Source organism: Xenia sp. Carnegie-2017, unplaced genomic scaffold (assembly GCF_021976095.1).
Source record: "Xenia sp. Carnegie-2017 unplaced genomic scaffold, XeniaSp_v1 HiC_scaffold_23, whole genome shotgun sequence".
Lineage (NCBI taxonomy): Eukaryota > Metazoa > Cnidaria > Anthozoa > Malacalcyonacea > Xeniidae > Xenia > Xenia sp. Carnegie-2017.
In genome coordinates, this window is record NW_025813486.1 from 5,629,019 (window position 1) to 5,730,262 (window position 101,244).

The 101,244-nt window shown below is 34.3% G+C and overlaps 5 protein-coding genes and 7 long non-coding RNA genes across 15 annotated transcripts; 9 read left to right on the top strand and 3 right to left on the bottom strand.

The window, feature by feature from the left end:
• Positions 1-12,633: 12,633 nt before the first annotated feature.
• LOC124448506 lies at positions 12,634-15,972 on the bottom strand. 2 transcript variants are annotated; one of them, XR_006949080.1, is made up of 6 exons: positions 15,664-15,972; positions 15,413-15,507; positions 13,665-14,559; positions 13,481-13,543; positions 13,188-13,365; positions 12,634-12,779 (listed from the first exon to the last, which is right to left on the bottom strand). It is a non-coding gene; the product is annotated as an uncharacterized LOC124448506 (long non-coding RNA). The 2 variants fall into 2 exon arrangements; XR_006949079.1 differs by having other exon boundaries at positions 13,188-13,543.
• Positions 15,973-16,874: 902 nt separating this feature from the next.
• Positions 16,875-24,176, top strand: LOC124448485 (serine/threonine-protein kinase/endoribonuclease IRE1-like). Of its 2 annotated transcripts, XM_046999501.1 has the most exons (5): positions 16,875-16,938; positions 17,620-17,742; positions 19,216-19,303; positions 22,453-23,150; positions 23,230-24,176. In XM_046999501.1, exons 3-5 carry the CDS (start codon positions 19,228-19,230, stop codon positions 23,854-23,856), a joined length of 1,401 nt encoding a protein of 466 aa, XP_046855457.1. In that variant the 5' UTR covers positions 16,875-16,938; positions 17,620-17,742; positions 19,216-19,227; the 3' UTR covers positions 23,857-24,176. The 2 variants fall into 2 exon arrangements, with proteins under 2 accessions (XP_046855457.1, XP_046855458.1); XM_046999502.1 differs by lacking the exon at positions 17,620-17,742 and having other exon boundaries at positions 16,877-16,938.
• A 12,962-nt stretch (positions 24,177-37,138) lies between these two features.
• On the top strand, positions 37,139-37,636 carry LOC124448534. The gene is made up of 3 exons (XR_006949118.1): positions 37,139-37,290; positions 37,361-37,477; positions 37,562-37,636. It is a non-coding gene; the product is annotated as an uncharacterized LOC124448534 (long non-coding RNA).
• Positions 37,637-38,386: 750 nt separating this feature from the next.
• LOC124448524 lies at positions 38,387-39,929 on the bottom strand. The gene is made up of 2 exons (XR_006949107.1): positions 39,775-39,929; positions 38,387-38,712 (listed from the first exon to the last, which is right to left on the bottom strand). It is a non-coding gene; the product is annotated as an uncharacterized LOC124448524 (long non-coding RNA).
• Positions 38,451-39,254, top strand: LOC124448498. Its single transcript, XM_046999516.1, has 2 exons — positions 38,451-38,814; positions 38,969-39,254. The coding sequence occupies exons 1-2, from the start codon at positions 38,451-38,453 to the stop codon at positions 39,046-39,048; spliced, it is 444 nt and encodes a 147-aa protein (XP_046855472.1). The 3' UTR covers positions 39,049-39,254.
• A 586-nt stretch (positions 39,930-40,515) lies between the features above and the next one.
• LOC124448492 lies at positions 40,516-44,136 on the top strand. 2 transcript variants are annotated; one of them, XM_046999510.1, is made up of 7 exons: positions 40,516-40,824; positions 40,967-41,130; positions 41,257-41,342; positions 41,488-41,631; positions 41,707-41,788; positions 41,902-41,980; positions 43,858-44,136. In XM_046999510.1, exons 2-7 carry the CDS (start codon positions 41,069-41,071, stop codon positions 43,987-43,989), a joined length of 585 nt encoding a protein of 194 aa, XP_046855466.1. In that variant the 5' UTR covers positions 40,516-40,824; positions 40,967-41,068; the 3' UTR covers positions 43,990-44,136. The 2 variants fall into 2 exon arrangements, 1 of the variants encoding a protein (XP_046855466.1); XR_006949076.1 differs by lacking the exon at positions 41,707-41,788 and having other exon boundaries at positions 41,216-41,342.
• A 217-nt stretch (positions 44,137-44,353) lies between these two features.
• LOC124448513 lies at positions 44,354-45,378 on the top strand. Its single transcript, XR_006949087.1, has 3 exons — positions 44,354-44,545; positions 44,619-44,783; positions 45,037-45,378. It is a non-coding gene; the product is annotated as an uncharacterized LOC124448513 (long non-coding RNA).
• Positions 45,379-45,737: 359 nt separating this feature from the next.
• Positions 45,738-47,477, top strand: LOC124448502 (TNF receptor-associated factor 1-like). The gene is made up of 2 exons (XM_046999522.1): positions 45,738-46,461; positions 46,949-47,477. Exons 1-2 carry the CDS (start codon positions 46,341-46,343, stop codon positions 47,191-47,193), a joined length of 366 nt encoding a protein of 121 aa, XP_046855478.1. The 5' UTR covers positions 45,738-46,340; the 3' UTR covers positions 47,194-47,477.
• Positions 47,478-49,101: 1,624 nt separating this feature from the next.
• Positions 49,102-50,941, top strand: LOC124448544. The gene is made up of 2 exons (XR_006949128.1): positions 49,102-49,474; positions 50,747-50,941. It is a non-coding gene; the product is annotated as an uncharacterized LOC124448544 (long non-coding RNA).
• Positions 50,942-52,975: 2,034 nt separating this feature from the next.
• On the bottom strand, positions 52,976-54,676 carry LOC124448507. The gene is made up of 5 exons (XR_006949081.1): positions 54,377-54,676; positions 54,229-54,271; positions 54,033-54,128; positions 53,282-53,578; positions 52,976-53,100 (listed from the first exon to the last, which is right to left on the bottom strand). It is a non-coding gene; the product is annotated as an uncharacterized LOC124448507 (long non-coding RNA).
• A 5,058-nt stretch (positions 54,677-59,734) lies between these two features.
• Positions 59,735-80,085, top strand: LOC124448981. The gene is made up of 7 exons (XM_046999926.1): positions 59,735-59,891; positions 62,090-62,165; positions 65,028-65,654; positions 65,736-66,208; positions 67,694-68,008; positions 69,534-69,946; positions 79,290-80,085. Exons 1-7 carry the CDS (start codon positions 59,865-59,867, stop codon positions 80,083-80,085), a joined length of 2,727 nt encoding a protein of 908 aa, XP_046855882.1. The 5' UTR covers positions 59,735-59,864.
• LOC124448537 lies at positions 68,197-68,901 on the top strand. Its single transcript, XR_006949121.1, has 2 exons — positions 68,197-68,303; positions 68,680-68,901. It is a non-coding gene; the product is annotated as an uncharacterized LOC124448537 (long non-coding RNA).
• Positions 80,086-101,244: the final 21,159 nt, after the last annotated feature.

The window sequence follows — 101,244 nt, forward strand, 5'->3', positions numbered from 1 at the left end:
ACAAAAACCAGTTATAGTTACTCTTAATGCCATTATTTAAATCGTAATACTTTACACAGTAAAATGTTTACCAAAAGGTGAAACACAGATACACCAGAAAACTTTTTTAAAACATTTGACAGGGGGAAACTGTGCCAAGCCAACTCCAATCCAATTCACAAAAGCATTCAGGAAGCTTTTTTATGTTCACTTCTCACATCATCAATAAGCATCCATGTCAAATATATAAATAATCTTCTGATTAAATTTAAAAAGGCAGAAATAACAAAGTTAAGTCATGTGGACCATATGGCAGTATATGTTTTACAAATTGCTATTCAAGCACTTTATTGGTGGAGGCCAACATGCTGCTGCTTATGTTCCAACTTGCTCAAAAAGTCATTCAAGCTTCACAAGTCACAACTGTGATGAATACAAAATATTTTGGCATCAGATGACTTTCATAGTGGCCATGCAGCATCGCTTCTGATAGTTTAAAACACCTGGGTAGACAATTTTGGTGATTCGAATGTCCTGCCAAACGTTTGCAATATATAAACTAACTGGAGGATAATTTGATTTGTCACTTGTTTCAGTCACGACCGAGATTTCAAATGTTAGAACAAATGTCTTCAAGATTCTCTGCAGAATTCTTATATGATAAAATTAAAACTGACGACAAACCATATACCGAGTACGCATCTCGTCAGATACATATCTACTTTGTAAATATTCCGAATAAACCCTCATTTATCAAAACAGACGTCGAATTAATGATAAATTGTTGAGAGCTTGATGTTTTAACTGTATCCACACAAAAAAATATTAAAAAAATAGCCAATCTATAGAAATATTTGGGTCTATTTGCCAAAACCCATCCGTAGAACTATATATTATATTGCGATCTGGCTGCATTTATCTGGCTGGAAACATGGCCGCCGTGTAAAGTTGCCCGGATGCTGGGGACACGAACATCAAAGGTTCCGACATCGAGTGGCGCTTCTGTATATATCTATTCTGTGAACTGCGCAACAGCTTTATAATTAGATTGTTATGTACAGTGCTGCCACTCCAATATTTCAAATTTCACTACTTGATTGAATTTCACTACTCACTCAGTGATTTCACAAAACGCGATAGGATTACATTACAGGATTACTATTTTGATATAACTACACGCTAAGAATGTCTTTTAGGAAGTAATAAAATGCTAGTAATTTTCAACCGCAAAACAAAGGAATAATTCATTTACTGAGAGAGAATGACATAAATAGATTAAATATAGAACGACAATATCCAAAATATGGTAAAAAACAAATTCCGAAGAAAGTGACGGCTGGACATGGTTTTTGATAGTATCCAAGACCTGGTTGTCTGCGGTATGTATTGGATTACCTTTCGCTCAGGCTGCACGGTTTATATAATCTGCTTTTTCCCATACTTTAAAATGTACAATCTACACTGAAATTTGTTACTTTTGATGGTAGCACCAAATTTATATTATAATTTCCGATAACTTAACAATCTCAGTGAGCAACATACTGTTTCAGCCTTTATTTCAACATAAAACAAAGCTTTTCGTGTCGCAGGAAACTAGTTATTTTGCACGAGAATGGTATTTAGAAACTATAGTCAAGCTGTCGTAGAAAACTATAGGACATAATAACACACACACTCTGGCTTAGCTATTTCGCGTCTTTTCAGTCTTAAATGTGAAAAGTAATTTTCCGCCATCCGTTTTCCGCTTTAATTCATCACTTTTACGGCAGCGTGCATGTGTATCTATGACGTCATTAAAAGTGTAAGCAAAGTCAAAGTTCGGAAATAGAAAGCTTCTTACATTATGATGCAATAGTAAAAAGATATTGTGGCTCAGGAAAGGATTAGGAAAGTTTAAAAAGGATTCTTAGCCATTATCCAAATATGTTTAGAAAAAATACGCAAAACAATCCCATAAAATTATCGTAATGCTGGAGTCGCACGTCGCGCTAAAAATGAGCTTAAGCGCTATAGAGATGTCCATTTACAGAGAATGTACTTAGGTTTGATGCTTACCTTTTCTTGCAACGCATTGACTTACTAAAGATTGTCGAGACATGATGTACACCATTTCCTGTCTAGAAAAGTCTATTTTCTCTCTACTTTTGCCAAGAACTATTTTAAACACGCTTATTTTATATCTTTGTATTTTGAAATAGCGTTCCCATTGAAAGAAACAGTGAGAGGACTCGTGTAGAAATTATTGAAGGTTTCTTCAACAGTTGAATTCATGTAATTTCATACCAAATAAGCTGCGTGTCATCTAAAACCTTTGTACTTAGCCGTAATTTTTAATTACTTGAAGACAGCTATAGCAATCATTCATTTTTACCGTTTGTAATGTACATAGTTACAAACATAGAATAGTACATGTTACAAACATGTACTAAGCAAGACTATATTTATGATACTCCAATGAGGGATGATAATTGACAAGATATCTCACAATTCATCGTGAGGGAATTTTTTAAGCCGTTTTCCGTTATCATGTTGAAATTATCATTCAATGGCACATCGTTGATAATTACTTGCGTTTGGCAAATTTTTTTCCTTATCAAATTCTTCACAATTTTTTTTTAAGCACAGAGCCGAGAAAATACCTGTACTGGTGTCAAATAACCGGGGAAAAAAAGCGAACCTATTAAGGTCGGTCATTAAACTGTTGTTTGACAGTTTATGAAAGATAAAATAAGATTATAGGAGAACTAAAGTCTGAAAACACAACAACGAAGGGCTTGATTATGTGGAGGTGAGCTGGACCGGATAGCGAATAGCCTCAGACAGTATATAAACTACATTATTAAATGAACACATAATTACATCACAGCGCATTACAATATATATAAAAGTTAAGTGTGAATAATGTGGCCGAGAGTAGCTAAATGCGATGAATATTTTGAATTGTTTTCATGTTTTCATTGATTTGTGTTGTTATTATAAAAACGCGATTTTTTGCGCGCCGTAATTTCCCCAGCCGGTTAGCCATATATCATGTCGATAAAAGCTTTCTCGTCCAGCGGGCTAGCTCGCCTTCTTATATAATCAGGCTCAAAGTGTTTTCACTTCGCCGCTATTTGCTTGCGTGCTGCTAATGCAAGACTGTGTACGACGAAGCTTAATTTATTGTCCGAACTTTGACATTGTTAACATTTTCAATGACGTTATAGGCACTAAAAGTGGTGAATTGAAAAACATTAAAGGCAAATCAAATCTAAAGTTCGTTTTTTTTTGTTTCTCAAAATTAAAAATTGCATTTTAATTTCGTTTTTCAATTTTTTGTGTTTGGAAAATTTTAATATTAAATCTAATTATCGCACTTTGTTTCTCAAACTATAGTGGATAAACAGACACTGAAATAATAACCTCATCTATGATCAAATGCCAACCCAATTATGCAACGAAAGAGATTTTCTTTTATTTTTTTTGCAATAAACATCGAATGCTTGTTGATTTTCTCCTTTCTCTTCTAAAAAAGCAGCACCGACTTCAATTAATTGTCAGACGGCGAGAGAATCTCAAAACTACTACTCACGCGTGTCGGGGAAAAAATCTTACGTGTCCATTTAATTTAGTTCAATGGCGCGGAAAGACATGCACAAGTGCAAACCTTCACGACTGTTCACAATGGGTATTTCTCAGAATGCTCACAGGATAGTATTCTGTAATAGACGTTTCATAATAGACATTCTGAAATCTATTACGTGCTGTTGACATAAGAGAGTAAGTTTGTTTATATTTCTTTAAGCGCATTATGGCTAATGTTTCTTTTAATTTGCACCATACGAATTTTTGTAAAGCTATTTGTTGTGGGAAATCATGCCGACGTGAGGTTTATATTAAATACAATAGATACAAACATCTTATCTATGGATATCATCACCGTTGTACTGTCTCAATTACCTCCATTATTACAATTGATGGCATCATTAAGGGCTTTTTTCCACTCATCGCAAATTGCTCTCGCTGCGAGCTTGCGAGTCTGTTCGCGCGATCAAAAATTTTGTTCAACTAATTTAACTATTCTGTAACTCGCAGGCACTCGCAGCGAGCTTGCGAGTACGTTTTGCGATGAGTGAAAAAGAGCCTTAAGTCAGTTGTAAGTTGAAACATGTCTATTTTATAAAAATTGCTCATTTTAAGGATTTGCCTACGTAAGCAAAAAGTAAGAAAATCCTTTGTGTCAAGTCAAGTGACCCAGCCATTGGGTTCTATGAAATATCAATAGACATGGAATACAGACACAGCAGTTAGGCATACAGACACACAAAGTTATATGCCTAGGCAATATTTTGTATTTCCATTGATGCAACCCAGTACAGATGATGTAATAGGGTGATCACAGTATTCGCAACTTCCATTTCTATTATGCTAATTGCCCTTAGCATAATACTTCCAATAATTAAGCACTTTGAAATGCACGATGGTTGATATAATTTTCAAAGTCTACTATTCCTGCAGTAGGTAATACAGGTTGGGGATGGTGAATGAAAATTTCGCAGCAGCTGCCTATCCACGTGGATTGGGCATGTCATGAAACTTCAAGCATGAGAGTAAAAAATTCTGAAGATTCCATTTCATAATATATTTCATAAAAGTATTGAAATGGCGTGTTTAACATGCAAGAAAACATTTTGTTTGAATATTATAGCTAGAATTTTAAAACATAGTAAATGTCATCCACCAATTTTCATCGTCTTGTTTATTAGCCTGCAATAAAAAAGGGCACATTAATTCCGATATTTGTTTAAAATATTTGATACAAAGGGTGGAGAAAAAATCACGAACAATTTGTGTAAATCTTAGTGGATTATGCGACTTATTGATCTGTTTACTATACACAGTTCATTGAAGACGGCGAATGTTCTCGAATGTTGTCTAGCTTATCTACACTGTTGAGATTAGAGTGTACCCTCGCTGGCGCTCGTTTGATATGAATAATATCCATATTTCATGTGGATTGTTCCAAAAGCGAATGTTCGACGAAATTTGAGCACCATTGGTTGCACTTCCTTGATTTGGGTGAAGAATAATTGTTGCCTGCTGCAATTTTTTATGAGTATTTTTCGGCAATATTTTTCATTCCATAAACTCTAACTATATTTTCGATCTAAAATAAGTGTTGCCAAATGAAATTTAAAACTATAAAAGGAGGTACGGTGTGTACATGTGGATAGCGTGGTAAATGTGTTGTCACAAAATGAACATAATTCAAAAAATAATACATATTTAAGTAATTTACATGAAACTTTAAAAACTGCTTAAGTTTTCAAAAATGTGCTTCATGCTCACTGTTTGCTGTAGCATGCATCATACACTTGCCGAATGTCTACACTTTGCTTGTCACGTTAAAGGTCGCGTGCTCAAATCATAGAAACTCAGGTCCTTTGTCACTCGACCAATAAATCTAAACGCTCATGACTTGTAATGATTTTACATTGAAGCGTCGTTGGTATTTCTATTTTTGGAGGAACGGTAGTGTACTTTTGTTATTTTTTTAAATATATTTTGAAAATACTAAATTTCTGACAAATTTCGCACATTGCAAGGGAAAGTGAGTATATCATTGTGTACAATGTATTTTCTGCTCATTTCTGAAACGTATCATATCACATGTCTGATTTTTAATGTCATTCTAACATTATTTAAATCAGGGGCGGATCTAGGGTATGTCAAATCAGTCCCGCGACTGATGTTTATAGTTCAGAAATTTTTTATCAAATTTAATGATTACAATTTTTTGTGATCATTGCATTTCCCGATGTATAATCGTATGAATTTCATTGTCAAAATTCTGTTTTATATCTGAAATCTTACGTAAATATCACCTTAGAAAACAGATCAGTAGATATTAACATATTTGGAATTATATTAACTGACCGATAAGCGTGGTGCCTCGACTGGTTCGACCGATAACGGAGTTCAATAACGGCTAATTTAAGCCATTCCATTGGTCAATAACAAGATCAGTTGACGATCTGGACTAATATCGATCGATAAGAGGAGTGGCCGGACCGATAAGGGTGTCTAATTGCTCTCGCGTAATTGGTTCGTTTAAGGTTTTATCTTACTGTGTGATTGGTTTGACTGATTTCGAATGATAGTCAACTGAGGTAACATTGTCATGCTTACTGTATGAATTAGTGCTGCCAGATCGTGAACACAGCTCACAGATTTGTAAACGTTTTGCTCTCTTCATGAACATTTTATGAATGTTAAAAGTTTGTAAGCTTTTTGTGAACTTTTCTAAGTATTACGTATTTTTGTATTTTCATCATTTTCATAAAGAATTTATAGTAAATCATAGTTCAATGAAAAAAAAATCTTCATAGCTCGACAGTTCTTTCAAAACAACGACGATATGAAGATAATCTGATGTTTTCCGAATACTTCAAGGGTTTTCAATATTTCCGAGGTTTTCCGAAAATGCCCGAGTTAATCCGTTAACTTCCGATCTTAAAAATTAGATGTAATACGAACTTTTTGCCATTTTGTGAACTTTTTACGCAAGCGAGCATGAATATTTTAAAACTTCATCTGGCAACACTGGACTCTGAATTGAATGTTTGATCGTTTCATAGTAATTTGCTAAAGCATGACAGAAACTATAATCAGCGCCACCGCAGAAATTTGGGAAAATCTTTTACAAATTCACATATTGACATGAATGCTGCTGTCCAGATTGTGATTTTTTCAAGAGGGTGAAAAATTTATGAATGAATTGTAAATGTTCGGGCAAAGACGCGAGAGACATTTCGGTCATCGATGTTCAAAAGCAAGCCATCATTTTGCTAGAGATTTCTCAGCAGAAATTTACATCCAAAATCGTAAGTAAAGGATAACTGAAGTGTATGCGTGAATGTAAAATATCAAAGTCAATTTATGTGAGTGTGTGATGCGATTTATGTCAATATGGCGTATGGTAAACAGATTGATGCTTTTATAATTGTTGTCAAAGGACTTTTAGCTATGATTTCTTTGGTGCTTGGGGAATCTTGGCCGTAATATGGCAACGAAATCCTACATTCGTTCAAATGTATTTCAATGGAAAAAAATCTGTAGCATAAGGTGCCATGTTATTAAATACCTTATTATAAACAAATGTTTTGAGCTTTTCAATTTCTGATCATTGATCATTCAATCATTGGACAGTTATACTACACATTGTTTAAGATTTGAGAAAACTAATATTGATATGAAACTGTTTACTATAACCTGGATTATGACTCTTTCTGATCCATGAAGCTTTTTATTTTGACAATTTTACTGTGATAGTATTAAACCTGAGCTATTTCACATATACCTGACTTGATTGTAACTACACTTGACTTAATTATTTACTGATGACAGGAAGAATATGAGAGCATATATGGGAATTGGCGGAAAGTGTCGTAATAACACGGAAACTGTCCATCATTTTAGAGAGTTGTCAAAAAATGACAATTGCCCAGTCGTTGAAATTATAACATTTTATTCAATTTTGACAAGTTCAAAAAATGTTCACAAATTTTTAATGCTCGTCAAATGAAGAGAGCAAAAAGTTCACAAAAAGCCATGAGTTGCATAATTTCGTCAAATTAAGGTTCATGAACAGAGCAAATTTACGAATCTACAACCTTTGCTTACGATTTCGCATCAACGTAAAAGCGATTCTTCAAAATTAAGGTTCACGAACAGAGAAAATTCACGAATCTACGACCTTTAACGTAAAAGCGATTTTTTGCTTTTACGAGTCTGCGAAATTCGAAAGACTTGGCAAACTCAGAAATTGCTGTTTTACGCATGCTTGTTTGAACAAAGAAAAGATTACGCACTCAAAAATTGACTGAAAATATCGAAATAGTGATTACGTACCAAATTAGTGTACCAGACGAATTGCACTTTTAGACAGTTTGAAGGTAGGTATCTCGGATTTTCGCTTCTTTTGACTTTGTTTGCTTAACGATTACAAAATCTCTTTTGGCGCCTTTCTATTTCAGGCCCGTAACCACACTGGGTACACGTGCATCCCCCCCCCCCTCCCTCATAACTAAAAAGGTCCGCTTTTCTACGCTAGTTCGCTTTACAGAAATAAAAGAATAATGAACAATCAATAATGTCTTTTACATTATTGAAAATGAAAACGATCTTTATGTTTTTGAGCCTGTTCCCGGTAGCTTCAAATAAAAAGTGGACTAGCACCAGAGCATGCGCTACAATAAAGACAATCACGTGGCCATGTTGATGCCATTATTTCATAGCGAGCATAAGTAATATCGAGCTAAATAATTACATGAGAACCTTAATAAACCAATCACGATTAACCACCCTTGCTCTTTTACATTTACATTACCTTCGATCCTTTTTAATTGACGTAGAGGAAGCAATAAACATTTATTCAAGAAAGCATAGTTGTTGATTGCAATTTGACACTTTATTTTAAATTTCACGTAAAGGGATTGATGCAAAATTTTATAAATATACAGTTGTGTGGTCTACAAGTTCCTTTTTTTAAATGTGCCTTCAAACTTTCTGGTTACGGCCCTGCATTTTTGGCACTTTTTAATAAAACACATAAAATTTTAATGACTATCAACAGAATTAATTGACTAGCTATTAATTTTCATTTAAAAGTTTATGAGGACAGAATTACGGAAATATAGTACTCAGCACATTTTATGGTTTGTCGCACGCAAATGTTTAAGCAACATAGCATCAAATTTTATAAAATGATGTCTTGTTACAAAATTTTACATTCTAAATGAAATAGCCAAATATAAACCTGAGTAAACGGTGCACAACCGTACACTATTCCTGGCCATCCCATGCTGCATGCGTTGTTCATGCAATGGTATTGAAGTTTCCTGCAGAAACCTATTGAAATGATGCCTGTCGAATAAATCTATAACAAAAATATTAATATTTTAACTCCTAATTGTCGATGAAATTTTTCCAAAGATTTTCGATGCTTTGATGACTTTGATTCCTAAGCAATCAGCAGTACGCATATAATTCTTTTTTTTTTTGCACAAAAAAAGGAGGTACGTAGATGCCGTTTGTACTTTGCCTATGCAAATTCAACAAAAAGCTTTCAATAATTAATTACATAAATCGTCGTAGATTGCTTCGTGTGATGAACAGATCACTGTGAAATGTAAATGAAAAACAGCGAAATCGTAATAAAATCCGTCCTTCAAAATGTCGGAAAACGAAAGATATATTTTTGAATATTTTGAAATAAATAACTGATTCAACCCGGAAAGTGATATGTCGATATGAAAAATATCATTTGATTTGCTTCGTACAAATGTGCGTTTATAAAACAGATTGAGCATGCAATTTGTATTGTTTAGGTTAAAACTTATGAGCTTTGTTGATTGTTTGTTGAATCAAAAAGTTTTTTGCTTTCAATTTACTAGCTATATGTTATAGGCAAACATGCGATCGCGAGCTGGTAATACAATATCTCACATGTTACACTTGAATATCCGTATTTATCACTGCTTTTATAATTAAATCTAATTATAAAAGATAAATAATTTTGTGATTGCGATTCATCACGCATTGCTTAAACACTTAGAAACTGAGCACCTTGTTTAAACTCCTTGTTCTTCGTATGTACTGTTTGAATTCAAACATTTGGCAGAGTCGGTTATGGCGTTCTAATTCATATTTCATTCTTTGAAAAGCTTAAAAAGTAAAATATGTGCTACCTGTTCACTTTAGTATCGGCAACTTGAAGTACGTTGGTCTTCTAGATGTTTGAGTTCAAGGAATGATTCTAAACGTTCAGAATAAGCTTTCCAGTTGATTTTGGTGAAGATTACGAATGTCAATAAATTCTTTTGTTTGTAAATGTGTTTGTGTTTCGCCAGAAATAAGAACGTGTGATGGATTTTGAACTTGATAGCTATCTTAAATAGACTGTAGACATACACGTTAAAATCCCTTTTCTCATCAAGTTTTTGTTTTTATGTAGGTAAAGTATTATGCTTTAATTGCTGAAATGTGTAAATGCTGGTGAAAATAGTTTTTTGCCAGTTTTGATTTGCTTACATTAAGAGATTTAGATGGGGTAATTTCTGAATGGGTTGATGGGTGAGAACTAATTGAGGCAGAGAGGCTTTCTAATTTTTAAAAGCCACAACCAAAGCCCTCTAAAAGTTTTAAGTCAATCTTGGAGCAGAGATGAATTTACTGTGGGTTAGGCACTCTTCCTAGCGTTGGCTACAAGTTGTATGAATTTTCCTTTAAATTATTAATATACAGGGGAATTGAGGAAAAAGCAATTATGATTTGTGTTCTGTGGAGCACACTTCAAAAATATTTCCCACTAGGCTACCTATGCTATGAGTAACAGAATTTAACATAAAAGCCCATCATGACACAATGACATCAAAAAACTTCTAATCCAAACCAAAGCACTCCATGTACCCCCTTGCAATCATTCTTGATCCATCCCTGTCTTGAAGTAAATGCACTAAATTTAGCCCCAGCTTCACATTTCACATTTTGTGTTTTTTATTTAGGTGCAGAGAAAGATTGATTCCTTCTGTGTTCTAACTCAATCACTAAACTTGTAAGAAACAGGGCCAAGACTCAAGTGGGTAAGTTACCTTTTCTATTCTATGCATACTATTAAGTCAAGTTAATCTTGCAATAGAAGGGATAAAACATCACCCAGATTGTAAAAAATTGAATGCATGATTAGGCACCATACCACTATCATACATAAGTCTACATACGTAAAATATGCTGGCTTGGCTAAATTTGTGAGCAACATAATTTTATTCATGACCATGGAATCAGGGTGTCTGTTGAGAGAACATGTTCATTTGAAATGTGGGTATCCATCCATTATAGGAAAAACACCTGCAATTTTAGCCTCTTGCTTTAAAGTTAATGATGTTTGAATGCCATATATTTACAGGTTAGCAAACTTTTCATATCAATGAAAACCTTTCACTCTAACATGATGTATATAAAACAAGAAGACTGAAAACTCAAGCAGCTTCATTAATTGACTATTTTATGTGATCACATAGTGAGCATTGAACACCCACAAAATTTGAAAAGCTTTTATAGCAACTGCATGATATTTTATTGTAAAAAATTATTGAGATAAGTATAATTTCTGCTTTTCGTGTCAGTACAGCAAAACTGCTCTTTTATATCAGTTCAGTTGTAAAGAGTTAAAAAACAGCTTGCATCTTGGTGATTGCTTCTGAGCAATTACCTCTGGTTTGATCAAGTTTGATGGCATTGGTTTGTCAACATTGAGTCCTTTTCATGTCCATGACAGAAATGTTGATAAGTAGTTACCATTTCTAACCAGATTTCCTGACGAAACTTTGAAGATATTAAGGCTATTCCTGTCGTTACACATATTATGTTGGTTAACCTGTTTTCCAAGGAGCTTGCTTACAAAACCCAACAGAAAGGATACTGAGCCCTCAGAAATATCGCAAGACCTTTTGACATTTTATATAATAACATATTTTGGAAGTAGTTTTGAAATATTGGCTGATGGTTTTATTTTAAATGAATTGTCTGATTCCAAAATTTGATCTATTGAGTATAGATGTTGATTTATAGTCATACATAAAGAAAACACAATTTGGCAAAATAAGATTGAAGTGATTAACATAAATTATTCTTGCATGGGCGGAAAAACAGAAGTGGTTATAGAAAAATGAAATACCAAAAAAAACTATGAAGGAATTTTTGTTTCAAGGTTCATTTAATTTAAGGTCAGTTAATTCCTTACTAATTTCAAAATAGTTATACTCCAATAAATTTGTCTACCATAAAGACCAAACTATTTGGCAGACAAATGCATTTTTTGCAGGTGCTTCTGATAATCTTTTTTATGCATCAGTTTGGATACATAATACATAAATTAAAACAGTTAAAAAATGTATGAGCCAATTTAGGAAACTCTTCTCAGTCAGTAGTTTTCTATACCAAAATAAATCTTGTTTCATAAAAGATCAATTTCCATGGATCCATCTAGGTTTTCCCGGATGCTTTCACGAAGCGTGAGTTAAAAAGGATTCAATTACACTGTCCATCTGAAGAGTGTAAATGGTTTGGTACACACGAAGAATTGGAGGTGAGTTGGGCAAAAAGTGTGGCATTTTCACTTATAAAGGGATACACCGAATCTAAGGGATTAGGTACAACATCTTCCACAATTTCGTGCTCGTCTACACCTTTCTTAGCGCTTAACAGAGCACGCAATATTGACTACGTTTCTTCTTGCTTATCAATTAATGTTTCCAGTTTGGTGAGAAGTGATCTTTGGAAGCCTACAAGATAGATAAGAAAATAATAGAATAACTTATGTATAACCTACGTAATATCTTAAAAATATAAAACCTTACAACATGCTAACAAGAAAATTCAAATAAAACTCGCATCAAATTGCTAATTGAATACACATACATAATAACAACGCTTTTCAAAAACTATATACTGTAGAAAAGGTACCATTAATGTTTGGATGAGAACATCTTCCTGCAGGTGTTATGTTCATAAAACTTGTCGAAGGCGTTTAGTGCGATGAAAGGTCATGCGCATCTGCAAAGCAATCACGTGTTGCAGTTAGTTGTGAAGAAAAAAACACTTCAAACTACACGAAATGAACGTAAATGAAAACGTAACAACAAGACATGCAATAATGAATTGTAAGAAAAGCTTGCCTAAGACACCACTGTTTCGTTGAGAATGTCTTTCTCTTTTTGTGCCAGTTGTAGTAATTCCTTGTGAAGAGACGTTGCTTGTATCTACAGAGAAGACACGTACTGGGTTTAACATATATCTTTATTGAACGCACGAACATCATTTAAATTAAGGCACTACAAGTTTTAAAAGTCAGAAACAGAAAGGTGACGAAAATAAAAACCTCGAGAAAGTTTCATTTAGTAGTTTGATATCAAACGCTGAGAATTAGATTTGAACGAATGTATTTTGATTAAATCGTGGTGAACACAACCGCAATTTTAACTATAACTAACATTTTTTCAACTAATTTCAACATTTTAAAGGACGAACGCCTACAGCAGTTCGCTGTACACAGGCAAATCTAAAAAGCAAAATCACTCATTAGATTTAAATGCAACGTAGCAATATGTGAAAAACTGCACTCCTTTGAATAAAGCAATGGCCTATTGCATTGCAACTACAGTACTTACTTCTAGAATTTGTTGATAAGATTTCATTGGTAGCTGAAAGAAATTTTGCCAGTATACAAAAGAAACTGTTTGAATTCTGTAGCTTTCCATCTGTCAACGTCCATTAAACTCATAGGTTTTTGCACATATGTTGAGGTGATAAATGGTTAAAGCTCCACCAATTTTTTCCTTACAGCTTCTACATGGGCAACAGACATTTTAGCAGCGCGATTTCCCTTCATCCAAACCATAATCAATTTACGCATAACACCCAGACACAGTTGATGCATGTAGTCAATTGGAAATTGTTTTACCATATCAACAGAAAGTGACAGAAAGGGCTAACAAAGCGACGATGTTCTTCTTGTATCTGCTTTCTTAAAGAAATATTAGTGCGCAATGCCATATTATTATTTTGAGAGTAAGTCACTTGACCAAGCCACTTCCCTTTTTGTGTACACATGTCACAACCAAAATAATTATTATAAAGTTTTGTACCTTTAACAAGTGCTCTTGCAGGAGCATCACAAACAATGTCCATTACTGTAACAGTCAGAACCTTTTCCCCATCTTGGACTCCCTTTCTAGAATATTCTTCAAATTTTCTATAAACTCATCCAAAAACTCCAAGTCTTTTGGCTTAGAGTCACCACATGTTAGGACAATAAGAAACATTACAACAGGTTTAATATTCAAAATGGCACACAACACTGGCCATACATTTTTTGCAGAAATCTTCTAAACAAAGGAAGCCCATCAACATTTAAAGAGATTTCAAGATGATTATTGTTCTTAACTGTTTCACAAGGATGCTTGTGAAAGTGCTTTAACAATTGTTCACCAAAAGAAAAGTTTACGTAATCCATGTCAGAATTTCTCTGAATGGGAATACATCTTGATGTATGCAACAAAGTGCAAGCACAACTAGGTAAATTTGGATGACCATTATCCTTAAGAAGAGCAAGCAAACCATCAACAGCATTTTGCTTAATTGAGTACTCATTCACCCAATCAACTAACCTATCTTGAAAAGAAACATTTAAAGTATCATGTTCAAAATCAGAAGAATCAGAAAAACGCCTTTCCCCAATGTCTGCATTCACATGGACCAAAGAATTAGCTTTTTCATGGCAAAAAGAAACATCTAAAATATCAACTTCACCAGAAACAGCACAGTCATTTTCCCCAATATCACAATCATTAAGACCAACTTGCAAAGAGAAAAAACTTTGTTTAGGACTGGTAACGGTTCGAGCTGATTTTTGTAAAGGTTATGAATGTTCACGGTCATTATAAAAAACATTATTTAACAGATTACTACAGCTTGAAGCTCTATTAGTGAAAGTCCAGTTTTTTCTGTTTTGCACCTGGTCACATTTCATTATGATATGAACTAAAATAAATAATAAAATGTAACTGTCACTCTATTTATTTTTGATTGATTTAAACATATCCTAATGTGACAACCCATTCCCCCTAAGTGCTGGTGATCACAACATTTAGCAAAATGTTTTGATAAAAAAAATTATGAATCTCATTCACAGGTCATGGTAACTTATATGTCTCCTCAATCATTTGTAACTTATTCTCTACTTTACATGCATGTATCATACCTAATTTATACATAACCCTAAAATTTTAAGTATAACATTATAGTTTACTTGCTAACAACAGCAAATGGAAAATGCTTTAAGCAACATAACAACTAAAAATAATTTAACTGACATTGCAAGCTTACTAAACAAATAGGCTTAGTTAATAAACCAATCTAAGAGATAAAAAAGTGGGTTGTAAACTACATATTGTCTTGAATGCAATAATTGGACAAACGATACTTACTAGTATTATAAAGCAACCATGCATTGTTATGAATAAACATTCAATTACCTCTTTGTAAAATTATATCACTGTTTAAAAAATGCTATAATTTGCAATAGAAAGTACAACTATTTAAAGGTTTAAGGCTACGTGATTCTTAATCAAAAACATTTTGTAAATCACATAATCACATAGCCCCATGTTAAAAAATATTAATTATCACCGCTTATCAGTCAGTCAGTGAATATAATTCCAGATATGCTAAAACGTGATATTTACGTAAGATTTCAGATATAAAACAGAATTTTAACAATGAAATTCATACGATTATACATCGAGAATTCAATAATCACAAAAAATTGTAATCATTAAATTTGATAAGTAATTTTTGAACTATAAACATCAGTCGCGTGACTGATTTGACATACCCTAGATCCGCCCCTGCATGTTATGACAATAACAACCATACGTACTGATGAATACCATATCCAAATGCTGTAGCAAGGTGTAGTGATAATATTATCTTTATAAAATAAAAATAGAAATTAAAACTAAGTATAAAATAAGCTTAGTAAATTTGTTTGTTCCAACATCAATATACCCGGACTCATAAAGTCACGGCAAAAGTAACATACGACAATCTCTAGATTATAAAGAATGATAAAATAAAGGTACTTACCACAAATTTAAGCATTGAAACATATTCTAGATCATAACTGCCTCTAAACTTGGAAAGCGAGCTGTGCATTATCTTGTCTTGACAACTATGAGGCAAATTCGATTCTTGCACGAACGATTTTCAAATGAACACAAACGCCGATATTTTACAGGTATCGAGATAACTTTGATGTCAAATTGATTTAAATAACTTTATTTATCCATGACAGATATTTGAGATAAGTAAAACGTCGCCAAATGTCTTAAATATTCGAAAATCCTTGTTTGCAAACGTTATCCGCCAAACATTTTTATAGTAATTTGTATCTCTAGTGGGTAACCGGAAGTGCATTTTGCATATATAATTAGGCTTCACATTTAAAAACAAAAGCTCAAAATAATTCGCAATTCCCTGCCAAGCAAGAAACCCGATGTAGTGTTCATCGCAGAAACATAGCTTACATGATACTTTTAATTTTGAGATATCTGAGTACAACATTGTTTATAAAAACAAAGCTTTTTTGGACCACATGGAGGTGTTGTATATGTCTATATATAAAAAAATTTATTCAGTTTACAGTTCTTGACTAATTTAGTTCGACCACGTTTGAGGCTTTTTTGGCTTTTTGCCAATCAGCTAGTTATAAACTAATTAGTTAATTCAATTACAGCAATGGATATTTTTATATTCTTTGTGTGAAGTCGTTTGAATTTTGCTTTTAATAGACTAAACTTTTGCTATCTTCTGATTACCAGAAACAGCTTGAAATATACCTAAATAATACAACCAAACATCGGACATGATCTTAACAAATCTTTATAGTTTCTACAATAAGAATTCTATATCAGCTTTCCTTCATTTAATTTATCAGAATATAATGTAATGTAATCTTATCAAGGCGTGAGATTTACTTTCCCCAACATTTAAGCCAACGAACGCCTATTTTGTCTTATTCAACTTAAACAAGCAAATGAAACAAAAATTCCACAATTTGATATTGTGAATTTTCATGTGTAAGATCAACTCTTATCTATGGAGCTAAGGTTTTCTTTAACAAACTCCCATAATACCAAGGAAACGGTAATAAAATTCAGACATGTTGATAAAAACAATAAAAATCATAAAGCCGTATCTTTGCTTTACATAACAAACTTTCAATGTTTTAAATTTAGTTGCACAAAATAATTTGCCACGTATCAACTCAAAGGACGCAATCATTTGACGCTTAACTTTTCAGAACGTTAAGTGATTTGAAAGATCGAATGTTCAAAGTTTTGAGCCATCAACTAGTAAAAGGTTTGTAAGACTACAGATAAAGAATTATCGTGTGTGTTAACGATCTGTAAATGAGATCTTAAAGAAAAATTGCTCGTCATATTTAATTGATAAACTTTTGATAAATGTTGGTCACACCCAAGTACTATAAAATATACATCATAGATACCCGTAACACTTTGCAATCCTGTAATTGTACACAAATCAAACCAAGTTACAAATAAAAACATATTAACTGCTTAACAAAAATCACTGCCATTCATCTAAAATATGGCGTGTTTATCTTGATGTGTTTAATTATAATTTAATTTATGTTTGTAAAAAGTATTTTTGCCTTTTAGCAACGTTATTATTTTGGAAATGTAGCTTTTTTAAATATTTATCAATAAACCATTTATACTAAAGATTTCAATAAGCACAATTTAGACGTTCATGACATATGATTGTGCAATGATATTGTGTTATTCAACAGGCAAGAGTACCACTAGTATAAAAATAAAAGTGACATATCGAGCTGTAGTGTTTTACCAATCGCTACCAAAGTACCTTGAAAATGGTATAATGTAATATAATTTACACTTCTCATTTCCATTGATGAATTCCGTACAAATTAAATTCAAACATGCTAATAAAAACAATAAAAATCATAAGGCCGTATCTTTGCTTTTACATAACAATTATCTTTTAATGTTTTAAATTCAGTTGCCCAAAATAATTTGCCACGTATGAACTCAAAGGACGAAGCCATTTGACGCTTAACTTATCAGAACGTCAAGAAATCTAAAATATCGAATGTTCAAAGCTTCAACCGTCGACCGGTAAAAGGTTTGTAAGACAAAACACAAAGAATTATTGTGTGTGTTAACGATGTATAAATGAGATCTTAAATAAAAGTTGTTCGTCAAATATAATTAATACACTTTCTATAAATATTAGTCTCAACCTAGTACAATAAGATATACATCATAGATACCCGTAGCAACTTGTGATCCTGTAGTTGTACACCAATTAAACAAAGTTACAAATACAAGCAATTTGCTTACCAAAAAATCACTGTCATCTGAAGGAAGGCGTGTTTATCATGATGTGCTTGCTTGCTAAGGAATTCAAATTGCTTGTTAGCATGTAATTGTATTTATCTTTGGGTCCGGACGGTATATTTATAAAATATGTGTTAGTTCATTATACTTGTGATAGTATGAAATGACATTAATGAATCAGGAAGAAAATTTAGTTTGAAATTGCAAATAGACTCATGCATGCCATCGTTGAATATTTTAAATATTTAGTCGTTTTTTTTAAACATTTAGTGTTTTGTAATGTTGCAATTATCTTTCGTCAAGCTGTTAACGCTAAGGTGATACATGCGAATTCATAGCATTAAATAAAAAAAACTGAAAAACTTTGATTTCTGATTTGTAAAAACAGAGCTTTTGGACCACATGGTTTTATACAGCAGAAATTATAATATAATTCTGCTATGTTTGAGGCTCTTCTATTTAAAATAATCCGATTAACTAATTATAAACTAATTATTCAATTCAATTACAGCAATGAACGTTTTTGTATTCTGGGTGTTGACTCGTTTTGACTTGTGATTTTAATAAACTTAACTTTTCACCTTACGAGTCAATTCTTATTACCAGAAACAGCTTGTAGTTAAATATACCTAAAAGATACAACCAAACATTAAAATTAATGCTAACAAATCTTTATAACTTCTACAAGAATAATTTAGACAATAGAAATATTTTCGGAAAACTTTAACTTTAATACGCTCAAATCATACGTACAAGGTTTTATACACAGCTCACAATAAGCAGAACTTTTTATTAACTTCAGGTCAGCTTGCTTCTTATCGCATCAGATATGTTTGGATAAATGAGTAAAATTTTAATTCATTATTTTTTGTTTGCTCTCCTTTTCGTCCAACATGCACATTTACTATCGAAATTCATTGTACATTGGGAAATTGGAGCAACTCTTATGCATTTAATTGTTTTTGTTTAACTCATCCCTAAATATACTGACTTTATGTCCTTCAAAGAATTGCAGTTGAAACTGGGGATAAACAGTGACGAAAATGATATATAGATGGTGAAAAACCTGATTTTGAAGGTCAATAAGAGTGGTGCATGCTCATTTTTATCTAACAAATCATTGAATGTGATTCAGGTGAAACGGCTTTTTACTATATTGCATAAGCCGCAAAAATTTTCAAAAGGTCTTAATTTGACGCTTGACAAGTGATATTCTAATATTTATTTTTGCTTCATTAACCATTTTTTGATTTGACAGATCTTGCATGAAATGGAAGCGTCTTCTTCAAGACTCTATGAAGAAACAAGTGAAGCCAGTAGTAATCGTCTTAGCCCTAATATTGACGGCAAGTAAAACTCATACCTTGTTACTCACAAATCATAAGTAATTTAATACAAACGTCGGGTAAACAATTTAACGTAAGCAAAATGACGAGTGTCCAAGTGGTATGACACAACATACCGATTTATATGTGAAGGTAAAATAAAGTATGTTAGTAGAGGGCAGAGGCAGGTGTCAGTAAGTCATGTGTACAGAGGAAAACCAAGGAGATGCACTAAAAGAGGATAAGGGGAACCTTTATTCTTTGATGTTTTGTTTCCTATTTTCTCGAGATGATTTATGGGTAGAGCAACATAAAGAGAAACATGCAATCATTTACTGCTGAAATTTTACATTTGTGTGTGAGGAAGTCATATATTCTGCATTTTTATGAGAGATAAATATGGCTATATGACGAATGGCTTTTAAACATTCGAACTAAAAAAAATGCATAGTTTGAGAAATAAAGTATTTGTATTTGTTGCTTGTTATAGAAGCAATGTTTCCACACTAGAAAGACATTTTGTTTCATATTGTATACATTTTACGCATAGTTTTAAAATTTTAAAATGACGTGGAGCAATGAGCATACATCACACAGAGGTCAGACAATAATGTCAATAATGAAATATCGAATTTTAAACTGTTTTTTTACGAAATGTATGCAAATGCATAAGTATGAAACTTTTACCAGAGTTTCTGAGTAGCAGCAAGCTTAAAAAACATTTAAAAAACGATAATTTTTTATAAGCAAACATGTTTCTACATTAACAAATTGCCATCTTTAGGACGAAATGATTAATGTTACGAAATATGATACAGTATAGGAAGATACGATATGAATAAATTGTTTACACTGAATGTGAATGTGATATAATTAAAAGGCGTTTTAATTGTTTTGTCTTGAAAGTCGGTAGCTTCCATTGCATCTATCATTCTGTTGTACATCCTCTAATTTTGAATCTAATTCCTTTCGAACAGCTTTATTCCTAATTCAGACGACTGACACTTAACAATTACTTGGTCTCGACTCTGCTCCGAAAATTGATCTACAAAACTACAATTTTCTTTGTGTCGTCTCAGCTTGATCGATGAGTAGTATTATTTACATATAGACAAATCTAAAAATCTTATCTGTTATTTTATGATTACAGATAAACTGCACTGCAATCGACTAATTACAATCAAGAAATATATCAAAGTGTATTTTTACAATCATTATTACATGGTTTTTATGGGTTTGATTGGAATCCACCACTTTTGCCACTTATATTTTCGTATGTCACGTGGTACAAACTGTAAACATTGCATACATTGTCACAGTACTATCATATATTCTTATAAAGCATGGACTGTTTTTGCTAAAAAAATTTCAGGTATTCTTTTAGCAATTTATGATACAAATATCTTTTTTAATTTTGCTTTAAATGGCAGTGGTTCTGTTAGTTATATAGTTGCTAGTTTCTATAGTCAGTCATAATCGACTTTAGAAAATGTGAATACTGAATAGTGTGGATGGAAACCATAGTTAAAACGTTATGTGCTTTGTGTGTTTCTAACAACTATTCTCGCCATACAGCATTGATGAAAAATAATGAAACTGGTAACAAAGTATGTTTTTTAAAGGTTCCTGCACAATTAAGTGAAATTTTGCACCTTATTCAACGTTATGTCAGATTGAATGTTTAAATTAGCTACGCCGTCACAGAGCTAACCCAATTCTTTTTATGTGACACCAAGATCATTAACTAGAAGCAACTTTTATTACCTATTGACTGTTATTTCTAAGACTTAAAAAGATAGTTGTGTGACTAAACTGCTCTAAGAACACATCAATACTCGAAAATTTCTGAAATCTAAACAGTCATTCCGTATGAAAATATATGACAGAGCTGTGAACAGTATAGGGAATATACAGGAGGTCTATATCGTATGCAACTTGCTGCTGTATATTTAATTAGATTATTGGCTGCTGTTAGCCATTTTATCATTCCTATTGGTAAAAAAAGCATTCGACTGGCTGCCACGTAGCAATCACGTGCGTAATAACAAATGCTTTGCACGAAAAAAATCAATGGAGTGGCTCAGTTCACAGTTTCTAGGTACCACGTGACATGCAAAATATAACTCGTGCTTATTAATCACAACTTCCTTGCAATTTGCAGCAAGATTGTCTTAAAAGTTGTTGACATTGCTCCCTATAAATAAGGAATGAATATTATTCACAGAATGCATGTATGTATGTAAAAGAAAAAGACACAAGAAGAGCACGTTTCAAGAATAAGAGGTAGACATAGAGTGGAGTATGGCCCTGTTTAAATGAGACTGGAACGAAGTCAAACCGCGGTACCAGCTCGTGTCGGTCATAATATTATTTATAGTAAATGTTTACATGGGAACGTTACGAGGATGACTTGGAGTGGTCTGAAGTCTTCCCGCCTGCTGAACCGATCCGACTAAGTTCAGAACGTTATGAATTGAAACCGGCATCAAAGTAAACTCAAATTAATGTTCAGACCGGTCTGAAGTGGCATCAACGCATGCGCACAAAAGCAAATTACAAAAGCAAAATGGCTAGCAAGCGTAAAACTAGCCTGCAAAGGAAGCATTACGCGAATGAGGATTTTTCGTGATTTCGTTCCGGTCTCATACAAAAAGGGCCTACGTAGATAGGGTGAAGGCAATTATCAGTTATGTACATAGTAAGAAGCGTAGAGAAAAACCAAAGAATAGGAGGTGTATGAATTCAATGAAGTAAGACAAGGGGAACCTCTACTGGTTTATCATCATGAATGACAAAGTCTTAGCTTTAGTTAGGAAAGTGCTAATTTTTAGCAATTTTCTTACAAACACTATCTATTTATAAGGTTTGGGTTAGTGTAAATTAACTATAGGCCAAACGTTTCCATGCAACGGAGAAGAGGAATCATGCTCTAGAATGTAGAGGAATGAGTAATGAGGTCACACGAAGTAGAAGTTCATATTGATGTAGAGTGTATGTGGATGGGGTAGAGAAAAGAGTCTTTTGTGTTAAATTTATGATATGTCTAATAATTGTTAATACGTTTTTTTAAAAGCGTACGGTATCAGTATCCTTCCCTAATTGAGGAAGATTAAGCTATTTTGATATATTTATTTTGTTTCTTTACTCTTGAGTATAATATTTCTATCTAGAACAGTGGAAATACATCGATGAATCAACGAAACATAAAGAATTGTTTTTAAAATTGATTGAATATGGACGTAATTCCAGTGTTGAGGTTAATATGGTGGGCAATGTACGAGTAATTTTCTCAGAAGAGTTTTGCATTGGCAAAGGAAGTGGTGAAACCCGTGTTTTTCTTGGACTGGGTAAGGATGGTTACGGTAAAGCAGTGAAACGAATACATCGAGATAGCTACATCCAGCTTGCGCTGCACGAAAAGAAAATTTTAAATGAATTCAACGCAAGAAATTCGAAATATGTTGTGAATTATTCTTTCCTAGAGGAAGAGACTGGAACAGAATATGTATATTTGATATTAGACTTATATGAAGAATCATTGGAGAGTTTTGTCACGTCTTCTACTTTGCATGATCTTCAAAAAGCTCTTCCCGAAATTCTCGGACAAATTTTGCAAGGATTAGCTGATCTTCATAGTGGCCCAAATCCTATTCTTCATCGTGATTTAAAGCCCACCAGTGTTCTTCGTGATTCACAAGGCAAATTTCTGATATCTAATTTCGGCATTAGTCGAATATTGAATAATGATTGTACAACATATGAAAGCAAGCCTAACATGGGAACTGAGTATTGGATTGCTCCTGAATCATATTGTGAAGATGAAGATACAGTCGAAAAAGGACGGTACATGAAAGAGTCTGATGTAATGGTAGGTGCAGGAATATGATCATTTGCACGACATGCATATATGCAGTCAATTTTTAACATTACATTTTTAATCTTTTTAGAATGCAGGAATGATAGCTTATTATATTGCAACAAAAGGAAAACACCCGTTTGGAACTAAACGGCATAGATTGGACAATATGTTAAATGGAAACCCTGTTGGCTTGGAGGAAATCAAGGATGAAACATTGAAGGACCTTCTATCGTGGATGTTAAACCGAGAACCAGAAGACAGACCATCTGCTAACGTGGCGTTAAATCATCCATTTCTTATGTCGGATGACGAGAAATTTGACTTATTAAGTAAAATTGGAAATCTTCAGCAGATTAAGACAAATGATCCCCAGTGTAGTGTCGTTCAACAATTGAATAGTGAATCCTCAGATTGGAAAAGTCAAATGGATTGTGATGTTTATGATTATTTGGTGAATGGAAGGCGCTATAAATCTTCATGGACAGAATGCTTAAGACTAATTCGAAATATTTGCCAGGATTGGAAGAAACTAACACTGCAAAAACCACAACAAGAACCATTTTATAAGATTGGCGATTACAGGGCGTATTTTCTTCGAACATTTCCTAATCTCCCTGTTCGTGTACATGCTGCTGTCAGGTCAAATGAAGAATTGAAGACCGAGCCAGAACTCAAGAACTTATTTCCTTTTGATGAAAGCAAACTACATCAATAAACAATTTAGATACAACAGAACCTGTTTGGGGTAAAAAAAAGTAGCTATTAAGAAATCATTGATACTGTTGAGATCTAACTCAGTAGGTATAAAAAAAACAGTTTCCACGACGTATTTAGATGATATTTCACCCCGTTTCTGGTGAATCTATAGCCTGTGGTATTCATTTATACAATGTACATATTTAATTTTTACTGTAAATTGTTTTGGAAAAAGACTGAAGGTGAACATGACATTAAAAGTTAACTTTTATGCTTGGCTGCACTGATAAATTTTGCACTAGACTCATCCAACATAATAAACTTGTATACAATAAAAAATTGTGTTTCTGAAATTATTATAATTATTAAAAGTCTGGCCTCTGGTGTTTTGGGCTCTTGGGAGTTCCTTACCGTATAAAGCTGACCATCACAAGTTGTGCATAATTCCACAAGTAGAATCTTTTGTGTTTAATTATGTCACATTAATTACGTAGCTGATAACATAAAATAGTTGAATTAAATAACATTTTCATGACATTGAGTGATTGAAAGCATTTCGTCTAAGAATTTGTATATGGACTCAATAATATTTTAAATAGTTTTATAGAAAAATCTTCATAGTTGTCATCATTTTCTGATATTTTGCTTATTTCATGCGCTGTAACCATGACAATTATTTCGTGCCTAAATCCATACAACTAAAATGCAAGTGCTATGTATTTAAGATTTCTTAAATAAATATTGAATATATACCTAAATACACGTAAGATTAACCACGGCGCTCTCTATTGCCTATATTCTAAAAACTCTCCCCCACTCCTATTTACTGAGTAAAGTTTTAAAATAATCTTATAACTGCTGGAAGACCTTGTATTTACTTCACAGATAGAAAATAGTGCAAAGTTATGTTGATTTTATCATCTCAGATCCCATATCATCTTGTAGGTATCCGCACATTAATGTCACATGAAAGCACTCAGTATTAGTTGTGTTACAGTTTTAGTTTAAAGTTTTGTAAATCATTTATAAATTTTGAGCTTTTGGGCTTTTTATATTTTATTGAATTAACTTCGCAAGGAGCATACTATAACAACAAAAGAACGTAAATAAATTCTAAATGACAAAGAAAAATGCTACAGCTTTCTCCAGTTACTGCAGCCTTTTAAACGCAACGTTGCAAAGAGCATACTATAACAACAAAAGAACGTAAATAAACTCTAAATGACAAAGAACAATGCTACAGCTTTCTCCAGTTACTGCAGCCTTTTGAACAATACGTTGCAAAGAGCAAACTATAACAACAAAAGAACGTAAATAAATTCTCAATGACAAAGAACAATGCTAAAGCTTTCTCCAGTTACTGCAGCCTTTTAAACGCAACGTTGCAAAGAGCATACTATAACAACAAAAGAACGTAAATAAATTCTAAATGACAAATAACAATGCTACAGCTTTCTCCAGTTACTGCAGCCTTTTGAACACTACGTTGCAAAGAGCAAACTATAACAACAAAAGAACGTAAATAAATTCTAAATGACAAAGAACAATGCTACAGCTTTCTCCACTTACTGCAGCCTTTTGAACACTACGTTGCAAAGAGCAAACTATAACAACAAAAGAACGTAAATAAATTCTCAATGACAAAGAACAATGCTACAGCTTTCTCCAGTTACTGGAGCCTTTTAAACACAACGTTGCAAAGAGCATACTATAACAACAAAAGAACGTAAATAACTTCTAAATGACAAAGAACAATGCTACAGCTTTCTCCAGTTACTGCAGCCTTTTAAACACAACGTTGCAAAGAGCATACTATAACAACAAAAGAACGTAAATAAATTCTAAATGACAAAGAACAATGATACAGCTTTCTCCAGTTACTGCAGCCTTTTAAACACAACGTTGCAAAGAGCATACTATAACAACAAAAGAACGTAAATAACTTCTAAATGACAAAGAACAATGCTACAGCTTCCTCCAGTTACTGCAGCCTTTTAAACACAACGTTGCAAAGAGCATACTATAACAACAAAAGAACGTAAATAAATTCTAAATGACAAAGAACAATGATACAGCTTTCTCCAGTTACTGCAGCCTTTAAAACACAACTTTAATTAAAAACAACACGATTTATATAGTGTATAATAAGTGCGAAAGATTTTTCTTGAATTGACGAAGGCTGACATTTTTGCTTCTTAAATTGTTTGGATTTATTCTAGAGCAGGGGTCTCCAAACTTTACAGCCAGAGGGCCACATGAACTTTCATCCAGCATGTTGATGGCCGACGAACCGTATACCGCTTGTCAAAGAGCGAATATTTTAATTAAACGAAGTACATAACACAAGCTTTATTAGTTAAGAAAATATTTATTCAAATTTAAAGGTTAAATTTCAACCAAGAGTAATATCATAACAAAATAACAATTAGTCTGTTCAGTTTTCTCAATATGAGTGGTGAAATTGGCTTTTTGATGAAAAAATTGTGAAAAAGTCTGGCTTTAGATTTGAGGTCTTAAGCATTAAAAGAGCACTCAGATTTTCATTTGTCATGTTTGCTCTATAACTGTTTTTCTAATACTTCGTTCTAGAAAACGGTTTTTTCACACAGGTGGTGCCAAACATAGATAGCAGTCCTGCAGCAAAATGCCTCAAGTTTTGATAGTTCTCTTTAGGTAAAAATTGGTAAAATATGACAAGCCCTTCTTTAAATTTATCCCTCAGCAGTCATTTGTTTGTAGTTCAATCACCTCTAATTGTAAACTCTTTGGACATGCAGCTGCATCCATTTCAAATGAATTTTGTAAGAGTCTCAATTCATCTGCTTTTGTATGCAAATCAGCAAATCGTGAATAGGTTCCCTGGTGTTTGCTTTGGCAATAGCGGCGCAAATTGTACTCCTTCAATACTGCAAAACTCTCATGACAGATGACACACAATGCTTTATTCGCAGATTCGAGGAAGAAGTATTTTGCACTCCACTCTTCTTAAAATCGCCGACATTCATCATCTACTTTTCTTTTTCTTTTATCGGCCATTATAAAGCATTGAAATATAAAAAAATTCCACGTTATCCTTCAGCTTTTTACATTTCGCAATGTGCTTGAAACGGAAGTAGGAAGTTGGGACAAAAATTGACGTAAGACACTCTTGCTAGTTGGCTTGCGTCTTAAAGTTAACTTTATGCATGAAGTTTATTTTATATAATAATACTATTTTTTTCTTAAGTGTCTCTGCCGGCCTGATTGAGAGGCCCAACGGGCCGAATCTGGCCCACGGGCCGTAGTTTGGAGACCCCTGTTCTAGAGTGTACTGCATCTATTTAATTAAGATTTTAGAAACGTACAATGAGCTGTAACATATGACAGCTAGATTTTCTGGATAGTACAACCATGTTTGACTTTGGCAACGAGGATTGGCTTGTAATAGTAACTAATCTTCATTAATCTTCACAAGACTATAAATTATTTTGTATTCGTTTACAAACCAAATAGTATGCTTTTTAAGGACCTATGACACGAAAATTCTTATGTTTGCAATGACAGTGTACTTTTTAAAACAGTTTATGCACATCAATTTTAATTCTTGAGATATTGAGGTTTATGCTATGTCCGATTTATCTAACTTGTGATGTCAAATTGCATAATGAGAGCTAGGAGTATTTGGTATATTTAACGATTGATTACTTCACAAGGACATAGGTTCATTTGTTGTGACGTCTTTGATGATATAAAATGCTGCCTATTAGTATCAACCTAAAGTTGTCAGGAAAGTGAAGAGTATTTGAAAAATTTAGAGAACTCATTATGCAATATTACGTCCAAAATTGGATGAAATAGAAATAACAAAATCTTCAATATCTCGCGAAGGAAAAGAGGTATGCATTAACAGTTTTAGAAAGTACACTGCCATTTCAAAAGTTCTGGTCGTTGCAAACATTAAAATTCTCATGTCATAGGCACTTTAAACGTCATAAGTAGTTGTACATTTCCAAGTATAACATTGAGCTGAATTGTAAGGGATATCCTATACCACTTAGTAAATATGTATGCTTTATAACTTATGAAGTGGTAGATAAGTTTGATAAAGCGCCTGCTGAAATTCGCTATCTACCAGCTAGAGGACCACCTTTCACTTGAGGGAAACAAATCTAAATTTAAACTCATTTACCCCCAAAGTTGGATGGAAGTGTCAATAACCATTATGGACATTTTTAGAAAGCCGAAACATAATTTAATCAAATTGAAGAATTTCAGTCAGGTTATTTTAATGTTTCATAATTTTCAATACTTTGTTACTTCGCGTCATCTACTTTAAGTTCAAGCTAGAATTTGATAAAAATCTCAAATCTAGGAATTTTTCTTAACCACAAAAAAATACAAACTACACCAAAACTAAAACACGACACTCTAATATTATAAACACCAATCATATTCACAATACACCAAAACCCATGGCAACGCATTTCACCCCATCTAATCACATTAATCCACCCACTAATCCAATTAGACGCTCTAAGCGTCTTCAAGCTAAAAACACGTGTAAATACATAATATCCTCATTCTGATGAAGGCTCGAAGCAACGAGTAGAAAGCTCAATAAAAAATCATTTAAAATCCGGAGAAACTTTTATCTTTTATGTATTAAATGCCTGGATTACCAATTTTCAAACTTATATACTATAAAGGATATAACATACCTATTCACGCTGAAGATGAATTAAGCCTGTTTTCCACTAGCCACGTATCGTAACGTATTGTAGCAAAACGTAACATGGCGCATGCGTGTTTATGAATTTAATAGTCAATAGGCACAAGCACGCATGCGCCATGTTACGTTTTGCTACAATACGTTGCGATACGTGGCTAGTAGAAAACAGGCTTAACAGTTAAGTCGAAACATTATATAATTAAAGATATAAAATTGAAAAATGTTGTCGTTTATTGGAAATGTTTACTAGGTATCGTGCGCATAAGATCATATGATACTTTTTTAATTCATTTCAAGCATAGCATTTTCATATTTGTTTTTGTTGCTATCGTATTGCTTCTTGACATTAAAATGCCAGTTTTCTAAAATCAAATCTCTTCCATGATAAGATATTGTCACTTTGTATGATGAAAAGATTGTCTTTATTGGTAAATGTTAAATTGTCATGTGTATGAATGAGAGAACGTAAAAGTGAAGGTAGTTACAGTGCTTGAAGAAGATGTGGAAGAACGTGTCAGGTAATAGGTGGTAGCATTCTTTCTTGAAATGAAAACTATCTGATGAAATGAAGTCAGAATGGCTGTGTGTGAACAAAAGACCCCAGTAGAACACAAAGGTTACATGACGTAGAGGTTAAGGTTAGAAACAGTGTTTGTGGATGATGTGGGACAAATGAGTACCAGAAAGAATGAAGGGAAACGTTTACAAGACAGCAGTGAAACCAGCAATGATAAATGGTTTAGAAACAGAGACACTGCGATGAAAAATGAGATAGAGCTGGAGGTTGCAGAGATAAAGACGCAGACAATCTCATTAAGGGTTAAACTGTCAGAATTCGAAACGAGCATGTTAGGCATATCAGATGTTTTAGAGACAAAGTTAGAGAGGAAGGCTAAGGTGTTTTGCACAAGTGCAAGGCAAAGGTGTTTTGGACAAGTTCAAGGCTAAGGTGTTTTGTACAAGTTGAAGGCTAAGGTGTTTTGGACAAGTTCAAGGCTAAGGTGTTTTGTACAAGTTCAAGGCTAAGGTATTTTGGACAAGTTCAAGGATATGATTTTGAGAATATCAATAGAAGACTTCTGAATTAAAGCTGCCAAGCAATGACCTAAAGGAAAACCAAAGTGGAGGTGTATGGAAACATTTTACAGATAACAAATATTTAGGTAGAAAGATACTGAGTTTGGAACTGCAAGGTAAGAGATCAAGAGGACAATAATTGAGGAGGTCTATTATGCTTATAAATTGTAAATAATGAGTAGATAGGCAAAAAAACTAAAAATGGTAAATTTTTTCTAATGAATGATAAAGAAATATGAAGAAATATTAAGCATTTATAACTTATAAAAAGTTCAATGTTGATCACAGTTTGTTACAACTTTTGCCATCTGGCACAGTTTGCCAAAGTTCTTATGCGTTTTTTGATGTTTGAAACATTTATCTTTACTTTATTTACATTTTTTAGACGAAATCGTTTTATCAAAGAAAATTAATAACAAGAAAATGAATATGAAATTAATACTGATTATCCAAATTGTTATGGTAAATAAACTCACACTTCGTAACTCTCCATTCATAAACAGTGGCCTAGCCAGAAAAAATAGCAACACTTGCCCACCCATGTCGCGCCGAAGTTACGACTCCCCCTAGGGACTACCGGGGGCATGCCCTAAAAAAATTTTGAAATCTAGAGCTTGGAAACAGCATTTCCTGCGATTTGGAGGGCGAAATATTTGTTGTACAATGAGTTATAAAAACACGTTTTTATTAGCTGCATTCTTAATGTGGCAATTGTCAAAACTGAAACTAGTTAAAAAGGTACTAAAGGTGGCTCAGTGAAAAGTTACGCAGGAGACAATTGTCCTCTAAAACATAATGAGCCAAATTCATCACTGCCTTTGAATAAACAGAAGAAATTTGGTTTAGCACAAAAAATAACATAGTATACGATACTTCCTGAAATGCATAGGGAGAGATTGTCCTTAGCATTCCACTAGTTAGCAGTGGCGTAGCTAGGAAAAATAGTCACTCCCGCCAATCCATCTCGCGCCGGAGGCGCGGCCCCACTATGGGGGTCCGGGGGCATGCTCCCCCGGAAAATTTTGAAATCCAGAGCCTTGGAAACAGCATTTCCTGCGATTTCGAGGGCGAATTATTTGTTGTACAATAATTTATAAAAACCCATTTTTGTTACCTTCATTCTTAATGTGGCAATCGTTGAAACTGCAACTAGTTAAAAAGGTACTAAAGGTGGCTCAGAAAAACGTTACGCAGGAGACAATTGTCCCCTAAAACATAATTTACTCATCACTGCCCCTGCATAAACAGAAGAAATTTGTATTAGCACAAAAAATAATATAGTATACGACACTTCTAAAGTGCATAGAGAGAGATTTTTCTTAGCATTCTACTTGTTAGTTTAAACTTGTTTAGATTGGGGCAAGTAGACAGGGATGGCTTTATTCTTTAAAGTTATGCTTAATTTTCTCAATGAAGTACCATGTATTATACGAACAAATATCAAAACACATACTATACTCATCATTTATAAAGAAAGGCCAGCCTCCTGGTTTTTCTACAAATTTTCAACCACCTCGTTATGCAACACCTCTGATTCCTCTTTCTTTTCAATGATATCTTTGTGAATAGATATTCTACACAAAGAGCTAAGCCGACCTTGACCCATTCTATTTCTTAAATAGCTTTTACCCTTTTAAGCAAGAAAACGACCTCTCTACTGAAGCACTTGCCACTGCCAACACACCATTCAATTTTAACAAATTTACCACTTGACCTAAACTCGACTGGAGATTAAATTTGAAGATGTATTTAAGAACCTCATTACTGCACTCTTTGTGAAAGTCCTTGTCGTTGTAAATGAAGGAAAGTTGACTCTCCAAAGTTTGGATGTCAAAAGAGGACTATACTTATCTTTGAGAAGATTGATCTTCTCCTGTGGAACTATGCCCTTCCATGTAGTAAATAGTTTAGGATTTACAAGGTCTAAAAACTCGAACTGATTAATATCTTGAAATCGTTCACTTAACATGCCTTTAATGGAATCAATAATCTCAAAATAAAGCTGTTTGTAATTGTATCTACTATCTGCTCTGGTTGCTGGTGGGCCTACTTTTCTAGTGCAGTTTGGTAAAACTCGGTGAAAGCTTGATCTGTGCGAAGTGACACAATAAACTGCTTGAAATTGTCAATCTTGCTTATGCCATAGTTAAAATGGGTTTCCTATTTTGAAGAATGGAATACAAAATTGTGGACTGTTCTAAAATCCTGTAAAAAACACACACTAGAAAACAAAAGAGAAAGCTATCAAGATAATGCAGTAAGCCACTTATTTTACTTAATGACTCATCATCCCACCCAGCTGGTTGTTCAAGTACCCCTCAAAAATATCTAAAAGTTTTCATAGTTTTGTGCAATACATTGATTAATCTAGAGCGATAATACCATCTTGTTTCACCAGGGCAGGAAACTCAAGGTTGTTAGATGTGAGAAAAGCTTTTCTTTTGGGGCATTGCTTGTAAATGTGCTGAATGTAGCTATATTAATAAAAAAGATTTTAACAGGAGAAATTGATGAGGCCGACTGGCATAGGACCAGGTTCAATCTATGAGCTGCACATTGAACAAAATGAGCAAAAGGATACTCTTGTCGAACCAATGCTTGAACACCATTGATATGGCCAGACATGACAGAAGCACCATCATATGTTTGTAAAACCAGTTTTTCTTTTATATTAGAATAATCACCAAGTTTATCTTTGACAACTTGTGATATTGCTGTGGCATTCCTGTTCATACTTACATCCACAAATCCTAATTGCCTCTCCATAATTTCACTTGCTTTGTCAAACCGAGCAATAATACTTAGCTGCTCTTTGGTGGAGACATCAGATGCTTCATCAACCTGAATACTCATAAATGTGCAATCATTTATTTCCTTTCTGATTTCATCTTCAATAATTGAATCAAGACATCTGATAAGACCATTTTGAATTTCTGGGGAGACTCCAGTAAATCTTCTGTCACCAACTATATCAGATTCTGCTAGTCTACTGTGCAATCGACGCTCAAATACAGAATCAAACTTAGCAAAACATTCGAGCAACTCTCTATAATTGCCTTTGTTCAAGCTACCTTCGGACTCATTGTGACCTCTAAATGGCAACTCTTGCTTTGACAAATACAGCACGGCCTCAGTAACAGTTTTTAAAATTTCTCGATTTTGTCTTACCTCCTCATTGTGACGCTGAATCTCATTTCTTCTAGCGAGGGACATAAGACAATCAATTCGTTCACTAGCTCCATACGTTTTCCATGTCTTAAATGCAGTCAAATGCGATTTAGATTTTTCATGCTTCTTAGCATCAGACATAATACTCCGCATATCGTTGTAGCCATTCTTAGTCCACGATGGCGATGTTTTTGGGGAAAACATTAGACATGGCCAACAAAACACTTTCTGCAAGGTTGTACTGCCACACAGCCAGTCCTTCGCCTCATACCAATCTCTCTGAAATGCTCTTCCCTTATTTTGGATAGTTAAATAAGGAGTAGGCCGTTCATGAACGATAACATTCTGTTCGACCGACGATCGAGCAGAGAACGGTTTAGCTAATAAGCTATTTACTAAATCAACATCAGTTGAGCAAATCGCAGTCGCACTTGAAGCCATTGTGTCATACACAAATACAAAATAGCAATTTGAGAGTAAACACAATGGAAAATTAATACCGACAATGACACGTAATTTGATAATCACTAATCGCTGTACTCGTATTAAAAGGTCGAATAATTACAACCTCCGCCAATTTAAAATAGCGGGAGTTCGACTATAAAAACAGCAGATTTGAGCATGCGTCAAGTCCCTTGGCCAACCAGAATTCAAAACTTCTTATATAGAATTATATTGTATGTTCCGCCCATTGAGTTCTATAATAACTGGAGGGGAAAAGTCAACAAAATTAGTATAAATTATTAGCGCGCGGCCGCGTGGTCAAAAACATGGCGGATTTTGGTGGTCAAAGTCAGCGGAGAGACGCGGGCTCATGAAATAAAATTTATGTCGCCCACCCTGATTTGACCACCGCAATTTCGAGTATAGAAAATATCAAAACTTTTTATTTTCCTAACATAAACACTTTTTTAAAATTTATTTATTAAATTGCCAACTTCTGTGGTTTGCGGACGCTGAAATAGCGACAGAAAAGGAAACATTTCATGACTCCGGTAAGTAGCACAGTATTAGTTTTACTATTTTGTTTTTAACACGATACTTGAAGAGTGTTTCTACTACTAAGTTTTAATTTAAAGTTATTTTGGTCCAGTCTTGTTTGTTCTTCACTTAATCGCTCGCCAGACGTGTCGAAGCTGTCAATTTTTATCGAGTTTTGCATCCATCTTGTATCATGATCAAGGCATCAAGCTAAACTCTCCTGATTTGAATTGAGTTTACCTCCCAAAAATGGGGCATAATTTGTTCATGTTTTTTTTGAAAAGATGAAGGGAAAGTTTACAACAGAGTTGTGTTGAAATTGAATGCAGTGCCATGCAAATTTTATGAGAACTATGGTATATGTTGTATAATAAAAATAACTATTAAACTGGTTGCCTGCTCAATTTGACTGACTGTATAGTGTAGACAATTATAATGGGATTGGAAAGTTGGATTTATGCAAACAATTTTAAAGTACTACTTAGCGTTTCTGTAAATGAAATATTTATTGTTATAATAAACAGGTTACTACTTCAAAACCAAGATAAAAGTAGTGTGTTGAACAATGTGCTAAAATTTGTTTCTACCTTGAAATTTTTGTTCAACAGTAGCTTATGATTATATCATTAATATGCAAAAATAGATGGCAAAGAAATTTTTTGTGTCTTATGAAGAATTAGTAGAAATCAATAAAAAGAACTCTTTAAACAAATTGTAAACAAATTTAAATTTGCTCATGGTCAAGCAACCTAGTCAAAGAAGCAAAGTCTGTCTTCAACATGTGACCTATCCAATTATTTAGTTTCTTTGTACAAAATACTATTTTCGAGAAACTTGATTTGTAAGTCTTTCATTAATATTTTTTTACCAGGAGATAAAAGGAACTAATTCAAAGGCTTGATGTAAAATACAAAGATTTAACAAGTGGTTTATCATTTAATTCCCAAATGTTAGTTTGTACATATAAATAATTAGTATTGGTAGCTGTAAGTTGTTTAAGCAAAACAGAAGAGTAGTAGTGCTCGAAGGGGTTAGCATTTTTGAAAAATTATATCTTGCTCATGACATATATTACACAATTCGAAAAAACTGTAAGTGATTCGCAATAATATCTATAGAACTTGATAAATTTCTTCACCTACACTGTCAAATAACTATTTTGCCTTCATGCAGCAATAGACAGTGTTTTTGTCAGAGAAACCAATGCACTTTAGTTTCCAAGTTTGTAATTTCAATGGAAAATTAATGTAGTTCTGTTCAGTAATAGATCCAAGATTCTGCCAAGCTGTTTACAAAATACAAATTACCAAGCAACAGTGTCATGGTGTTTTGAATTTTTTTCTTTTTTGTAGCTCTTCTAGTTCAACATACTTTCTTTATGAGTTTCAGTAGATTTATCAGGTAATGACAATACACTTATGATACTTAACCATGGTAAATTTTTAGTTGACTTATGTCGTAGGACTGAAGCAAACATTTTCTCGCTTCCTTAGGAGCATTTTTACACAGATTTATCCATTTGAAGCAAGAAAAATAGGTGCACCAAGCTGTTGACAAACAGTCAAACACACAAAAGCATGAAATAATGTATAAGTTTGACGAGATTGACAGGCCTAGTAAAGAATGCCGTTTGATTTTCACTTTGAAAAGGCTAAAATGTCATAAAATAACTTAAATGTTACATACAAAATATGCGTTCCTCTACCGTCGGTCTTCTTTATTTTGATGTGTGTCTGTACTGTGTTTTTCACGCAATGCTGAAGCATTATTTTCACATGATATGCTGTCGGTATCATAATTTTTTTTCTCACTTGTTTTCGTTCATACAAACAGTATTAGAAATCAGGAGGGAGTGAATATTGAAAAAAATTTTTAAAGTGGAAGTTTTGACCACCAAAATCCGCCTTTTTGTTCAATAATATCTTTGTGAATAGATATTCTACACAAAGAGCTTAGCCGACCTTGACCCATTCTATTCCTCAAAAAACTTTTTACCCTTTTCAAGCAAGAAAATGACCTCTCTACTCAAGCACTTGCCACTGCCACGACAACATTAATTTTAACAAATTTACAACTTGACGTAAACTTGACTGGAGATTAAATTTGTAGATGTATTTAAGCACCTCATTACTGCACTCCTTGTGAAAGTCCTTGTCGTTGTAAATGAAGGAAAGTTGACTCTCTAACGTTGGAATGTTAAAAAGAGGACTATATTTATGTTTGAAAACATTGATCTTCTCCTGTGGAACTATGCCCTTCCATGTAGTAAATAGATTAGGATTTACAAGATCTAAAAACTCGAACTATAGGCCGTTGGCTCTGGCACGAAAATGTTTCGTTTCGTCGCCCCCATCGCGGTGCTAAAATATTTCAACGGAAAGTAGTAGAGTCGAATGCGCTGATTTCAAATATCTTTGTTCCCACACGCCAAAACGCGCTGTTTTTTCACAATGTATAACCAAAGTTGGATATTTTGATCGACTAAGCGCCATCTTAAATTCCGCGGTGTGTTTGATCTTTTGACATTATTACTTGAAGTACGCGCAATGCTGAAGTATTTATAAGGATAATTATTAAATTAAATCGTTATTAACTCTGACTGTTTTCTGAGAACAATTCTGCAAGTCCCAAAGAGCAAATCAAGAGAATGGATGAATGTTTCATTCATTTTAATGGTAAGTCAGGCGAATTGTGTCAATTAACGGCACATACAATCGATAAAATAAGTGAATATTCTGAAAAGTGGATTCATTTGGATGGGGAACCTAATAAAATTGCGTCAAACGTTTCCAAAATTTTCAGGAAAAACTTTCATTGGAACCATTCACGGACATTATTGTCCAGTACGATGCCTTCGTGGTTCGGCAAAGTGAAAGCAACCCAACGTTTTCATTGTGGAGTACATACCTTGAAATGGTCGGAACTCTTCTTCAGTTTAGGTGAGCCTATTTATCTACTATGCTCATTTCCTGACATAATTAAACAGAACCTCTACTTATTCCATTAGGTCGACATCTAACAAATGTTTACTCCAAGCAAATTCCTCGTCAGCTGCAGTAGAAAAAAATGCTTTGTCTTTTTTAGAGCTACCCGAGAGGGTAATTGGGAACTGCATCTATCCACAATGCGCATAATGCTAACATGGTATTTTGCATGCGATCGTGTGAATTATTCTCGTTACGGAACAGCGTATTGGCTTGAAACGACCAAACTACAAGAAACACACCCAGGTAACATACGTATAATACCGCAGTGTTTTAATGTTACAGACAAAACAGTAGTAGGTATTTTGTTGAGAAGTAGATTGTTGCATCAAATGGTGTACAAATAAAATTAATACATACTAATGTATCAATCCTCTGCACGGGTTTTTATTATCACTTTTTATGCATTTAGCGTTGTTGCAAGATCTGCGTCACCAATGGACGGTGCAACGCCAGCAGAACTATGGATTTTCCTCTGTCGCATGCGATATGACTATTGAGCAAACCTTAAACAGAGATTCAAAAACAACAGGAGGTATAGACCAAGTGATTTAAAATTATGCAGTACTGAAAGCCTAAGAAGTATATATTTATTTCTTTTGCAGGAATGGTCGGAATTACATTAAACAGAGGTGCTATGCAACGATGGATTCTAGCTCAATCCGATCGTTCTGCAATCACAGGGAATGTATGAAAATGGCCGGCACCGATCCAAGTAAAAGGTATACATTTCAGGAATAGATTTTGAACAACTGCATAAATGAACACATAAGGATATAATTTTGGTTTTTACATTCATTTTATAGGAAAAGAAAAGAACTGGACACTCCACAAAAAACTCGACATGAGAAAGATATCTCCAACATAGTAAACACGCTTCAAAATATGGTAAATCCTTTTGATACTGTTAGCGACACAGCCGAAATGATCCACTTGTCAAGTGGACTAGTTGCAACACCTGAAGTGAAGACTGACCTGCTAAGTGCAAAACAACGAGGAGAAGAATGCTTGACAACTTTTATTAAAGATAAGTTACTAGTTGATGCGCCTGATATCTTTTCAACGATTCCAAAGTTGAAACTGAAAACTTTTACCTCGATGATTAAAAAAGTAAAAGTTAGTTCAGCAAAAGGTGTAGAAACTACTTTGAAGAATAATCGCAATCTGTTCGCTCGAATGCTTTTGCTAGCACAAAGTAGAAATATTGACATGAAGGAAGTACTTTGTTACTCTTTGGGTCCATTCCCTTTATCTCTCTCAACTGAGATGGGTACCTTACACAAGACTCAGAAAAGTAATTTAATGGCATCAATCGAGTCAAGTGTTCCAGATCATACAGTTGAAGAGGTTCCAGAGGGTAATACAATTGTCCTTGATGGAATGGCGCTCATTCAGGCTGCAAAGAAGTTGCCTTCATCGTTTGGAGAATTTGCAGAGCAATTGTTCTTGAGGGTCATCAAGTTGGCAACGTATCACAGATCAACACGTGCCGATTTTGTGGTAGACAGATATCCTGATGCGAGTATTAAGAATCTAGAACGCAGCAAACGGGCAAGTGGTGGATTAGAGGTTATGAATATATATGGTGCTGATCAGAGACTACCAGCACAATGGATCAAGTTTCTCAAACATGGTGGAAACAAAGAAGCACTTATTCGCTTTTTATTTGAGCAGTGGTGTACATACAAATCGACGATGTTTAATGGTATTGTGGTTTACGTTTGCCATGACGACAAGTGCCATCGCCTTAAACCAGGAATTGATAGTGGACCCATTATCGTTCAAGAAATAGCGACATTATCTTGTGACCATGAAGAGGCTGACACCAGAATGCTACTTCATGCAAATCACGCGTCTCAGTCATGTGACAGTGTCCTAATAAAGAGCCCAGATACAGACGTCTTCGTTCTTATGCTATTCTTTTGCCACATCATCCAATGCGATTTGTTTCTAGAAACTGGCGTGAATGAGAAGACACGTATCATCAATATTGGTTTTGTGCAGCAAAAGATTGGCGAAGAAAAGAGCAAAGCGTTAATTGGATTCCATGCATATACAGGTAAGTTTTACTTGATAACCATCTTTTACATAATTGGGATTCAGTTTAATTAAAACGTTTCACCGAAAGTGGGTATGAAGTAAAATGCACATAGTTTTCGTAAACACAACAACTTTTGCAAGTTTAAATATCAATTATTCTTTTTGCCTTTAAGGATGTGATTCTACTAGCTCATTTTATGGTCGAAGTAAGATATCTTCCTTAAAACGGTTTTCAATAACGAAAGATGTCTGACCACATTTGTGCAACTTGGTAATGAATTTGAAGTCGATGAAGCTGTTCAAGAAAACCTGGAGTCACTGACATGCATGTTATATGGGGTCAAGGATTCCACTTCTGTCAACAAGGTAAGATATGACATGTTCAGGATGGGTAAATTCTCAGACGCAGCTTTGCCTCCAAACAAGGATTGTCTCTTACAACATATTAAGCGTGCAAACTACCAGACTGCAATATGGAAAAGGGCAACAACCCAAGAGATTGGTGCACCTTCACCAGTTTACCATGGATGGAAGATTGATGAAGAAGATAATATTGATGTGGTATGGATGACGGGCAAATGTGCTCCAGATGAACTTCTTAAAGATTGCAACTGTAAATGTAGAACTGGTTGTTCAAACTTAAGGTGCTCCTGTATGAAAGCTAACTACAAGTGCACTGAAATGGGCCAATGTGTTGATTGCACAAATTGTCCAAACGAATCCAGGGAAGAGGACTCAGATTATAATCTGGATACTGATCTGGAGGAAAACTAAATCTAAGTAATGTAAAAAAACTGATTTATTTAAGAGAAATTGTCGCAACAACCTCATACTTATTTTGTGCAATTCCTATTTTAGCTAGCTCTTGAGCTTTAGATCATCTTTAGATACCAAATAGTATTACATTAAAACATAAACAACATTTGATACGTTATGCTACTGTTGAAATTTGATTCTGTTTCTCGTCAAGTTTACTCACTTTTCGCGATATTTTCCAATTGTCTCAAGCGCTCACGATCACAATCAACCAGTTTTACATTTGAAATGAATAAAATCGTATCGTTGGTAGAGGTTATTAGATAGGTTCGTGGCATATACTTATACATTTAAGTTGTTTATATGTCCACGGTTTTCGAGTACACCCCCTTACTTCAAGTAAGATTGCCAAAAGATCAAACATACCGCGAAATTCAAAATGGCGCTATGCCGATGAAAATAACAAACTTTGGCCATGCATTATGAAAAAACAGCGCGTTTTGGCGTGTGGGAACAAAGATATTTGAAATCAGCGCATTGAACTCTACTGATAACCGATGACATATTTTAGCACCGCGATGGGGGCTACGGAATTTGATTTCTAGCCACATTTTCGTGCTAGAGCCAACGGCCTACTAATTAATATCTTGAAATCGTTCACTTAAAGTGCACATAAAGCTTATGGAATTTTTTGTATACTGAATCAACGTGGTGTAAAACGTTATATTCCAAATTTTTTTCTTCGTTGGACAAATACTTCTCGTGCTACACTCAATTAAAATCATAAAAAATTGGTTATTTCAGTCGCTCGGTTTCCCGGCGATAGACTGGAACTGTGCGGTCATTTGGGGAAAGCGTGACGTCATGTAAGTAACATTTCAGCAAGCGTGCATTAAAAATATAGTGAAATATATACTTTGATTTGCATAATCGCTGTATAGTTGCTGGCTGTTTTAGAGTTCCTTTCCCGGAAAAGGGCATAGGACTTCACCGCATTCCTTTTTATGGATCAGAAGATCCTATAGAAAAGAAAAGGAGGAAAAAGAGGCTAGATTTTGTCGCTTTAAAACGAGCGAAATGCCCAATATCAAAGATGTCGAGCATTTGTTCGCTGTACTTCATACCTGAAGATTTTACCAGACGGTATACTAGTTTGCAAGGGCAAACAAGTAGACTGGTGTCTGTCGAAGTTGGTGTGTTTGTTTTTCCTTCTGTTCATCTTTCTGAAAGACAGATGAAAGAAAGTGCGCCTTCTGAAGGGAATCGTAGACAGGTAAAGATTTTTGTTTTGAATCCTACATATAATCCGCGTAAGACTGATAACTTCAAAGAAGGAAGCTTGTTTTAAATTCGTCAAAGATTTTTTGATGGAAATTTAATTTTTGCAGTTGATACCATATTGTATTTTATTGTAGGTTGTTAGAGATATTTCTTCTAGGACAGAAGCAGGTCCTTGCTCTTCTAGTCAAACACTTTTGGAGCTGCAAGTGCTACCTCTTTAGAAGACAGTGATACTGATGTTGAATTTGTTGATGATGTCTTGCAAGTTCAAACAATTGCAGTACAAGCAGAAGTACAGGTTTTGAATTTATTCCAATAATTTATTCAAAAGACTTTTTACACTAGTAAATTGTAAGATCTAAAGATTAAATCTTTTTTTGTAGGTTCAGAATAGGTTTTGCCAAACTGAAGAATAATATTGCAGACAATATGTTCAATACAAAGAAAACATGAGGCAATTGAAGAGAAGGATAGAAAGCAAGAATGCTATTATCCAACAACTTACTAAAGGTAAATTGTTTCATTACATTCAATTTGGTTTCTTCAAGAGCATATATTCTTGTGGTGTCTCTATGTCATTTAAATAGATACATGACTGCAAATAAATTACTAAAACATGAGTATTGTAACACCTGTGTATATCATGATTTCATAGAAAAAAAGAAATTACGTAAACTGGTTGGAACAGTAGTAAAATGTGTCAAGGTGGATAATCAGAATGAGGAAGAAAAGCAGGATGGTAGTGATGATGATAACATGGATATGGATATTGACATTGGCAGTGAGATGGAAAATGAAGGTGAAGTTTGATTTCAATGCTAATAGCTGAAATTATATACCACAAGTTTTATTAACATATAAATATGGTCCATAGGTTCTGACAACTATGACATTGAAACTGATTCTTCCCAAAGTAAAGAGCTAGAATCGGAAGATGAAACAAACCAGTCAAAAAAGTATGATTTTGCTGTACATATGCATTATTTAGTCTTCCAGTGTTATCAATCATTTTATTTGAGTCTCTCGACAGACAAAATATAATATATACATGTATTGTTCTAACAATCAGGGTGAACAAAGAAGAAAGCAACCTCAGGAAGCAACCAAAGTTTATTGTCACCCTGCCACAGCTGTTGCTCCTGTTTAAAGTATGCCCATCATGGTACTGATAAGTCAATAGTTGAAAATCAAAAGTTGGTACTATGGCTGATATAAACATGTCATGTGGCAACCTTAATTGTAAAAATAGAGAGTACGACTGGAAGTGACAATCATTCCTGCCTGGTTCCCGTATTGCAATGGGAAACTTTCTCCTCTCATTTGCCATTTTATTGTCTGGAGCTTCTGCTAGCAAAGTACTTTGAGTATTCACACACATGGGTCTTCAAGGCATATCTTTGACCACATTCTTCAAACATCAAAGGGTAAGTGGGTTGTTTTGATTTTTCCGATTCCCAAGGTTTGAAGTTGTGTTTTTTTATATTCATTTGATATTTCGTTATCAGGAATTGCTTTTCCTAATGGTCAGGATCCATTGGAGGAAATACAAGCTGGCCATGTTGGAAACAATTAAGAAGCAGAAGAAAACAGTGGTCATTGTAGGAGATGGCAGACATGATAGCATGGGCCATTCTGCAAAATATTGTGCTTACACAATATTTTGTTGCTCTGTGCCCATGATTCTCCATTTTGATCTAATTGAAGTAAGTCTTATTGACCTACTTTTTATGACACATTGAGGGTGGCTATATTTACCCCACCCCCTACTTTGTATGACACATTGAGGGTGGCTATATTTACCTCACCCCCTATTTTGTATGACACATTGAGGGTGGCTATATTTACCCCACCTCCTACTTTGTATGACACATTGAGGGCTATATTTACCCCACCTCCTACTTTGTATGACACATTGAGGGTGGCCATATTTACCTCACCCCTATTTTGTATGACACATTGAGGGTGGCTATATTTACCCCACCCCCTACTTTGTATGACACATTGAGGGTGGCTTTATTTACCTCACCCCTATTTTGTATGACACATTGAGGGTGGCTATATTTACCCCACCTCCTACTTTGTATGACACATTGAGGGTGGCTATATTTACCCCACCTCCTACTTTGTATGACACATTGAGGGTGGCTATATTTACCTCACCCCCTACTTTGTATGACACATTGAGGGTGGCTATATTTACCCCACCCCTACTTTGTATGACACATTGAGGGTGGCTATATTTACCCCACCCTACTTTGTATGACACATTGAGGGTGGCTATATTTACCTCACCCCTACTTTGTATGACACATTGAGGGTGGCTATATTTACCCCACCCCCTACTTTGTATGACACATTGAGGGTGGCTATATTTACCTCACCTTCTACTTTGTATGACACATTGAGGGTGGCTATATTTACCCCACCTACTTTGTATGACACATTGAGTGTGGCTATATTTACCTCACCCCTATTTTGTATGACACATTGAGGGTGGCTATATTTACCCCACCTCCTACTTTGTATGACACATTGAGGGTGGCTATTTAACCCCACCCCTACTTTGTATGACACATTGAGGGTGGCTATATTTACCTCACCCCTGCTTTGTATGACACATTGAGGGTGGCTATATTTACCCCACCCCTACTTTGTATGACACATTGAGGGTGGCTATATTTACCTCACCCCCTGCTTTGTATGACACATTGAGGGTGGCTATATTTACCCCACCCCCTACTTTGTATGACACATTGAGGGTGGCTATATTTACCCCACCCCTTACTTTTAATGGCTAATGTATGATGGTGGGATTTTGTTCGAGAGGTTTTTGTAATGGGAAGTATGCTTTCTCATATTTTCAACATATGTTTTTAGACACAAATTGTCTAGAGACAATAGTCTCTGCTATATTTTAAGAGATGTGGTGTAAAGCTAGCCCAGGAAGGCAGGGATATCACTTTGTTCACTCTAATTTAGTACACATGTAAATATTTTTCTGTTTAAATCACAATTTTTATTTTAGAGAAACGAGGCGGGAAGTAGTCCAGCCATGGAATACATCAGTTTTCAAAGATGTATGGATTACATGCTGAATTGTAAATATTTCTACCATGGTGACAGACTGCCACAATTCAATACAGAAGCACATGCGTGAGAATCTGAATAAAATAACACATTATTTTGACCTATGGCACATTAAGAAAAGTTAGTACAGTTATTGTATAAAAGATGTAGGTTGTGTTCTGTTTCGTCATTGTGGCTAAGTTCAGCAGCTAACCGAAAACCATCCTTTAAGGTCTTTTCACCTTCCCTCAACTTTTTATTCTTTTCATTTGATAAATGCTTTCATATTTGCTCAATCTGCAGAGGTCCTGATCCAAAATGTCCCGAAGATCAAGAAAAAATAAGAAGAAAAACGTAGGTGAAAATATTCCATAGTTATGAAGCGGGAAATTCTCATACAGCTGTATCAATTTTTGCTTTGGACGGTTCTAAACGAAAATTCACTTGCCTTTCATTTATTACGAAAGAAACCAGTCTATACATCTCTTTATCTACTAATGTAAAACTTACTTTTTGAACTGTGTCGACTTTCTATAAAACCTATGTAGGCTTTCCCGGACGATTTCACAAAACGTGAATTGAAAAATATTCGTTTACATTGTCTCTCTGAGCAGTGGAAATGGTTTGGTGCCTATGAAGAATTGGAAGTGAGTTGAGCTGAGAAATTTATCAAAAAAGCCTAACCTTATTACTTACTAATTAAAGTTTCTTTTTTGTCAGGGTCATTCTCAAGTTTGTGAGCATGCGCTCATCAGCTGCGTACATAAGCAGTGTAACATTCGGTTACCTCGCTCTCTCTTTGATGAGCATTTGAAGAATGAATGTGAATATCGAAATGTGAAATGTGAATATTGTGGTAAAGATGTCCCGTATGCTTCACTTAAGGTACGAGGAATATTCGTTCACTGATCAAAGTAACATTGAGTTAAGTACAAAGCAATATTCAAGACAGAATATTTCTAGAAAATATTTTTACCATGAGAACCGGAAAAATAATTGAACCTTTTCACCTCACATTATGATGCATAAACATCTGTCTCCAACGCTATTTTATATATCAGATGGAACTTTCCTCTGTTGATCATTCGACGCAAATCTATGCACAAAAATGTTGCTTTTATTTTCTTTTAACATATAGAAGCACGAAGAAATAATGTGTGAAAATTATCGAGTGGTTTGTAAGTATTGTATTCAAATGATACCAAGGAAAGATATTGAACATCATGAAAGTACGACTTGTGATGAAGTGCCGACGAAATGTGAATTTCAAGCCATTGGATGCAACCATGATAAAGTAAGAATGTTTGGACTGATTTATAATTTTATGTCAGCAGTAGTAGATGCGTAGTAGCTCCCACCGACAATCTTGCATTTGTTCTTTGCATAAAAAAATTTAACGTCAAAACCCTTGAGATGATAGTATGGTATAAAAATGCTTAGAAGTTTTAAAATTCAAAACAAGCAATGTTAAAAACGTTGACTTTGTAGTTAAATGCAGCTGCATCAGGTTTACATGAAGTACACATTTATAAATTCACCCATTTAGAAATTTAGAAATTCAGAAACATATGATTATTAAGATACTTAATGGTTTATTCCAGCTAATGAGCCAGAGCTTTCCCGATAAGCAAGCTGCAGTAAATATAATTCAATCTGCGTATCAACGTACTTTGTACTCTTTACTTTACACGTATACGGAGACTGCGAAAAGCTGAGACGTGCCAAAAAAAAGAAATTTCTCGTTTTTTTCATATAGATAAAATATAAGTTAAGAAACAAGATTTATTATGATACATAATGTCTTAGTCATTTATAAAGATTGAAATGAAATAACCACTAAATAGCATCAAATATTTTGTTAAAAGAATGTGCTGGCAGTATCTTTTTCTCACTTCACAGACTTTAAAACGAAAGGAGATCAGACAACATATTAATGACACTCCAATTAATCACGTGAGCCTCTTGTCGCGATATGTTATGGCATTTGTTATACAGCTTGGTAACTTCGTTTACCACTCCATTGCGAAGACTTGTTGACGAAGTCACTGCTGTTCGTGCATATTACTTTGAAAAATTTGTGATGTTGGATGGCAAAATTACAGGTCTGGAAAGAAGAATTGAGTGTCTCGAGGGTCGTGGTGGTAGCAATAGTTATAACACCCAGTTGTCCCCAGAAATTTCTTTGTTGCGCAAAAAATTGCAACACTTGAGCGACAAGCTTGTGACGATTCTTCCACTATACAACGGTTTTGTGAGCGTTTATATCAAATAGACAAATCTATACTGAGAAACATGGTAAACATTACGAACCTCAAAGCGCAACGTGAAGAGCGCGCATTGTGATCAAATCAGGTAATACACAGCTATAATGGTACGTTATTTTTGAAAATAGGTAACTTCAATCGAAAGCGACAGGACGCCATTAATGGTATCGAAACAGCAATGTACAGTCCATCATTCTACAGTTCTCAATATTGTTACAAGATGTGTGCTAAGATCTATATGAATGGTGATAGTTTTGGAAATGGAACTCATTTATCTTTGTTCTTTGTTATCATGAAAGGTAAAGCTATTTTTAACAGTTTCTACTTAAGCTGACTAAAAAATTGGAAATGGATTTTTTTAGATATAAAATAGGCTGTCCAAAAATTTTTGGTAGCATGCAGATGATGGCAAAAATTGCGTTAAAATTGAGATCATGTAATTTGACTGGTCCACAGGCATAATATCTAAGAGTACAGAATACGTCACGTGACTCGCTGTGCTTTTTGGAATGGATAGGATTACAAGTTAGATGCCTAGTTGGAACAAGTTGTTGAATAATGTTGAACATGGTATTAAGAATATAAAGCCAAAGATTTTTATTTTCAATTTACCGAAAAAGCAGACTAAAGCTTACAATTGTTTGTTTGTGAGATGCGATACTATTTAGTTTTTTTGATCATGTACAAAAATAAATGGCGATGGAAGGGAAAGGTATGCCTTGGGATTTATTAAGACTTATATCATATTATTATAAAAATTTATATTGTGTATGATATTATTTCTAGGTGATTACAATGCTCTACAAACAAGGCCATTTCAAAAGAAGATCACAACGATGTTTATAGCTCAAGGAAATGGTGATCACATGATTGATGCTTTTCATTCAAATCCTCAAAGTTCCTTATTTAAGCGACCAGAGTCTGATTTGAATGTATTAGGATTGCCACTTCTAATTTGGCCGATAGAGAGTTTAAGTAATCTTTCGTTCATCAAAGATGATACAATGTTCATTAAGTTAATTGTTGAATGAACAAAAAATCTAAATACACTCGCTCCTTCTTCTCTATCTTAGACACTGAAACTATCTCAATTCTTTATCAATCTTAAATTAGCTTTATACTTAGGCAAACGCAACCCGAGCTAAATATGTTGCAAACAACTCTCCTAGCTCTTTCACGTAATTTTCAGTTGTCTATACAAAATTGTATTTGTTGTAAAGCACTCAATAGTGTTTATATAAGTTTTTTTGTTTGCTTCTGGTCAGCATATCCACAGTAAAGGAATATACAACAGTAGGTCCACTTCGCTGTGCAATTGGCTGCTGTATATTTAATTAGTTTACTGTCTACCGTTTGCCATATCGTCAATCCTATTGGTCATAAAATGCAATTTACTGGCTGCCAATATGGTAATCACATGCGTAATAAGATATGCGTGGCACGAAAAAACTCAGTGGAGTGGCCCTGCTCTATGTTCTCTATACCGTGGCATTCTTATGAAGTATGTTTCCATGTTTACTTTGTAACACGGGCTCAAATGTACGTTTGGTCATATCATATCAGTGTTGCCAGATTGTGAACAAAGTTCATAGATTTGTGAAGTTTTTAATCTCTTCATGAACTTTTCATGAATATGAGAAATTTGTGAACTTTTTGTGAACTTTTCAAAATTCTCTGTAGGATTTCATGAACCTTGTGTTGTCATTGCTTTAAGATAGAAAATAATAAGTACAATGATTCAGTAATAAAAATAGTAAATTGTTTACTTCTTGTAACAAGTAATAATATTATGTCAAAAGTTAAACTATTTACATATTACATAAATTATGTTAAACTAAACTTAATTTGCTGTGTTTTTCCCGCTACTTACTCCTGTTTTGAGTTTTTATTTAACAAAAATGTCGAAGGATCAAAAAGCAACGTCGCTATGAACATGTTGGAAAGCGATAGCGATGCTGATCATGGTTGGTCATCCGTAAATGATAATGAAAAAGGTGAAGCTCCAAATCCTAAAAAAGCTAAGGTAAAATGTACAGCCGATTTACTCTCAAAGGAAAACATATAGCTAAATCTAATACAAAAAGAATAGTTGAAATTCATGATCACATTCTTAATTCTGTAGATTGTCTACACTAGACCAACAAGCAAGCCTACTTGTAAATACGGGCAAACATGCCGTCATGCTTGGGAAAAAAGATCCTTTGTTCAAGGGTTGGCTTCACCCTGTTGCCAAAAATCCGAGCAAAGCGTACTGCAATGTTTTTAAAAGAGAGCTCACAGCAGTTATAACTGCCTTAAAAAAACATAGCAAAACCACGCATCACAAGGAAAAAGTCAAGTTCCTGTTAATCCTACCCTGAATTGAAATAATTCCATGTTTGCTCGTCGTTCAGGCCTAAAAGATGGAAAAGTTCAGGAAGCTGAATTGCGTATGTTCAGCTTTATTAGCTTTATGGAGTTTGTGCTTCCCAAGTTCACAGAGCTAAATGTTATGTTGCAGAGTTCGAAATCTTCTGTCCACTAACTGCACAATGGTTTGAGTGTTATTTACAGAGAAAGCTGCTACTTAAACAAAGCCTACTGGAAAGGGTTACCATTGAAAAGACATCGATCCAGCCAGTAAAGTGAATTTCATGCCATTGCCAAAAATGTATATGGGAGCTCGGATTGCCCTTTGTTTGACAAAAGATGAGTACAAGCAACGACCAACAGACGTGCAACATTTTCTTAAGTGTGTGTAAGAATTTTACATTGAAGCTGCTTTTCAAATATAGAGTCAATTTCCAAAAGGAGATCCGATCATTGAGATGCTTCAAGTCTTAGATCTAGGCGTGAGTTGTGCAAAGTTTTCTTCTCTTGCTCCTCTTGCCATGGCTTTTCTAAATATTATATCCGATTCTCAATCACAAGCACTTGATGATCAGTGGCGTATGCTTTCTCATGTCACCTTACTCTTCGACAGTGATGGTATGGAACCATAAGAATTTTGGGGTTGCCTTGAAAAGATTACCGATGGCATTGGAAATGCAAAGTTTGATCCTTTGTTTTACTTCATGCAAAGTTTGCTTTGCTTACCTCATGCAAATGTCGATGTTGAAAGAGTGTTTTCGTCAGTCAGCTCAATCAAGACCAAGAGCAAAAATCGATTGCAAACTGCAACTGTCCAGCATTGATAAAGGTAAAAAACGGTGTTAAGTTGTCTGGTGGTAGCGTAAAGTTTTCACCCCCACTTGAAGCTAAACAAAGGATATCAAGCAGCAGTCTTTGTGCTGACAAGAACAACGAGGACTCGACTGACAGCAGTTAAAAACGGTACATAGACTCTTAACAGTTTACTTAAAGCTTGAAATTGAGCCGAGTATCGATGAATGAAGCATTTACCCAAAAGCATAATATTTTTCAGGTCGATCTCTCCTTCATTGGTTAGGCTGGGAAAATATCTTTAAGCCTGATTTCGTTTCGTTCCTCATATTTGTTTATTGTAATTTTTGCTCTTTAAATTTATTCATTTTGCTAATCAACGTGATTTGATACAGCTGTTCTGGATTTCGATCGATTATTTATCGTTTTTGGTGATTTCTGGTCATGTTATGAGTATGCTCAACAATCACAAACAATCTCCGAGCTATTCCGACACATTCCGACTTTAAAAATGTAGATACATGAACTTTTGACGTCAGAGAATATGAATAATTAGAAATTTTATTTGGCAACTCTGTATCATATATACAGTTTTGTACTTTTGTCATTTTGTTTCATTAAAATCGAATTTTTCTACATTTAAAGCGTTTACTTTCTCAACTTATTTCATAGCACGAACAATATTTACAATAAATCATCTTACGTGTGTTGTGTTTCCTTATTTTATATTAACTCTTTAGATAATTCATTTGCAATGTAGATGGTTTGAAAGAATTTTGACTATGTTTGGATTAAATAACACCCCTTAAAAATTTTTGTGTTCACCACTAAAACCTGTGGTTGGTTTTTATTGATTATGCCTATAAGAAGGCAAAAAAAGTACATTTTACACCAGTAAATCAATGGAATAAAGTTAGTCATAGTTAAAGGAAATATCATTTTTGATAAGCGTAGTAAATTCCTGTAGATGAAGCAACTAGCCCCAGTTAGATTTATATGTATTGATCATTCTGGCGTCCTAACCATAGCTGCGTGACAGTGGGTGCTTTGAGAACTAAAAGATATGATTTTTGTACATTTCCACCGTTTAATCTCCTTTACAAATGTGAGATCAAAGAAATTAATAATGGTTACATAGTAGTAGTAAATCTGTAAGGTGCCTACACTATTGAATTATGAGTATGAGTATGACACCATCAGAGGATAGTTTTGCATTAGACTTGCAACTAAAAATTTATTTTTTAAATTTATGACATGAAACATTGATCGAAAAAGCTTAACTGCTCTAGAATATCAAGCGTTTTGTCCTGACGTTATATATTTTAGGTGGTGTGAGAACTGTTCTCATTCTCTGTTGCTCATTCATCATCACCTACACTGACACACGTTATCTTATTTCTTATATATTTTACACAGGGTAAAGACTGTTTTTGTTCTCTGTAGTTCATTCATCACTATCTACACTGACACACGATATCTGGCTGCTCAATGGCGGCGTGGTTTTATTCATCTGCAAAAGAAGAAAAACTATGTTAAATTACTCATTCAGTTTAATTAAATAATTGATTATGGCTTTATGGATTTGTAGGGTTTTTTACTGTTGTGAATAGTTTAATAAGAATATTATTCTAACCATGATATTATTGATTTATCGTCATTTATAGTTCGCATGTCTTTAGGATTGTTGGATTAACCAGTGGGAATCATATCTTAGTTAGATATAATACCCAGGATAGTAACGTTTTGAACTGCCATAGTCCAATAGTCCAATAACCTTGGTCATATTCCAATAAAAAGGGACTTGTTTATGGACATAAAAGTTGAGCTGATGGAAGCATTGCATAAGAGCAACATATTCTATTTGCAATTGCAGTATGTGATGTAGACGGATTGATGGACAAAAGAAGTCTCGTGTTTGTTTTCTAACGCCATTAAAGTATATACTGTCCCATCCTTGATCATTGTTCGGAGGACTTCTCAGCTAGCAAAATCACGTTGTCTCAACGTTGTATCAACGTTCATCGAACGTTCACTCAACGTCGGGGACCACTCAACTTGGTATAAGTCTTAATTCCTATACTATTTCATTCAATAATTGTTCAATATCACGCTAAGCAAATTGTATATTATAAATGTAAATCTAATCATGAAGTTTGACATAACAAAATTTAAAACTTGCACAAATCCAATACCTGCACTAAAATGAACGTTTTTAAAGGTACGCATTATGTATATGTGTCCATTCCATTTTGCTTTACTTATAATTGAAGGACAATGAAAGACACATGCTCACTTACTTTAAGTGCACATGCCAATGTTATTGTGTATTTTTCTCAACTTACACAGACAAGAAAATACAAATATGTTAACTATGAGATTACGGAGTAAAATAAGTTGAGTTCTCCCTGTCTAAGTTGAGAAAATCTAACAAAGAAAAAATGGCATCTATATACTTTACCCAGCAATCTATGATGATAATGACATGTTACCTTAAATCTGGAACCACCTTACTTGCCTGGAGCATATTTTAAAAATTCGGCAATTTGCTCTTCAACGTTGGCCTCGCTGGATCCTTTATGAGATTTGAGGCAAGCTTCTAACAGGTGAAAAGAAACAAAAATAACATACATTATATAAATTACATAAATAAAACACTAAATCATTTTCGTAAGATGAATGATAAACAACAATTCATTATAGTGCCATATGCAAAACAGTCTAATGTATTAGCTTTTAAAACTTGCAACAAAATTTCTTATGACAAGGAGCAACATAAATGGCTGTTTTTCCAATTCATGAACGAGAAAAAAGAGATAAAACATGGTATTGCTGCAGCAATCATTATCGTCTAATTGTGCTTACTTGATATAACTTTGCAGAGTGCAAGGTGCTGAAATGATCGCTTTGACTTTCTGCCTTTTAAACTATATTGGGACCATAGATTATTTGTTCCCAGCTTTGTCATATATCTTCTAACACCTTTTGCACAGGTGTTTGCGCACAGTACTGCCAAAAACTGCAGCTAGTAAAGAGAGTAAAAGATAAATTATATGGAAAAGTTCAATTTAGACATATGTATATATAACCATTTTGATCTCGAATTGCAAAACAAAACCATCCAAAGTGAATGGTGAGAGCTTTTAGAAAGACCTGTTTCTTCCTTAGAATTTTTCAGGACAAATAAAACGACACACTCCTAAGAGCCGTTTGCAGTAACGTAACGTATTTAAATCAATCAGAACACGACAATGCTCTCTTGAAAAACACGATGCTAGATTCATATAGTTTAATCAGATAATCTGACCCCCTAACGTCACGAAAATCGTCATTAAAATTATGTTTCAGACTTTGACAAACGTGCATGTTTTCAAGCTTCAAACACAAATGGTTGAAAAAAAGTCAATATTTTGTTGCGTAATTGAAAATGAAGCAATCGTTTTCACGTTTCCAAACCGATAAAGGGGAAGGGCTATGCCTTCCTTTGTCACATTTCTTTTACGTAGCACTTGAAAGAGTCATGCATAAAAAAAAGACGGTGACAATAAATCTTACTGAATACGTATGGGTGGTTAACTTTCCAAAACTTACCAACTTTCTTCTGGAGTTTTCTTCATCAAGACTAGAGGACAGATCCTCAAGTTCTTTAACCGAATCCAAGGGATTACGTACAACATCTTCCAAAATTTCGTGCTCGTCTACACCTTTCGTAGCGCTTAACAGAGCACGCAATAATGACAACGCTTCTTCTTGCTTATCAATTAATGTTTCCAGTTTGATGAGAACTGATCTTTGGAAGCCTACAAGATAGATAAGAAAATAATAGAAAAACTTGTGTATAACCTACGTAATATCTTAAAAATATAATACCTTACAACATGCTAACAAGAAAATTCAAATAAAACTCGCATCAAATTGCTAATTGAATACGCATACATAATAACAACGCTATTCAAAAACTATATACTGTAGAAAAGGTACCATTAATGTTTGGTTGAGAACGTCTTCCTGCAGGTGTTATGTTCATAAAACTTGTCGAAGGCGTTTCGTGCGATGAAAGGTCATGCGCATCTGCAAAGCAATCACGTGTTGCAGTTAGTTGTGAAGAAAAAAAACATTTCAAACGACACGAAATGAACGTAAATGAAAACGTAACAACAAGACATGCAATAATGAATTGTAAGAAAAGCTTGCCTAAGACACCACTGTTTCGTTGAGATTGTCTTTCTCTTGTTGTGCCAGTTGTAGGAATTCCTTGTGAAGAGACGTTGATTGTATCTACAGAGAAGACACGTACTGGGTTTAACATATATCTTTATTGAACGCACGATCGTCATTTAAATTAAAGCACTACAAGTTTCAAAAATCAGAAACAGAATAGTGACTAAAATAAAAACCTCGAGAAAGTTTCATTTAGTGGTTTGATAGCAAACGCTGAGAATTAGATTCGAACGAATGTATTTTAATTAAATCGTGGTGAACACAACAGTAATTGTAACTATAACTAACATTTTTTCAACTAATTCCAATAATATTTTAAAGGACCAACGCCTACAGCACCTGTAGAACATACATAAGCCCTTTAATGCAACGATGGACGTAGAAAAACAGTAAATGTACAATACGAATGTTCAAGTTATTTAAAAAGAATTAATCAAAATTATTTCAACATTGTAGTCGACATATTATATGAAAGTTGCTGATTAGTCAGTTCTGATGACAGAAAACTTACCACTACGCTGAGATGGTGTGCTACTAGTAGATGGGGAAGTTATTGCATGATCCTTTGTGTTTTGGATTTCTGGTGCTAGTTCACCGTCATATAAATCTAGATCAACATTATAGTAAGATGAAAAGAGAAATTTTATACATGCATGTTTCTGTCAAAAAATTGTCCACTTGTACAAAGATTATAATAGCGCTTATACCTTTTTCTGCAAAAGGAGATCAGCTCGCTGTACACCGGCAAATCTAAAAAGCAAAATCACCCATTAGATTTAAATGCAACGTAGCAATGTGTGAAAAACTGCACTCCTTTATATAAAGCAATGGCCTATTGCATTGCAACTACAGTACTTCTAGAAATTGTTGATAAGATTTCATTGACGACTGAAAGAAATTTTGCCTGTATACAAAAGAAACTGTCTGAATTCTGTAGCTTTCAATCTGTCGACCTTCATTAAACTCCCAGGTTTTCGCACAAACGTAGAGGGGATAAATGGTCTAAGCTCCACCAATTTTTTCTAACATTGGGCAACAGACATTTTAACAGCGTGATTTCCCCTCATCCAAACCATAATCAATTTACCCATAACACCCAGACACAGTTGATGCAGATAGTCAAATGGAAATTGTTTTAAAATATCAACAGGCAATTGACAAAAAGGGCTAACAAAGCGATGATGTTCTTCTTGTATCTGCTTTCTAAAAGAAATATTAGTGCGTAATTGTATATTATTATTTTGAGAGTAAGTCACTAGACCAAGCCACTTTCCTTTTTGTATACAATTGTCCCAACCAAAATAACCAGTACAAAATTTTGTACCTTTAACAAGTGCTCTTGCAGGAGCATCACAAACAATGCCCCTTACTGTAACAGTCCGAACCTTTTCCCCATCTTGGACTCTCTAGAATACCCTTCAAATCTTCTATAAACTCATCTAAAAACTCCAAGTCTTTTGGCTTAGAGTCACCCCATCTTACAACAATAGGAAACACTACAACAGGTTTGAAATTCAAAATGGCACACAACACTGGCCATACATTATTTACAGAACTTTTAAACAAAGGAAGTCCATCAACAGTTAAAGAGATTTCAGGATGATTAATGTTCTTAACTGTTTCACAAGGATGCTTATGAAAGTGCTTTTACAATTGTTGACCAAAAGAAAAGTACACGTAATCCATGCCAGAATTTTTCTGAATGGGAATAGATCTTGATGTATGCAACAAAGTGCGAGCATAACTAGGCAAATTTGGATGACCATTATCCTTAGGAAGAGAAAGCAAACCATCAACAGTATTTTGCTTAATTGAATACTCATTCACCCAATCAACTAACCCATCTTGAAAAGAATTATTTAAACTATCATCTTCAAAGTTAGAACAAACAGAAAAATGCCTTTCCCCAATATCTGCATTCACATGCACTAAAAAATCAGCTTTTCCATGGCAAAAAGAAACATCTAAAATATCAACTTCACCAGAAACTGCACCGTCATTTTCAACAATATCACAATCATTAAGACCAACTTGCAAAGAGAAAGAACTTTGTTTAGGACTGGCAATGGTTTGAGCTGATTTTGTAAAGGTTATGAATGTTCAAGGTCATTATAAAAAACATTATTGAACAGACATACTACAGCCATCATCATTAGGCATTGCATCATTGCATCTTAATCCTTTATTAGCAGTAGTCCAGTTTTATTTTGTATTGCGCCGGTTACATTTCATTATGATATAAACTAAAATAAATAATAAAATATAACTGTCACTCTATTTATTTTTGATTGATTTAAACATATCCTAATGTTACAACCCATTCTCCCTAAGTGCTGGTGATCACAACATTTAGCAAAATGTTTTAATAAAAAATTGATAAATCCCATTCACAGGTCATGGTAACTTATATGTCTCCTCAACCATTTGTAACTTATTCTCTTCTTTACATGCATGTATCATACCTAATTTATTCATAACCCTAAAATTTTAAGTATAACATTATAGTTTACTTGCTAACAACAGCAAATGGAAAATGTTCTAAGCAACTAAATAAAAATAATTTAACTGAAATTGCAAGCTTACTAAAGAAATAGGCAAAGTTAATAAACCAATCTAAGAGATAAAAAAGTGGGTTGTAAACTACATATTGTTTTGAATGCAATAATTGGACAAACGATACTTACTAGTATTATAAAGCAACCATGCATTGTTATGAATAAACATTCAATTACCTCTTTGTAAAATTATATCACTGTTTAAAAAATGCTGTAATTTGCAATAGAAAGTACAACTATTTTAAGGTTTAAGACTACGTGATTCTTAATCAAAAACATTTTGTAAATCGCATAATCACATAGCCCATTTAAAAAAATATTAATTATCACCGCTTATCAGTCAGTCAGTGAATATAATTCCAGATTTGCTAAAACGTGATATTTACGTAAGATTTTAGATATAAAACAGAATTTTGACAATGAAATTCATACGATTATACATCGAGAATTCAATAATCACAAAAAATTGTAATCATTAAATTTGATAAGTAATTTTTGAACTATAAACATCAGTCGCGTGACTGATTTGACATACCCTAGATCCGCCCCTGCATGTTATGACAATAACAACCATTAGGCTCTTGCCGATTGTGCTAGCATAATTTTTGGCATTATATGAGGAATTGAGCATAATTTTTGCCCTTTTTCCAAAAGTAGCACTGCTAGCATAATCCGTTTATTTTCTTGTCTTAATAGCACAATTTTAGAATAATTCAAGAAAACGAAGATCTCAGCTACTAAAAACGATAGATTACTAATAACAATTGCTTCCACTCCTATTTTTCGATTTTTTTTTACTTGTGTTGAGATAACGCGGGAGTTCGATGAAACCGAACCGGAAGTCTGTGTCTCGGTCCCAGACTCCTTAGTCTTTCTCCCAGTGCTCGTATCAAAATGGCGGCCGCCACGCCAAACCAGTCAAGTGCAGTGAACTTACATCCAGATAGTTTACAAGGTTGCGAGAACAGAGAGGATAGACCAAAGCCTGCACAACTTGCCCGGGATAAACGCCTCGAATCCACCACTGGAAAATACAAGAGGGGGACGAGTAATGTCACTAATGTGAAGAATGTCCTTTTGCAAGATCGTATTAATCAGTTCCCTGATTAGCACCTGAGTGTCAGAGGCACAACGATCTTTTGCAATGCCTGCAGAGAAATGGTATCATCCAAAAGGAGCATTTTAGCATCACATTGTAGTTCAAGAAAACATGCCAAAGGGAAAGATGCGCTGAAGAGATCAAGGTTAAGAGAACAAACGATAGCCGAGGCACTCAGCAGAGAGAAGACACGTAAAGACAACACGCTGCCGTTGGCTGAGCAAGCATACCGATAGAAAGTAGTGGAGGAATTTTTGAAAGCAGGGATTCCAATCGGGAAGGTAGACAGGCTACGTCCTTTGCTAGAGAAAAATGGGTATCGCCTCACTCATAGTGCGCATCTCGGACAGTATGTTTCTTTTATTTTCAAGGAAGAGGTTGAGAGAATAAAGAAGGAACTGTCTTTGCCAGGAGAAGATATGACAAGGGACGTTTCAGTAATATTTGACGGGAGCACCAAGCAAGGTGAGGCTATTGCGATAATCCTTTGCTTTATTAATGATGAGTGGATGATAACACAGCGTCTTATAAGAATTGACATTTGCTCAAAGTCGGTGAATTCAGAAGAAATAGCAAGAGTTCTCAACGCAGCCCTTTGCGTTGAAATTGGGATCAAGGCGAACTCTTTGCTTGCAGCGATGAGGGATGGAGCAAGTGTCAATCGAGCAGCATTGGATCAGATAGCATTCATCTTCCCAAAGATGTTGAACATTGTCTGCTTTTCCCACACGCTCGATAATGTTGGCAAACATCTGGAAATTCCTACTCTTTTGGAGTTTGGAAACCTGTGGGTACGCTTATTCAGTCACAGCCATAAAGCAAAGTTGGCATGGCAGGATCTAACCGATCGAAAGCCGAAATCGTATAGTGAGACACGCTGGTGGTCAAAATAGGAAGTATACAGGCAGCTACTGGAGCAGTTTGGAGACGTTGCTGGATTCCTGAATGATGCGGAAGTAGAGAACATTGCTCCAAAGATTGTGGCACAGCTTCGAGCTATACTCTCAGATCCTCAGCGCCTTGTCGATCTTAAGCTCAAGTTGGCTGTGACCATTGATGTAGGAGTGCATTTTGTCAAAGCTACATACTACTTGGAAGGTGACGGGCCCCTTGTGTTTTCATGCTACGAGAAGTTAAAAGCTGTCGCCGAGGCATGCCAAGCTCCGCACTTTCCTAATGTACGCGCAGTTGCTGCCGCAATTGCCAACGAAGATGCTACTCAGAGAGCCGAGGATCTAGAACGGAAGGCAAAAGCTTGTGTACAGCCAGCTATACTTTGGTTCTTGCAGAAGTTTAACGTGAAGCTCTATGACACCGTCACGGCCTTCAAAGCTGCAAGAATCATGTGTCCAGTTGCCAATGGATGAGGCCTACACCCGCCACAATAGAAGCCCTAAGATTTTCCCTTTCCTTGACAATGATGCAACTATCAATGGCCTAATTAGAGAGCTTCCACAGTACGTCGCTGCTGCTCAGGATGTGGTCATTGAACAAGAGAAAAAGAAGGTGGAGTGGTGGCAGGCCCACGCAGACCGTCTCCCAAATTGGTCCATGGAAGTGAAGAAAATACTGTTGGTCCAACCATCGTCTGCTGCCGCAGAGAGAGTATTCAGTATCCTGGCAGCTTCGTTCAACGATCAACAAGATCGTGCACTTGCAGATTACTTGCAAGCAAGTGTGATGCTTCAATATAACAAGCGCTAATTAACTGTTGGAGAACGAATTAGAGAAGTCAAGCCGGACTGCGTGGTTCAGAAACGAGCGAGATTATTCAATGTTAAATTTGTTATCCAGGGCTTTGTCAGAAACTGCATGGTTAAGTTTTCACTGTATTTGTTTTTATTTGTTTTGAAACCCAGCGCGCACAGTTCGTTGTTGCTAGCGCGCGCACCGTTCGTTGTTTACTCGAAATTTGCATACTTTACCATGGTAACTGGAGGCCATTTGAGTGCAAAACCTTGCGCAAACTGTGTCGTGCTCTGTTACACGCGATGGTTAGCAACTAGCAAGCTATCCGCGGATAGTTATCCACCACACTATCCAGGCTTTGTGCAACCTACTTTTGTTCGCTGGATAACTATCCACTGGATAGCAGATTTATTCGCCGTATAGGCCCAACTACCGGATAAAGTTACCCAGGTTTTGAACAACCGAGCCCAGAACGTCTGGCCAGGGTTAATAAAATACATTTTCAAACTTGTCTTGTGAGTTGTGAAGTTTGTGCACAGAATAATTTTTTAAAAAAGTAGCATAATTTTGAAAAGCGAGCATAATTTGAGCATAATTTGGGCAAAAAACGAGCACTGCCACTAGCATAATATGCCACTTTTATTAGCACAATTAGCACAACCATACGTACTGATGAATACTATATCCAAATGCTGTAGCAAGGTGTAGTGATAATATTATCTTTATAAAATAAAAAGAGAAATGAAAACTAAGTATAATATAAGCTTAGTAAATTTGTTTGTTCCAACATCAATATACCCGGACTCATAAAGTCACGGCAAAAGTAACATACGACAATCTCTAGATTATAAAGAATGATAAAATAAAGGTACTTACCACAATTTTAAGCATTGAAACATATTCTAGATCATAACTGCCTCTAAACTTGGAAAGCGAGCTGTGCATTATCTTGTCTTGACAACTATGAGGCAAATTCGATTCTTGCACGAACGATTTTCAAATGAACACCAACGCCGATATTTTACAGGTATAGAAATAATTTTGATGTCAAATTGATTTAAATAACTTTATTTATCCATGACAGATATTGGAGACAAGTAAAACGTCGCCAAATGTCTTAAATATTCGAAAATCCTTGTTTGTAAACGTTATCCGCCAAACATTTCTATAGTAATTTTTATCTCTAGTGGGTGACCGGAAGTGCATTTTGCATATATACTTAGTCTTCACATTTAAAAAGAAAAGCTCAAAATAATTCGCGATTTCGCTGCCAAGCAAGAAACAAGATGTAGTGTTCATCGCAGAAACAAAGCTTACATGATACTTGTAATCTTGAGATATCTGAGTATAACATTGTTTATAAAAACAACGCTTTTGGACAATATGGAGGTGGTGTATATGTCTATATATAAAAGAAATTCATTCAGTTTACAGTTTTTGACTAATTTAGTTCGACCACGTTGAGGCTTTTTGGGTTGAAATTATGCCAATCAACTAGTTATAAACTAATTAGTTAATTCAATTACAGCAATGGACATTTGAATTGTGCTTTTAATAGACTTAACTTTTGCCATCTTACGGATCAATTCTGATTACCAGAAACAGCTTGAAATATACCTAAATAATACAGCCAAACATCGGACATGATCTTAACAGATCTTTATAGTTTCTACAATAAGAATTCTATATCAGCTTTCCTTCATTCAATTTAAAAGAATATTACGTGTTGTTATGTTATCAAGGCGTGAGATTTACTTTTCCCAACATTTAAGCCAACGAACGCCTAGTTTGTCTTATTCAACTTAAACAAGCAAATGAGACAAAAGTTCCACAATCTGATATTGTAAATTTCATGTATAAGACCAATTCTTAATAATGGAGCTAAGTTCTTTTAAACAAACTCCCGAAATACCAAGGAAACAGTAATAAAATTCAAACATGTTAATAAAAACAATAAAAATCATAAGGCCGTATCTTTGCTTTACATAACAATAAACTTTTAATGTTTTGTGATAAGTTGCACAAAATAATTTGCCACGTATCAACTCAACGAAGAAACTATTTGAAGCTTAACTTATCAGAACGTTAAGAAATCTGAAAGATCGAATGTTCAAAGCTTCAACCGTCGTCCAGTAAAAGGTTTGTAAGACAAAAGACAAAGAATTGTGTGTTTAAACGATGTATAAATTAGATCTTAAATAAAAGTTGTTCGTCAAATATAATTAATACAATTTAATTAATATTAATCTCAACCTAGTACTATAAAATATACATCATAGATACCCGTAGCAACTTGTGATCCTGTAGTTGTACACCAAACAAGCAAAGTTACAAATACAAACTATATGCTTACCAAAAAATCACTATCATCTAAAGGAAGTCGTGTTTATTATGATGTGCTTGCTTGCTATAGAATTCAAATTGCTTGCTAGCATGCAATTATATTTATCTTTGGGTCCGGACGGTATATTTATAAAATATGTTTTATTTCATTATACTTGTGATAGTATGAAATAACATTTACGAATCAGGAAGAAAATTTAGTTTGAAATTACAAATGGACTTACGCATGTGATCATTGAATAGTTTAGATATTTAAGTCGTATTTGAAGTAGAAATATTGATCAGGAAGTTTGTTATCTTTGTGATAAACTAGTTTGTAAGTCGACATATTAAATGCGGCTAAAAAATTTGCTAATCTTTTTAACGTTACAATTGTCGTTCGTAAAGCTTTGATTGCGAAGGTTCATGTATGCAAATTCATCGCATTATAGTTACAATAAATTTAAAAACAGATATGAGTATTACAACTTATTAATTTTTTTGACACTCCCACTTTATGGTCATACTTCCAAAATATCTTAAAAACGGTATAAATTAGTAAAATTTATACTTAATTCTATTGATCAATTTGATCCAAATTATATTCAAACTTATGAACAAAAACAATAAAAATCATAAAACAGTATCTTTGCTTTACATAACAATCTATTCTTAAGATGTTTTAAATTCCGTGGAAGAAAATAAATTTCCACATATCGACTCGAAGGAAGAATATATGATGCTTAAGTTGTCAGAACTTTAAATCTTTCTAAAAGTTCAACTGTTCAAGGCTACACGCCGTTAACCAGTAAAAGGTTTTTAAGACAAAAAACAAATAATTTTCATGCTTGACTGCGACGTATAAATGTGACCTATGGAAGTTTGTAAATTCTGTTATTCTAGATAAATCAAACGAAGTTACAATTCCAAACAAGAACAATATGCTTACCAAAAACAAATCACTGCCATCTTAAACAAGGTAAGGCTTTTTTTAAAAGAATATTTAATTATTTGTGACTCACCACGAAGTACATTTATTTTAAAATCGCAAATGCTCGTGCATGTCATTGTTGAATAGTTTAGATATTTAAGTCGTTTTAGAAGTAGATATATTGATCAGCAAGTGTGTTTATCTTTGTCGTAAACTATAGTATCGCTTGTTCAATTTAGTAAGTCCACATTTTAAATGGAGCTAAAGAATTTTGCTAATCTTTGTGACGTTGCAATTGTCTTTCGTCGATGCTAAGTTGTTGACACTAGGGTTGATGTATGCAAATTCATCGCATTAAATAATACAATACTGAAGATCTCTGATTTCCTATCAACTTGATAACCTTATAAGTACAGCTAGGCTATCAAACATTTCTGCACATCTGTGTAAAAGGAAGCATACATATGTGATGTCATTCGTGTCACGTGTCCTAAGATATGAATATTACAACTTATTAATTCCTTTTAACACTCCCACTTAATAGTCATATTAACAAAACTAACAAATCTTCATGATACAAACTTAAAACTTATCAATGCTCTTTGAATTCAACTACTCCCAAAAGCTTTGGAAAGTTTTGATATTAAACTTATCAGAGTCTTTTGGTCATTATAGCACTAAACATGTCTTGTTTAGCAACACGCGAAAGAAATGATGTTATTTTTGACGTGTTGTCACACATAGTGATACGACACATCTACAGTGGGTGACCGAAAAAAAGTGTCCTCGTAATGAAATATGAGTTTTGTTTATAAAATCCATGAAAATAAAAAACTGTTCAGAAATAATTGTAATAAAAACAACATTTTTAGTATACGACAATACTTAAACAGTAATTTACAAAAAACTGTGCATGTGCAGAAATGTCGACAGTCCTGCAACACTGAAATAATTCGTCATGTTTATATATTGCAACAAAAATCAATACAAACATCAGGCAATGTTTAAAACCAACGCAACGTATACATAAAAATAAAGAAGTTGAATTGTTAATAGTGAAGAACAATACACTGTCAGCAGATATATCAGAATAAAAAAGGCGAAAGGATCTTGAAATTCGATATATGCTAAATACTGGAGTCAGTGTTTGTGATTAGGAAGTTGCACAGAAGTTTGTACTCAGTTACTGTGAAGTAAAATGCTGAGTTGGAAGTTGAGGTTAACTTGAGATTGTAATCACACCTCCTAGAGGTAGAAAAAAACAACAGACCACTGAGAGAAGGAATATCTTCATTACTGAAACCTCAAAGTTAGGTACCCTATCAAATATTTCTTTTTAAATCTTATAGCTCCTGATTATAAATGCAGCCTTTAGATAATCTTTGTAGCTTTGCAAATATCTTTTGTTGATGCTAAGGTTTATTTTGCAAAGTTTCGTCGTATTAAATAGTTAAAAAACTGAAACTCTCTGATTTCATCATCAATCTGATATTGAATATTTTTATAACTTCATCAATACAGTTAGGCAATTAAATAATTCTGGACATCCCGTGATACATCAGTGAAAACACAATCTGTGCATCAGCCGTTTCTTACGTCACGTCTGGCATTGAAGACAAAGACAAAACATAAATTTCCATATGAATTTGGAAGCTCTCTATAGCTGTCCTTACTCAAGCTAAAGCTTGATTTATTATTTCCTCTGAATGACAACTCTTTTTTAAACAAATAAAAGACAATATTGTCAATATTTGTTTCCTTTTTCTGCCTTTTATCCTCATTATGACGTTTCACAGCTTCTCTTCTTGTCTTTCAGATTAAAACTTCCTTCTTAACATCCTTGTCCATAGTGTTTAACACTTGCAAATATGAAAAAAGTAATTTTTATTTTTTATGATTCTTAAGAACGTCGCAAAATGATGCTTTTTTATACATAGCCAATGCTGTTCGCAACAGCACACAATCACCAAAAACAATCTTTAATTTGTCCCTTATCGAAACTGTTAGAATCTGCTATATCTTAGTTTTCTTTTTAGTCGGTGCGTACCACAGAGATGGATTACAAGTTACGAACATTGTGCTCTATAGTATTTTGCGAACTAAAAAGTCTTTGTAAAAGCTCAGAACAATTATATCTGAAAACGTTTATCGTATTTATAGATGCAAGTTCTACAAAAGTCACGCACGACCAAAAGGCAATGTTCAACATTCGAGTTTACGTAAATAATCCACTCAAAACGCGTTATTTTATCAACATAGATTAAAAATTCTCATTTCATATTAAAATTTATTCAAAATAGTCAATTATTTGCTTCAGATTTTACATAATATAATAGTGGTTCATGGTCTTAAAATTGATAAAGAATTTTACTATTGCCAATCAATTGTCGTATATAGCCAAAGAAAAACAAGATCTTGTGTTACAACATGTTGCAAAACAAATATATTTATAAAATCAAGTTTGAATAAATGCGTTAGACTCTATGAAATTAAATAAACATAAACCTTAGTAAATTTAAAAAGGCCATCAGCTACAACATTATAACATTTTCTTAGATAGAGATGCATGACATTCACAAATGGCTATACAAATTATTGAAATATATATTTTTATGTCTGTTTTGTAACGTAAACTTTAAGGTAAAATATCATGTTTTTTAAATTTTTCTAAAGTTTGTTTGACAGCATACTGCAGTTGATAAAAGCTGTTGCACATATGCTCTCTGTCATTATTAGTTTTCAGGTTCTTTTGTAATTTTAGCACGTTTTTGCCGAAGTTAAATCAATTAAAAAATAAGTTTGATTTCGTCATCATGTAAATTCAGACTTTAATGAAAACTGATAAGGGTTGCATAGAATTTATGGAATTGCTTGATTTTTACCTTGTTGATATATACCAAATTTTTGTAGAGATGGAATTGTCAGGAATAAGAAATCTGTCTTACATTCAGCAAATAATTAATGTGGTAGAAAAGGAACTTGCTCAGTTTTTCATTAAACAATGGAACTCTCGTTACAAATCAACTGATGGAGAATGGGATGATACCAAAAATAGTGGCAAAAAATTTTGCACTTTAGAATCGGGTAGGAAGTTGGATAAAGAACTACAGTTAAAATATCAAGATGGAGACACCAGTAAGTGGGGCTGTACGATATTATTTGACGCGATAATTTTTTCAAATTCAATTGGAAAGCATCTTGACACAAAAACAAAGGATGCTGTTCATGCACTTCGTTGTGAACGAAACAAGTACGCACATTGGTATGAAAGGGAATGCTCAGATGATGATTTTGATGAAATAGTCAATACCATTGAAAAATCATTTCAAGATTTGGAATTTTCTCTCGATGAAATCATTGAAATAAAAAATCATCGAAGATGTTTTAATTCGTTCTATGTTCTACCTTCAAAACCTAATCATTTTTTCGTTGAACGCACTGAATTACGAGATAAAATTATAAAAGATCTTGAAAAATTAAGGAATGATAACAATGATAAACTTACATATTTCTACATTTCTGGTAATCCAGGCAGTGGTAAATCTCAACTTGCAAGACAGGTTTGTGAAAAAATTTCGCGTGATTGGAAAAATAAAACTTCGTTTGTAATGACTCTAGATGGAAAAAATAAGGAATCTCTTTTAAAAACTTACTATGAACTTGAATACCGTTTAAACTGTGACAAACATAAGATCAAACAATGTGAAAATGAAATCTGTTCCATCACAGACAAAGTGAAGAATTTGCGATCGTTAGTATCCACACGATTAAAATTCTGGCAAAATTGGTTGATCATTGTAGGCAAAGTGGTACAGCTCAGAAAAATTTCTTCACTGCTTCCCCAAGTAGGTGATCCAATGTGGAGAAATGGACAAATCATAGTAACTATCCAGAACACAGATGCCGTACCTCAGGACGATGAGTTTAACAAACATATTTCTATCAGAAGTGGAATGAATGATAGGGAATGTTTTCAACTGTTGAAGCACTACACTATTGAAAATGCTAATGATCAATTGTTGAATGAAGTATCTCACGCATTAGATCGTCAACCGCTGGCTTTGGCTGCTGCTGGTGATTATGTCAGTCGGGTAAACAAAGTAAACTGCTCATTTACTTGGAGTCAATATTTAAAGAAAATATGTTCTGAAGAACAAGAAAACATGGACGCCACTTTTGTTAAATTTAACTCGGTATATCGTAGAAATATGTTACAAGCTTCACTTTTAACTGTCAGACAAAATGCTGAAGAATCCTCAATATTGGCAATTGTTATTAACTTTTTTTCTTCGATATCGTTTGATCCTATACCACGAGACTTTATTGTTTTTTATGTCCAAGAAATTGATCCCAAACACTCAAAGGAAGATATATGTCTTTGTTTAAAGGACTGCTCATTGTTCTTGCATTCAGAAAACAATGACATTAGTCTACATCGCATTGTTCACAAAGCAATTATTGTTTATCAGTCTGAACATTCAAATGAAGAACATGAAATGGAAACTAACGTTGATCAAATATCTAAAGCACTTTACATGCTTAAAGCGAGAGACGACGAAATTAAATTAATGCCACATCTTGAAAAAATTGTTCAATTATTAAAGACCAACAACACAAAAATCAACATGAACACTTTACAAGTTTTCCAATATTTTGTTGACAGATTAAGACATTTTGGAAAATACGATCTTGCTCTTGAAGTATTGGATAAATTTAAATCAGAAGAATCTAGTTATGACAAAGCTTGGTATTTTAATATCCTCGGTCTTTTATACTCTGTTACCGGGAAGTATAGCAAAGCTAAAAATCATCACGAAAAAGCTCTGGAAATTCGAAAACTATCGTTAGGTCCAAATCATGTTGATGTTGCTCAGTCTTTATACAATATTGGTTTGGTGTATTATGACACTGGAAACTACGACGAAGCCATAGAGTTTTACGAAAAAGCTCTGAAAATTCAAAAACGATCGTTAGGTCCAAATCATGTTGATGTCGCTGCGTCTTTATACAGTCTTGGTATTGTGCATTATGATACTGGAAAGTACGACAAAGCTATAGAGTTTTACGAAAAAGCTCTAGAAACTCGAAAACAATCGTTAGGTCCAAATCATGTTGAAGTTGCTGATACATTAAACAATCTTGGTTTGGTGTTTAATAAAACTGGAAACTACGACAAAGCAATAGAGGTTCACGAAAAAGCTCTGGAAATTCGAAAACAATCGTTAGGTCCAAATCATGTTGATGTTTCTCAGTCTTTAAACGATCTTGGTATTGTGTATTATGATACTGGAAACTACGAGAAAGCCATAGAGTTTTACGAAAAAGCTCTAGAAATTCGAAAACAAGTGTTAGGTCCAAATCATGTTGACGTCGCTGCGTCTTTAAACAATCTTGGTTTGGTGTTAAAAAACACTGGAAATTACGACAAAGCTATAGAAGTTCACGAAAAAGCTCTGGAAATTCGAAAACAATCGTTAGGCAAAAATCATGTCGATGTCGCTGCGTCTTTCAACAATCTTGGTACTTTGTTAAAAAAAACTGGAAACTACGACAAAGCTAAAGAGGTTCACGAAAAAGCTCTGGAAATTCGAAAGCAATCATTAGGTCCAAATCATGTTGATGTCGCTGCGTCTTTAAACAATCTTGGTAATGTGCTTAAAAAAACTAGAAACTACGACAAGGCTAAAGAGGTTCACGAAAAAGCTCTGGAAATTCGAAAACAAGCGTTAGGTCAAAATCATGTTGACGTTGCTCAGTCTTTAAACAATCTTGGTATTGTGTATTATGACACTGGGAACTACGACAAAACTATAAAAGCTCACGAAAAAGCTCTGCAAATTCGAAAGCAATTGTTAGGTCCAAATCATGTTGACGTCGCTGCGTCTTTAAACAATCTTGGTTTGGTGTTCGATAAAACTGGAAAGTACGAAAAAGCTATAGAATTTTACGAAAAGCTCTGGAAATTCAAAACAATCGTTAGGTCCAAATCATGTTGATGTCGCTGCGTCTTTAAACAATCTTGGTTTGTGTTTAAAAACTGGAAACTACGACAAAGCTATAGAGTTTCACGAAAAGCTCTGGAAATTCGAAAACAATCGTTAGGTCCAAATCATGTTGATGTCGCTGCGTCTTTAAACAATCTTGGTATTGTGTTTAAAAACTGGAAACTACGACAAAGCTATAGAGGTTCACGAAAAGCTCTGGAAATTGAAAACAAGCGTTAGGTCAAAATCATGTTGACGTTGCTCAGTCTTTAAACAATCTTGGTATTGTGTATTATGACACTGGGAACTACGACAAAACTATAAAAGCTCACGAAAAAGCTCTGCAAATTCGAAAGCAATTGTTAGGTCCAAATCATGTTAGAGTCGCTGCCTCTTTACACAATCTTGGTTTGGTGTTCGATAAAACTGGAAAGTACGAAAAAGCTATAGAATTTTACGAAAAAGCTCTGGAAATTCAAAACCAATCGTTAGGTCCGAATAATGTTGATATCGCTGCGTGTTTAAACAATCTTGGATTGGTGTTAAAAAAAACTGGAAATTACGAAAAAGCTATAGAGGTTCACGAAAAAGCTATAGAAATTCGAAAACAATCGTTGGGTACAAATCATGTTGATGTCGCTGCGTCTTTAAACAATCTTGGTACTGTGCTTAAAAAAACTGGAAAATACGACAAAGCTAAAGAGGTTCACGAAAAAGCTCTGGAAATTCGAAAACAAGCGTTAGGTCAAAATCATGTTGACGTTGCTCAGTCTTTAAACAATCTTGGTATTGTGTATTATGACACTGGGAACTACGACAAAGCTATAGAGTTCACGAAAAGCTCTGGAAATTCGAAAACAATCGTTAGGTCCAAATCATGTTGATGTCGCTGCGTCTTTAAACAATCTTGGTGGGGTGTTTATAAAGACTGGAAACTACGACAAAGCTATAGAATTTTACGAAAAAGCTCTGGAAATTCAAAACCAATCGTTAGGTCCGAATAATGTTGATATCGCTGCGTGTTTAAACAATCTTGGATTGGTGTTAAAAAAAACTGGAAATTACGAAAAAGCTATAGAGGTTCACGAAAAAGCTATAGAAATTCGAAAACAATCGTTAGGTACAAATCATGTTGATGTCGCTGCGTCTTTAAACAATCTTGGTACTGTGCTTAAAAAAACTGGAAAATACGACAAAGCTAAAGAGGTTCACGAAAAAGCTCTGGAAATTCGAAAACAATCGTTAGGTCCAAATCATGTTGATGTTGCTCAGTCTTTATACAATATTGGTTTGGTGTATTATGACACTGGAAACTACGACAAAGCCATAGAGTTTTACGAAAAGCTCTGGAAATTCAAAACAATCGTTAGGTCCAAATCATGTTGATGTCGCTGCGTCTTTATACAATCTTGGTATTGTGCATTATGAAACTGGAAACTACGACAAAGCTATAGAGTTTTACGAAAAAGCTCTAGAAACTCGAAAACAATCGTTAGGTCCAAATCATGTTGAAGTTGCTGATACATTAAACAATCTTGGTTTGGTGTTTAATAAAACTGGAAACTACGATAAAGCAATAGAGGTTCACGAAAAAGCTCTGAAAATTCGAAAACGATCGTTAGGCTTTAACCATGTTGATGTCGCAGCGTCTTTATACAATCTTGGTATTGTGCTTAATAAAACTGGAAACTACGAGAAAGCTATAGAGGTTCACGAAAAAGCTCTAGGAATTCGAAAACAATCGTTAGGTGTAAATCATGTTGACGTCGCTCCATCTTTAAACAACCTTGGTTTGGTGTATTTTGAAACTGGAAACTACAACAAAGCTATAGAAGTTCACAAAAAAGCTCTGGAAATTCAGGAGCAATCGTTAGGTCCAAATCATGTTGATGTTGCCCAGTCTTTAAATAATATTGGTTTGGTATATTATGATATTGGAAAGTACGACAAAGCCATAGAGTTTTATGAAAAAGCTCTGGAAATTCGAAAACGATCGTTAGGTCCAAATCATGTTGATGTCGCTGCGTCTTTGAATAATCTTGGCTTGGTGTTAAAAAACACAGGAAACTATGAAAAAGCTATAGAGGTTCACGAAAAAGCTATAGAAATTCGAAAACATTCGTTAGGAATAAATCATGTTGATGTCGCTGCGTCTTTAAACAATATTGGTACTGTACTTAAAAAAACTAGAAACTACGACAAAGCTAAAGAGGTTCACGAAAAAGCTCTTGAAATTCGAGAACAATTGTTAGGTCTAAATCATGTTGATGTTGCTAAGTCTTTAAACAATCTTGGCTTGGTGTATTATGAAACTGGAAACTACGACAAAGCTATAAAGTTTCACGAAAATGCTCTGGAAATTCGAGAACAATCTTTAGGTCCAAATCATGTTGATGTTGCTCAGTCTTTAAACAATCTTGGCTTGGTGTATTATGAAACTGGAAACTACGACAAAGCTATAAAAGTTCACAAAAAAGCTCTGGAAATTCGAAAACAATCGTTAGGTCCAAATCATGTGAGAGTCACTGCCTCTTTACATAATCTTGGTTTGGTGTTTGATAAAACTGGAAAGCACGACAAAGCTATAGAGTTTTACGAAAAAGCTCTGGAAATTCAAAACCAATCGTTAGGTCCAAATCATGTTGATGTCGCTGCGTCTTTAAATAATCTTGGTTTGGTGTTTAAAAAAACTGGAAACTATAACAAAGCTTTAGAGGTTCACAAGAAAGCTTTGGAAATTCGAAAACAGTCGTTAGGTACAAATCATGTTGATGTTGCTCAGTCTTTAAACAATATTGGTTTGGTATATTATGATATTGGAAAGTACGACAAAGCCATAGAGTTTTATGAAAAAGCTCTGGAAATTAGAAAACGATCGTTAGTTCCAAATCGTGTTGATGTCGCTGCGTCTTTACATAATCTTGGTTTGGTGTTTGATAAAACTGGAAAGTACGACAAAGCTAAAGAGTTTTACAAAACAGCACTGGAAATTCGAAAACAATCTTTAAGTCCAAATCATATTGATGTCGCTGCATCTTTAGACCATCTCGGTTTGCTTTATAATAAAACCGGAAAACACGACAAAGCTAAAAGAATTTTTGAAAAATCTCTAGAAGTTCGAAAACTGAATGTGGCAGGTGAAGACCATACGCATTTCATTGAAGAAACTGAAAAATATGAGTCCCAGAGTATATTTCCAGTTCCAAGTCATGCTCATGTTTCTCTGTCATCAAAAAATTTTGGTAAGTTTGTAGGTATTATATACAACATAATGTTGGTGGCTCTTTTGCGTTAATGATATTTTGTTAAAGCACAACTCCTGCCAAATTTCATCCCATCTTTTTTTTGCCAATTGAAAAATGTAGATTCTTAAAAACATTTTAGTGTATGTTTGAGCATTTTTGGTTTTGTGTGAGTTGTTTAATTTTAACGCTAAATTTTGCCACCGGATGAGAATTTTAAAAATTGATCGTAACGTCAGAAGATGTTTCCACCTTGCTACTTTATTATATTACTATAAACAAATACCAGCATGGAGCATTAGTATTGTTAAATTTTGTGTCGAAAAACGCGTTTTATTCCGCAAAATTTGGCAAAAGTGTCAAAATGATAACTATCAATACAAATTTTCCCCAATAAATCTTTGGAGGACGCAATTTGGTCATAAAGTTCATCAACGAAGTTTGTTAACGCTGACAGCCATAATGATTATTAATAGTAATCAAATGTATTCTGCCGTTCTTGTACTAAATGTTGGACACTTCGATTATTAAAATAAGCTTGAAAATGTGTAACTCTTGACGATGAAGCTTTCTGCATTGACGTCTCAAAAACAGGTGTTGTTGTAACTTGTAATTAAAGTGCTTTACCAGGAGTACGATATCGTATACACGATAACGAGTACGAAGTTTGACCGTGTAAGGAAGTGGCACGAGGAAGTTTGTTGTCGTTGTCGCGTTGTAAACTAGGGAGCTTTAGCAAAGACTACGACTACGACTGTGAGTACGATTTACGTCATATTGGCGCGAAAACATTGTTGCGACAACAAAAACACGTAGCCGTCATCAATCTGAGTACGATGTTTTGTAAAAAATTCGTAGTCGCGACTACGATGTCTTTTTAAGCAAAGAAAGTAGGTTTATTTCTTCATTCTGTAAGAAATTAGTTTACAGTACTATTTTCGAGCATCCAGGCTTTAATTAAGAACCTCTTTTGAGCGCTTGATATACATTAAAAAGGAAAATATGACCTGCAAAACTTTCATGTATTTCGTACGCAAAGTGAAAGGTAAACAAACAATAAAATAGTACAAATATATCGTACATAAACCTTAAAATAGTGAAGATTTTTCAGTCTAAAGAGTCCTATATTCTCGCAAAACCAGTATTATCGATTCTTTGATATCATTATTGACAAATAGAGCCGTAGCTGCTTCGCAAACGTCGTTGTTTTACACAACAAAAAGGCTTGTTCTGTTGTTTACAACTAAAACAATATTTTAACGAAGCGACAACGACAAAAAACTTCCTCGTTTCATTCTCTTACACGGTCAAACTTTGTACTCGTTGTCGTAGTCGTACTCTTGCTAAAACTCCCTACTGTAAACAAAAGAACGAGCTTTTCATTGTGAAAAACACAGAAGTTTGCGAAGCAGCTACGGCTCTACTTGTAAATAATGATATCAAAGATTGAGTAATACTGATTTTGCGAGAATATAGGACTTTTTAGACTGAGAAATCTTCACTATTTCAAATTTTATGCGCGATATATTTGTACTATTTTATTGTTTGTTTACTATTCACTTTGCGTACGACATACATGGAAGTTTTGCAAGTCATATTTTCGTTTTAAATGTACATCTGAGCTCAAAAATAGTTCTTTAAGAAAGCCTGGATGATCGAAAGTAGTACTGTAAACTAATTTCTTACACAATGAAAAAATATACCTACTTTCTTTGCTAAAACGTCGCACTCAGATTGATGACGGCTACGTGTTGTTGTTGTCACAACCATTGAGTTCTATAATAACTGGAGCGGCTATCTCAAGCGCGGCCTTAGATATCTGATGACGCCAAAAAAATGGCGGATTTCGTCCTTTGCCGCTGAGATTTACCGAAATTGACCGCTTTTCCGAAAATTTCACAATTTCCCACTCCCTCCTGAGGAAAGAGTGAGGAAAATGTTTGTGTGTATTTGGGATTCGGCAAGCAATTTTTTGATGAAAATCAAGGTAAAAACCTTAAATTCATAACAGCAAGTCAACTGTGGTTGTCAGTTATCTGCTCCTACGAGGATGCATTTATAACTATCGACGAAAGACCTATATTTCGGCTACACATGTATGAATATGCAGATGTGCGTCGTCTTCTTACCAGCGTCAAACTTGTTTCATCGATTAAACTCTTTAGTCTATACAAAAAAAGTAAATCATAGTTCATCTCCACGGTTCACGAGAGAGAAGTCAGCTTATTTGTTATTATTGCTATTTTGCTTCTTTTCATGCAATGGGCAATGGCTTTTTTCGCCACAATTGTAGGATTTTTAATTGTTTCTTTAAAAAAGTACATATTAAATCTCTGGATATTTACGAATTTTCTGTAATTGAGTTTCATATGAAATTTCAAAAAGACTCAAGTCTGCATAGGTTTGGTAAATGAAAGCAAACAATATTGTATAGAAATTACTTTATGTAACCTTTTTGTGATGTTCTGAAGTGCAACTGCATCAAATACTTGTAAAGTTGTAGCACATTTTGATTTTGTTGTATTGATATATGAATTGGGTAAAATGCAAATAATCATCAAAACACTTATGCTTCCAATGGTGTTTATAATTCAATTGTAGTTTTAATACTTCTACACTTCTTTTTCACTTTGTTTTGTGTTTCCTATATTTGCAATAAAAGTGCACTATAATTTGAATGATTAACACAGTTTTTTACCTCAATAATAAATTTCATAAGCAGTTGGTAGTGCATTTTGTTCTCTGAGTATCCACATCTGGTGTTTTGTTCATACAAGAATGATGAAGTGCAAGTACATATGTCATAGCAAGGCAATAAAACCAAATGAATTACATACCAATAGTGTACTTTTATGCTAGAACCTTAAAAGCTTTTTAGAAATTAGAAAGTTATTGGATTATATTACCTCTATATCATCAAATAATAGTAATGTCAAAATTTAATTCATGTTTTCGTGTTTAACTCCAATTATTTGAGATCCGTGAAGCCATCTTATTAATGGCTTTTAATATGTTTCAGTCGGCTAAGAATACATACTAACTTCATCGTATAATACAAAAAACTTTGGCCATAATGAATTCAAAGTCCTAGATTTAAGTGGTTCATTGACATAAAAATTGTTTCATGTGAGGACTGGGTTATTTATTTTGGTTGTACAGAAAGAAAAGAGACAAAGCAATAATTAAAATGCATTTGGGATTCATATTTACATTAATCAACAAAAAGAATAATTCAAAAATCTACCTATAAACTAAAAACATATACATAAATCTCACTCTAAAGAACAGTGAGATGGAAACAAAACATTTTAATCAAACAAACATTGCTCAAGATATATAACAGCTATAAACTCGTTGTTAGTTGTAAGATTCAAATACAACACTGCACCAATTTAGAGATAATAATATTCCATATACCTGGTGTCTATTTCAAAGTGACTCATAGAATTAAAGCATACATTTAAATATCATCTTATAATATATGCGCATCAAAATTTAAACACACTTTGAGTCTTTGACATCTTAGAAAAATTTTTATTGCATCAAACCCAGCTCTGTGAAAATTATGTATTCAAAAAATCATAGACTGAAAAATTGACAAACATTGGAAATAAATCAGGATGATTTTAAAACAGACATATTTCAGCATGCTTATGCCATTTTCAGTGTATTACTTTTTACAGCAAGAAAATATTATGTCATTTATACATGTCACAGATATTAATTACAGGAGCGAAAGTAAAAATTTTATTACAAGTTAAAATTAGATCTATAATCTATTTGTTTGCTGAGATCTAGTTTTATCAAGTTGCTTAGTATAAAACGTAAATAAATAATTTGAGCAATAAAGATAGCAAATGCTTGACAAAACATGTGTCTATATATTATCAAATGGTCTGTATGAAATATTTAACTGCTATTTTGCTACTAATAAATTATTGAAACTACATTGACATAGCGTGACTGACATTGATACCAAACATTATTATAGCAATTCCAGTCATTATGTTTCCTGCATGTCTCTCTAACTTTATAAAGGTGTTGCAGATGATTTTTTCAATTCTTAGATCCCTTGCAGCTCTTGTTTAATAATTAAAAAATATTGTAGCGATCACTCCTTTCTTTCTTTATTCTTCACGCTCATCTATTTTTCAGGAATACAGTTCAATTTCATTTTATAACTGACAAAAGCTTGCGACGACGAGTTGATTGTTTAATGAAAGAATAGCGCCGAGGTAGGAGTAAACAAGCCATATATCGCGATAAAATTTCTATGTTTGACCGAACTCTCTTAACTGCCGCGACTCCGTAGTGAAAGGCAGCCTTCTTAACAAATTGAGTGATTCGGCAAGGATTCCATATACATTAAAGGAAAGAATCGACAACGAGAAATGAATTCGAACTTCTAAGTAGCTATTAATTAAGCAACCATTCATTTGCTCTGTTTAGGAACGAAATTCGTCGATTTTCTACGCTTTTGGGTGCTTGCATATTCTTTAGGAAACTTTTGAATGTATGTATATATATATATATATATATATATATATATATATATATAGGAAGTTTATAATTTATGATTTTCCGTATAAAACAGTGCTCGATGCCCGAGAGCAGAGGGTAAGCATTTAAGCATTTTAAGCATTTAAGTATTTTATTCATTAAATCCCCTGAAGAGTGAGCAATCACGAAACAGGCTTGTCGGGATGAAATTGTAGTTTTTGTGTATTTTCTTCTTATTATCAATATATATATATGGATATATATATATATATATATATATAGGAAGTTTATAATTTATGATTTTCCGTATAAAACAGTGCTCGATGCCCGAGAGCAGAGCGTAAATATTGGTAAGGAGAAGAAAATACACAAAACTACAATTTCATCCCGACAAGCCTGTTTCGTGATTGCTCACTCTTCAGGGATTTAATGAATAAAATACTTAAATGCTTAAATATATATACAAGATGATGACGGAAGCTAGTGTATTAATCAAGGTGTATAGTTTCAAGTTAGATGACGGAAGTTAGAGTATTAATTACGGTGTATGGTTACAAATTACATAGGAGTGTTTTGGATCTATGGCGACAAGAGGAAATAAGTTCGTTGCGTTTATTGAGGGATGATTTGGATGGTTGGTACAGGATGAAGAATTTTTCTTTAAGGCAAAGGTTGCATCTTTTACTGGTGCTGTTGTATGGTTTGCTGTGTGTAATGATGTTCCATGAGATGTCGTGGTCGATATTGCTGTCTTTAAGGGTCCAAATGTGCTTACTGAGCTCGGTCGAGTTTCGTAGTTTTTTGTGGCGGAAAGAGGCAGTGTGATTTCTATGTCTAGTCTTAAATTCGTTTTCTGTAAGTCCAATGTACGTCTCAGTTGTGTTATTGTCTTTGCGTTTTACAGTAGCTTGGTAAACAACGGATGACTGCAGGCAATTTCCGTTAAGTGGGCAGTTTTGTTTTGTCGGCAGTTGCATGTTTTGTAAGTGTCTTTTGTTCGCGGTGTTGTCGTTAGTTTTGTCTGATGTTCTCAGTATATGTTTGTTATGGTTGTTGATTATTTGTTCGATATTGTTCATGCAGCTGTAGCTGAGTTTGATGGTGTTACGGTTGAATATTTTCCTGAGTTTATGGTCTATGGGGAAGTGTTTGTCGATTAATGAAAGGAATTTGTGGCCGATGTTCGTGTAGACGTTTTGCTGAATGGAGGGTTGTACCAAAGTATATTTTGTCGAAGTCTGTTTTTCCGTTTGGTAGTAGCGTCTGAGTCGAATTTTAGTGTGTATCGGTATCCGTTTTCGTCGAGTGCTTTTTGGTATGGTGCAGTTATTTGGTCAAATGATGCTTTGTCGGATGATAGTGAAGATAGACGTTTGTTGATGGCGTCGGGTATGTTCTTCGTTATGGTTGGTGGATGGTTGCTTTCGCTGTGGACGTATTGCAGAGAAGAGTTGGGTTTTGTGTAAGGGCGATATGAAAAATTGTTAAGATTGAAGGTGATGTCGAGGAAGTTGATGATTTTTTTGTTTGCTTCAATAGTTATGCGTAGTTATATATATATAATTGAAAATAAAATAATAAACCACGCATTACTTCATCGAAATTTATAAATTAATTTTGATGAAGTAATTCGTGGTTTATTATTTTATTTTCAATTATACCGCTCTGCCGTAGCATTGAGCACTCTATCCGTGCGATTTTGTTTGCGATAGTTTCTATCACAAAATCCCATTATATATATATATATATATTATCAATATTTGTGTTTCTATCACAAAATCCCATTATATATATATATATATATATTATCAATATCACCATTGCACTTTGGTGATAGCCGGGAGGGCACATTGTTTATACACTTTGTATATATATATATATATATACTTTATTTGAAAATTGGTAGCCCAAGCATATTATGATAATATTAAGGATTCTCTGGATTTTTATTTTGAAATTTTTATTAAGCTTTCAACTCGGTGCTTCGAGCCTTCGTCAGAATGTAAGAATATATTATTTACAAAGATTTTGTAGACGTTTGGAGCGTCTGATTGGTTGGTTAGTAGTTGAGTTGATATTATTGGATGGTATAAGATGCGTTGTCATGGTTTCGGGTGTATGGATTGCGTTAATGAAATTCGAGTGTTTTATTTTAGTCGTTGTGTTATTAGTTTGTTGTTTTGGTTTTGTCTTTAGTTGTGAATAGATGATGGGGATGTCAATATGTCTGTTTATTGTGTTGTTGTCTTTGCTGTACCATGCCTCTTTGAATTCTCGTGCGTGTTTTGTCTGTGCGCGTCCAAGAAGTTGTGTTTTTGTCCAGACAATTGTGTGGTTGGTATCGTAGGTATGTTCGCGTCGTTTGATGGCATTCTTGTGTTCAGTTCAATTTTCTTGGATGTTTGTCCTATGTACTGTTTGGGGCAATATTTAAATGGTATCATGTAGACCGCGTTGGTTGTGTCAAATGTCGTTGTTCGGTCTTTATGTTTAGTGAAGTATGATTTGAGTTGTTGTGTTGGTTTATGTGCGATGTTTATTTTGAATGGTCGGAGTAGTCTTGATGTCATTTCTGATGTTCCGTTTATATATGGTAATGTCACTATTTTTACTGGTTCGTCTGTATCTTCGTTAGGTTTTTCAGTTTGTGGTTTGTTGTGTATTTTGTTTAATACTTTGTTGATAAAGTTTCGTGGGTAATTGTTGTTTATGAATGTAGAGTAAAGGTAGTTGCGTTCATTCTTCTTGGCTTCTTCTGTATTGCAGTGTGTTTTAATCCTGTTAAAGAGAGTTCGTATGCAACTAATTTTGTGTTGTGTTGGGTGATTGCTGTTAAAGTTGAGTATTTGGTCTGCGTGTGTATTTTTGCGGAATACTTGTGTGTTTAATGTGCCGTCATGTGATCTGGTAAGTAGAATATCTAGGAAGGTAAGTTGTTTGTTCTGTTCTTTGTCCATGGTGAAGGTTATGTTCTGTGTGGTGTTGTTTATTGGGTGTAGAATGTGTTCTGTTTTGTCTTTTTCGACGATAGCAAAGATGTCGTCAACAAATCTTCTCCATAGTCTGATGTGTGTGTTGTTGGTGACTGACTGCCTTTCAAGGTGTTGCATAACAATTTCTGCAAGGAAGGTGGATAAAGGAGAACCCATTGGTTTTCCTGAGATTTGTCGGTAATATGAATTTTGGAAGGAGAATTCAGTGGAGAGGCAGAGCTCGAGCAGGTCGATGATATCGTCTTGGTCTAGTTCGGAATATCGACAAGAAATATCGACATTGGAGCAACTACACTTCCTACACAACTGCAAACAACAGCGAATCCTACTGAACAGTATCAACTACCAACCACCAATAAAAACGAATTATGCCCAACAAATAGCACAATCAAACGGCCGACGTATGCTGAACATCCTCATATCTGACGCTCACAACCGCTTACGAATCTACAGACGAAAATTAAACCAACATCGAGAATCTGTTAAGAATCACATCACACAAACAGATGCCAAATACATTGACGAAACCATCAAAGAAACAACAAACGCGTATCGAACAAAACGACACAACGAACTCCAACGAAAACTACAAAAATCGAGATCATTTAAGGAAATTAACACCGACACGCATTCATGGGTCAAGAACATATCAAGCAAACCACTCACCGTACAGCCGACTAAAATTTTAAGCAAAGGCTTAAATTACAACATCAAAGACGCCAACAAACTAGACTTCGTTGCCGATCTAGAATCCACACTGAAATTCACCAACTTAAGTGATGAAATCAAAGAAGACATTCGCCACAAAGTAACAACAAACCTCTGCCTCAAAAGACCAGTCACGCTTAACAACGAAGAACAAAAAGCCATCAGAAACTTACGAAACAACGAAGACATAGTCATACTACCAGCCGACAAAGGACGCAAAACTGTAATCATGGACAAATCAGACTACATCAACAAAGCGAAGACCCTCTTACAAGACACCAACACGTATGAACCTCTACAAACAGACCCCAATAAAACCACTACCAACCACATCAACAAGAAATTAAAACAACTAAAGGCAAAAAGAAACTTAACGAAACCGTTTACAAAAGAATCCCACCCAACGACTCCTCCACCGCCAAATTCTATGGACTACCAAAGATTCACAAAGAAAGCAACTCGCTACGACCAATCGTATCTCTTCCTGGATCTCCCACGTATGAACTATCAAAATATCTTTCTAATATTCTGCACCCACTAGTCAAATCATCACATCATGCTGTCAAAAATGCCACAACTTTCCTCACCAATATTAAAAATGCAAAACTTAAACCAGACGAAATCATGATATTTTAAGATGTAGTGTCACTTTTCACATCCATACCACTAAACATAGCCAAAAAAGTCACAAACGAACTACTTACTAACAACAACTCATGGAAAATCACAATCAAACTAGACCAAGACGATATCATCGACCAGCTCAAGCTCTGCCTCTCCACTGAATTCTCCTTCCAAAATTCATATTACCGACACATCTCAGGAACACCAATGGGTTCTCCTTTATCCACCTTCCTTGCAGAAGCTGTTATGCAACACCTTGAAAAGCAGTCAGTCACCAACAACACACACATCAGACTATGGAGAAGATTTGTTGACGACATCTTTGCTATCGTCGAAAAAGACAAGACAGAACACATTCTACACACAATAAACAACACCACGCAGAACATAACCTTCACCATGGACAAAGAACAGAACAAACAACTTACCTTCCTAGATATTATACATACCAGATAACATGACGGCACATTAAACACACAAGTATTCCGCAAAAATACACACACAGACCAAATACTCAACTTTAATAGCAATCACCCAACACAACACAAAATTAGTTGCATACGAACTCTCTTTAACAGGATTAAAACACACTGCAATACAGAAGAAGCCAAGAAGAATGAACGCAACTACTTATACTCTACATTCATAAACAACAATTACCCACGAAACTTTATCAACAAAGTATTAAACAAAATACACAACAAACCACAAACTGAAAAACCTAACGAAGATACAGACGAACCAGTAAAAATAGTGACATTACCATATATAAACGGAACATCAGAAATGACATCAAGACTACTCCGACCATTCAAAATAAACATCGCACATAAACCAACACAACAACTCAAATCATACTTCACTAAACATAAAGACCGAACAACGACATTTGACACAACCAACGCGGTCTACATGATACCATGTAAATATTGCCCCAAACAGTACATAGGACAAACATCCAAGAAAATTGAACTGAACACAAGAATGCCATCAAACGACGCGAACATACCTACGATACGAACCACACAATTGACTGGACAAAAACACAACTTCTTGGACGCGCACAGACAAAACACGCACGAGAATTCAAAGAGGCATGGTACAGCAAAGACAACAACACAATAAACAGACATATTGACATCCCATCATCTATTCACAACTAAAGACAAAACCAAAACAGCAAACTAATAACACAACGACTAAAATAAAACACTCGAATTTCATTAACGCAATCCATACACCCGAAACCATGACAACGCATCTTATACCATCCAATATTATCAACTCAACTACTAACCAACCAATCAGACGCTCCAAACGTCTACAAAATCTTTGTAAATAATATATTATGACATTCTGACGAAGGCTCAAAGCACCGAGTTGAAAGCTTAAAAAAAATTTCAAAATATAAATCCAGAGAATCCTTAATATTATCTATATACTGTGTATGACGATAATGTATGTTTAAAATAATTCCAAACTTTTCTTTTGAATCCATCAGTAATTAAACAACAACGCTAAAAATGTGTTAATGTCTGTGTCTGCTTACAATTTTCGTTCTTTGACAGATGGCATAAATTTGCATAAAGTTGTAATAGTTTCCTTATCGTCAATATAATGGACTATAATAATGGACTCCGTCGATTTCGACGTATGAGGGTTCCACAAAGTGGAACATCCTGGTTACTTAAATTATAGTGAAGGCAGCTGACCAGACTACAATCACTCGTACCTTTCACGCAACTACAACGCTGATATCAGCGTGACACAGTGTGACAAGGCTGCAACATTGCAGATGCAGATACAGTCCATCCGAGGACATAGTTTCCTCTACCAAATTTCCCTCACATGGCTTTGGTCAACCCGGGCTAGGTTTACAGACACATTGCCAGATGTGCCACGAGCCGGGATTGAGCCCGCGCCGTCTGGCTTACAGCTCACGCAATTAAAACCATTCAGCCACCGGCCCCGTCCCTATCGTCAATATAGACAGTCAACAGCAACGGACTTTAACAACTTTTTCTTATAATTACTAAGATACTCGACAGAGATTGGCGACAACAGTTCATTAACACTTATCAATGTCTGAATTCATTACAACGCCCTTAAAAACCGAGTGTGAGGTCTTTACGGAGAAATATCGGACTGAATTTATTTGTACTGACCGAGACCCTTAGGGAGAGGTTTGTGATAAAAACAGAGGTCCAAGATTTCTTAATAAAGACCGAGCAGGCGAGGTTAGTAAAAAATCAATTAGCTATATGGTATTATTTGACCTGAAACTTAGCTTTCTTTTCTTTTTCCATCCTTTCTGTTTTGCAAGGACTGACTTTCACTCCTCCTGTTTTTGCCAGCAGAAAATATATACTTTGAAATTATATAGCCTATATAATTAAACCCACTTTTCGAGTGTTCTTTTTTGACTTACATTCATACCATGGTTTTTTGTTTTGTTTTAATTTTTGTTTTAAAAAACATTTGCTGTTTGCTTCATGAAGTTTTGGTAAAACACAAGACAATAGACACTCCGTATGTAGTAAACATTGTTCAATCTAGATAAATGATGTTTACTGTATATAGAGTGTCTATTGTCTTGTATTTTATCAAAATTCTCTTTGGCAGTCATAATTCATGAAGTTTGTTTATATACATTTATTGGTAATCTTACGCCTAATGAAAACTGGTTCATTACGTGAAAATATATTCTGCCCCCTCAATATTTCCAATGGTAAGGTCATTTTATTACTTGAAAATGTCAGTCATGTAAAAGAGTGCGTAATATATTTATATGAGATTTTGGAGCTAATGGACAAAACGAAATGAAGTATGTAGTTTTAAAAAGCTACTATCCAAAACTTTCCAATTTATTTGTGTTATTTCTTTTCAAGCGCTAGCTTTAAATTCATTTTTTTACTTGTTGTCAAAATAGAAATAGATAAAGGAACATACTCACACAGACAAAAACTCCACTATCTACAAACATCTTCAAGCCTCTCCTTCATGTAAAAACAAATTCTCACCTTCCTGTTTTAAAATCATCGACACTGATCAATCCACTTTCTCACTCAAAATCAAGGAAGCTCCACACATTAATAAAACTAATCCCGATATAAATATCCAAGTTCACCACTACAACACTATATTTACTTTATAATAATATTTTTTGTTATAAGTTCTTAATACTTATTTTTCTTTTCCTTTTTTGTAAATATTTTATATTTAGTAACTGAATCATAATCCTATTCATTGTAATTAATTTATTCATATCATATTACGTATCATATTACTTAACACTAACCACTATGCACTGAAGATGGCATTCTGATAATGTCGAAACATGTTTGCTCTCAAAAAAATCGTCGTTTTTCTCAAGTGTTTTTTAAAATTGCTGCTAATTAGAAATTATAGAAATACACAGCTTGTGTGGATAACGCTTTTTTACATATTGTTCGTAGAAATCACAAGTAGTGATGATGCTAATGCTAAAGATGTCGGAAATTCTCTTGGTGTTAAAAATAAAAACCAAGGTATGCCTTTCAATTCCATTTTATTTATATATACTACATAACCTAACCATATTTTTTTTGTATTGTATCACAATTAAAGTTATTTGATTGGTATTTATGTGCTTTTATGAAGATTTATATCATTTGATAATATGCATGACAAACGTATACAGTGTTGCACTTTCGGACTCCAAACGTTCGTTTATTACGTATGTTCAATACTGTATCAATGACTTAAATTTTCCTTTTGTGAACGACAAATAATTTAAATGTACTGTGTACCAGACGGTAGTGCTCAGCACAACTTGGAAGTCTTTGTTTATCTCAATAAATACTGCGTAGCAGCAAACAGGGGCGGATCTAGGATTTTTCAAACATCAGTCATAAAACGTCGGAGGCGCTCCGCACCTGGAGGGGGTCTGAGGCTATCTCTCCTGAGAAATTTTGAATTTCAGAGCCTTAAAAATGCCATTTTCAGCGTTTTAGAGTATTACAAATGTTTTTTGTGGGCATCGTTATTGCGTAAAAACAACACATTTTGGTTACGTTTTTATCAAAAAAAAAAATGAAGTGAACAATACTTGAATGTTTTGCCAAATATTTAGGCTCATTATCATGCCAAATATATAGCTCATTAGCATGTCTAGGAACGTAAACGTTATTTTACAATAATGCTATATTCAAAAACAAATATAGCCTTTAAAAATTTCTACCAAGTTGTCAGGCATAGACCCCCCTAGAGACCCCCATTCAAACCTCTATGTAATGAGTTAAGTTAGAAATTTGGTACTACAAGTGACAGGTCATAGATATAGAAAAGCTCAGACTTCAAACCATGCAAGTTTATTGCAACCCTTTACCCATCTCCACATCAGTATTAGCAAATTCACCTTTTGAGAAAAAACTCAACATTTTATTCTGCCAAAGATTAAGCAAAAATTATCAGAGTGAAAATTTGCAGTTAAGGACAGCTTAATGCCATAAATGTTTATTAGGCATTTCACTTGACTATTATCTTCTTCAAGGTGTGCTATATAGCAATCACTAGTAGCATTGTATTATCAAATACAAACAGAATGTAACCAACATGTCTTTAATTATATAATTACATGAATCTTTAAATTGGTTCATGTGTCATGCTTACTGGTTATGATAAATATCTTTTCATATGATCAAAGCTCGTTTAAATGTAAATCTGAAATAATTTAGTTTAGAAATTATAATGATCATCAGAAAAATTACCTAGTGATCATGAAAAATACTTTGCTGTTTTGCCAAATTTCAAGGTTTATCTGCATACATAGGAAGACATTTTTACTTTATAGAAAATGCTTTTCATACATCAATAGCCCTTTGGAATTTATGGCAAACAATCTGGTATGAGCCTTAGATTAACACACCTTTACATCTCTACATGAGGTGTTCAGTTAGAAAAGGAGACAATATGTGACATGGGACAACATTTCATGTATGTGAAATACTAAGGTTTAATACCATTCCAGTCAAATTGTCAAAATAAAAAGCTTCGTGGATCAGAAGACTCAAAATCACAGGTTATAGTAAACAGCTTCTCATGTAATCAATGTTAGTTTTCTCAAATCTTAAACAATATGTAGTATAACTGTTCAATGATTGAATGATCAATGATCATAAACTGAAAAGCCCCAAACATTTGTTTATGATAAAGTAAATAATAGTATGGGGCCTTATGGCTACAGATTTTTTGTCCATTGAAATATATTTGCAGGAATGTAGGATTTAGCTGCCATATAACGGTCACGATTCCCAAGCACTAATGAAATCATAGCTAAAAGTCCTTCGGCAACAACAATTTTAGAAGCATCAATCTGCTTACCATACGCCATATTAACATAAATCGCATCACATACTCGCATAAATTGACTTTGATATATTGCATTCATGCATACACTTCAGTTGTCCTTTACTTATGATTTTGGATGTAAATTTCTGCTGATAAAACTCAAAACAATGTTGGCTTTCTTTTGAACATCAATGACTGAAATGTCGCTCGCGAGATCGTCTTTGCCAAGCATTTACAATTCATCCATAAATTTTTCGCCCTCTTGAAAAAATTCCCAGTTTGGAAAGCAGCATTCATGTCAATATATGAATTTTTAAAAGATTTCCATAAATTCCATCTGATTGTAGTTTAGTTTCTATCATGCTTTAGAAAATTATTATGAAACGATCAAACATTCAATTTAGACAGTGAGCTTGATTATGTTAGTTCAGTTGGCTATCAGTCGAAATAGGTCAAACCAATCACAGTAAGACAAAAATTTAAACGAACCAATTACACGATAGCAAGTGGACTCCCTTATAGGTCCGGCCACCCCGCTTATCGGTCGAGATTATTCCAGATCGTCCACTGATCTGGCTATTGACCAATGAAATAAGCGTTTTTGGCGTTCATAGACTCCTTTATCCGTCGAACCAGCCAAGCCACCCTGCTTATCAGTCGGTTATTCCAGGTTAATTAAAATTCAACTGATCTGGTTACCAAGGAGATATTCATTGGATTAGTCATTAGTTTTCAATAATAAATAAAGCTGGATTTTTATCACGAAGTAAATGCGATAATAAAGAAGAATAATTAATGAATTTTTAACTAATATGAATAGGTAATTTTTGAGTTTCAAACATCAGTCGCGCGACGGATTTGACATACTCTAGATCCGCCCCTGGCAGCAAAGTGGTGCAACGTTTTTTATTAAGTGCTCAAATTGACATCATACATTTCATCAGTTTTATTGAAGAAAAAGAATTATAATAAATGGACTAAAACCTTTTAAGACAAATCTTAACGTAATGTACACCAAACAGGTGGACCCTGCATTTTAGAAGTGTTCAGGTTAGACCATCTGTTTTAAAAGTGCTCGTGTTTGATTACATTAATTTTTATTTTCTTTGTTAGAGTACAGGAGATTAGTCGGAGTATAACTTTTTCCAGATAGAAATTAATTTTTTTTGCTACTGGTTCACAGCATCAAAAGTATTGAGACATTTAAAAAAACATCACCAAGTCCAAGTTCTAATAAAAAATTACTTCAAATGCACTCTTCAATCAACCTTTTGCATTAACAAATTTTATAAGATATATGAATTTTTTCATTACATGTCTAAGCAGCACTGAATGGTAACATTTGCGGCTGGTTTAATCTGTTTTTATCATGACAGTAAAATCTTGTCACTTTACAATTTGTACTTGAAGCACATTATCAGTCAGTTGAAATTAAGATGTGACATGAGGTGATAATGACATCATGTAATCTGTTTTTTCAAAGTAACGTTTATGTTAGATTATGAACTTTATTCAAAAAAAGAATAGTATTGATTTTACAACAACAAAATATATATGCACAGGAAGTATGTAAGATCGTACGATTGTCACGTGTCCACTGAACTATAACTAATGAACTGAATTAACATTAACTTTAACAAATGAAATACTTTATGTTATATTGTATCATGTTAACACCCCCACTCAGACTCAGCTTGCTCATGATGAGTCTGCTATGTGGTTAACTAAATTCCTAAAAGTGTTGCTCGATGTTTTTCTACTTTGACTCGAGATAATGACTTTGTAAGAATGTCTGCTGTCATTTCTTCGGTTGGAACGTAACTGATCTTTATTTCCTTGCTTTGTACTCTTTCTCGAATGAAATGTAGTTTCGTATCGATGTGCTTTGATCGTTTATGCATTACGGGATTGTGACACATCTTTATACAAGATTGGTTATCTTCTCCAATGTTGGTTGGTTTCTACATTGGATAACCTAAATCTTTCATGAGTGCTCGTAGGTATATTGCTTCTTGTACAGCTGCCGCCATAGCTTGATATTCGGCTTCGGTTGACGAAAGTGCTACAGTTGCCTGTTTCTTCACTTTCCAGCTGATTGCACCTCCGTTCCCTTCAAATTTGGAGTAATATCCTGTAGTTGATTTGCGATCATTGAGATCACCACTCCAATCTGCGTCTGAATCACCAACGATATCGAGATTGGAATTCTTCAAGAATGTTAGTTGTAAATCGATAGTTCCTTTAAGATATCTTAATACGTGCTTTGCTGCTTTCCAATGTGAAATGTCTGGTTTATCTAGGAATTTTGATAGCTGATTAACAATGTGAAGGATATCTGGACGGGTTTGTTTACCAATAAATAGTAATGAACCAACTAAACTTCTGTATAACTTCGCATCGACTAACTTCTGATCGTCGTTGCTTTTGATTAGTTTCAGATTTACTTCTCCAGGCGTTGCTGCTGCTTTACAATCACTCATATTGAATTGTTGAAGAACAGATTCGATGTATTTCTTCTGGTCAACGGTAATCTTGTCGTGGGATCGTAGAATTCGCATTCCTAAGAACCAGTGCAGTTTGCCACGGTCGTCCATCTTGAAATTTTTGCTTAACATTGCTTTGATATGATTAACTGCTTTTTCACTCGTACCAGCCACTATAATATCGTCTAACCAAACTAATACGTATGAGGATGTTCCATCTTCTTCTTTTCTCACAAATAAACAATAATCGTTGCAGCTACGTTTGAATTATTCTTTAACACTTAGACTAGCCAATGCTTCATACCAATTCTTTGCCGCTTGTTTCAAACCATAGATTGATTTGTTTAGCTTGCAAACTTGCTTTCGTCCTGATTTTGCTTTCTTGGTAAAACCTTCTGGTTGTTCTAGATAAATTTCTTCTTCTATGTTAGAGTGAAGGTATGCTGATTTGACATCCATCTGGCCAATATGTAGACCTTTTTGTGCTGTCATTGCGAGCAGGATTCGAAAAGTTTCGGGTTTACATGTTGGAGCGTAAGTATTGAAAAAGTCTAAGCCTTCGACTTGAGCATAACCCTTGGCTACATATCTTGCTTTATATTTGTCGATTTGACCATCTGCTCCATACTTTACTTTATATACCCATTTTCCTGGTAAGACTGTACATTCTCTGGTTCGTTCACTATTGTCCATGTGTTATTGTCCATTAGTGAATCGTATTCTGCTTTCATCGCTTTTCTCCAGTTTTCAGCGTGCGGTGTATTAATTGCTTCATGATAAGACTTGGGTTCTTGCACACTTTCTTCATTAGTTGTGTTGAACGTATAGTATAATCCATACCTTTCTGGTGGCCGCCGATTTCTGCTTTCTCTAGGAAGCCAAATTTCTTCCCCTGGATTTTCTTCATCTTCTTGCTGATGTTGAACAGCAGGTATCGGCGCATTATTTTCCCCCACTTCATCTTGAATCGGTTCCTTTGTTTTCTCATCTTTCGAACGATCATCGTCGAAATCCATGTTGGGGCTCATAAGATTTGGTTGTTGTGGATTTATCGTATCTTTTGTTGAAAATGGTTGAATTTCACTTTCTTTGAAGACAACATTGCGTGCTTTGATGATTTTCATTGATTCGAATTCTTGCAGGATGTAAGCCGTGCTTTTGTCATCGTAACCAATAAATTTTGCTTTTACAGATCTTGAATCCAATTTCTTTAGGTTGATCTTCCTTTTCATGACGTATGCTGTGCAGCCAAAAGTGCGTAGATGATTTAATCTTGGCGTTTTTTCGGTGAATAGCTCGAAAGGACTTTTACCTTGTTCACTGTTGGCAGTAACGGTGAGATTTCTGATATGAGATGCTGTGGATAAGGCTCTTACCCAATAACGTTTTGGTAACTGTGCTTGGATTAATAGACATCGTCCCATTTCAACTAGAGTTCGATTATAGCGTTCGGCAACTCCATTTTGTTGCGGGGTTTCGGGTACTGTAAATTCCTGCTTTATTTTTGATTCTATGCAGTAAGCTTTGAATTGCTTCGATGTATACTCTGCTCCATTATCGCTTCTCAATTTTCGAGGTAATCCTGATTCTGCTACGTACTCTTTAAATTTTTCGAATGCTTGTGCTTTCTTGCTCATGAATTTAACGATTGCATACTTCGAGTATTCGTCCACAAAGGTAATTGCATATCTGCATCCACTGAGGCTAGGCACTTCAAATAGACCAAGAATATCTGTGTATACCAATTTGCGTGGTTTCTGGGACTTATTGTGGGCTTCTTTAGGTACAGGTTTGCATGATTGCTTTCCAAGTGCGCATGTTTCACACACTTTCCTTAATTTGTCTTCGCAGTTAACAGTGCGTTTGACATCATCTTTGTTCAAATGTCCGAGGCGTTGATGCCACAGTTGAAAATCTCCTTTCATTTCTCTTTTATTCTGGTTGCTTGTAATGGAATTACAGGAACTGGATCTTTGGAATATGATCTCCAGATAAAATGAACCTGCATTTTTGTTTAGGGCAATTTCTGGACCATGATTTAACATTAACTTTGCTTCACTCTCTTTGAATACGAACTTATGTCCAAATTTGACAGCTCGGTTGACAGAGAGTAGGTTGACTTCATAATTTGGCACATAAAGGACGTTTCGCAGTACCATCTCTACTTCTTCTCCATCTTTCAATAGAAGCTTTACTGGTACGTCACCAATACTTTCAATAGGTGTTAATTTTCCCTTTGGATCCTTAACATTTTTAGTATTGCATGGTTTTAAGTTGTCGAATAGTTCCTTTTTAGTAATGATGTGATCTGTGCAACCGGTATCAATGATGATATAATTCAATCTTCTACTGTCACTATTTATTCCAGTGCCACTGTTTATGCATTGAGAGTATGATGAGAATGAATTTGGTCCTCTTGTTGAAGGTTCTTCGGTTTTACTCTGACTCCTACATGCTCTTGATAGATGTCCCTTTTTCTTGCACTTTGAACAGAAAGCTGAACTTCTTTTACTACATTGCTTGGCAAAATGACCAGGGAGTTCACAAACATAACAAGTTCCTTTTTGCTTGATTGGGGCTTTGTTTTTGCCTGATGCATTTCCAGAATGCATTGCTATTGCGCTATCTTCTCCTTGGTTTCTTTGGATCCGACTATCCTCGTAATTCTGTAGTCGAGTTCTCAGTTCTGAGAAGTTAGCTGCTGGGTTGAAACTTTCTTGAACCACGAAGTGTTCAAATTTTTCTGGAAGTCCATTAATGACTAGAGCATTAAATAATGTTTCGGATATATTTTCTCCGGCTTCAGTGAGTCGAGACATTAATTCTTGTGATCGTATGAAGTATTCGGATAACTTTTCACTTTCACCTAATTGTAATCAAGATATTTGTCGAACTAGACTTATTACAGTTGGTTTTTCTACGTTAGAAAATCTTTGTTGCAGTAGACGTCACGCTTTTGCTCCGTCTCCGACACCATCTGGCGACAAGCAGTCATGTCGTATGTATAAAAGGCTGTTGTTGTCAAGAGCTAATGCAATATGACACCATACCGTGTTGTTTCTTTCTTTGATTTCATCGATTTGTTGATTTCTCTCGCGTACTTTTGTTTCCCATTCGGCCCTTTGCTCACTTGTAGCGTCGACTGTTAACGGTGCAACTTCTTGAGGTATGACTTCTCTCCCAATGAGAGCTTTGTACAAACCTTTCGTTTGCATGTATGCAGTAAACTTTGTGCTCCATGCCGGATAGTTCTCGGCTGTTCCATCGAACACAAGCCACTTTATTGTTTGATTATCCATAAATACGGTCTTGTACTATTTCTGTTCTATTGCTGAGCTATTTCTTGGCTATTCCTTGGCTACCTGGGCTACTCCTGGGCTTCCTGGGCCCATAACCTGTTAGATTATGAACTTTATTCAAAAAAAGAATAGTATTGATTTTACAACAACAAAATATATATGCACAGGAAGTATGTAAGATCGTGCGATTGTCACGTGTCCACTGAACTATAACTAATGAACTGAATTAACATTAACTTTAACAAATGAAATACTTTATGTTATATAGTATCATGTTAACAGTTTATTTGTATTCTGCTTGTTTAATCATAAAAACTTCTCAACAAACTATCTTTTGGATGTACCGTCATACTTCACGTTTGCACCACCATGCATACATTACCTAGCTAATAACATTGAAAATTATGCAAAGAAAGACCACCATCAAATCGACTTGCTCAATATACTTCAGTAAATAAGAATTCCTGTTCATTGTAAGTAAAATACCTCAAAATCATATGGAAAATGAGCAAATTTGACGATGTGAATTCTCAAAGTTCCACAATAAAAAGAAAGCTATTTACAATTTTCATTATGACAATTGTAGCATTAAATTTCACATTCATTAAACGATCATCTAAATTCTAAATTTACTAAAAAATACAAGTTTGTTTGAGCTCTCTCCTTGCTAAGTATACTGGAGATTATCTTTCCACTGTGAACATCATTATAAAGTCCGCAAAGGTCGTTTTCTATCTTTAAATTAGATTTTGAATACTTTTTACTTAAAATTGCATTTTGAATGTTGCATAGAGCATAAAAGTTGCTGTATCAGTTTTTTCTACTAGAAAATTTCACAAAATAGATAAGCAAATAACGTTACTAATCGCAAAACATAAAAACAACGACTTTATCCATTGATTTGAATCAATTACTCCCATTGATCTCAAAATAAATAAATACAATTTTTTGCACTATATTAGAAGAGCAAGTGACTTCAAAAATCTCATTTATGATTCAAACTGTGTCTTAATAAATGATTGTCAAATAGCTTGATGACCTCCATTAAAAAGTGCACGTGAATCAGACCAAGTCACTTACGACTTAAGCCACAAGATTAAGCAAGAATGACGCTGCTGCTGAAATATCGCTTAGAGAAGTCAATGGCTGTATCATGTTTTTTTCATATATTGTAGCCCGTACCAATGTATAGATGGCCGACGCTATAACTTTTAGTGGGTTTGGGGAGGGTATGTTTAATAACGCTGCTGCTAAAATATCGCTTACAGAACTCAATCGCTCTATTATGTTTTCTTAGATAATGTAGCACGGACGACTGTATAGAGGGCCGAAACTAGAACTATTAGTGGGGTGGGGGATGGGGTGTTTATTAACGCTGCTGCTGAAATATCGCTTACAGAACTCAATGGCTCTATCACGTTTCCTCTGATATTTAATTTAGATAAATAATGTTTACTATATACAGAGTGTCTATTGTCTTGTGTTTTAACAAAATACTCTTTAACAGTCGTAATTCATGAAGTTTATTTATCTAAATTTATTTGTAAAATTACGTCTGATAAAAGCTGGTTCATTACGTGAAAATAAATACTGCCCTCTTAATATTTCCAATTGTAAGGTCATTTTATTACTTGAAAATGTCAGTAATGTAAAACGTAATATATGTATATGAGATTTTGGAGCTAATGGGTAAAACGAAACGAGATTTATAGTTTTAAAAAGCTACTATCCAAAACTTTCCAATTTATTTGTATTATTTGTTTTCGAGCGCTAGCTGTAAATTTATTTTTTTACTTGTTATCAAAATAGAAATACACAGCTTGTGTGGATAACTCTTTTTAAAATATTGTTCACAGAACTCACAAGTCGTGATGATGCTAATGCTAAAGATGTCGGAAATTCTCCTGGTGTTGAAAATACAAAACAAGGTATGCCTTTCAATTTTATTTTATTTTATATATATTGCATAATCTAAGCATATTTGTCTTGTATTTTATAACAATTCAAGTCATTTGATTGGTATTTTTGTGTTTTTATGAAGATTTATATTATTTGATAATATGCATGATGTAGGTATACAGTGTTGCACTTTCGGACTCCAAACGTTCATTTATTACGTGTGTTGAATACTGTATCAATGACTTAAATTTTCCTTTTGCGAACGACAAATAATTTAAATGTACTTTGTACCAGACGGCAATGCTCAGCACAACTTGACAAGTTTTTGTTTATCTCAGTAAATACTGCGTAGCAGCAAAGTGACGTAAATCTTTTCATAAAGTGCTCAAATTGACTACACTTCATAAGTTCCATTCAAGAAAAAGGATTACGTGTTTGATTACATTAATTCCTATTTTCTTTGTTAGAGTATAGGAGATTAGTTGGAGTATAACTTTTTTCCTGATAAAACTTTATGTTTTTTGCTACTGGTTTACAGCATCAAAAGTATTGAAACATTTAAAAAAACATCACCAAGTCCAAGTTCTAATAAAAATTTACTTCAAATACAGTCTTTACCCAACCTTTTACATTAACAAATGCTATAAGATATATGAATTTTTTCATCACATGCGTAAGCAACTCTGAATGGTAACATTTGCAGCTGGTTAATCTGTTTTAATCATGACAGTAAAATCTTGTCACTTTACAGTTTGTACTTGAAGCACATTATCAGTCAGTTGAAATTAAGATGAGACAGGGGGAATGATGACATCATGCAATCTATTTTTTTAAAGGACATTGGCAACGAAAATTTTTATGGCATATTTTTGAACCTTTGTGATGTCTAACAACTAAAATAGCAAAATTTTTTCTCAAAAGTATTTTGTTGCTGAGATATTTGCAGCTAAAGTTTTATAAATTGCGCCATCTTGGATAAAATTTTGATAAAATTATCTCGAGCGGTAGTGACGTCATTGGCTGGTGAGCAGTCAAAACAACAATACAATATACTTTGTGATTGACTGCGTTACAACCACAGATCTAATAATAGAGAGTTTTAGCAAGGGTACGACTCATTGAGCTCTATAAGACCTGGAGGGGCAAAGGGGCCTGGGCCTCGTGGTCAAAAACATGGCGGTAATGGCGGATTTTGGTGGTCAAAACTTCCACTTTAAAAATTTTTTTCAATATTCACTCCCTCCTGATTTCTAATACTGTTTGTATGAACGAAAACAAGTGAGAAAAAAAAACAATTACGATACCGACAGCATATCATGTGAAAATAATGCTTTAACATTGCGTGAAAAACACAGTACAGACACACATCAAAATAAAGAAAATCGACGGTAGAGAAGCGCATATTTTGGATGTAACATTTAAGTTATTTTATGACATTTTAGCCTTTTAAAAGTGAAAATCAAACGGCATTCTTTACTAGACCTGTCAATCTCGTCAAACTTATACATTATTTCATACTTTTGTGTGTTTGACTGTTTGTAAACAGTTTGGTCAGTAGCGTGCGGTGACCGAATTTAATAGGCAAGCGCTGGGGGTGAGGTTCGCGGCTTTTATACCTTACATCAGTTACATGATATCTTGTAGTGACGTACATAACGTGCTTATATTACTCATCTTGATTCATGTATTAGCAATAGAGGAAATAGCCAATCCTACACTTACTCAAACGCGCTACTTAAACTTACGCACTTAACTTTATAATTAGGTAAAACTACTCAAATTTCAAGTACATTATCCGCTGTGTAATAACTGCACCTTCTTTAACCAAATATAAAAAGCCTGTAAATAAATTCTAACACATAGAACACTCACGACTGTTGTAAATAACTTCTTCGCTAGTGAATAAAATAATCACAAAATTTAATAGCGTTCTAGTACATTGAACTCACGTTCGGAGCTCATACGAAAGACTTATATATAACGCTAAAATCTACCTGATACAAATATCAAAACTACTACGCAAAAGGAAGCTCTTGTCAATATCATAATCTTGTATTACATGCTACAGATAATATCTTCTACATACATAAATTGCAAGACAATAGGCGCGAAATGTATTGTAGCAGTCGTGATTATAACAATTAAGAACAGCCAGTTTCGCTTACAAAATTGGCACGGTGTGTTACAAACTGAGGCCATGGCGTTGTTTAATGTTTATATTTTGGTATAATGACGTCATGGCAACGTGTTCTCCCGTTCTTCAAAATGTGTCTGGCACTGACTCGTACGTTTCAGAATATCGGAGAGTCGTGTTTATTATTTAGTATCTTGTACCTTTTACTTTTAGTCATTAATTTACGAATTCAACGACACAAGACTGACAAGAGCATAGTGTTTTGGTCATAATGCTAGTCATACTTTACCACAACACACGTTTGCGTGCATTTCGATATCTCTGCAGACTGCGGCCCTGCTTGTTTACGCACATTGTGATCAGAAAATAATAAAATAACCAGTAAAGCACCTACTACTTTGAATTAGAAATCAGAACATTACCTTTCGCTCTCAGTCATCTTTTAATAAACGATAACATTAACGGCGTGAATAATTCGGATGTCCAATGTGTTGAATATAAGAATATTATTCGTGCGCTGATATGTGTTTAAAATTGCGAACGTACAAGACTGTTGACCAATCGCTATCAAGCGGCGCCCTTAGAAGCGCCGCTTTCCTTTTCTCGATATTCCTCGAATAAGAAGCCTCCAAATCTAGATTAACGCATGCGCAAATGTTCAAATTGAGCTCCGAAGGCAAGCGCGCTTGCCTTGGTTAATAAATAATTAATTTAATCCACTTAATTAAATACACTTGACTCATCTTACCAGTGTAGCCAAGTGAAACCGAAAACCACGACGGTAAATCGCGTATAAATAGCAAGCATTTCAACTGTAAAGACAATTTAGACAAAAGATTACATTGACATTGTTTAGAACAGAAAAATTAAACTGATTTTGCTCAGAGATTGATCCAAAAAATTTTTGTTCGGTAAAATGCTTAGGCAAGCGGCGCTTGCATGACCGCACGCCACTGAGTTTGGTGCACCTATTTTTCTTGCTTCAAATGGATAAATCTGTGTAAAAATGCTCCTAAGGAAGCGAGAAAATGTTTGCTTCAGTCCTACGACATAAGTCAACTGAAAATTTACCATGGTTAAATATCATAAGTGTATTGTCATTACCTGATAAATCTACTGAAAACGCATAAAGAAAGTATGTTGAACTAGAAGAGCTACAAAAAAGAAAAAAATTCAAAACACCATGACACTGTTGCTTGGTAATTTGTATTTTGTAAACAGCTTGGCAGAATCTTGGATGTATTACTGAACAGAACTACATTAATTTTCCATTGAAATTACAAACTTGGAAACTAAAGTGCATTGGTTTCTCTGACAAAAACACTGTCTATTGCTGCATGAAGGCAAAATAGTTATTTGACAGTGTAGCTGAAGAAATTTATCAAGCTCTATAGATATTATTGTGCATTACTTACAGTTTTTTGAATTGTGTAATATATGTCATGAACAAGATATAATTTTTCAAAAATGCTAACCCCCTTGAGCACTACTACTCTTCTGTTTTGCTTAAACAACTTACAGCTACCAATACTAATTATTTATATGTACAAACTAACATTTGGGAATTAAATGATAAACAACTTGTTAAATCTTTGTATTTTACATCAAGAAGACTTACAAATCAAGTTTCTCGAAAATAGTATTTTGTACAAAGAAACTAAATAATTGGAAAGGTCACATGTTGAAGACAGACTTTGCTTCTTTGACTAGGTTGCTTGACCATGAGCAAATTTAAATTTGTTTACAATTTGTTCAAAGAATTCTTTTTATTGATTTCTACTAATTCTTCATAAGACACGAAGAATTTCTTTGCCATCTATTTTTGCTTCTTCTACATTCAACTTCATTGTAACCAATGCATCCGATGTGAATTTGTGGATCACCTGGAATCATACCAAGTATGGATTTAATGAGATGAGACAATAATATGTTTAATTTTTCATGCATATTAATGATATAATCATAAGCTACTGTTGAACAAAAATTTCAAGGTAGAAACAAATCTTAGCACATTGTTCAACACACTACTTTTATCTTGGTTTTGAAGTAGTAACCTGTTTACTATAACAATAAATACTTCATTTACAGAAACGCTAAGTAGTACTTTAAAATTGTTTGCATAAAACAAACTTTCCAATCCCATTATAATTGTCTACACAATACAGTCAGTCAAATTGAGCAGGCAAACAGTTTAGTTATTTTAAATATACAGCATATACCATAGTTCTCATTAATTTTGAATGGCACTGCATTCAATTTCAACACAACTCTGTTGTAAACTTTCCCTTCATCTTTTAAAAAATAACATGAACAAATTATGCCCAATTTTTGGGAGGTAAACTCAATTCAGATCAGGAGAGTTAAGCTTGATGCCTTGATCATGATACAAGATGGATGCAAAACTTGATAAAAATTGACAGCTTCGCCACGTCTGGCGAGCGATTAAGTGAAGAACAAACAAGACTGGACCAAAATAACTTTAAATTAAAACTTAGTAGTAGAGACACTCTTCAAGTATCGTGTTAAAAACAAAATAGTAAAATTAATACTGTGCTACTTACCGGAGTCAAGAAATGTTCCCTTTTCTTTCGCTATTTTAGCATCCGCAAACCACAAAAGTTGGCAGTTTAATAAATAAAGTTTTAAAAAAGTGTTTATGTTAGGAAAATAAATAGTTTTGATATTTTCTATACTCGCAATCGTGGTGGTCAAATCAGGGTGGGCGACAAAAATTTTATTTCATGAGCCCGCGTCTCTCCGCTGACTTTTACCACCAAAATCCGCCATGTTTTTGACCACGCGGCCGCGCGCTAATAATTCATACTAATTTTGTTGACGTTTCCCCTCCAGGTCTTATAGAACTCAATAGGGAGTTTTAGCAGAGCCTACGAGTACCACTACGAGTACGATTACGTCATTTTGGCGCGAAAACATTGTTGCGACAACAAAAACACGTAGCCGTCATCAATCTGAGTACGATGTTTTGTAAAAAATTCGTAGTCGCGACTACGATGTCTTTTTAAGCAAAGAAAGTAGGTATATTTCTTCATTCTGTAAGAAATTAGTTTACAGTACTATTTTCGAGCATCCAGGCTTTAATTTAGAACCCTTTTTGAGCGCAGATGTACATTAAAAAGGAAAATATGACCTGCAAAACTTTCATGTATTTCCTACACAAAGTGAAAGGTAAACAAACAATAAAATAGTACAAATATATTGTACATAAAACTTAAAATAGTGAAGATTTTTCAGTCTAAAGAGTCCTATATTCTCGCAAAACCAGTATTATCGATTCTTTGATATCTTTATTGAAAAATAGAGCCGTAGCTGCTTCGCAAACGTCGGTGTTTTACACAATAAAAAGGCTCGTTCTATTGTTTACAACTAAAGCAAAATTTTGACGAAGCGACAACGACAACAAACTTCCTCGTGCCATTCCCTTACACGGTCAAATTTCGTACTCGTTCTCGTAGTCGTACTCTTGCTAAAACTCCCTATTGGAGACATCGTAGTCGCGTTCTAGACATCGTAGTCGCGACTACGAATTTTTTAAAAAACATCGTACTCAGATTGATAACGGCTACGTGTTTTTGTTGTCGCAACAATGTTTTTGCGCCAAAATGACGTAAATCGTACTCTTAGTCGTACTCGTAGTCTTTGCTAAAGCTCCCTAATACACAAGATAGTGCAACGGCTTACATTTAACAAGTAGTGGTTGAAGCCGGGCAAATTTACTTCCGGAGCCCCAAAGTAGTGAGAATCAATATGGCGTTGTATTAGAAAATATCTGGTCAAAGCTGATATCTTGCAATTACTAGCAAGTCACGACGGTTACATAAACTGGTTTACTCTATTAATGAAAAAAATAAATGTGACCATAGTTTTTCAAGAAAAAGATAGCAGAATACGCCAATACATCGCCGTAAAATTGATTTCAAGTGTAGCTCGATTTGAAAGCATCAGCAGCGACGAAGGCTTAAGATACTGGAATTTGTACATCTAAATATCGTATCACAGCACAATCTGCCACAAAATGTTCAATCGAATGTCGTAGAATTATCTTCCGATATTTATTGTTAAGTAAAATGAGTTGGAGGTAACAGTTTGAAAGATTTTTCACGATTTATATAAAGTATATTTTTCACTGTACATAATTGAATATTGCACTGGATTATTGTACCAGAAATGCATTTTTCTGGTGTTTCTGGTCGGCAAACGAATATAGCTATGTCAAGATGTGAGTAATTAATACGTTCAGAAATTATTTACTGAAAAAATGTGAAGAGTCTACCTCGAAGAGTCTATGTCTTGCTTGTCTATGTCTTGTCTATGTCTTGCTTGCCTATGTCTTGTCTATGTTTTGCTTGTCTATGTCTTGTCTATGTCTTGCTTGTCTTGCTTGTCTTGCTTGTCTATGTCATAGAGTCTGTCTTGCTTCTTCGGAATTTGTTTTATATTATGAGTCTACCTCTGTTACACCAAATTTTTTGTGAAGTATAAAATAGCAGGTCACTTGTGAAACTGTTGATACCACAGGTTGATACATTACACTCTGTCCAACACGGGGAAAATATTTACTTGTTAAAGCAAGAAGAGTCACCAGACTTGTAGGACTGTGTTTTACACATATATATAAGCAATGTATTGTCATAGTCTAAACCAGTGGTATATATGGCCACTGCCCACAGTGCTTAATGTACTGTTATGGTGATGTTATGCTACTGTTTTCAACATTTTGATTGTCTTTTTTTACCATTCAGGCATGTATATGCAAATAAAACTTTCTACACATTCTTGTTATTGAAAATATCAAACCTAAATTATTTATTTGGAGCAAAATATTTAATTTGCGCTTGTAACATGTGTCAATTTTTGACTGATTTTTGTAATATGCCTGTTCTATTAAAATAATCACATTTTCTCCATAGATTTACAACTTTACTGTATGAGCAGTCTAAATTTTGTATTCAGAATAGAATAATATGTTTCTTGCAAAAAAAATTCCCAGGTTTTATAAATTACATTTGTAATTTCAGATGATTAGGTCAGTAATGACATAGCCGAGATCTGTTGGATAGTCTTGAAACTACCAATAAATTCTCTTGAATTAAAAATTGTTGATTTAAAGGTGTTTACATGCTACTTGAATACGATAATTATTTTCACTATTGCTGCCTCTGGAGCTTTGGTTTTGTCTGTTGTCATAATGTAGAAAGAATGTAAAAAAGGACTGCATGGTTAATACTATATTCCAGTTTACTCAATCCATGACTAATTCAGTGTATCAGTTTCATTTTGTTAGTTTAATATAAGAAATGACCACTTGAAATGGAACAATACACTTATGTCTTAAATAATTTTAGCTAATGAAATGGTGGTTTTTACAATGTTTTTAACTAGATAATAATTGCAGAATTATGATGAAACAAGTCACAGACATTATAGAGATCAGCTTGTTGAATTGGTGCGAAAGATAGAGATATACATCTTTCGTACAATCTGGAAGAAGGGTTTCTGAGTCAACAAGAAAAAAATTTTTCTAATGTGCCTAACATTCCAGTTGTCTCAGAATTTAAGGCTGCTGCTATATCATATATAGCTGGCTTTGTTGTGAAGATGGTTACAAGAAAAATTACCTGTTCTATTTGCTGTGGTGCACTTGGTTCAAGTCAACAGTCTGCAGAATCTGATTTCCTGTCATTAAAAGATAAAGGTGGTTTGATAAAACCAACAAAAAATGTCATTGACATATGTATTGAAACTGAAAAATATTTTCAGCGAATGCTGTCTTCAACAGATGGGCATCTACCACAAAGCAAAGGCCTACCTAATGCTATTGCTTCTTCAGTCTTAAGTAGCACAAATAGGGCAACTTCTTTTGAGGAACTAGATGAACACATGTTTGATACAACTGTTACTGACAACCATACTCA

What these genes read in the sequence shown, in the direction of transcription:
- LOC124448485 (XM_046999501.1), top strand. Translation starts at nt 19,228, where the DNA reads ATGGAAGCGTCTTCTTCAAGACTCTATGAAGAAACAAGTGAAGCCAGT. An exon ending in TCTTAGCCCTAATATTGACG is followed by an intron (nt 19,304 to 22,452) that starts GCAAGTAAAACT and finishes ATTTCTATCTAG; the next exon opens with AACAGTGGAAATACATCGAT. An exon ending in TGAAAGAGTCTGATGTAATG is followed by an intron (nt 23,151 to 23,229) that starts GTAGGTGCAGGA and finishes TAATCTTTTTAG; the next exon opens with AATGCAGGAATGATAGCTTA.
- LOC124448498 (XM_046999516.1), top strand. Translation starts at nt 38,451, where the DNA reads ATGTTTAATGGTATTGTGGTTTACGTTTGCCATGACGACAAGTGCCAT. An exon ending in TGGATTCCATGCATATACAG is followed by an intron (nt 38,815 to 38,968) that starts GTAAGTTTTACT and finishes TTTGCCTTTAAG; the next exon opens with GATGTGATTCTACTAGCTCA.
- LOC124448492 (XM_046999510.1), top strand. Translation starts at nt 41,069, where the DNA reads ATGTTGAATTTGTTGATGATGTCTTGCAAGTTCAAACAATTGCAGTAC. An exon ending in CAGTACAAGCAGAAGTACAG is followed by an intron (nt 41,131 to 41,256) that starts GTTTTGAATTTA and finishes ATAATATTGCAG; the next exon opens with ACAATATGTTCAATACAAAG. An exon ending in TATCCAACAACTTACTAAAG is followed by an intron (nt 41,343 to 41,487) that starts GTAAATTGTTTC and finishes ATGATTTCATAG; the next exon opens with AAAAAAAGAAATTACGTAAA.
- LOC124448502 (XM_046999522.1), top strand. Translation starts at nt 46,341, where the DNA reads ATGTACAGTCCATCATTCTACAGTTCTCAATATTGTTACAAGATGTGT. An exon ending in GTTCTTTGTTATCATGAAAG is followed by an intron (nt 46,462 to 46,948) that starts GTAAAGCTATTT and finishes TATTATTTCTAG; the next exon opens with GTGATTACAATGCTCTACAA.
- LOC124448981 (XM_046999926.1), top strand. Translation starts at nt 59,865, where the DNA reads ATGAACACCAACGCCGATATTTTACAG. An exon ending in TTCTGGTAATCCAGGCAGTG is followed by an intron (nt 65,655 to 65,735) that starts GTAAATCTCAAC and finishes TAATGACTCTAG; the next exon opens with ATGGAAAAAATAAGGAATCT. An exon ending in GCTATAGAAGTTCACAAAAA is followed by an intron (nt 69,947 to 79,289) that starts AGCTCTGGAAAT and finishes ACGAATCTACAG; the next exon opens with ACGAAAATTAAACCAACATC.